We start from the raw sequence: 144179 nt of genomic DNA, 5'->3' as shown, positions 1-144179 counted from the left end.
CCTTCAGGCACTTAGGCTACACCATACTAACCGCGTCTTTGCTCACTATTATGTTGTGATCATTGTCTTCCTTTGGAATTCTCTCTCATACACTCTGAGGTGGTTCATAAGTCTCAGCTGAAGGCCAGGGTTGTGTTTCAGGTATCTTCCCTCTTAATACGCCCTGAGCGCCCGTGTTGTCTCTCTAGCACTATGCTACTGCTAAAGTTTTGCTTAAGTGTTTTGGCCTCTGATGCTTGAGGCTTGGCTTCCTGGCCTTTTATCAAATACAACATAGGGATTAGGAAATGCCTCCAGAAAAAGCAGTTCAGAATTCTATGCCTCTTCCCCTATTGTTTTGTTTTGTCTATGACTTAAACCTTTCAGATATAATTTGTAGTTATTATAATTTATACAACTAGTTTGTACTTATCAACTCCATTTTTGCCTCTCTCCTCTCCACGAACCACCGAACTGTTAAACTACTGATCAGCTTGCATAAATCACCTATATGCAAATGCCTTGGGTTGAAAATCAGTGAAGAATTTGGGGCTTACTTTAATATGTTTTCCTGTCTCCACAACCTAACCCCTTAAGTCCCACCTGCCTTTGCTATTCTTTTAAATCCTTCTAATGGCTATTTCTTAATATTATATACATTTTATGATTACCATTCTCGGCAACAGAATTTGTTTCTTGCTACTCTATAACTACTGAATGGATAAAACAACAATAAAAAAAGCATTCATTCATGTCTCACTCTCTGAAAACTACCAAATGTATTGTTAAATGTGACTGAGCAAGGTGCTATTTTGTTAGCTTATATCTAACACAAAGAGAGCATAACATTTGTAAATATTTTAACAAGTATTATGAGGAACTACAGTGGTACTGAGAGATTGAAAATTCTTCTAAATGTTGGAGATACAGAACTGAACAAAACAGGCAATCGTCTGCCAATTTGAACTTATAGTTTAATGAAATAGGACAGTCACAATAGAAATAGAAGAAATATTTTTACTAACGTTTTAGAGAAATTTTGTAAAGTGATTATAAATTCATACAACAAGGCTAAATATATGTTTCTTATAAGAAGAACTGAGAAAAACCTAAGATAATCTAGTTATGGGCTTTCATGGGTATCTGCCACAACAATTACTCAACTTCTAGAATCAAAGCATTTTGCTTCTAATTTTTTCTAAATGTCACTGAAATCTAGTAATTTTATTTTATAGGTCACATTTGTTATATTCTTTGATAATTAAAAAAATGTGTTAGGGGTATGGGTGAAAAAGGTGAAGAGATTAAGAAGTCCAAATGGATGGTTACATAATAGTCATGGAGATGTAAAGTACAGTATAAGGAATATAGTTAATGATACCATAGTAAGAATGTATGGTATCGGATGGGTACTAAGGTTTATGGGGTGACCACTTATTAAGTTATATGCTGTCTGATTAGTGGGTTGTATATCTGAAACTAATATAATAGTGTATGTCAACTGTAATTGAAAAAAATGATTTAAAGTAAAAAATAAAACATCAGGATTTCGAGAAACATATGAAGTTGCAATAGTCACTTTTCTCATTTAAATCCATTTGTAAGAATATTTTCTGGGTATTTTAAAAGAGTTTTTGTTTTATTTTGTAGCTATTTTAACACTAAAGATAAAGTTTTGTTTTGTTTTTTTATTGTTAACACTATTATGGATGTCGCCCATTTTCTCCCTTTGCCCACCTCCACCCAGCCCCTGCCACCCCTCCCCTGCCCTTCACCACTCTGTTGTCTGTATTCATGGACTGTGCATGTATATTCTTTGACTACTCTCTCCACCTTCTTTCATCCAGTCCTCCTACCCCCTAACCCTTTGACCTCTGCCAGACTGTTCCTGTATCTATGCCTCTGGTTCTATTTTGTTTATCAGTTTATTTTGTTCCTTAGATTCTACATATAAGTATGATCACATGGTATTTGTCTTTCTCTGATTGGCTTATGCTTAGCATGATACCAATTGCCAGATCCAAGTGCCCAACAGTAGATGAGCGGATAAAAAAGCTGTGACTTCTAAGTTTTGCTTGCTGGCTCAAATATGTAATTTGCTCTTTGAATTTTTGTTTTAGGGTTCACTCTTCTCACAGTGGTTATTTTCTACTATTATGGATCCAGATTTCAACTCACATTCAATACTATATGGTCAAATTTCTGGTGAACTAGCTGAGCATTGAATTTTGGCTCCACTAGCAGGAGAGCTCATCTCTGATATCTTACAGAGGATAAATAAGGAAGAATTTATTTACTTTTTAAAATTGATATTTACAGAGTGGAAGAGAGACAGAGAGAGAAAGACATTGAATGGCTATCTCCTGCACTCACCCCTCCTGAAGATCAACACCTAAACCTTCTGGTTATAAGTGATGATGCTCCAACCAACTAAGCCACACAGGCCAGGGAAGGGCAGAATTTCTTAACTTGAGATCCCTGAATCCTTGAGTATCCCTTGCATTTGCTTTATGTGGTTATTAGTTCCCTGAAGCATATAAACAATATCCACATTTATATCCATATATTAGTATATTTACCTTTTTGAGGTTTATGGCCTGTATTTTCCAGATTCTAGCAGTCAAAATTGTTTATGATAGTAACCTAGCTGTCTTTCATATATCTCCCTCACCCAAACCTAACCAACAGTCAACCATTTTGAATTCTAAATCATGAGTAACTCTGAGTTCTTTCCACTCTCCAATATCTTTGGTGCCATCATTCAAGTCTAAGCCAGGATTATTACACCGCCAGAAAACTTTAATAAATGCAATAAGTTCCTTGACTTCAATCCCCAATGAACCCAGGGTATTTCTAATACAAAATAATCATGTTGTTCCATTCTCTTCTTAAAAGTTTAGTGCCATTTATGCCTTTTTAAAATGCATTTAGAATAATATAAATTTAAAATAATATTAAATCCTTGGTATCACCCAGCAGTCCATCTAGTGAGATGGTAAAACTCCTTGGCTCATAAAACTGCCTCTGGAGTCACTTCCAGTCATAGCTCTTCTGCTTACTATGTAATTTTGGGCAAGTTATTTAATCCTCTGTGCCAAGTTTCTTTTTCTATATAATGGGGATAAAGATGTATCTACACGGGATTGCTGTGAAAATTAAGTAGGTTTAAATAACATTAGACTTAGAACAGTGCCTAGGAAGCTCCCAATAAATATCTGAATATATATTAAGTTTTGCATGATATAACTCTTGCCTTCATCTTCATATTTATCTCATAATATCCTAACACTCTGTCTACAAGTCAGCTTTAACTCCGGCCTTACTGCCTTTTTACAGCTCTGTAAATACCTTGATAATTATTCCTTATTTTTATGCATACCTACTTTTCACATGATCTTTCACTTTAGAAATTTAGTTTCGCTGATTTTAGACAACTTTAGGTGTTATGGATTTTTTTCATCATATCTCATTAAAAATATGTGATTGTAATTATTTTCAATAATTATTGTTGACTTGATTGCTCACTAAGTTGAATGTCCCATACTGGAATCTTTTGAACAGATTTTCTTTCTTTCACTAGCACATATAATGTATGGCACCTATTAACTACCCAATAGTTTTTGTTGAATTATTATACTGAAAGAACAAAGGAGATCCTGAAGTCCCCTAAATCATAAAATAAATAAATAAATAAATAAATAAATAAATAAATAAATAAATAAAACACAGATATGAGAGAGCTGATGATAATGTATTTGGAGAAACTAAGCTCGAGGATTGGGTGGGACTACAGAGGATTACTCAGATGAGATGATACATTTCTAAGGTAAAGACAACTCACCAAGTTCTAAAAATAGAAAACTAAATAGCTGGGATTAATACAAGGCAAATTTAGCTAAAATAAATATCAAACACAATTTTGGCAAGTAGGAACCATACTAAATATGGGTACTATGTTTAACATAATTAATAGAATGACCGACCCTCTGTCCCCCACCCCCTGCCCCACCAGCACATCTATTGAGAATCCTTCATGTACACAGTCTTCCTTGTCTGGTTCCCTTTCTACCTGCCAGCACCCCCACAGAGATATTTTTAACCATACTAAGTTAATTCCTTTCCTCCCGAAGAGTCTCAAAACCATAAGAAACCACAAATAGGCATGTATTTTTCTGAGACTGAAGGTTTGCCAAAGGAAAGTATTCAAGCCAAATCAAACTTGAAACTCTAATGCTTTCACACTTAAAACATTGCAGTTTCATGGTAATGCAATGTCCAAGAAAACCACAACATTAAAAAAAATTTCAACACTTCGTGATGTTAAAGGATAAATAAGTGAAACATAACATTTTTATTAAACTGGAAAGCAAATAAAATCAAAGTACAATTTTTCCAGCTTAATTACTTTTTTAATTTAGAAAAATTTTAATATTTTAAGCTTAAGTAAAACTAAAATGTAAACATAATGTATGGTGCAGAAACTTAAACTGATAAATGCTAAAGTAAAGTATGCATAAAAATATTATAAAGGATATTTGAAGGGAAGATTATTTCAAAGGTAAAATTGAACTTTTTTGTGTGAAATCAAAGTACATAATATAATTAATTTTTTTTGCAGTCTGTTAGTTTATGGTAAACAAAGACTTCCCCAATTTTAAATATATTGTAGAGTTTTTATGTCTGCCTTCTTCTCCAATATGTAGTTTTAAAATTATATAGATGTTCATTTTTGTTGTGTTTCTTTTAATAGTAAGTTTTATAAAAATGTGTGATCAGAGTGTATTTTATTTTTAAGTTTATTAACTACTAACTCTGTCCACCTCCTATGCATTAACTCATTCCTAAGCAACTCCTACACATGAACTCATTTTTTCAGAATACTGTATGATTTATGTACTATTATTGAATCAATTATACAGATGGGGTGGGAGGAAAGGTACAGAGATGCTGAATAAATTGTTGACAGTTTTTAAGAGGCAGGACTGAGATTTAAAACTTGGCAGGTATGAGGTGATACATCATTGTTGTTTAAGTTTGCATCTCTCTGATGACGAGTGATGTTGAACATTTTTTCATATGTCCCTTGGCCATTTGTAGGTCCCCTTTGGAGAAGTGTCTATTCAGGTACTCTGCCCATTCACACTCATGTTTATGAATTTAAAACACATACGATCAAGCTTGAATCTGTGAGCTTGATCAGAAATAGGCTCCCTAGAATTTCTAGCCATCTGTTTCCCTCTCCATCTAAACCAGTCGGATTCTCAATACAGAGACATGCTCTTAGGTGAGGCAACAAGTCCTTCCTAACCGCCAGATCTCCTGGATGTCTTTCTGAGTTTAACTTGTTTTACATAATTACCATAATTACTAGGTTATTACTCACTTCTTTGCTGAATCTCTCTTTCTCTTTTTCTCTACCTCCCCTCTGCGCATAGCAGCATTACTTACAATAGCTAAGATCTGGAAACAGCCCAAGTGCCCATCAGTAGATGAGTGAATAAAAAAGTTGTGGTCCATTTATTTACACAATGCAATATTGCATGGCCATATTAAAAAAGGAATACACCTTTTGCCCCAGCATGAATGGACCTGGGGATTATTATGCTAAGTGAAATAACCCAGTCAGAGAATGCCAAATATCACATTAATTCAGTTATATATGAAATCTAATGAACAAAATAAACTGAAGAAGAAAACAGAACCAGAGGCATGGAAACATGGAACAGACTGAGGAATCTCAGAGGGAAGAGGGAGGGAGAATGGGAAGAGATTAACCAAAGAATTTATATGCATATATGTATTGCCCAGGGACACAGACAATAGGTGCTGAAGGCCTGGGGCAGGGTGGGAACTGGGTGGAAGGGAGTAATGGAGGGGAAGGGGACTGCGCAAGGTACATCCTCTGTCATGCCCTTCCTCATACTTTACTCATTATTTGAACTGTCTCCCTTTTTCACATAGGCACTCACACTCTCACACACACACACGCACACACAAACAGAGGATTGCATGTACTATGTCATTTCCTATTCTGTGCCTTTTTTTCCTACTGTTTCCTCTCAGTGGAAGGGATTTCCTTTCATTTCTAGGTTGCTTAGAACACACAATTCATTTAAACTCAGCTCTTGTATTATTTCCTCAGGGAAGAGTTTTCTGATTTTTTTAAAAAAATATTTAATTAAATAATTTCCTCAATACAAGTCCTTCTTGCCTAAATTACCATAGTAGATTGAAATTAATTTTGCCCATGTTACTGTAATTTCCCTCATGTAAAATTGGTATCTTACTCATTTTTCTCTCCCTAAACATCCATTTAGTAGTGAGGTAGGTAATGGTCCCTTAATAAGGATTTACATCTTTAATTGAACAAACACATGTTTTATATATGTCAGGAAAAATACATAATTGAAGTGTTTTCGGACTTAGATTTTTTTAATGTGGTATGATAATTAAAATAATATTTATTCTTATTCATTGTTCTTCATTGACTATAGATATTTTTAATAATAGTACATTGTTTGCTTTGTGGGAGGTGATACTGTAAAATTCAAAGTAAAGTGAAACTGATGCCTTCTAATATTTAAAAACACTACTTTCCAAAGATTAAGATGTATTTTCACATTTAGAAATTTGAAGTAGAGCACAAATTTAACATGTTATGATTGTTAATAATAATTTTGATAGGCATAATTTGGTTTGAGGGTTTACCTATTGCATAGATATTAACAAGATGACCTTGTTAATTTCTTATTACTTGAAGTTCTGTGAAATGGAGTACAGTAACTGGCATTTTTTTCACATATATATATATATATATATGTATATATACAATATATACACAAAATCAAAGGAGTTAAGTGTTTCATAAATGACTATTTCAGCTCAGATATTTTTATATCTGGACTCTGACATTCCATTGGGCTAAAACTATAATTGTCTAATTCAAACGTTATCTCCTGAAATCCGTAGACATAAATCCCTCTATGTATTTGTAGTCATCTACTTGGAGATCTCTACATCATCTGCACTAAATCTTCTCAGGATGACCCCTGGCTGAGAGATACCAGAGAGCTTTAGACCATCTCCTTGCTAGATTGACATGTATATTAAGAGAAGATACACTATTTAATCTATAATTCTATAGTATATCACATTTCCATTTATGTTGTACGTCACTATATTTTAGTGATGCTTCCTGATATGTTCAAATAAGTTATGTTCTCATGCCAAAAAGGATTGTACTGTCTCTGTTTTTATTGGTTTACCATTTTCTCTAGGGAACTGACCAAGAGTCAGACTTTTGAAATTGCTGTTAAGTGAAAGATAATACTGTGATCTGAGAGAAAATGTTGAAAGTATGAAAGAAAAGCTTTCTCTTTTTTTATTTTCTACCTCTAGTTCTTAAATCTACTTACTGTTCAAGTTTCTACAATACAAATTAATAATGAAATGTTTTATGATCCTTAATATGTATTGTCCAAACCAGGAGACTCAAGTGAAGAGTCACTTACATCCAGAGAGAATTAGTTCATACAAAAGATAAATTCGCTGAAATGTGATTATATATAAAAGTAGACAGAATTTTGGCAAAGAAAATACCTTCTAGAATTCTAGTTTTCATATATTTTAGTCTATGAGTCATTTGGGGCCACCAAAGATCCCCAAAGTTGGCTGACATTGAATATTTTTCTTTAAGCAAAATTGACCTCGTTCTACCTCTCTAAGCCTATAATTCTAGAGACTACAAATAATAACTGTGCCACAATTAGAGATTTACCATCTTTAAATCACTTCTAGTGACTCTGATACATTTTTGATGAGTTGGAAGATCACCAACTTTAGCAGCACAAACTTACATGTTCCTCCTGCCATATCATTGATAGCTATTCGATGTTAAATTCCAATGGAAAAAATAACCTATTTCATGGCTTTATTGGGAGCACTTATGTAAATATAGACAGTTTCTGTAAATAGAAGGTAAATATTTGTTTTCCATTCCCAGTAACAATCCATTTCTCCTTTTTTCCTTTTCCTCCATTTCTCATCCCATTGTCCTTGACATTTAAAAAAAAATATATATTATAGTCCTGAAAGAGGGGGTAGCTGGGAATTCAGCAAAGCCAGAAGCAAGGCCAGTGTCCAGAGCTTCTATTCCATGTTGCAATCAGGTGTGCTTCAGCATTCAGGCTAGATTAAAGCCCTTACAGGGGTCTTCAAACTATGGCCCGCAGGCCACATGCAGCCCGCAGAGGAGTCTGATCCGGCCTGCCAGGTTTTTTGGGCAGTGAGCGCAGCCGAGGTGTTACAGTAGGAATTAGTAGTTCATATAGTCCGGCCCTCCAGCTCTCTGAGGGACCGTGATCTGGCCCCCACTTTAAAAAGTTTGAGGACCCCTGGGCCGTCCCACAAGGCCATGAGCCACGTGGGCACAGGAAAGCTGGGCCTCCTGAAACAGGAGGGCCTAATATGGTGCATGAGTGTGTGTGTGTGTGTGTGTGTGTGTGTGTGTGAAAGTGAGAGAGAGGGAACTTTCATTGTTTGGAAGTTTTAAATATTCAGCTTTGTATGGCTATGCCCATCCTGGCCAACAATTTGTTTACAGGTGTAATTGACAGAGTGGTAGGAACCTTCCCACCTCACTCAGACCTTACTGGGCGTGCATCGATCTGGTCTTCCCTTTTCTCTTTTCCTATTAAAGAATAGCCAGGCTATCACAACAGCATCAGTTCTCTGGGTCAAGACAATTTTGAGGCAATCAGAAAATGATAAAGGGAGAAAATTGGAAGACTTGTCTATAGCATATTTTATATTATTGTAAAGCCACAATAAGTAAAATGTTGTTTTATTGTTATGTGTTCTCTCTCAATAGTCATGTGGCCTTAGCAATTGCATGGCCCAGGTCCATGCACACTCCACACACAGGATGCTGAACGGGACTGTATTTTAATATGGAGCAGAAACTACGGGCAGTGGCCTCTATTTTGGCCCTGCTGAATGCACGTTTAGACTTTTTTCATGCCAGGTTGGGCAGAGAGGGCACCTTGGAAGGAACACCTTTAATTTTACACCATCAATAAAGCTTTCCATAAATTCCCATCCTCTTGTGAGGTCCTCAGGAAATTCTTTTCCTAGAGGTATTCCAAGAACACTACTTCCACCATTAATAATACTATTAAAAAATGGAAAACCAGAAGATAATTTGGGAGTAGAACCCAAATCTGGGAAGTTATATTAAAACAAGCAAACAAACAAAAAAACCCCCACTATGACATACTGGTTTGGGGATGAAACATATGGAAACCTGCCAATCCTTGAAGAGCCTGTCTCTGAGGGGTTGAAAGGAATTGAGGAAAATATGTTGGAAGCTTAAGGGAAGAGGACTTTTACCTTGGACTGTCTTCTAGTCTGCAAAGGAGTCTCAATGTAAAAAAGACAGCAAGAAAAAATCAAATCCAGAACCCTGCCAAGAAAGCATGGCCTCAGGAGAAAAACAAAGCCAAAGTTTAAGAGAAAAATTCTTTGCTGAGGTCCCAAAAAGACTTAAGGTACTTTCTCATAGATTTTTTAGACAGACAAAAGGCTTTCAAATGATATTAGGGGTAGGTCTTGCATGTATGTTAAGTCATAGAATTTCTAAGAATTTTTAGGTTTTGTCATGCAACAGGCTAAATGTTATGGGATTTAAGGTAGTGAAAGGCTTAAGTAGAAAATATTTGTAGTCATTGCTTTTGTTAATTAACTGAATTGCAAATTATGCATTTAAAAAGGCAGGGTTTTTAAAGGGGTAGATACAGTGTAAAATAAATAACAAAGTGGTCTTTTCTCTACTTCTTTTTTTTTTTTTAAATTGAGATATAATTGATATATCATGTGTCCGTTTCAAGTATGCAACATACTGATTCAGTATATATACACTTAAAAATAATCACCACAATAAGTTTAGTTAACATCCATCACCACACATAATTACTGTTTTTCATGTGATGAGAATTTTTGAAATCTATTGTAAAATCTACTTTTGAAAATGTCTCTTCAGATAATCTCGTTGTGATAGTTAATTTTATGTACCAACCAGACTGGGCTAAGAGATGCTTAGATAGCTAGTCAAACATTATTTGTGTAGGGGTCTGTGAGAGTGTCTTTGGAAGAGATTAGCATTTGAAAATTCTCTTTTTAAAAATGTTTTTACTGATTGTTTTAAATTTTTATTTTTTAGAGAGAGCGGAAGGGAAAATGAGAAACATCAATTGGCTGCCTCCCACTAGGGATATAGTCTGACCAGGAATGGATTGGTGACCTTTTGGTGCATAGAACAGTGATGCTCTACCAACTGAACAACACAGGCCAGGGCAAGAGATTAGCATTTGAATTAGCAGAGTGAGTACAGAGAGTACTATTAACAAAGCCCTTGGGCATCAGCTAATCTGTTTGGATCTAAATAGAACAAAAACCTGGCCAGCCTGAGTGGCTCAGATTGCTGTGTGAAGTCCTATGCACCAAAATGTTGCTGATTTGGTTCTAATTGGGTAGTCTGATTGGGTAGGAATGGAAGGTAACTGAGCTCTCTCTCTCTCTCTCTCTCTCTCTCTCTCTCTCTCTCTCTCTCTCTCTCTCTCTCTCCATGTCCTGGGGTGAGGATTTAAATAAATAGAACAAAGCATTGGAGAAAGGGTAAATTCACTCTCTCTACTTTAGCTGAAAACATCTATCTTCTCCTGCCTTTGACCAATGCTACTCCTACTTCTGTTTTTGTTGTTGTTTGTTTGTTTTTACCTCAAACAGGACATTACACTATTGCCCCCTAAACCCTCCTCCCCCCCCCCCCCCCAATTCTCTGGCCTTCAGACTTAGATTAAATTATACCACTCCTTTTAATACTGTTTCTCTGGAGATTTCTGACTATTATATCTATGCTGTCTCACTGTTACAGAAAACCAGAGAAGAACCAAGCAAAACTTAGAGAGATGGAGTTATATTTATCTTTATTATTATTATTATTATTATTATTATTATTATTACTACGCATGGACCCAGAGGAAAATGTCTCTCAAATTCTGGGCCCCAACATGAAGGAACTTTCCCTATTTATATGTTTTTACCTTCTTTGTCTCCCAAATATGGGTTTTCCAGTCCCCTTTGCAAGTTCTTAAAGAGCCTTATGAGCTGGGGGCTTTGAGACCTCAACCAAAGGCTTGGCCTGGCGCCAGCACTGATAACTTCCTCTGGGGAAGGTTTATGGTCTCTCTGAAATGTAGTCTTATTTTCCTTATTATTTAAGCAAGCAAGCATTCACAGAAGCCAAATAGCAGGGTTAAAATTTCAAACAGCAGTTTTTATATTAAATGGATGCTTCATCACAACTGAACATTGGACATGGTGATGGTGACAGGAGGCAGGGGCAAATCAAGAGGAACTGTAACTAAAGACTTGAACCTGAGGAGCTTCATCTGTATCTCTACCTGATTTAAATGATGGCATTCTTTTTTTTTTTTTTTTTTTTTTTAAATATACTTTATTGATTTTTTACAGAGAGGAAGAAAGAGGGAGAGCGAGATAGAAACATCCATGAGAGAGATCAGCTGCCTCCTGCACACCCCCTACTGGGGATGTGCACGCAACCAAGGTACATGGCCTTGACCAGAATCAAATCTGGGACCTTTCAGTCTGCAGGCCGATGGTCTATCCACTGAACCAAACCAGTTTCGGTAGCCAAACTGGTTTCGGCTAAATGATGGCATTCTTGACGATGAACTATGTGGTCACTAGGTAAGACCTTTGGAGGTTCTTGGAAGGGATGAGTGCATTTGCTTTTGGGAGGTATTTAATAACTACAGTCAGAAGACATACTGTATGTACTTTTAAAAGATGGCAGCAAATTCTTTGACATCTCTCCTATAAAGAAGTTGAGTCTATGTTCCTTCCTTTTGAAACTGAGTGGGCTATGACTTCTGTGACCAATAGAGTATGACAGAAGAAATGCTATGTGAGTTTTGAGGCAGCTATAGAGATCAAGCACCTTTATAACATCTTGCTTTTGAAATCCTGAGTCATTTGGACTATTTTTATATAGGGAAAATACTACATACATTAACTTTTGCCTACTTGGGATGTGCCCGCAAGGTACATGCCCTTAACCAGAATCGAACCTGGGACCTTTCAGTCCGCAGGCTGATGCTCTATCCACTGAGCCAAACCGGTTTTGGCAAGAATATATATTTAAAATGATTGTTATTTTTTCTGTTTCTAGAAGTAGGTAATAGGGTAAAGTGTTGTGGAGGAGAAAGCAGTATAAATGAGATTAAAAAGAACCTCAGCCAAATCTAGATTTCAAGGAAATAAGCTCCTATGATTTCTCTTTAGAGGTAGAGAATATAAGATAATATATATGATGAATATGCCAGAACCACTATTAAATGACTGATAGTTTTACTAATTTATCCTTATTTTCTCCAAATTTGCCATAGTATTGGTATAAATCAATGACTGAGGAGGTTTGTCATAAAGTGAGAGTCTATTGTTTGTCAAGTTCTCAGTTATGCTTTTGAGTTTTTTTGGACCTCATGTATTTTAGGGACCATTATTTTTTCTAGTTGATGGCTTTTGATACACTGACTTATAAATAATTCTTTGTGGTGAAAGTAATAGGGACTTTAATTTTTCACATATTTAAATTAATTTAGATAGAGGTTTATTAAATACATTTCAAAATCAAGTATTTTGATTTTTATGGGAGCTAGTTTTTTATTGACTAACACTGAGTTGCTGTAGGAGGTTTTAATTTATTTAAAGTTACTCAATGTTACTGACTCAAGATCTTCTGATTTGATTGCTCAGCATTAGTCACCATCAGATGTAGAGCCCAGTAATTTCCCATAGGTCCATGAAATTGTTTATGAAAGGAAACTATTGTTTACAAATTAATCATAATCTTTTTTTTACTATTTATTTAAGTAACAGTTTTCTAAATTTAGTATAAGCAAAAATGATGTCACAAATTTACCCTTATTGAAATTCCTAAAATTAAGTTATTTTCATTTTTCATAGAGCATGGAACATTGATTTTCAACATCTATATACTTTGGAGATTATTTAATATTCCAAATAATTATGAAATGTAACTGCATTTGTAACTATAGAATATCAATTGGATCCCTTTGAATTTCTGATTTAAAAAGAACAGAAATGAGAATAAGTGAACATTTTATTAATAGATTCAGAAATACTAAACTTTATCTCAACTTGTTCTTAGGTGCATATAAAATAGGGAAAGCAAACATCCTAAGAAAAATATTGATTCACAGGAGAGCAACTTTACACTAACAGTCTCAAGAATATAAAAAAATAATAGCTACAATAATTTGTTAATAGAAACACTATATAAAAACAGCTATATTGTGTCATCAAAAAACACAAAAGGGTTGAGTAGTAAATGGGTAAAGTTTTTTATGTGATTTAAGTTAAGTTGTTATTAGTGTAAATACACTGATATATCTATAAGATGTTTTATTTAAGCCTCGTGATTACCACACAGCTAAAACTTATAGTAGATTTAAAAGAGATAACAGAAGAAAATAAAATTATACCAATTCAGAAAATATCAATTCATAAACAAAGGCACAAGAGTGGGAGATAGGAAAAGAAAACTACAATTTCCCCCTACAAAAACAAAAACAAACAAACAAACAAACAAACAAACAGAAAACAATAAGATAACATCAGTAAGTCCATATATATAAATATATAAATATTTATTCTAAATGTAAATGAGTTAAATTCTGCAATTAAAAAAACAAAAACAACATAAAGACCTTGAATGGATTAAAAAAAAAAAGTAAAAAACAACAACAACTCAACTATATGCTGCAACAGGAGACTCACTTAGCTTTCAGGACACAAAATCATTAATGAGAAACAAAGGTCATTATACAATGATATAAGGGTCAATTTATCAAGAAAATACAATAATTATAAGTGTACTGCACCCAACATCAGGGAACCAAGCAAATACTAACGTATCTAAAGAGAGATAAAGATAACAATAACTACTTTCAACTATGGGTAATCCAGAGAGATCAATAAGAAACCCCTGAGATTGATCTGTACAGTAGACCAAAAAATCTAACATACATAAAACATTCTATCACCAGCAGAAGAATAAAGATTCTCTTTCTGGTACACATGGAACATTCTCCAAGATAGATAATATGATAGCCCACAAATTTTTTCTTAGCAAATTTAAGAAGACTGATATCATATCCGACCACAATGGTCGGCAACTAGAAATCAATAACAGAAGGAAAGCTTAAAAATTCACAAATATGTGGAAATTAAACAGCATATTCCTGAACAACCAATGGGTGAAAGAAACAATCAAAAAGGAAGTTATCTATTTAGTTTTAGAGAAACAAGGAGATATTCTTCTGTTATTCTCCCATCAAAATTCTGATCATATATATCAGATTGAAGTAATAGGGAAAGGGTTATATTTTCTATTCATCACTGTAATTTACAAATAAAACAAAATAAGTGTTATTAAAAATATGCATGAACAAATATTGCTTTTTTTCCTAGATAACACCAGATAATATCTGAAACTCTGCTGCCAAAAAAGTGCCTTTTAATTTTCTCAGCCAATAGCCAATTCCAATGGGTCATTTAAATAACCTATGACTATTCCACATTTGAATGTCAGGGCCCCATCCAGGTATGTGATCTGAATAAATGTTTTTTCCCAATCATATCAAATTGGAAAAGCCACTAGACAGGTTTTGGAATAGGGTCAAGATCTCAGTGTTCTTTTCCTTAAATGGAATATAGGGAAACTCAGTTTATCCCCCAAAAGTAGGCACTATGAGACCAATAGTGCTAAACTAATAACTATTAAGTTAACAATACCTAATGATTATAACTAATTCCAAATAATCATATATTGCCAAATAATGAATATAACTAATAACAATAACTAATGACTATAACTAATGACAAAATGATCATATATTGGTAGTTAACATACACTGGACACTCTCTGTATATACTTAGAATGAATAGGTATTAGGAACATGACCTTTGTTTGGCAATGTTGAAATTTCATTAGGGATTTAATGACAGAAGAGAATAATCAAAATATATTTAGCATGTTCATATCAATGTTATCTGGAAATAAAATATGAATAACATAAACATGAATATTTTAGACAAAGAATGACATTAAATAAAGACACTTAAAAGTGGGAAGACTAGTGGAGGGAACAAACAATGGTTCTTGCATTAATCTAATGACTAACATAAACATTAATATTTAGCATTTTTACTTCCTTTTTAAAAGTTTTATATTTTTAAAATAACATTTGTATGTCATAGTGCTCAGTCTATGGAAGTATTCTGGCTGCTAGAGATTACATTCTTTCAGAGGAAAAATAACAATTACAATTTTGCTGCTCAAAACAATATTTGGATTTCTTTCTATTGGGTCGGCAGCTAAGTAATTGCGGGTTTCACACATATATGGCTTCAGTTGAATTTTTAGGTTTGCAGACGTAGTACAAATGTAAAACACATTTTGTTATTTGATAGTTGGCTATTCAGCTGTTAATCAGTAAAAAAAGTTTTTTGATCTGTTTTGTAGTTTTTGTTTGGCGTTCGTTGAAAAATGGAAAATCAAAAGGAACATTTTCGTCATATTTTGCTTTTTTATTTCTGCAAAGGGAAAAACGCATCGCAAGCTCATAAAAAGTTATATGCTGTTTATGGTGACGAAGCCTTAAAAGAACGGCAGTGTCAAAATTGGTTTGCCAAATTTCGTTCTGGTGATTTTTCACTCAAAGATGAAAAACGCTCTGGTCGTCCAGTTGAAGTTGATGACGTCCTAATCAAAGCAATAATCAATTCGGACTGTCACAGTACAACACGTGAGATTGCAGAGAAGCTTCATGTATCACATACATGCATTGAAAATCACTTAAAACAACTTGGCTATGTTCAAAAACTCGATACATGGGTTCCTCACGAACTGAAAGAATCACAGTTAACGCAACGCATTAGCAGCTGCGATTTGCTAAAGAAACGTAATGAAAATGATCCATTTTTAAAACGACTGATAACTGGCGATGAAAAATGGGTTGTTTACAACAATATCAAGCGGAAAAGATCGTGGAGCAGGCCAGGTGAACCAACTCAAACAACATCAAAAGCTGATATTCATCAAAAGAAGGTTTTGTTATCAGTTTGGTAGGATTACAAAGGAATTGTCTACTTTGAACTCTTACCACCCAACCGAACGATCAATTCTGATGTCTACATTGAACAACTAACGAAATTAAACAATGCAGTTGAAGAAAAGCGGCCCGAATTGACAAATCGAAAAGGTGTTGTATTCCATCATGACAATGCAAGGCCACACACATCTTTGGTCACTCGGCAAAAATTAATGGAGCTTGGTTGGGATGTTTTGCCACATCCACCATATAGTCCTGACCTTGCACCATCTGATTACTTTTTGTTTCGATCTTTACAAAACTCCTTGAATGGTAAAAATTTCAATAATGATGATGATGTCAAATCGTACCTGATTCAGTTTTTTGCTAATAAAAACCAGAAGTTTTTTGAACGTGGGATTATGATGCTGCCTGAAAGATGGCAAAAGGTCATTGATCAAAATGGGCAATACATTACAGAATAAAGTTATTTAGTTCCATGAAAAAATTCTTTGATTTTCTTTAAAAAATCCGCAATTACATAGTTGCCGACCCAATAATTCATTTAAATACCTAAGATAGGAAAACATTAAAGCTTATTTTGGTCTTTCAAGAAGCTCCTTACAAATCAGAGTTAAACTGTAATAGCAAATTTCAAGAGAAATTTGGTTAAGGACAGTAACATATTTTATGAATTAAAACTCCTAGTTTCTTAAAACAAATTTATACTCTTTTTTAAAAAAATATATTTTATTGATTTTTAACAGAGAGGAAGGGAGAGGGATAGAGAGTTAGAAACATCGATGAGAGAATCATCGATCAGCTGTCTCCTGCACACCCCCTACGGGGGTATGTGCCCACAACCAAAGTACATGCCCTTGACCGGAATTGAACCTGGGACCTTGCAGTCCGCAGGCTGACGCTCTATCCACTGAGCCAAACCAGTCTCGGCCAAATTTATACTCTTGCCAAGATATTCATATTTATATATATATATACTGTCACACACGCATTAGTTTGCTTTTGTAGAATTAAGAAAATCTTTTTTTCTGTTATTTTTATATGATATTTAAAATTCCTGTTATTTTTCTCAACCTACCAATTGCAAGTAAATTTGATAGAGAGCTTCTACATATCACACATTTTGAGAAGAAATTCTTAAATATCTATATGTAGTAGCTATTGATGCAACATCCAGAAGCTATGCTGTCATTCTGAAAACATCCACCTGACTTACTGCTTAAAAGTAGGGTAGTTCCCTTTGATCAAATACAGACAGATGTTTAAAACCTGTGGTACAAATTAGAAGGGAAAATTTTTGTCTTAAAGAGCCAACCTGTTTAAAATGCAAAATTGTCTTTTAAAACTTGTTCTTATGGAAACACAGCTTTCCCTGAAGTTTTGTCTACACTGGTAATCATTTTCTATGAGATTTGCCAACGTTCACTGTCTATCCCCACTGGAAAGAAGAAAAAAAAAATGGATGTTTTCCATCTGCAGCAAAGCAGAGTCAAAACAAACGTATTTAAATTGGAAACACTTGTGGCTGAAAGAGCTGTTCTCCATGAGAACATCTGGTTGTACTTTTAAGCCATTGCCAAATAAACGCAAGCTGGAAAATCTATTTTATGCCACACATGGTCACCCATATATATGTAGCTAGCCTAAAACTGTTTTCATTTGAGATCAGCACTCTTTTTTAGGAAGGGAAGCACAGATTTGTGAGTGCTCAGTGATTTCTAACAATGCTGCTGGAGTGACCATGGAGGTTTGAACATGTCTACTTTCTTCCAGACAAGGAACAGAGTATGACAGATAGTGATTTTGATAGTTTTCAGGTAGACAATGCAAAGACTGAAATAATGATGGTTGTGGATCAGATCAAATAACTACTTGTGAACAAAGACTGCTTGTGGTTTCTGGTTTCTGCTAGTTTTGGTTTTCTTTTGTTTTGTTCTTATTTACATTGTCTCAAAAGGATAACCACCTGAAAAGATGTGAAGAGTTAGAATTTCAGACTACAGTGTCTGGTTAACTAAGTTTATTTCTTAGTGTAAGTGACTCCAAAATATTAGTGTCTTAACACAACAGAAGTTTCTCTTTCATTGAAGCCCAATGCTGATGTTTTTGGTTGGTGGGCAGCTTTCCATTTTGTCTTTCAAGGTTCCAGTTTTTTTTTGTTTTTTAATCATGTGGCTCTCTCAATCAGCAGGGTTCCAAGACTACTGAAGGTTAGTCTGTATCTGCTCATCAGACAGAGTTTACAGGATCACACTGGAGATTTTTATGTGCCATGCCTGGAATTGTGTACTGTACTTCCTTCCAGGTCTCTCTGGCCACAGCTAGTAAAAGGAAGACTCTGGTGCTCTAGCTGGGTACCAGGAGAAATAGTATATGGGTTTGGTAAATGCAGAGTTATATCTGCTATACTCAGGAGTGGATTTAAATAGAAAGCCTTTCAACTATTAAAACATAATATTTTATATGTCATTATAGATATAATGTAAATGTCAGAACAAGGTCATATTAATTATTTTATAAAAAAACTAGAGTCCTGAAATTCATACATGGGGGGTGCCCCTCAGTCCAGCCTGCTACCTCTCTAATCTGGGACCCCTTAAGGGATGTCCAAATGGGCGGTTGGACATCCCTCTCACAATCCAGGACTGCTGGCTCCCAACTGCCCTCCCCTGCAGGCCTTGTGCCCCCCAACTGCCCTCACCTGCTATCCTGGTTCCCCCCAACTGCCCTTTCCTGCAGGCCTGGATACCCCCCAACTGCCTTCCCTTGCTGACCTAGTCTCCCCAACTGCCCTCCTCTGCTGGCCTGGCCACCCCTAACTTCCCACAACTGCCCTCCCCTACAGGCCATCTTGTGGTGGCCATCTTGTGTCCACATGGGGGCCGCCATCTTTGATCATATGGGGGCAGCCATCTTGTGTTTTGGTGTGATGGTCAATTTGCATATTACTCTTTTATTAGATAGGATAGAGGCCCAGTGCACAAAATTTGTGCATGGGTAGGATCCCTAGGCCTGGCCAGTGATCAGGGCCTATCGGAGCCTTCTGGCTGCCAGCCAGGGCCTCCCTTCCTGGGCTGCCAGCTGCCAGCTGGGACCTTCCTTCATTCCACACCTCCCCCTGGTGGTCAGCACTTGTCATAGTGAGTGATCAAATTCCCAATCTCCTGGTTGAATTCCCAAGGGGACAATTTGCATATTAGATTTTTATATATATAGATGTTACTAGACTGTGCCTCTCTTTTTCACATAGAATATTGACTATCTATAAATTAATCCTAAAGTATGCTTCTAAAAATGTCTTGTGGGTACTCCTGAAAACACCTGCAACTGCCACACTACCTTATATCTTCTAGGCAGGCTGCTGAGTACCACTATGTCCATTCATAGTACCACTTCCTACTATATCTACTTGCATCTTCTGATGGATCAACTGCTGGTTACTGTGCATATTTGAAAGCAAGATAGCATAGACCTATGGGATGTTACATTTACACAATATTCTGTTGCAAAATGGGTAAAAGGTTGTTAGAAGTGCATCCAGGTGGAGGGGAGGCAAAACTTCATCTCTAACCTCCTAGAGTCTTTGCCTGAGCCTGAGGATTCAATGGACGTGAGACATATTAACACTGGAGAAACATACCCATTTTTATATGTATGCAGGATCTTCTATAGAAAAATGAAGACCCAAACAGCTGATAGACCTGCATGCTTATACATTATGTACTAAGTTGAAAAAAAAAATTGCAATTATGGAAAAAAATACCATAAAATATATGGGAAGACCAAAGAAATATAAAAGTAATTATAACATGGTCTGTTTGTCTAGCTTTTTCTTGGCCTCAATTCCCCATCTCTGGTGATAAGAATGTTTCTTTTCTCCTGGTATAGGGAGGGAATCTTTTACATAAGAGATTTATATCCTATTTTAGAAACAAAAGGGGAGATCAGAGTGCTCTTCTTGCATCTGCTGTTTTTCAAGTGTCTGTAGCTCAAAATATGCTAAGGTGGCATATTTAGAATGGCATATTCCACCACTCTTCACAAGCATCTCCGCTTGTTTCCTCTTATCTCTCAGAGACCCTCATTAGACATTCCCTCTTTCTGTAGGGCTCAAATGCTTATCTAGGCCTTATAAATGTCTACACATGTGTACGCATGACTAAATCATTTTTGCTCAGGTGAGCCTGCACATAAGTTGTCATATTTAGTTCTTACAACAATCTAAGAGGCATATCTGAAATAATATAATTATTATTACTCCTATTTTTTTCCGATGAAGAAACCTAACCTCTGAAAAGTTAATAGTTTGCCCCATGGAGCAGAATTCCAGGCCGGATCTCGGAATCCAAGGTTGCTGCTCTTAAGGACCGCATGATGTTACTTCTTTTAGCATCCTCTATGTTCTCTTCATTTTTATTACATTTGCTTTATCTTCACATATTCCTCTCCTATTTTCTCTCCTCCCTAAAATGTCTATTACTCCCTTTTACTAAGAATAGTGGTATTCAACTTAAAACAGTCCCAGGTTAGTGTTCTAATAAAACTCACTGGATCCCAGGGTCAAATTCATGTACTAGTAGTGAATGAGAGAATTCTGTAGAAAAGACTATAGAGACAAGGACTCTATGTGCCAAACTAAAGGGGGCAGCTACCATTTAACATGAGTCAATGGTCATCACGTAGGAGCACATACTATGTGCTGCCAAATCTTATGATTTTCCAAGGGAAATTAGGAATGTGTATTTTTTATGTGCAATACTCAGATTTTTAATTATTGGCATGTTACTCACCTTTTTCTAAACAATAGGGAGTTCTAATGGGCAATGCCTAAATAAGATCCATTTGGCCCCTCATTTATTTTTATGAATGGAAATAACATTCTTCATAGTTATTTGTGTTACTCATTTATTAACCATTACACATTTAGTGTTTCATTCACTAACACTGATTGTACTGGGCCCATCCCTATAATATTAGTTACTCATTCTTTCATGTATTCCATACATTCATTCATTTTTCTAGCATTCAATGAATTCCATGTTATGTTCAATGGACACAATACAAAGATAAAAATAAATTATCCCTGCTTTCAATTTGATATTGAAAAGAGACATAGTAACAAGCAACTAAAATTCTTTTGATAAGTACATTAATAATGGAAGGCATAATTAACTCTATATATGGATGGTATTTAATTATAACTTCAAACTTGCCAGGGAGAAAAGACATGAAAAGCATGATATATATATATAGAAAGCCTAGGTAGTTTAAAACAGCAGAGTACAGTTGGGAAACTTGAAAAATTCCATTTGGCCTGAACAGAAGATGCTATTAGGAGTGGTAGAAACCAAAGGATATAGACCAGTGAGAATAAACAACATCTAATGGAACATTTATTCCTAAATAGGAACATGGGTCATATTATCATATCTATATTTATTAGCATATTACTTATATGTGTGTATTTGACTATTTTCCTCAATTACATTTTAGAATTTAGAATCCATAATAATAATCCTTGTATAGTGTGACAACTGTCACAGCATCACTAGCCTATGCACACATTACTCATTAACTATTTGTTGAGCAAACATATTGAATGAATCAGATGGCAGCTTCCCTTAGAATGTTTGCACTAAAATCAATATGGTATTTTACTCTTTTAAAAAAAATCAGGATACATAGGAATAAATGAATGTTTCAAAAATGATAAGCTGTAAAATCATATATGTTGTTATAACTAAATTTATCTTGTTTGGGCTGAGTTTTTAGTAGTATATCAATATGCTGCAAATTTTTAAGTGGACTGATATTCTCAACAAGAGAAACTGTATAATTTATCTTCTAAAATGGCCATGATTTGAGAGTGAAAAGATAGTTGGTAATTATGATAGGATAACAAGTACAAACGTGGACTATCCCAGGCCAACCAGGGGATAGTCATTTTGTCACCAATCTCTGAAGTATTTAATAGTATGCATGTTCCAGACAAATATCTGTTTTCATGAATAGTATCTGAAAAATGATAAATCAGAAAAATCACTAATACTGATTATACTGGGCCCATGTCTATAGTATTTCAAAGAAAAGGTATATTTTTCTCCAAAGAAGCATATATGAGTATATTTTATATCAAGAAAATATCCAAGTATATAAAAATGTACAGGGTGGTGGAGAAAACTTTTGATAAAAATCTTAGAGAAAGAAAAATAAATATACCATAGTCTGCTTGGTATTAAAATAAATGTCAGTCATTTCAAACCCAAAGTAATTACATTTGATGGAAGAGTTATATGATATGACAAAGATTTGATAACTAAACTAAGTCACAGTCAAGAACTATTTGTGATATGGGAATTTGATTATGCAGATAGCAAATATAAATTTTATTTATTATATTTTTATTCTGTTTTAGATACTTTTTTTTCCTCAAGAGGATAAAGGAAGTAATTGTTAGAGCTATTATTTTGGATTTAAGTCTGAAAGAATGAGGATTAAGTAACATTAATGCTATTTGGAGAAAAGGTGACCAGGCCATTTTAGAAAGTAGAAAACACTGGGTGTGATTAAATATATCTCCTATACATTAGAAGTATGGATTTCCCTAATTTCAAGAAAAAGACTTCACAGCTTAAAACTATCATGACTAAAAAAGAAAAGGAATATTTCAAAACTACAATTTCAAGATTAGTTTCTTTAAAAAAGATAGGGTAGTTAAAAGACATGCAAGTTCTTATAACACTCCATAATGTTGATGGTGAAAAACTATGACTATAATTTTCAGCTAATATCGCTATTAAAGTTTATTCCAAGTACTAAACACCCATACTTAATACAACCTTATTGACAGAAAGGACAAATGATTTAAATGAAGTCAGCACTTCCTAGAATAATATAATAGAAACTATGGGATATATTGTAGGCTTTGAATATGCAGTTTATATTCAAATTTAAGTTTCTCTGAATATAATAATACTTATTACTATTATATTTTTATCCTTACCAAAGGATATGTTTATTGATTTGAGAGAAAAAGGAAGGGAGAGAGAAACATCAATCAGTAGCCTCCTGTATGCACCCCAACCAGGGATGATACCTGCAACCTAGGTATGTGCCCTGACCCAGCATTATTTTGACATGCAAGATGATGTTCCAACCAACTGAGCCACTTGGCCAAGGCTGAATATAATTACTGGCAGCCATTTTATACTTTACTACAGAAGAATATAAACAAAAGTTAGTAGAGAATAAAAAAATATCATTGCCATCTTACCATTGTTATGCAAGTATAATGAACATCTCAAGATAATTGTACTCGGAACCAATACCTTGCAGTTTTTGAGTAGCGTTCAAGACATTGCATTGCAGAAATTTATAGATGTGCCTTTGAAATAACTACTTTTTGTAGAACACCTGAGATTACATCATCGAAAAAAGTTACAGGTTTAGTAATGTTTAACCTAGACAATAGAATAATTGAATAATTTAAAAAATGGTTCCCTTTCAAATTCATAAAACAATAAAAAAAAGAATTGCAATGAGGCTTGTTTAATGTATCTCCAGAAAAAAATTGGGGATGATGAAGTTGAACATACATAATAACTCTATGAGCCAAAAAATTGTGATACATGTCATATGTATGCCATGTATAATAATTATATTAAAAGGTTCAATTTTCTCCACATCTCTGCCAACACATGTTATTTGTTGACTTTTTGAGAACAGCCATTCTGACTGGTATGAGGTGGTATCTCGTTGTGGTTTTGATTTGCATTTCCCTGATGATTAGTGATGTTGGGCATCTTTTCATATGTCTGTCGGCCACCTGTATGTCTCTTCTTTGGAGAAATGTCTTCTTGTGTCCTCTGCCCAGTTTTAAATGAGATTGTTAATTTTTTGTTATTACATCGTAAGAGATTCTCATATATTTTGGACATCGACCCCTTATTAGAGATTTCACTTGAGAATATTCTTCCATTCAGTAGGTTGCTTTTTTATTTTGTTGGAGGTTTTCTTCACTGTGCAGAAGCTTTTTAGTTTGATGAAGTCTCATTTGTTTATTTTTCATTTAATTTTTATTGCTGTAGGGGACATATCAAAAATATTACTCAGACTGATGTAAAATAATTCACTCCCTATATTTTCTTATAGGAATTTATTCTTTCAGGCCTTACATTTAAGTGTTTAACCCATTTTGAGTTTATTTTTATATATTGTGTGGAGAGTAGTCCAGATTCTTTCTTTCTCTTTCTTTCTTTCTCTCTTTCTTTCTTTCTTTCTTTCTTTCTTTCTTTCTTTCTTTCTTTCTTTCTTTCTTTCTTTCTTTTTCTTTCTTCTTTCTCTTCCTTCCTTCCTTGTTTCCTTCCTTCCTTCCTTCCTTCCTTCCTTCCTTCCTTCCTTCCTTCCTTCCTTCCTTCCTTCCTTCCTGCTTTCTTGCTTTCTTGCTTTCTTGCTTTCTGCTTTCTTCTTTTTGAGAGTACTCCAGTTTCATTTTTTTGTTGTTGTTGAAGAGACTGTCATTACTCCATTGTATATTTTTACCCCCTTTCTCATAGATTAGTTCATTATATAAGCAAGGATTTATTTCTGGACTCACTAGCCTGTTCCATTGATTGATGTGTCTGTTTGTGTGCCAGTATCATGCTGTTTTGATTATTATAGCTTTGTAGTACAGTTTGAAATTAGGGAGCATGACATCTACAACTTTGCTTTTCTTTCTCAAGATTGCTTTGGCAACTCAGTGTCTTTTTTGGCTATATATAAATTTTAGGATTATTTGTTTTATGAGAAGAATGACATTGGCATTTTGATTGGCATCCAATTGCATTGAATCTGTAGAGTGCTTTGGGTAGTGTGGTCAAAATATCTTTTAAATATGTTTTTATTGATTTTTAGAGACAGAGGATGGTAAAAGGAGAGAGATACAAACATCAATGAGAGAGAAAAACAACAGTATTGATCAGCCGCCTCCTTTTGGGAATTGAGCCCTCAACCGGGGCATGTGCCATGACCAGGGATTGAATCAGTGATTGCTTGGTGCATGGTCAATGCTCAAGCACTGAGCTCTACACCAGCCAGGCTTAACAATATTAATCCTTCCAATTCATGAGCGCAGTATATTCTTCCATTTATGTATGTACTTTTAAATTTTCCTTGAGCCCTATAACTGGGATTGCAAGCTGTTGCAATCCCAATGGGAAATAACATGGAGATTCCCCCAAAAAACTAAAAGTAGATATACTATACAAAGTAGCAACTCAACTTCTGGGTATTTATAAAATAAAAAAATGATAACACTTCTTTTAAAGATACATGCATCCTTATAGACACTGCAGCATTATTTACAATAGCCAAGATATGAAAGCAACACAGGTGTCATCAATACATAAATTGATAAGATGTGGATACATATAAAATGAAATATTATACAACAACAGAAAAGTGAAATATTCCCATTTGCAACAATCATAGATGGATCAAAAGGGTAGTATGCTAAAAGAAATAAGTCAGGCAGAGAAAGACAAATACCACATGGTTTCACTTACATGTGAAATCTAAAATAGCAAAACAAATGAACATACAAAATAGAAACAGACTCATAGAAACATAGAGCAAAGCAATGGTTATCAGAAAGGAAGAGGTGGGGGATGAGTGAAAAGGGAAAGAGGAAATATAGTCAATATATTGTGATAAGTTTGCACAGTGACAGATGATTATAGTGGGGTGATTCCATTGCAAGGTATAAAATGTCAAATCACTGCATTGTTCACCTGAAACTAATGTAACCAATATATTATTGTATGCCAAATATACTTAAGTAAAAATAATTAAAAAACAATTATATTAAATATCTTTGATAAAATGTTATCTTTATGTTAAAGAGAATAATAGTGAGAGATTTCCAGACGATATAAATAACAGAACTATTAAGTGGAAAGCAACCTTCCAGTTCTCTCCAGCATTCAACAATGTATGTAAACGGAGTACTTGAAAAGGGAATAAAATGTCAAACATATCCACTCATAATCTTGTCTTTTTTTTATGTGAAGAAAACACTAGAAGTGATACTTTTGTCTTCTTCAACTCCAAAGAATACCCCTTTGCTTCACATTCTCCTATTAAATTCATCATCTATTTGCATAACATCAAAATAACCAAGATTGTATTCATATGTTTAGTTGACATAATTCAGTGTATTAGTGAATTATTTTGTCACAATGTAGAAAGTTGAGGAACTAGTGTAATTAACTTTGACTTTTAACAGTGTATTTAAAACTCAGCAGAATCTTTTCCAGTGTTCATTTTGCGACAGATTGATTGGGTGTGACCCATATACTGGTCAATAATTTTAATTTAAGGCCTGCCTATTTCTCCAAACTGCATAAACAATGAAACTTTCAAAAGAACAATTTTTAAAAAAGCAAAAAGAAGAAAAGTATTTGCTCTTGATTTTCCCCCCTTAATCCTCCATTTGTCAATATAAATACTTTGTTCAGGAAAACAAAACAAAACAAATGGAGTGCCTTTTAGCCCTATACCTTTTCTATATAAGATAATTTAGAATTTAAAAAAATATTTAAGGTCTTTGAAGTGTTTTGGGAGATTTTTGAGTAAAAATAAAATAACTAAAAACCCACCAGTCAAGCAAATAATAAGCAATTACCTGCATGATCTTTAGCCCTAATAAAATAAACATATCAACTAAGGAAAAGAAACTACTACACTGTTAACATATATCTATATCTGTTAGTTTGATATCTGAAATGATGAAATTCATGTATTTATCTATAGGTCTGTGCCAGTTATAAGACCAATTATAAAGGCCATTTCCTCCAAGCGTTTCTTGAGCCTTTGGTTCAAAAGAGCTTGAGTTACTCATGAAAGACCTGTATTTTTCAGACATGCAACCAGTGACTCACAGGATTAAAAACAGCCAGTAGTTTTCTTTCCATCCCCCAGTCCCCTCTGTTCTCCCCTGCTTAGCCAGAATATACAAATTAATTGCTTGTTTTTGGCATGACCTTCCATTGCTTATCTTAATTCTTGACTATCAATGATGCTTTAAATAACTATACTTAGCTTATACATTAATCTATATTCTAGAAGAAGCTAACAGATAATCACTGAGAGAAAAAATATATAAATATATTATCTATCATCTATATATCCATCCATCCATCCATCCATTCAACTATCTATCCATCCAGGGTTTGGAAGGAAATGTGAAATCTGTATTGGAAGCATTCCAAAACTCATTTTAATATCATAAACGAAATCCTTATATTTTTCTCTGAATTAGTTTTTGTAGTATGCTGAATTGAGAAAGAATGCAATGGAAAAGCTTTGTCATAGTTTGTCTCTTATAGTTATTATTCTCAAAAATCATTCAGATGATATTCTTTCAGTTACTGGAGATGCCTCCTTCAAGAAAAAAATTATATATATATATCTCCTCATATAGTTTACACAGCAGTGAGTGGAAATCAGCAATAGATAATATACTATAAACAATTGCATGGTATGTTAAAGGATGATAACTCCATGGAAAAAATTAGACAGGGAAAGGGGAGAATGCGGAGTTCTTATTTAAATTAGATGTTGCACTTTCAATAAGAAAGTGGAAAATGAGCAAAAACTTGAAGGAGAGGATGGATCAGGATATATAAACTTCCAATCAGAGAATGTTGCAGGCAGGGAGAATGGTGAGGTCAAGTGTGTTTAACACGATGTGCCTGCCAGAAAGTTTTGGGTTTTAATATAAGATTCTATGAGAATACACATCCTTAAGACCCCAAGGAAGTACGGGTCTAGTAATAATTAATGTCGTTTTTAAACATTCGTTTAAAATCTTGCTTGGCGTTGACTTGTATTGACATAACCTTCAAACACGTGGTATCTACAGAACGTGTGAAGTGCAATTAACAAGTTTTGCTTGAAAAAGTTTGTGTTTGGTTTGGTTTTTGTTGCAGAACTAGGGCTAAGAAGATGGCGGATGAAGAGCATATTCGGCACTGCATGCTTTACAAGTTCCAATTAGGAAGAAAAGCAAGTGAGGCTGCAAAAAACATCTGTAGTGCTCTTGGTCAAGATGCAGTTAGTGCCAGAAAATGCCAGCGTTGGTTTGAGAAATTTCGCGAGGGAAATTTTTCGTTAGATGACAAGAGTGGTCGAGGCCTGGTGTCCAATTTTGGTCAAGAAGCTCTTCAAGCTCTTTTGGTGCAAAATCCTCAAATTACCTAACAAGAGCTTGCGACAACTTTAAATTGTTCACAAAAAACAATTTCCAATCAATTGCGTGCACTTGGCAAAGTCCAAAAGTTTGGAAAATGGGTTCCTCATGAGTTGACCGACAACAACCGTAATCAAAGAGTCACAATTTGCAGTTCGCTCCTCTCTCGTCAAAACCGTTTGCCGTTTTTAGAGCAAATTGTTACCAGAGATGAAGAATGGGTGCTGTATGTTAATTTGAAAAGGCGGCCTCAATGGTTGGACAAAAATGAGGCTCTGGCCCACACCAAAACCTGACTTGCATGCGAAAAAAGTGATGTTGTGTGTTTGGTGGAATTTTAAAGGAATTCTTCATTATGAACTTTTACCATCTAACCAAACCATTACAAGTGCAGTGTATAGTGCCCAATTGGAAAGGTTAGCCCAAGCTTTAAGAGAAAAAGAACCCTCGCTGATTAATCAGAAGGGCGTAATTCTTCACCACGATAACGCACGACTGCATACTGCAAGAATCACTGCTGAAAAACTGCGCCAGTTGGAATGGGAAGTTCTCCCTCAACCTGCATATTCTCCTGATATTGCCCCTTCCGATTACCATTTGTTTCGTTCTTTGCAAAACTTTCTTCTTGGAAAAAAATTTAATAATGAAGAATGCCTCAAAAATGCATTGACTGATTTTTTTGCATCAAAATCACAAGAATTTTACAACAGAGGGATTAAAATGCTTCCTGAGCATTGGGCACAAGTAGTAGAAAACAACGGCAACTATATTGTTGATGAAATTTTGTTGTCTTGTTTAAATAAATTCGATTTAAAAAGTATTAGAAAACGACATTAATTATTACTAGACCTAATAAATTTTCAGATAGAATTTAATCCAGATTATCATAGTAAACACGGAGTCCTTTGTTCATTTACTTATTCATTCAGGGACCAAGCAAATGAATACTAAGCCTTTCATTATCCTAAATCCTGGAAACATGAGTTGGACAATAGGGAAACTCTTATGTAAGCAAATCTTTACATCTCACATTGTAACTTCCACAATAGTGGGTATTTACAGAATGCTTTGGGATGATAGAAGAGTGGTGACCAGCCATCCTGGGGAAGTCATGAATGGCTTCACTGAGGAAGTGATATTTGATCTGGTTACTGAAGAACAAGTAAGATTTCACAAGGAAGACATATGAGAGAGGTATTTCTGGGCACAGAAGCATATCTGTAAAAATGGACATATAGGAAAGAATATGAAGAAGTCTTGGCTTCACAGGTATAAGAGAAGGAAAAGTAGAAATGAGTAAGTTGTGAAATACTAAATTGATCTGGACTCTCATTTGTCAGCAGGATATGTTAATAGAAAACTGACATAATCAGGTTTGTAAATGAGAATTATTTGATGGTGGACATAGAGGATGGATTGCCCCATTGAGGCAACTTTCTAGTTACCAGCTAGTCATGAGATCTCTGTAAATACATGTATAAAGATGACTTAATTCATCAGGGAAAGCTTTATAAGATTACATAGAAACCTTACTGCTAGTGTGATATAGAACAGAACTCAGAACAGGATAGGTTACTTCCGAAAATATTTAAATCGCAATCCTATAGGGTGTACAATATGAGGGTACACAACATTCCATTCTAGACTTTGGGTTATTTAATGAGGTATCCTAGTAACTCTAAAGCAATATAAAATATTTGTTGAGTGCTTCTCGTATATCCTGTAGTATGCTTGTTTCTTTTATGCATTACCTCATATACTCTTCAAAAACAACTCTGAGGTAGTCATAACTTCCTACATATTATAAATGAGGAAAATGATATGTATGAAGGTTAAGTAACATAATAGCTAAAGCAGTTCTTATTGGAATCAGGTACTTTTGATTTGCAAGTGCTTTGTTATACACTTCTCCGAAAATCTGGCACGTATTTGTGTCTGCAGTATTTTCCCATTAAAGCACAACACATATCTGATATTTTCTCCTCTACAAATTTTGAAGTTGCTTCCATTTATGCACTGAGACCTGAGATAGTGACTGGAAGGATATACTGAGGTTTCTCATGACAAGAACTTGTGAGGGGTATGAGTTTTTCTCTTGCTTACAGAGGCACAGGGGTTTACTTCCCACACTTCATGGCTGCTGATACAAAGCATGATAGACGGAGGTCAAAAACAAAGGACATTGTTACTCAAGGGAATTGCAGAAGCTGGTCAGCATTCATACAGGTTCCTTAAGTCCCAAGTCCCAAAGAATAATGCAGAGGACCATGCATTGGAGTGAGTTTAGAAAACTTGACTCTTTTATAGCAGTGTTAAGTCTACGTGATGGTTGCCTTCTAGGTCAACTACATTTATATTATATTGGACAGGAAACAAACCATCCCTTGTTTTAAAGAGATACTACTTCTATCTTTCAGATGATTTCCTATGCAAGAATCCTTGAAAACATAGTCTAGAACAAAGCTGGTCAGATCCTTTGTTTGGGAGACCTAGAGAAATGCAAGAGGCCCATGGTGGATTGTCTCCCAGCATCTCAACCATAGGAAACCTGTGCTAGCGGGTATGTGAGGAAGCCTAACAAACCACCATTTCCATTTTATATGTCCGGAATCCCACTGCAGACCTGAAATGCAAACATTTCCTAGAACTTCACTTGGATAATTTAAGCCAAGTTCTATTCCACTGCCAGAGCCGTGTAAATGTTTGCAGGTTTCATTATGTGATGAACAAGTCTCTGCGGAATTGATTTTTATCAAATTACAGAAAACTCTTACTCCTTGGTAGATTTTGATACCACTGCTAAATGTCTCAGTCAAAGTATTTTTCTAGAACTGTTACTATTTGAATTATATATACCCTTGTTCTCAGTGATAGAGAGATACTGTAGGCAAAACAAAATATTTTAAAGCACTTTGACTGCTGGACTGGTTTTCTTGGAGATGTGAATAAAAATGTGAAAATGTTCTTTTTACTACCAAATAAAACTTTATTATTCCAGTCAACAGATTAAGGAGACATTTTAACTTGTAAAGCCTATACCCTAAGATGGATTTTTCAGAAAGGTTATTCACACAACTAATATCATGCAATTTTCTTAGCTGAACTTTGGGTGAAATGTGACATAAAGCATGTATTTGAAATAATAAGAACATCTAGGAAAAAAGAAGTATATAATATGATGTTATATGGCAGAAGCATTGACAGTACTGTGCAAATGATATTGCAGGTTTCAATTGAGCATAAATGGAGTTAATAGAATAGCTGATTGTGGGAATGTTGACTGCCAAAATTTATAGAACTCAAGATAAGCAGTCAGAGAAACTTAGTAAAGGTGACTTAACAACATAAAGGAAAAGAGTCCTGTGACCAAAAAAAATAAAGATGCCCCAGAGGAAGTGGGGAATTGTAAAAAAAAAATAATAACAACAAAAAACAAAACAAAAAACAAACAAACAACAACAACAAAAAAACAGAACAAAAAACTTCACATTAATCTCAAAGACATTTAAGAACATCAAAAGTGCAAAAGATAACATATGCGAAGTTTATCTAAACCTAGGAAGAAATAGGACAATTTGTTAAGATCTTTGCTCCTTATCTTTTTGATAAGAAGGCAAGTACTGTCCAGACTACTCTAAATAAGTCTTTTTACAAAGAAATAAAAAACACTTTAGCCAGTTAATTGCCCCAATATTTTGAATTTAATTAAAAAAGGCCCACCACTTGCGTCTATAGATGCTTATGGGAACAAATGGTTAATTCTCACTTAAACTACTATATATCAAATAAATATTTATTTACTCTTTTTAAAATTCCCTACCTGTGATAGGAGAATTTATCATATTTGGCAAAAAATTTAAAAGTATTAGAACAACTGTATTATTGTTACTGATTATCAAGATTGATTTACATGTTTTCATCTTGCACAGTATCCTTCCAATCCTGCAATGTCATGTAAAGCAAAGACTACCTATCCTTACATACAAATATATGATTTAAAAAAAAATATATATATATATATATATATATATATATATATATATATATATATATATATTTTAATCATATATATAAACTAGTGGCCCAGTGCATGAAATTTGTGCATGGCAGGTGGCAGGGTGGGGGGGGGGGGGGGAGGGGAAGAGGAGGGAGGGTGTCCCTAAGCCTGGCCTGCATCCTCTCCAATCAGGGACAACTAGGGGAATGTTGATTGCCAGTTTGAGACCCAATTGCAATTTGGGACCACTGGCTCCTAATTGCTCAAGTGCCTGCCTGCCTGTTAACCCCTAACTACTCTGCCTGCCAGCCTGATTAACCCCCAGTGCCTCCTTCCAGCCTGATTACCACTAACTCCCCCCGCCCCCTCCTGCCACTGGCTTGCTTGCCCCCAACTGCCCACCTGCCAGCCTGATGGCCCCAAACTGACCCACCCTGCCAGCCTGATCGCCCCTAACCACCTCTACCTCGCCCTGAAACTATGGCTTTGTCCACAAGGTCTTCCAGCCTAATTAGCATATTACCCTTTTATTAGTATAGATGGCACAGCCTTATTCAGAAGCAAATAATGAGACTTCTATGTATTTCATTAAAAATTTTCCTACTATCCTACTTTTGCTCATAATGACCTCTTCACCAGTGTCTCATTCTCTTCTTTTCCTCTTCCATTATTGCACATTATGTATAAAATAATGGATAAATGGGCACATATTTATAGATAGAATATATTATACAAATCAAGCAAATTAATTTTTTCCCAAAGTGTGATTTTCATACATGAAGGAATTTGGAAAGCAATCTAATATAGTGCTAGAAAAAAAAATACTATTAGGACTTCTATTTACCCTTATTTTTAAAATCTCATATACAAAAGAGAAACTAAGCTTTAACATTCATGCAGTGGCATTCTTACTCGGTCCTCATATCAAAGAGTTATGTGCCACACGGAGAGCAGGGGGGAATTCCATTGTGCAGACTAAGGCCTTCTCCCATGCTTGTGTATGTCCAGCATATTGATCTCATTTGCACTTCATGTAAATGTAGATGAAATGAATTTATGTATTATATCATCTTGTTTAACTAAATATCTTTACAAAATAAATTTAAATTAAATACAAAAACAATGGAGGAAAAATGGGGGAAGGGCAAGAAATGACATTAGACCTGCATGCCTGCTGCTAGTAGAAGCTAAACATTGATCTAATATACCAAGAAGTTGCCAAAAAAATTCAACATTATTCAGAAAAAAAATATTTGTGGTATTTATTTACATGTACTATATAAATGATGAATTTCAACCTAAGAATTATTAGCTCATGGTAAATTACACACATCATAGTTAGCAAATGGTTAAAATTTTGTATCCAGAATATGAGGTCAAAATTATGCAATAATTTTAGCAGTGTTGCAAATTAGAGGTACAAATGGAACCTGACAAAACTTTACCAATTAGCAATAAATTATAGTACAAATTCATAACCACATTTGATTGAGTCAATAATAATCACTCATAAAGTAAAAAAACAAAACAAAAAAACCAACACTAAAAGGGTTTATGTATAATAATAGACAAAGTGAATTAAATTGCTTTGATATAAAAATTTCTAAAAGATGTAAAAATTTAAAAAAATAATTATTAGAACTAATCACTTAGTGGGAGAGGTATACACAATAGTTGGATGAAAGTACAGGTTTCTAACATGCCTTAGTTTACAGTACTTGTTAGATTCTGTTATAACCACAACAAAAAAATTAAAAATCGTTTGTTTTGTTTTTTGAACCACTAGAGAGTTTACTAAATAATATAGTCAATAATATCATGCCAGGTGTGTACCAGACCTATCAGTGGAATCACTTTCTAAGTTACATAAATGTCTAATAGCTATGCTGTACACCTGAAACTAATATAACGTTAAATGTCAACTTTAATTGAATAATAAAAAGAAAAGAGAAAAGAAGAACAATGCTCTCAAGAATTATAACTATTCAAAGTAAAATATTGGGGGGAAATATATTAGGATAATCTCTAATAAAATGGCTGTTTGAACAGAATTAAAAAAATAAATAATTAAAAATTAGCTTACAAAAAATAGCATCATATGTGAAATACATTCACCAAATTATTCATAGGCAAGTTATTGCAGCACTAATGAAGTTTAAGGCAGAAATAGAAACTGGTTATCACTATAACTACCTTGTGGGTTAGAATGAGGAAATGGATCTTTAGGAATCATAATTTTGTAAAGAGACAGGGAATAATAATGAAAATTCTTTTTTATATAGATGTTATATATTTTTCATCCTTATATCATTATTTTAAATTGATTTTTAATTTATATTTTGTGAGCACATAGAATATGCTGTTACATATAAATAAATGATCCTATATAATAAAAGGCTAATATACAAATCGACCAAACAGCGGAACAACTGGTCACTATAATGTGCACTGACCACCAGGGGGCAGGTGCTCAATGCAGTGTGCTCCCATAGAGGGAGTGCAGCTCAGCCACAAGCAGGGCTCACAGCTGGTGAGCACAGCAGCAGTGTCAGTGCTAAAGATGTCCAACAGAGGCTTAGGCCTGTTCCCGGAGAGATCCAGGACTGCGAGAGGGTGTAGGCCTGGTTGAGGGACCCCCTACGCCCCCACACACCCCACCAAGTGCATGCATTTTGTGCACTGGGCCTCTAGTAAATATATAAATAGACATATATTAGGAAACAACACTAAAACTATTTTACTAATGCATTGCTATTATCAGAAGACTTTGTGCTTTCAAGTTTCATTTTATAAAAGTGCCTCCTTGCACTTTTCTCTCTATTCCCTTTTTGAAAGTTTTTTTTTTTTTTTTTTTTTTCTCTTTAACTTTCATATGATTTTACTGAAACCTATCATCTGCTATGCTGGTGCAATTTTTTTTTTAATATTTCCTGTTGACAGTCTTATACATGTTCCCCGTTTATCTCTCTTTGCCCCCTTCCACCCAGCCCCTACCCCACCCCAGGACTTCACCCCACTATTGTCTGTGTCTGTGGGCTATGCATATAAGTATAGAAGTTCTTTGGTTCTAGGAATATGTCCTAAGAATCCCAAAACACCAATCAGAAAAAAATTTTTATGCACCCCTATGTTCATACCAGCATTAATTACAATGGCTATGATCTAGAAACAGCCCAAGTGCCCATCCCATAGATGAAGGGATTAAAGAGCCGTGGTACATTTAGACAACTGGTACAGTTTTTTAAAATCTATTCATTATCTTTGCTAGGTTATGAGCTACCTAAGAATAGCGTGTGCTCACCTCTGAAGCGCCTTCGTCTTCACCAAGTAGTGAACACCTAGTTAGTGACACTCAGAAATTCGTGTTTACTGGCAGTGCCCTCCGTGGTCCCGGATCTGTCTCTTGCATCAACAGTGTTGGGACAGAACAGATTCAGGGACGCCCCTTCTTCCAGCCTCAGGCCACTCTCCTGTGTCTTATCCAGTCACCACCTCAGAACCACCTCCGAGACCAGCCAACACACCATTTTGCTTTGTTTTTCTTCTGCCTTCACTCCTTATTACTGAACAACCATGAGCACCCAAATCCGTCAGAATTATTCCACCCAGGTGGAGGCTGCGGTCAACCCCCAACCTACACCCCCCGGCAGCCTGCACCTCCGGCCTCCCACACCTACCTTTCTCTGGGCTTCTATTTTCACCTCCATGGAGGATGTGGCTCTGGAGGGTGCGGGCAGCTTCTATCACGAGTTGGCGGAGAAGCCCGAAGCCCGAGGGCGCCGAGTGTCTGTTAAAGCTGCAAAACCAATGTGGTGGCCACATTCTCTTCCAGGACATGTTGAAGTCTCCCCAGGAGGAGTGGGCAAAACTCAGGGTGCCATGGGAGCCGCCCTGGCCCTGGAGAGGAACTGCCCCAGGCCCTTGTGCAGCTGCAGGCCCTGGGTTCTCCCCACACAGACCCTCATCCTGTGGCTTCCTGGAGAACCACTTCCGGGTGAGCAGGTGAAACTCATCAAGAAGATGGGTGACACCTGACTCACCTCCCCAGGCTGCTGGCCTCCAGGCTGGGCTGGGCCAGTAGCTCTTCAAAAGGCTCACCCCCAAGCATGACCAGGAGCCTTTGGCGCCCAGAGGCCTGTGAGGGCCCCTCTGCATTCCCCTGGGGTCTGGCTTTTACCTGAGCCTGTCTGTCCCCAAAACTCCTAGCTATTCTTTTAACCACCCTGGAGCTCTCTCCCATGCACTGGGCCAAATAAAACAATAAAGCTTTTTGCAGGAAAAAAGAAAAAGGAAGAAAAATGTGGGTTTGCAAGTAAGTATGGAGTATCATGTTAAAAATAACTCCTTATCCTATTACAGAACCTTCTGTTAGGTAAACAAGGATTACTGATAAAGAGCAAATCACCTGGATTAATTGACAAAAGTTCTCCATAGGACACCCTACTCAACTCTAAATACTTATAATTTAAATTGATTTTATATAATGATCTTGGCTTTGCTGATAATCCTCTCATCTGATAAATATGGGAAACAGAAACATGACCTATGTGCACAATGACTCACTAAACAGAATAAAATGATAGGGTTCAATCTTGAGTAACAATTTGTTGACCTGTTGGCTTAATTATAATACAGATTATATTTGTATATATAGCCAAAGCCATGCATCTGTTAGTAGACATTGCCATGGGCATTAGGAGAGCTGATGTAGATATGAACACCTTCAAGATTTTACTAATATGCACAGGTTTGTTTGACTTTTGATGTTTTCATTGCTTCTAATCAACTTGTTTACCTGTTAATTAAGGAATTTGAATTCCTGTTGACATACTTTTTTTACTCACGAATATTATTCTCTCTCATTCTCAGTTTCTTTATGGGGGCACATTTGTGTGTTTAAATACAGAACAAATGTTCATTATTAAATCTTGGATTATTTCAAACAGAATTTTACTTTTGGTGTGTTTTTTTCCCCCCCTTTGGGGTCTTCTTAAAGTAATTTGCTATATAAAAAATCTTCATTTGTAACAAAATGTCATATCAAATATTATTTATTAATATAGGGCTATTTTTAAATATTGGGCCTTTTAATGTAATTTATATTTCCTTTCAGTCAAACTACATACTCTGGGAGTGAGTTATAGGATATGCCTATTTCTGCTTTTTGCTTTAGAGGTACAGCATAACACAATTTACAATGAGTCACAACTTAACCAAAAACAGAGCCTCTTTTCTTTCTAATAAAAAGAAAAGCAATGAAAAAAAGTAAATAAATGCAGAAAGTAGGCTTCACTGATTTCTTTCAGCTAGCATTTTAAAATATAATACAACAAACTTTTACATGAAAAATATAACTTATGTGAACATGTAAAACAATTTGACTGAAATGATCAATAAAGTCAAGGAAGAAATTAATGAAACGGGATTTTAACTGAAATACCCATTCTACGTAGAAGTTGTTCATGAAGGAATGAAATAAAGATGTAGGAAATCTGAGATCTCAATTTGTTCTTTCTTTTAAATTTGTTCTGTATAACACACAAAAATATTGAAATATGAGTTAAAGGAAAAATATTGACATGGTTTTAGTTGAAAAAAATTTTTTTTTCAAAATCACAACTACCTGTAAATGTAACTTTTATAAGAATGAATATGTGAAATAATTATTAATAAAGCTGTTCAAGATTATATTTTAACTTGGTTTTACTTAAAAGTCTCTGTGTTATTTCCTCAGTACTTTCATGCACTGCAGCAGAAATTCAGCTATTAATTAACCCAGTATATTTGCCTGAAAACATGCTTCCTGGTACTCAACTAAGTCGAGCTTATGATAAGGATGTTGTTGGAAAAGCAGATGCCTACCGCTTTCTGAATAAAACAAAGGACTTTATCATCAATGCAAGTAAATACATTTTGACATTTTAATTTTATACTTATTGCTTTTAAGAGTCAGACTTTAAAAAATATTTAAATTAAAACTAACCATTATAGTGTATTTTTGGATTAAAACCCATTGCAGGTAGTTATATAAACAATTTCTAAAAAAGTTTCCCATTACTACCTTACTCCACATTCCTGATATCCCAACATTGCTACAAATATTTCTTAAAAAAAGAAAAATTATTGTGCATGAATTTGGCATGAGAGTCACCCTATTCTTTTCAGCAAAATAAATGTTTTTCAATAATAGGAAAGATGATCCAGAATATATATTTTTGTACTAACATAAAAAAAATAATAAGCATAGCCAGGACCGGTTTTGCTCAGTGGATAGAGCGTCGGCCTGCGGACTGAAAGGTCCCAGGTTCCATTCCGGTCAAGGGCATGTACCTTGGTTGCGGGCACATCCCCAGTAGGGGGTGTGCAAGAGGCAGCTGATGGATGATTCTCTCTCATCCATGTTTCTAACTCTCTATCCCTCTCTCTTCCTCTCTGTAGAAAATCAATAAAATATATTTTTTTAAAAAGTGTCAATCTACTTATAAAAAAATAATAATAAGCACAATGCAACAAATTTACATGGAAAATATAGCTTATGTGAATATGCTAAACAAATGGACTCAAATGATCAATAAATTAAAATAGAAAATTCATGAAACTGGTCAAGGGAATTAAAATTTTTGTGCAAAGGGAGAATAAATTAGCCAGTTCGAACAGGGAATATGTGTTCCCCACAGCACCCTGTGTCTAACCAGGTGGTTTGCACAGCAGGGCCAAAGCAATAGCATATTTCAGTTAAAACCAAAATTCAAAAAGCTTTGTTTTAACAATTAATAATCCAACCAAATCCTGTTATAAGCACAAACGTGTTTCTGAATTTCTCTGAAATAGAGTCCATCTATTTTCTTACCTGGGTGCTCAGATTATGATTTCTATGGGTGTATATAGTTAAATGCTCATTTTAAGCTAAGACCTAAGATAGCATAACTTTTGCCCATGTTTCAGATAGCCATCATAGTGTGTATGTATTGCTGTGTGTGTTATGCTTAGGAACTGTTAAAATATTGTCCTACATATTTTTTTTTTTTTGCAAATTAAACAAAATGGTTTTGTGAACAAGAATAGACAGTATTTTGTCTCATTTTCTGCCCAGTGTTGCTTCACTTGAGCACTTGGCTTGTGGTTCAGCACAGTCCCACACTCAGAACAAACCCAACCCCTTTCCTCAGAAGTCAATTCCAAGCTCAGTTAACTCGTTTGCTGCCTTTTTTTTTTTTTTCTTCTCAGTGACCAGGACTATACCCTAAATCTCCAAATTCCAAATATCTGAGCAACCCTAGACCCTCTGTTACCTCCCAAGAAGGGTCAATATACTGGAAACCTTCCTTTGATGGGAGAGTTTCTGATTCCTTGTGGTCAGACAGCAATAATATCTACCTCCTCAGGCTCTCTCGTTGCTGCCTTTTGGAACGAAGACTTTTTTTTTCTTTTTCTATTTGAGGTCTGGTGGGAGTGATACCACAGACCTTGGCCCACATCCCAGAAGAATCCCCCATTCTCTTTGCACACCGCTTCCTTAATAATGTGAAAATGTCTGAATCTAATTATATGAAGAATTTGTACTCACTTCAATTCCCTGTTTCTCATATATTGTATTTGTTACCCTTGATAATTGCCTAAGATTAAAGCTCCTGCAAATATATATTTATCCCCTTGTCTCTTCCCATCTTTATACTATTCCAAGCTTCCTCTCCCATAACCTAATCTCACATTCTTGTTTCATTCTTGTATCTTACAATTATAGCCTATGAAATTCCCATTATGTGGCAAACACATACGTAAACAAGCAAACCTCTCTTGTGGCATTTCTCTACCTCTTACTTTAATTAAAATTTGTTGTAGTGTGGAATAACCACAGCATGCCTCAAGCTGATGTTACTCATTCACCCACACATCCCATATCTCTGGATCAGTTAGTTTGTGGGAAGTCGGCATTCTTCTGACTCCCCAAGCTGACTCCTGACCATTACTCTGATCCCCTTACTCATTTTGAGGATATTTGGTTCCTTACAAAACATGCCAATCACTCCCTCTCTAGCCCTGGGGACTTGAATATATTATTAATAGTGTTTTCCCTTTCTCAGTTCTGCCACCATTTCTTAGGTTACTTCAGTATTCACATAATGGCCCATCCAGCATGTTCAAACCCTCTACCTTAGCTGATGTCAATTCCCTTCCCTAAATCCCTCTCACTTTAAAAGCTTCTTTCATCCACACACTCTCATGGCTGCAACCAGAACCTCATAGGTTACCTACAACAATTCTTCTTCCCTATTATTAATCTCAGACCTCTCACTCCTATACTTTCTTCAGATTTTGTATTTCATTTTCCCCTACTATGCTGTTTTGTCGATATTACGAAGGTCACAAATTCATTGATTTTTTTTCTATCATTGACCTCTTCTTTTTTCTCTTCTATCCAGTATTATGACCTATCTTTCAACTCTTCTTTGACAATATCCTCAGTTAATTTGCTTGTTGTTCTATAAATTTTACCTAGCAAAACTCCAACAAGTAATAGATCAAATAGTTGATATTGTCTATTATACCCGGGCTGATGAGTTTTGTTAGAGAAATCACATAAACCAATATATTAACACTAAATTGCACTTGGCCCAATATACTTTCTGATAATCCTTCAAAATTTCTCTAGTTATATGTCTTTTTAACTTGCCAACTTGGCTATTTTAAATTTTCTCCAATCCCATTTCAAATCTCCTGCTCACCTAAAATCCCTTCTCTCCATGGGCCTCTGCAAAGATTGTCTTTTTTTCTCCTTTATTCCTCTCCACCTGACCAACTCCTTCACATTATCAAGCATTAGTCAGAAACAAATCCCTCTGGAAAGTAATTTTAGCATCCATCCTCCTTCCAACATTAGGTAAAATGTCCTTCTTAGTATTTTTAAATCATTCTTTAGCAATTTTTCCCCCTCTAGTTGAATTTCTTAAGCAAAATGACTTATGCCTACTTTAATTGTTTTACATCGTGATAATGTATCTGTGTGCATGTTCCTACATTACAAGATTCTTGATTGTGTTTCTAATTCTTATCCCAACTCCTCAAATCTACACGCCCCATATATCAATTTTTTGAAGCTTCATAACAAACCATTCCAAAATATAACTGCTTAAAATGATGATTTTATTTTTTCATAATTCTGTGAATTGGATTATTTTTCTGCTTGGTTTTTCTAGTTTTGCTTGAGTTCACTGATAAGGCTGAATTCCAAAAGTTTTCACGTCTATTTAAAAGGAAAGTGTATGACAACTTTTGAAACCTGTCTATCAAATTCTGGCCCCTCATGAATCCAACTGATTCTATTAAACCACAAGTTATTCAATACATTGGCAAGACTTAACACTGGGACTATTCTTCTCTTGTATCCTTGATACCAAAGATGAGGACTAAAAATATCTTGCTTGGATACAGATGTCAAGGGAGACTCACAGGACTACTCAATGAAGTTTTAGTCCCATTAATCTGACTGGAGAAGACCTATTAGGAAACATTATAACCACCCAGTGGTTGAAGCTATTAATATTTCCTCTAGGTTTGATCCAATGATTCACTTTGAGATTGTTTATTGTCCTATTTGGGAAGGAATATACAAGCTCTACTTTAATTAGAAAGAAGTTCAATATTGGGCTGTTCTTGTTTCTTATTATGAGTTTGCTTGATGAATCATTCAATATAATTTTTTAAACATTTTGCCAGGAACCAGTCCCAACATGTCATAATTACAAGAGTTTCATCAAAAGGTTGGTGAAGCTTTGGGGGCTCAACAAGGGCTGAGCCACATATGTAGTTTACCTGTTGAAATGGCTAAAAAGCAACCCTCCCAAACCTGATATTTATATTTAAATGTTTTAAAATTGATTTCAGAGAGGAAGGCAGAGGGAGAGAGAGAGAAAAAAACAAAACAAAAATCAGTGAGAGAGACTCATTAATCAGCTGTCTCCAGAACATCTGCCACTGAGGATTGAACTAGCAACCTGGGCATATGACAGGAATTAAACTGTTCAGTGGTTGGTGCTCAACCACTTAGCCACACTAGCTGGGCATTTATTCAATATATCCCCTTTTTTTATGTTGCAAAATTTTAAAGTAAATCTTATTTGTTACAGAGAAACTTTTTTTTTGTCTATATTGAATACATTAGCTAACATTGGTTAGTAAATGTTTTTTAAAAAGTTGCCTATAGAGAAGAGTGATTTTCCCAGAACTAAGGATAAGCTTTGCTTCCTCTAATAAAAGCTTTTGTGACTCAGAAGTTTCCAAGAATATCACAAATATTTAATTAATTTTGAAAGATATTTTTGTTATAAATTGATTATCTTTAAAAATGCCGACAATTTTAACTGTTTAATAAAATATTATTTTTATTAGTATCTATGTTATTCTCCCCTTTACCTATACTTTCTTTTCTTGTCCTTACTTTAAAAAAGTTAATGATTTTATATCGAGGTCTTAGGATAGCCCAGCAGGGAATTGTCTGCTTTTATAGTAAATAGCATATAAAAGTATCTTTTTGGAGGCACCATGCCTCCTTTGATAACAAAGACATCTTTGTAGCAAGATGTCTGCTCAAAATTATGCTAAACCTATTATATGATTTCAGGTTAAACTCACAGTAATTAATGAATTTGAATATAAACAAGCAACTTTTTTTTTACTGTTAATAAAAATTAGACATGTATTGTAATCATAATATGATGTTTGTCACCTATAGTCTCTAATCTTTGGAAATGGTTTTTAATGAAAATGTTTGAAAACAGCCGAAACCGGTTTGGCTCAAAGGATGGAGCGTCGGCTTGGGGACTGAAAGGTCCCGGGTTCGATTCAGGTCAGGGGCATGTGCCTTGGTTGCAGGCATATCCCCGGTGGGGGGTGTGCAAGAGGCAGCTGATCGATGATTCTCTCTCATCAATGTTTCTGACTCTCTATCTCTCTCCCTTCCTCTCTGTACAAAATCAATAAAATATATTAAAAAAAAAAAAGAAAATGTTTGAAAACAAAATACAGTTTACTTAAAATAGGTTTAAACAGACATTACAAAATAAGTCAACTATTAGTGTTTATTATTTATTTTCATATTTTAAATATTCTCTTGTGAGGTAGCAAAAAATAAAAATGGGTAATTCTAAAATCTTTCAAGGCTCAAAAACTATGTTTCTATATATTTATGTGTATTATAATTCATGAATTATCTGTTTACTAGGTTCTGGGGTAATCACTTCTACCAAAATATTTAATTATGAAACTGATCCTAGAAGGTTTCTATTGATAGTTGATACTGGAGGACTTGTGAGACATGTTTTGACCATTAATATCATTAATGTTCCGGAACCTCCAGACTGTACTGCGGACCCCCAGTTTTCTTCAGGCACAGGTATGACACATCATTTTCTTATCATTTACTTTTAACAGCTATCTATAATGAGTGAGACCAGGCACATGTCTCTAGTTGGAAACTCTAGTGATTTTTAGTATGTATATACTGTAATGTGTGTTTATATAAATATACCAAAATATGTGCAGTTATTCATGTATATAAGAAAACATATAATATCTCTATAGAACTATTTGAAATATATATATATTTGCCAGATAGAAATTCTCACTCTACAATTAAGAGATTAGAGAGCAAATAAATTAAAAAACAGCAATAGAGATTCTTCTATTGTCAAATATGTGGGGCAGTAGAGAGAAAAATAAAAGGCTTTGACAACTTAGTAGATAAATTTAAATATTTACTTATGAAAATGTCTCAAAGAATAATTGACTTTAATACCCTTGAGGTTCAAAGGGTATTTTCATACTATAAAAGTAAATAATGTGTGTGTTTGTGTATGGGGGTTGACCAAGTCAGAAACATAAGGGAAACTTCCTCTTAAGAACTGACAATATTTTAGGTCCAACCTCTTATCTTAGTAAATAAGCAAGAAGAGAGGGAACAGTGTTTCCTGTAGAAGGAAGTAAACGCCAAGAGGTAGTATAAAAGGTAATAAATTTGGAATGTCTACCATAATTGCAAAGGAGGGAGCACTATGTAAGTAATTCAAAATAATTGTTGAAAAAAAATATGGGTATTTTAAGAATGTTGTCTTTGCTCTAAGGGTGTGGTAATCCTCTTAACTATTTTAAGCAGTTAAGTATTTTCAATAGATTCATATGGTTGAAAGAAGAGCAAGATTTGAAGGAAACAAACTTAGAGGAGGTGTCAAAAGATATTATAAAGAGCCAGATAGCAAATATTTTGAGTTTTGAAGGCTAAAAGGTAAAATCAAAGATATTATTAATGCAGTATTTATATAGCAATGTAGGAGAAAAGTTTATATAAATTTTAATAAAATTTTAAAAATATAATAATGGTAACAATTGGTTATAATTTTGTATCAGTAAATAGTTTTCCTTGTTGGCTAAGAAATGAGCCATTTAGAATTTTATGTTTGTTGTAGCCTAATTTAAATTTATTTTTGTGAATAAAATCATTTATCATTAATTTTTCCCCTGACCATTGTTCTCCTGCCAAAGAGGATATTGTGATGAGTTCTTAGTCTTATAATTCTTATATTCATCATGTTCTTTTATGACACTTAGAGTGACCTTTTATCAAAAACACAATGCTTTGCGACATAATTCAATACCGAATAATCCACACTCAATCATGCTTTAAAAGTGCTGCATTCAAAATCCACATTTCTCTTTTTGTTTAGCCATGATAAGTAGGGATGGTAATACATAATAACATGCATAACAGGTAGGCCTGGCAATAAGTAATAACTACTCACAATGCTGTTATGACTGGATTAATGAATTTACAGTATGTGAAATAATAAGAGCATTGCATATGGTCTCTATCTCTATTAGTAATCTGCCACCATACTAAGAAGGCAGCAATAGACAATATGTAGACAAGTGGATTTACATATGTATGTTTTCTGCTACACTTTATAAACAATGAAATTTGAATTTCATGTAAATTTAATCTCACAAAATAGTATTCTTGCTTTTGATTTTTTTCTTTACCATTTATAAATATAAAAACCATGTTTAGCTTAAAGGCCAAAATTTATATAAACTTTTCTCCTACATTGCTATATAAATACTGCATAAATATCTAAAGAAATCTAGAAACAGGAAGCAATCTAGATTTGGCTCCTGGGTGGTAGTTTGAAGACCCATGGGATAGGGAGAGGAAGAGTAATTGTCAGCTTATTTCAGTAATCCAGGCAAGGAATCATATAGTTTGACACAGGAAACTTATGGAGATAAAGATAAAAGAATAGTATGGAGATACTTAAGTAGTAAATGAACATTTTCCTTATATTAAATTAATATAAGAAAAAGCAGAAGATGGAGATTTCTGATTTATATAAGTGGTTTGGAGATACTCAGTTAGAAATAGACCAAATTTGGAGAGAAAAAATTATGAGTCCATTTTTTAATATCTTGTGTTTGATATATCTTTGTTATTCAGAGGAGAGATTTAAGTAAGCAGTTGAGCTCAGAGGTCTTGCCTAGGGTTATAAATGTTTTGTAATTGAAACCATGGATTTGGATGAGATTATTCAGCTGGTGAGTAGAGAATTAGAAGAAAGGAAGGCAGAGGGCCAAACCTTGAGGAACTCCTACCCTCAATGATGTGAGGAAGAAACTCAGCCTGCCAAGGAGATTAAGGAACAGCTAAACTGGTGGTGGGACAAAAAAGAGTTATATCCTGAATGGCAAAGGAAGAGTGTTGAAAGAGGGTGCCAGTGGTTAGCATATTTGAATTCTAGAATCAAGTAAAATGAGGTATTTTAGTGATAACTAATGAGCCTACTGAGAGCTATTTTATTGGTTTTACAGGAGTAGAAGCCAGAGAGAAGCAGACTTAGCATTGAGATTATGGAAATAAAAAACATTTTTTTTTTTTTTTTTAGGAAATTAGCATGTAAAATGGAGAGAAAGCAATGGCAAAATTATTTTGGATTAAAAGAGTTGTGTCTGGTGTATATGGTTTAAAAGAAGACTTTGGGGTAATGTTACAAACAAATGGGGAGAATACAGTTGACTGGGTGGTTGAAGATACATGAAGAAAGTAAGAGAGAGATGGTATCTATGTTTAGGTGGGATCAATTAATCAAGAATTTATCAATCTTAGCTATCATATAAACATTTATATATCAATCTTCACACTTTTTATATTTAGAAAATTCAAAATTTCATGATGCTTTAAGTTTTCTCCTTTCAGATGGTACTTCTAGTCTCTGAAAAAGTGCTAGTGAAGTGAGGGTCCCAGGTTATTTGAGTGTGTGCCTGAAATAAATTTTCTTTATCATTGGTATTTAAATACAGTATTTGAATTAATTCATTATTATCCCTTAATTTGAAAAAAAGTCATCAATAATAATAATAAAAAACTATATATAAAAGAACTTAAAAAGTATTTTGAAATTTGGACCATATAAATACAAACCAATTATTCATTTAATTTAACTACCTTATTATCTTTTAAATTGATTACAAAAATAAACTAGAATTTTCTACATGCATCTCTATTATACTGTGCTAAAATATCACATTCATTTTATTAAAAAAGGGACATTGATTACAAACAGAAATGTAATTGTTATTATGTTAATGCGAAAGTATTATTTTTTTATATTCACTGTTAAAGACAATAATCTTTGATACTCCTTATATTAAATTAATATAAGGTCTATTTGGTCTATTTCTAACTGAGTATCTCCAAACCACTTATATAGATCAGAAATCTCCATCTTCTGCTTTTTCTTATATATACAGGGTTTTTTTTAAGCAAATGTACACACAGACATATGTACACTTATTCAAAAATGATATTGGGTATCAATGTGCATAAGTAACTACAATACCTGCATCATTTTTGTTGTTTGTCTTTTTCTTTTGATCAAGGGGTAATACGTTGAGCAAACTCTCCAAGCTCTCCTGGGCTCCAACCCCTCTTCTGTGTCAGACTGAGGACCATTGAGTCCTTGTTTTCCATCCCCAGTGTCATCTGGTCCAGGATATGAGGTGGTAAAAGTGTGCACTCAGGGATGGCAGAATAGGTTAGTGGATAACAGAGACAGAAGATTGTTAAATTGTCTGATTAAGATTTGAAAAGCAGCCCTAGCTGGTTTGGCTTAGTGGATAAAGAAAGCATCAACCATTCCAGTCAAGGGCACATGCTTGGGTTGCGGGCTTGATCCCTATGAGGGTGGGTGGGGGGGTGGGTGGGGTAGTCTGCAGGAGGCAGGTGATCAATGATTCTCATCATTGCTGTTTCTAGCTCTCTCCTCCCTTCCTCTCTGAAATTAATAAAAATATATTTTTAAAAAAAAACTATTTGCAAAGCAATCATGAGGATTTTGTCTGATTTGAAGACCTAATGGATGTCTAGGAAGCTTGCCAAGTTTTATTTTCCCAGCAATATTTTTAGAGGTACTCAGAATTTTTAGAGCAAATCCTCTAGATTTGCAATGACCTTTTTGTGCCAAGAGAAAAAGCAATAGTCAACTGTGTAAACACCAAAGAAAAGTTAAGATGGACACTGAGTATGGAAAAGGCCTTTGATGACTTAGAGAAGTTTCAGTGTTTGTAGTGGGGGCAGAACTTCTAGCAGAGTGAACTAAAGACTTACAGAGAGGTGAAGAAATATACAAAGAAGAGCAGGATCTAGACAGGGCCATAGTTAAACTTTGCTTGAGGTCAGGTACTTCTTTTCCTTTTTCTTTTTTTAATGGACATGGCTAATGGAAATTAGACAGTAATGAGGGAATATTCTGAAAATGAAAAATAAGGTTAGAGTCAACTTCCTGAGAAAGTGGAAGAGGAGACACCTTCTAATGGACAGGTTTTATCATTAATGAATTTCTCTCTGTTCACTCTAAGGGGAGGGGAAAAGGTCCAGATGTTGGTGCTATCGGAGGAGTACACGAGTGGGATTCCTCCACTGTTAGTGGGACCGGGGTTCTTGAGGAGCTGCTGAAATGAGCACTTTCAGAAGCCCCAACTGGAGAATGAGGCATGGGTAGAAGACTTTATTTGCAGAGTTACATTCCCCTGGTTTAAAGTCCCATGCCCTTTAAACCAGTCCTGAAAAAGGAACAGCTGTGGATTCGGCGAAGCCACAAGGAAAGCCATCCTCCAGAGCTTCTGTTCCATATTGCAGCCGGGTCCAGTGCAGCAGTCAGGCTAATGAAAGCCCTTCAGTCCGTTATGTGGGCCCCACACAGCAGAGAGCTCCATGGGCACATGCAGGGGGGCCTGTTCCCTGCAACAGGAGTCACAGGGTGCAGGCTGGCAGGAGAGCAAGAGCCAAGAAAGAGAACTTCCTTTGCTCAGAAGTTTAAATTAGTTTTCAAGCCCTTGCAGTGGCCACACCGGTTGTGACCACTGACTTGTTCCCAGATGTGATTGACAGCCAGGTAAGCGCTTCCCAAGTCAAACAGGCCTTTCTGACTTTGTCTTTTGGGCATTCATCAAAACTGCCTTTGTCCGGTCCTTTCTCCCTTGGATCAGCTGGGAATAGATTTGGAGAGTGTTAAATTAGCAAAACTGTGCAAAGGGCATGGCTATATTATTTAGTCTTCCCTTTAGTCCTTTCCTGTTAAAAAAAAAATAACCTAATTATTACAACACTATCATTAGTGGGCTTGTGGGAAAAGATGAGCTATCACCAGCCTAAGTTTCTATTTATTCTGTGCAGTAAAAAGAAAGATTTCCTATGGGAAGTAAGATAGAAGGGACAGGGTAAGATTTGGGGCAAAAGAGCAAGGTTTGAAATAATTATTGTAGAAAGTTAAATAAATAGAATAGAGACTTGCTCAAGAACACTGAGGGTCCTATCCACTTATTCCTCTATTAATTTTCTGTGCATTAAATAGTGCAGGCTTATACAGAAGTATCACAGAATCTGACATTTATTTAAATGTTAAACAATGAAAAACAATTTAAACTCAATTTTCAGATTATGTGAGTCAAAGACATGTTATACTGTAGATGCCAGTGTATTTCTAACACATATTGTACTTCATTTATTGTTTTGTTGAAAAACATTTATCTTAAAATCACTTTTTTTAAAGTATGTCTTTGCCTTTAACAAAACAAAATTGGAAAATATGAAACTTGATTTTTTAACTTATGTATCTTGCAAGCATGGTACTTTCAACATAATAGTTTTGATTCTTGTTTTTTGTTTATTGTTTTTTGTTTTGTTTTACACTTTTACTTATTCTTTCTGGCAGCAATTTTACATCACTCTTAGGCTTGCAGTTTGCTTTCCCCTATTCTTTTCCCAACAGCTTTTATGTGTTACCCTTTGCATAACACAAGGTCTCATGGTAGGATGGAAACTTGAGACATTATTTGCCAGGATTTGTTAAAATTGTTTCTTTTCTTTAAAAAAACAACAACAACAACAACAAAAAAACCTTAACTTTATTATAAAGTTTGGTCACATTCTATCTTCAAGTTACACTGAGGGCAGGCTTTTTGTGGAATTCTATTTCTTCTTTTTTTCTGTATGCTCTTTGAGAAATTATTGGGAGACATGCTTCTAGGCAGCAACCATTATCTTCATTATTTTATTTCTTCACCTATCTTCAAATCTCTTGGTAACCCATTGTAAATGCAATTACATTAGAAAACAGATCAATTAAATATAGTTGGGCTAGTTGTGAAAATTTAAATTTGTTATACTACAGGCCCAGTACACAAAATTCTTGCACTCAGGGGATGTCTGACAAAGGCTTAGGACCCCTCCCCTTGGGCAGTGAGCCTAAGCTGGTAGTCAGATATCCTTAGTGCTGCTGTGGAGGCAGGAGAGGCTCCCACCACTGCCATGAGCCCAGCTTCAGGCTGAGCAGTGCTCCTCCTATGGGAGTGATCCCCATGGGTCATCTCCTGTGTTGAGCAGGATTGGGCCAAAACCAGCTCTCTGACATCCCCTGAGGGGTCTCAGATTGGGAGAGGGTACAGGCCAGGCCAAGGGACCCCACTGGTGCATGATCGAGGTCAGGGAGGGATATGAGAGGTTGGCCAGACCAGGAGGGACTCTGAGGACATGTCTGGCCTGTCTCTCTTAGTAAAGATCAGCTGGACCCAGCAGCAAGCTAACCAACCAGTTGGAGCTTCTGCCTCCTAAGTCAGGGCACATCATGGCAAGCGGTTGAGCAGCCTTAGCATATCATTAACATATTACACTTTGATTGGTTGAATAGACACCGGACAAATGGACACTTAGCATATTAGGCTTTTATTATATTGGATACATTTGTTCTTCAAGTATATGCAAGAAATAGAAAATCTTAACATGTCTTATTAATGAACTTGAGTTAAACTCTCAAACGAATACTGTATGAACTGTAATAACACACACACACACACACACACACACACACACACACACACACAAGAAAAAAAAAATTTAAACAATAACCCTGAGTCTTTCCTAGTCTATTCACCTATATTATATATAGTTTGGGTTTTTCAAATGTGGTCAAGACTATGGAAAGAAAGGATGTGAGAGTTGTCTGCAAATGTATTTCTAAGAAAAAGTTCCTCCAGGCATGGCTGATAAGGTCTAGAAACTGGAGCATCAGAATCTTTTGTGAGGCTCCCCTACTGGCTCCCCACAGGACAGTCTGTCAGCATATATTTCATGCTCTTCTTCAAGCTAAAGTTGCCACAGACAGATCCAGGAAGTAAGAAAAAGCACTCTGAAGGTGCAGAAGAGATGATAGGAAGCCAAAGGAAAAACTATAAATATAAGGAAAAAATATTTAGCTATTTTAAAGTATTATCTGAAAAATACCATACAATCTGAAATTAGCATTGCATCATATTCTTTAATTTTTTATGTGACATGTTAACTTTGGCTTCACAGCTACCTTAGAAATTGATGAGGACTACCCCTTATTTCAGCCCATTTACAGAGTGACAGCCACAGATGAGGACTCTTCACATGGCGACAGATTGATGGTAAATATGGATATTGTGGGAGATGTATATATCACTTTGGCATACAGCTCTATGTTGGATATATTTTTCAAGAGAAGTTAATATATTTAATTTGATAATTAGAGAGGGTATAATGAAATTGATAACCACTATAATGAAATATTTGTGTTAGAAATAGCATTTATGGAAGATATTTTCATATATATATATATATATATATATATATATATATATATATGATTTTTTACAGAGAGGAAGGTAGAGGGAGAGTTAGAAACATCGGTGGATGAGAGACAAACATCAATCAGCTGCCTCCTGCACACACCCTACTGGGGATGTGCCTGCAACCAAGGTATTTGCCTTTGACCAGAATCAAACCTGGGACCCTTGAGTCTACATGCTGATGCTCTTGAGCCAAACCGGTTAGGGCTGGAAGATATTTTCTTGATGTGTACAAGAAATTTATATGACTTCCAAGGGAGGTGGACAGCTGGTTGAAAGACATCAATGCTGAGCAGAAACTGGGCTTTGACTTTTGGATGCTCTTGAGAACTGTTTCACTTCTCTAGCTATTTTCAATGACACATGTGAATATGATTATATATTTTTTTTTGATGTTTCAGTATCCTAATTACTAACTGTACTAGATTTGCTTTTCTCATAATTGATTCCTGGTTTTAAAGTCTTTTAGAGATTTGGCAAAATAAAATAAACCTATAAAGCTCTATCTGGAGAATTTAGTGGTGCATTGCACTACAAAAGTCAGCATGCTTGGCTCTGCAGCTGTTCTTTTTAGACATGTATTGAGTTTACTACTTTTAATTTAGTAACTCACAGTATGAAGTAATGGAGCACTGAATCAGGGTGAAGTAATGGAGCTGTCAGGTGACTAGGGTCAAATAATGGCTTTTCCAGTAACTAGCGATGTGATCCTTGGGAAGACACTTAATCTCTCTCACCCTTGACTTCCATAGTTAACCTTCAGTGAGATGTGGCTGTTGTCAGTCAAAGTATTTAAAATTCCTGCTCAAAAATATTTGTTGGTAGACCAGCCAATATAAAATTCATTTTTAAATTGTTAAGAAATATGAGACCTTTCTATTAGGTAAGTCTTTCCAATAGATTAAAAAAATATCCTATGGTTCAGTTGAAAATAGTTACTACCAGTTCTGTCATTTGCAGCAATGTGAAGGGACCCAGCAGGTATTATTGTAAAAACTAGAGGCCTGGTGCACAAAATTTGTGCACAGGAGGGAGGGGGGTGAGTCCCTCAGCCCAGCCTGTACCCTCTCCAATCTGGGACCCCTCGAGGGATGTCCTACTGCCCATTTATGCCTGATCCTACCGGGCCTAAACAGGCAGTCGAACATTTCTCTCACAATCCAGAACTGCTGGCTCCCAACTGCTTGCCTGCTTGCCTTCCTGAGTGCCCCTAACCGCTTCTGCCTGCCAGCCTGATCATCCCCTAACCACTCCATTGCCAGCATGATTGATGCCTAACTGCTCCCCTGTCAGCCTGTTTGCCCCTAATTGCCTTCCCCTGCAGGCCTGGTCACCCCTAACTGCCCTCCCTGTAGGCCTGGTCCCCCCAACTGCTTTCCCCTGCAGGCCTTGGTCCCCCCCAACAGTCCTTCCCTGCAGGCCCTGTCACCTCCAACTTCCCTCCTGTTAGCCTGGTCACCCCTAACTGCCCTTCCCTGCATGCTTGATGGCCCCCAATTGCCCTTCCTTTTAGGCATGGTCCCTTCCAACTTCCCTCCTCTGCTGGCCATCTTGTGGTAGCCATCTTTTGTCCACATGGGGGCAGGATCTTTGACCACATGGGGGCAGCCATATTGTGTGTTGGATTGATGGTCAATTTGCATATTACTCTTTTATTAGATAGGATTAGGGTTTTGAGACTAGTAACATTGTTAAAAGTTAGAGCTTTATCAGATTTTAAAAATATGCAGATATAGTCAAAATCAGTTTGGCTCAGTGGATAGAGTGTCAGCCTGTGGACTGAAGGGTCCCAGGTTCGATTCCGCTCAAGGGCACGTACCTTGGTTGCAGGCACATCCCTTGGTTTCAGGCACATCCCCAGTAGAGGGTGTGCAGGAGGCAGCTGATGGATGATTTTCTCTCATCAATGTTTCTAACTATCTCTCTCCCTTCCTCTCTGTAAAAAAATCAATAAAATATATTAAAAAAACAAACAAAAATGCAGATATAATTGAATTTTTCATTAATAAAATTTTACCTCATTGCAAACTACAATTTTTTTCAGATACTTGTGTGAGTATATATCTACTCTCACTTCTTCTCAGAGTTGATGGAAAATAATAGCTTTGGCATTGATTGTTCTGTACATTAAAGAGGTTGCAGGTTCCATTCCCAGTCAGGTTACAGGTTTGATCCCGTCAGGGTCCATGTAGGAAGCAACTGATTAATGTTTCTCTCTCACATCAATGTTTCTCTTTCTTCCTCTCTCTCTCTCAAGTCAATAAGCATATATTTGGGTGAGGATTATACAAATAATACTGAAAAATATGTGATGAATATAAAACTTCATATTTAACTATATTAATATTCAAAATTGGTTTATATCATACTAATTCCTGTCTTGTTTCCTAAAATTATGCATTTAAAACCTTTTCTTAGAAAAATCTGTGGTGTTGTGCAGCTCTATAAAAATATATTTTAAAAATTTGCATTAATATACTACACTACTCTGTTTCCTGTATTCTGCATCAATATATGTGGGTGGTTTTAATACAAAATAGATCATAAAGACTAATTAGTGTGAAAATAGAAAACTATCTACATATTTGCTTTATTATTATATCCTAATGATCTTCCAAATACCTTCCCATTTATTTTGGTGTGACTAATGCATATCTTAATTTTTTAGTACACCATTGAGACACAGTTATCTGGACCAAAAAAAGGAGCAAATTGTTTTGGAGTGGATTCTGTAAGTGGTGTTGTTAGCTTGAGAGGCAACGATACCTTGGATTTTGATGCTGGATATCAAGTAATTAATATATTTATTTATTATTTTATATAGAGTGACATATTTTTTACAATGTTGACCTCTGCCTGAAAAATTAAACACATTATTATTTTAATGGGAAAGTAATATTTTGTGTGATTCTTTTATGAGAATTAGTGCAGTTCATCAAAAGTCTAGATTAAAGCCTGTGGTTATTAAAAACAGAGATCACATCTTAACTTCTTAGATCTATCTAAAAGAAGTTTAAAGAAAAAAAATTTAAGTAGCTTTCTAATCAGAAAACTAAATCAATAAATCAATAAAATTTAAATTTTTCTGAAGATCAAATAAATGAAATAAACTTAAAACCTTAAAATTTTAATATTGAAACTATTTGAGCATTCATATCCTGTCCCACTTAAGTTGGCAAAGCATATATAGGTAGCCAAGCTAAGATTGGGTATAAATCTTATAAATGAATTTGAAACTAATGTGGTAGAAAAGAACAATTTCTTGCTAAGTCCTTTAAGAGCGACTTCATTTTTCCACAATAGCTACCAATTCATTTTATGACATTTGATATTTGGTACCATCTGAGAGACTTTGGTACAATCATTAACAGCCCCTTACTGGACTCAAGTTCTTTTTGTGCATTGTAAATGCTTATTTAAAGTTTGCTTAAGAAGGTCTGAGTGAATATTTTACAGCCTCAGCAGGGTTGTTGTTTTTTTCTAAAGGACACTTGATGATATGTATGAATAAAGGATACTTAAAGGGTAAGATGTGTGTGACAGGATGATGGGGGAATGTTTGAGATTTGATGACATTCTCAACTCTTCAGAAATTACTTCCTGTTCTTGATCTGGAAGAGCAACTCATTTTCTTGTTTCTAGGAGTTAACATCAAAAAGCCTTCTTTAAATAGTTTTAAGGCATTGCACTTTGGGTTTATGATTGAATCTGAAATTCATTCATTATCTTTTTTGTTCAATTTAATCCTTATTTAGCCAAGTTACATAGACCTTTGAGTGAAATTGAATAGCATATAAAATGGAGCCACTTTGAAATATACAACTAATCAATGTTTAACTAAGAAAACACTGGTATTTTTTTTTTTACTGCCTAGTAGAAGAAATGTTAAAACAAAATAAAACATAACAAAACAATACTGGCAGGAGACATAAAGATATATATTATCAAATAGCATATTATAACATTTTTAAAAATTCTTTTCCAGGTTTTCCAGCTCGCATTGAGAGCAACAGATATAACAGGTCTGTTTTGCCAAGGAACACTCATTATAAACATCAGAAACATAAATGATGAGAAGCCTCAATTTGAGTAAGCATATTAATTTTAAAGTAGAATCATAAGAAAATGACTAAACAAGAATAATAAAGAAGTTACATAGGAATATTTTATACTGTTATAAAAAATCAATGATGATATATAGATGATTGAAACATATACTGATAGATAGTAAAATATAAACTAGAAAATACTGTAAAAAATATAAAAATGACCAACATTGTAATATGGAGAAAGGATTTTTGTGTGTCTTTATTCCTTTTATATTTCCTCCAAAAATGTAACCTTCTTATACTGCTTTTTAATAAATACATTAATTTAAAGTAATAAAATATTTAATTTAAACTATTTTCCTCCCATGCTCTGAGGTATAATTTTGGCATTGGAAAACATTTGCAGATTATAAATGGCTGGGGGATGTTATTTTATACTTCAAAATATAGCAAATATAGGACTATAATCTAAGAATAATCAAATATTTCTTAAACTGTTAAAGAGAAAAAGAAAAACAGTAGTATTCAAATTTATTCTCTTCCATCACTAAGTTATATGTCTATGGGTGAAGGAGAGTAATTCTTTGTTTGAATCCTCAAAGTTTCTTTAACTTAAATTAGAAGCAAATACGGAGCTTAGTTTTTCCTTTATTTCTGGGGATAGTTATCCTAATTCTCAACCTATATTTGCAGATAAGGGACCACCAATCTCTTTAAACATTTTTCTGTGTCCTTCACTTCTTTAATAAGAATTAATTTTTTGCTTTTCCTTAGGAGAATTTAATGCTAAATATTAAAAGTAATACCCAAATCACTAAAAATTTCCACCCAAATATTATTTTCATCTCCTAAGAGACATAATATGTTAAATGTCAATGCAACAGAGAAGGGAATTATTTAAGCAATCTAAAATATAAGTATTGTGAGTTATATAATATTATGGTTTAAAGAAGAAACCACACTGTGGACAAGAAGCCACACTGGATTGTGGTGGTCAACAAGGTTGCTCAGAGGAGAAGCATCAGCCACTCACCTCCTTTTTCCTTTGACTACATTCCTTTGGAAACTCCCTTGAATATCTCTTTCAACCCCATGTTCAGTCTTTTATTCTGTTAGAATTTGTACAGAGTTATGGTATTTATCACACAGCATTATATTTCTTTGTTATCTGTGTTCTCCCCAATCAGGTCCTAAAGACCAGAAGCAGGCTTAGTCCTCTGTGTATAAAGTAGAACGATACATTGTAGGCTATCAATAAATGGCTGATGGTTGAATGGTAGGTTAAATAAGAAAAAAAAAATAGTTTCAGAAATGTTCTGGACATTGATAAGTAACTTTAAGATTTAAAAAGATGAGCAATAAATTTATAAGAAATACGTTGATCCTTTGCTTTTATAAGCTATCCGTTTGGACAGCATTTCATCACATTGGATACCAAGATGAGAATGACTATATTTAGTCCCTTATATTAGGTTGCCAACTATTCCATACATTTGATACTTCACATAACAGAGGTGCAGTATTTCAATCAGTTTCATCTTTTTGCCACATATTCTTGATGTCTGTCATGCTAACAGAGACTAGATGATTAAAAAGTATGTTTATGCAAAAATTAAGGAACTTTGTGCCAAAAATGGGTTTTATTAACATTTAAATACTTTTGGAATTCTTACCTTCTTGACAAGATGAAGGTGGTAACATCACAAATCTAAAAGATTATTTAGATTATCATAATTCAGCTGATAAGTGCCTACAAGGTTGCATTTTTAACATATCTCATCATATTTTTTTCTTTAGACCATTTCCCTTAAATACAATTAATGTGACTGAAGATAAACCTGTTGGAGAAATTATAGCAAGAGTAAAAGCAACAGATCTAGATGAAGATAGCAGCATTACTTATTCGTTTAAAACTCAGCAGGACATGTTCAGCTTGGACCCTTGTAAGTTTTAAATGCCCACTTTGACCCCACTTTTCTTCAACATTCACTATCCAATTTCTGCATTTATTTTAGGTGTTGGCCTGATAAAACTACCCCCAAATTAATTTAAGCTGGAGATGGAAACGTTCCAAAAATATGCTGTGTAGGACAGTTGCTACTCTGTGAAGTTCTGGTAGACTACAGGACCTCTAAGTCACGTCTGTCTCCTTAATTTCACGTATGCACTTTGGCACTTTTCCGTAATCATTATATTTTAGATATTTGATGTGCTCCGGTCTACCCTTAATGTCCCCGCTTTATATCCCCCGTCCTTCCTGGCTTCCTGCATTGTGGACTTCAAACTCCAGTATCACACACACAGATAACAGCCTCTCAGAGACTGTTTAACCTGCATTCACAGTTCTATGCAACCACAGGGAAACAAAAAACACCAGGAACAGAACTGTGATGGGCATTTTTAAATAAATATTTTCAGTGGCAAACCACTTTTTTATTCACTAAAATGTGTATCGTTAAATGAATTAAAGCACCATCAATAGGAATAACTTAACATATGCTTAATTATTTGAATTTGGTAATTTTTCTCATTTTATTTCTTTTCATTAGTCACAGGCATAATCACTCTTCTTCAGCCTTTGAACCTTGACAACCCAACTAACACAGACACCTACTCTTTGGAAGTTGAGGCCAGAGACAATGGAAATAATACCAGTACCTATATGTTTACAGTTTTTGTGGAGAATGTAGATGATCCAATTATCTGTGACTCAAGTTTTTCAACAGGAGCAGGTATATTACAAATCAATTTTTTGATAACATTCATAAAGCAATGATAGTGTGAGAAAAAATTTTAAAAATCGCTTGGAATTATAGTTTGTTTCTTATAATTTAAGCATTTCTTTTTCTTTAGTTTCATAAAAAGAGAAGTACATAAAGTGACAGATATACTTCTAAAATAAAAAAAATAATTAGATTTAGTGTAATTTAAATTAACAGTCAAATACTTCTTTGTGCAGCAGATTAAGTATAGAAGTACTTACAAAATTATTTTAAGTTTATATGTAACATATGAATTAAGAGGTAGTTCACAATTTGTCAAATACTTGAAAATCTAAACAATAAAATATAATTTTCATTTACTAAATTAGCCAAGGTTTAACAATAATAGGGGGGAAATACCAGTGTTGGCTAAAATATAATAAAAAAAAAATAACACTTTGATAAAGTGGGAATTTAAATAATCTCCCCAAATTCTATTTTAGTAAATATTTAGAAAGAATATTAGGATAGTTATAATTTTATTTTAGTAAGTTTTTTAAAAATATGGAATGCTTCACGACTTTGTTAATCTTCTTTGTATCATTCCAATTTTAATATATTATATTGGTATGTGGTGCCGAAGCGAGCACTCTCGGAGTTCTTATGTACATAATTTTTGGATCTACAGTCAAGATTTATGTTTAACATTTGTAGTAGCATAATGTTTGAAAGATCAAAAATGTCTGACAAGAAGAAATTGGTTAAAAGATGGTCTATCCATCTGATAAAATGCTGTATTGCCATTGAAAAGTATGTTTCAAAAATAATAAGCATGCCGAAACCAGTTTGGCTCAATGGATAGAGCGTCAGCCTGTGGACTGAAGGGTCCCAGGTTCGATTCCAGTCAAGGGCATGTACCTTGGTTGTGGGCACATTCCTAGTGAGAGGTGTGCATGAGGCAGCTGATTGATGTTTCTGTCTCATCAATATTTCTAAGTCTCTATCCCTCTCTCTTCCTCTCTGTAAAAAAATCAATAAAATATATATTTTTAAAAATAATAAGCATGAGAATATATACAAACTCTAAAAAGTTTCCTTAATTTTGTAGTACATAATGATATGTGATATTAACAATTATAAACACATATCATTATGTATAAATATATATTAAACCATTGTTATCTCTTTTTTGCATGATTACAAGAAATTATTCTTTATTTTCTAACATTGTAATAAACATTTTTTACTGTTAATTTTTTTTGTTTCTCAAATTAAAACTCTAGCTTTAGTTAAAATTTTAACTTCTTGAATAAGAATCATCATTACTCCTAATAGTATATAATTATTTCATCTGATAGTCTTGCTCCCAAAAGAGTTTTTGTTTTCAATAGGATTTTAATTATATAAATTAGAATATATAATTAAAATAATATATGGAGGTATCATTATTCAGTATAAGTGAAAATAGATGTTCCTGAGAAGTTTGGGATAAATTAAAATTTTGTCAATTGCATGTCATTTTTTAAATTTTACCCATAAAAAATTCCTAACATATTTCTTGGAATCATTATATCCATGTGAGTAAAATAATAAAGTTTGCTCTCCTCATTAGAGCCATACAAATCATAATCTCATATACTGCTTGCTGACTTCACCCTTATGTGTTTGTGATTTCATTTGTAATGTATTCTGCATATAGCAGAATCTCAGAAAATACAAGTTGATTTGATTTAATTTGGTTGGATTAACTTGGTCTCATCAATTATACTGGTTTGCTAATTAGTTTTTCCAGTGCCCCCCCCCCATTTATTTATTTCTAACTTTACTTGTTTACTTATCTGTCATATTAAACCCTCTCTATTTGTTCTACCTTCTCTATCTTGATTCCTTTTAACCCTTTTGCTCTTTCTATTGTGAGAAACTACTCAGCTAACTGGGAGACAATAAGGAAAATGAAATTGAGGGCAATAGGACAAGGCAAATTTCATTAAAATAGTTTTTTCTCTTCCAGATTCCTGTTCTCTTATCCATTTGTCACCACCAGCATCATTCTTCTCCATTTTCAAGAAATATCACTATTTTAGGAAATTTTAAGTTTCAAAACACACATGTATACATGTGCTCAAACACACACACACACACACACACACACGTATACACAATATCCCATTCTATTCAATAGCTCTAAATTTAAATGTAGCAATATGAAACTGAAATTAGTATTTTGACTCTCTGTGATACAAATACCAAGTGAGCATTTAAAAAGAGTATTGATTTTGTAAAGGTTAAAGATCAGTAATATTGTAAGGAAACTATAAGGGAGAACTAGGGTGTAATACCAATTTCTCTGGCTAAATGAAACATTGTTCTAAACATTTTACATTATTCACTAACCCGGTAATTTGACAACTGAAGCCACAAAAGTTTAAGTGATATACTTGGTCTCAAATTTTTAAACACTGCTCTTAATTTTTTCTTATAAGCTTTATTAGGAAATATGTGACACCTATCAGTAACTTTATTTATGCTTATATTTAATTACTATATTATATTTTTATTTAGGTAGCTGTACCAGTATAATTCAAGATGTAAGGTTTAGTTATTTAGGATATCCTTTTCTGTAATAATGTTATGGTTAGAGTCAAATATGTCTGGCGATTATTTAGTTCAAAATAAGTAGATGAGCACTGGTATAAGAAAATGAGATTTTTAATCATTACAAAAAAAGAACTGTAATTACTTTAAAACAAAATATTTATTTAAAAAAACTTTCATAAAATTATATAAAAGCAAAAAATTCATTTATCTCTCTCAAAGTGTTGGAAGATAGTTACATCAGAAGCTATAGTGACAGACTGTATATTTAGAAGCTCTTCAATTCCCTGCATTAGGAAAATAATACATAAGCACACCAAATTGCGATAATTTTAATATAGACTTATGATGGAAAGGAAACAATGCCTATTGACTCATACCTGTTCCAATAGAAGATTTAAGACCTTACAAAATAGCTCTTGGGATACTATTCACTCATTGCATCCTATCTCATCACTAAAGGGTTCCTTAAGTGGCCATTCTAGTACATTCCAAAGCTACTATGTTGGAAGCCCCTATTTTACATTATAATTAATTTGCTATATTCTCAATTGATTCATAATCTAAAATACATGTGTGTGTGTGAATACACACATACACATATATACCTTAAGTATAGTAGGCACCCAGTAAAAGTCATTTATAGCAAACATAAATTACTATTTTTAAGTATTTAACAAATATATGGGAGTAGAAGCACCCAGGCAAATTTTGAACTGGCCACAAGAAGTGAGAGTGCTCTAGGCATAGACTGATGTTTTCCTGGGAAAATTGAATAACATCAGTTAAAAGAATATCTCCTGAAGGTTTGCTACTAGTTTTAATGGTAATTCAGTGCATATATAGTCTAATGTTATTGATTCGTTAGATATCTGGAAAAGTAAAATACAAACTGAATTATTATGGATTATTTAAAGTCTGTCTTATAAAGGGTGAATGAATATAAGGCAATATTGAAATTTCTCATAGGGAATTTGGAAATTAAGTCAATTAAAAATGAAATTAAAATGTTATAAACACTATTTTTAGAAGAGTAAGTGTTTGGTAAAATAAGTGGATTAAACAAAATAATATTTAAAAATTATTAGCTATGCTAGAAAAATAACTTGTAGTTAGTTTAAAAAGATTATTTTGCAATATCAGGTATATTTACTTTTCCATTCTTTGGTAGAAGCAAAGAGACCTGATTCAAGGTGAAGAGAATATGTAAGAAAATGTTGTCCCTACTCTAACTTGAACTCCAAGTAGATTTTTGGGTTCAGATTTTGGAGATCAAGTTCAAGTCCTGACTTAGTCAGTGGGTGGCTTAGAATAAACAACTTAACCTTTCTGTTCCAAGGTCAGCAAAAGAAAGGGATTTAATTAGATCATCACCCAAGTTACTTTCAACATTACACTTCTTTGACTCTAGGGCTTATAAAGTCTGGGGAAAATAGAAAACTTCAAATAAAAACATGTCAAGACATAAGAGATTTCCTCCAACCTGATGAACCAATATTTCCTGAGTGACACATGTATGATGATCATTATGCATGAGTAAAAGATTCAAAGTGAAACATAGACCAGTGTGATTTAAATATAATAGTATTAGAAGATAAATAATGTTTTTAGATTCCACATTAAAAGAATCTATACTAATAAAAGGGTAATATGCTAATTAGACCAGGTCCACCAGACATCTTCCGGATGTATGACTTCTTTCCAGAAAAGCCACAGTGGTGGGACGTGAGGCAGAGGCAGTTAGGGGTGATCAGGCTGGTAGGAGAGCAAGCAGTTAGGGGAAAATCAGGCTGGCAGAGAGGGCAGTAAGAGGGCAATCAGGCCGGCAGGCAGAAGTGGGTAAGGGTGATCAAGCAGGCAGGAAGAGGCGGTTAGGGGCAATCAGGCAGGCAGGCAAGCAGTTAGGAGCCAGCAGTCCTGGATTATGAGAAGGATATCCGACTGCTGGTTTAGGCTGGACCCCTGTGGGATTGGGTCTTAACCAGCAGTCATACATCCTCCAAGGGGTCCCAGATTGGAGAGGGTGCAGGCTGGGCTGAATGACACCCCCCCCCCCATGCCCACATTTTGTGCACTAGGCGACTAGCATATAAATAAAATAGAATAAATTATTGTTTGTGGTTTATATATAATTGTGTAGGTGTTTCAGTGTCTGTTCCTGAAAATGTCCCTGTGTCTGCTTTTATATACATGATTCTTGCAAGAGATCCAGATCCAGGACAAGAAGTTGAAGTACGTGTTCTTTTTTTTTTTTTTTGTCATCTATTTATTTTTTCCAACTTTGATTAAAAAAGGAGTGCTCAAATTTTCAATGAGCAAAAAATTATATTATCAGGCTTTGAATTATTCTTGATATCTTGTAGTAGTCATTGATATGAAATAAGAAACTTAAACCTTTAAGTATATTAATATAGAATAAAAATGATATTATTTTAAAATAAAAGAAATAAACTTTCTAAAATGATCCAAAAGCACATGAAAAAAACAGAGCTTACATTCATTTGCATTTATCTGATGACATTTACATAACTGAAAGAATATAATTTCATGTTTTATTGTCTTTTTTATCTCAGATCAGGAATATTTTCTTTATTATACACATAATTTGAACACAGTAGGTTGTATCTTCATATTATTTCTGGTTTCAGCAATAATTAATTAACAATAGCAATTTAATAAGTAATGGATGACAAAATAGTTTCAGATTAAGAGCGGGTATACCAGGAGAAATACAAGATAATTCATCACACTAGATTTTCTCAGAAAATTTTATGGTATATGTATGGCTTATATTATTATATTACAAGAAAATTTGACTTCTTGACTATATAATATATTAAAAATCATATTAATACACTGGAATATTCTTCCCTAAATTGTATCAACCTCAGTCTAAGTCTTATTAAAGCAACCTGAAGTTTTTATTTATTTCCCTTTGTCCATAGTTTTAACAAATGGCTCATAAGTATCGCTTGGATAATAGGGTTGAAATGAACATTTAGGGGAGTTGGAGAATTTAGTCTGTATACAATTTTTCTAAGTGACCTGATTAGGCATCGGTCAGTACTCCCAGTTTCTTTCTTCACTTGGTTTTGCTTGTGTGAAACTTATACTGAGTACAGAAGACAACACAGGAGAGTATAATTCCTGTTTTACCAGGTTTAGAGGCTCCATGTATATGGATGTGTGAACGCGTGGGAAAGGATGGGGGTCAAGATTTGGAATATGTGTGTGTAGGTGTGTGGGAGTTTAAGTCGTGATATTATGCATATGTGTCAAGGATGGGTGTTATGTAATTATAAATTATTATGTGTGTACATGTATATTTTCTATAACTAAAATTAAAATATCTCAGTTTACTTTAGAAATCATTGGAAAATAAAAACTAAACTAAGACTTAGAAAACAATAATTTCGAAACAAATACAAAGCTATAATAATAAGGAAATAATAAGGGGAGAAAAAAGAAAAGGAGATTTTTCCATGAGAACATTTCATGGATCTCAGTCTAACATATGCCAACTTTGCTTGTTCACTTATAGACATAGGAAAATCATTTAATATGCCCATCAAATGGTTGTGATTTTTTGGGGGGAAATGGCATTGGATATCATGTCTCCTAGGTTTTATAATTTTCTCTGGATGTAAATTTAAAATACATAACGTATTTACTAAATCCCTTTCATAATCTTTAATTTTCATCTTGAATCTGAGCCCAGTTATAATCATGGGTGATAACAATAGAGGAACATGCTGATGCTCATAAAAAAAAATAAGCTTTCTCTAAAACAATATTTAATGGTATTATGGAGAAAATCAATGCAGAGATTAAATCAAATGGCTTCTTCCAAGTAACGCAGTACATATGCCCCCTTTAGGTACATTTCCTGAGTGTACAATGACTTTTTTATATGTTAGAAAACCATAAATGAAACACTGGAAAGTACTAATTATAAACCAAATGATAGATATTTACCAAAAATGTTCTATTACTTAAGTATAAAAATCTTTGGAAAAATATAATTAAAAATTGTTAAATAATTTTCAGATTGCTTATGAAGTCTGGGATTGAAAGAAAGCTCAGCATTTATTTTAGGGCATTGTCTTGACACGGTTAGTATTGGTATAGTTAGGTTTTGATATATAACTGCATAAATACTCAGTTTAAAATTCATGTTCCTTCATTATTGGATTAACCATTTTTTTGTGTGTCTGTTTTTTAGTTTGTAGTATTAAATTCTTCACTTAATGCCACTGACTATTTTGCTTTGGATTCATATAATGGTGTCATTTCTAAAACCACAAAACCCCTTTTGGACTATGAAACAAACCCTAAGGTGAGACTAAATATAAATTGTAACATTAAAATGATAAATGTCTTTAAATACGAATAATTTTCAATATTTCAACAATAATTTTTAAAATTTAAAAATTTTAAGTTTATTTTAAAGTGAAATAAGCATGCCAGATTTATGTAATTGCATTTTATACTCCCATAGATTAAGCAGAAATTAAAGTTAAGAAAATAAACTAAGAAGTTTATTTGATTCATTTTACTTTTATCCATTAGAATTTATTTAAATATTATTTCAGTTTTTAAAAAATATATTTTATTGATTTTTTTTTTACAGAAAGGAAGGGAGAGAGATAGTTAGAAACATCGATGAGAGAGAATCATCCATCAGCTGCCTCCTTCACACCCCCTACTGGGGATGTGCCCACAACCAAGGTACATGCCCTTGCCCGGAATCGAACCTGGGACCCTTCAGTCCACAGGCTGACGCTCTAACCATTGAGCCAAACCGGTTTCAGATTATTTCAGTATTTGTGTTTGCTTCTTCGGGTTTGTATAAAAGTTTGAGAAGGGATTGTCTTCATATTCAAAAGCAAAGGACTGAGGCAATGTTCTGGGTAATTAAATAAAATTACACTGTTAATACACAAGTTCATCCTTAAAAAAGCTTTACATTTTTCATATTGGATAGTGTTGAGCCATTGTATCTCCAAAGGGGTTTACCTTTGGATTCTACCAGGATTCCCTGGGGCATCACTGGCCTCAGGGAAGTTTAGATGTTAATTTCATGGCTGGGCTAATCTTTAACCAAGTAAGTCTCTCTCTCTCTCTTCTCCCACCCAGTAATTTTATTCCAGTCATATTCTGAAAGGATTCTGGCAAAATATCTGAATCCATCCACCAAAGTGATCCAAAAGCAAACCTTCATTGAATAAAATTTCGCCCTCCTTTTGTTTATATGCCAGTCATTTTCCTACTAGCATGTGATTTTCTCCAGGTTAAAGCTATTTCTAATTTAGTTTTGCTTCTTGGGGACTGCACAGGGCATCGAATAGTAAGTGCTCAAAATATTTCTTGTTTGAAAGCAGCTACTTTACCTACTGATTTCAGAGATTCCTGTGCTTTTTTAAGACTTATGTACCTTGGTTGCGGGCACATCTCTAGTGGGAGGTGTGCAAGAGGCAGCAGGTCGATGTTTCTCTCTCATCGACGTTTTAACTCTCTATCCCTCTCAATTCCTCTCTGTGTAAAGTAAATAAAAATATATATTAAAAAAAGAGTTAAAATATTGAGAATCAATATAGGTTCCTTGGTTCAAAAACATTTGATTCAATATTTGCTGTAGGCCAAGTACTGTGTTGGCACCCTTGACCTAATTTCTAAGACATCTCACATTCATTTTCATCTTTTTTTTTTTTTTCCTCTAAAGCACATGTGTCAAACACAAGGCCCGCGGGCCAAATCCAGCCCGCCAGGCCTTGCAATGTGGCCCGCACCGCGCTGTCATCACTGCACTCCGCTGTCAGTTTATGACATTGTCAGTTTATGACTGTTCAGTAAACCATTCGGCCCAAGATTTAGGCTGGATTTTAGATTTTGGCCCCTTCTCTGATTGAGTTCTACACCCCTACTCTAAAGGAACAAAACGCTTACATTATGTTGAATATGAGCTAGGTGGTATACATAAAAACTTACTTAATTTTTACAAAAACCTTTTGAAGTAGATACAATTATTATGTCCATTCTTCATATGAAGACACTAATCTGAATAAATAATTTATCCAAGAGTATCCATCTGGCAAATACATGAATCATGGTTCCAACAAAAGCAGTCTAACTTTAATACAGGTTATTCATTGCTAGGCCACTTTGCTACTGTTTATACACACACACACACACACACACACACACCCCGAGTGGCCAGATTATTATGTGTTAGGGGATCATAATAATCTGGTCACTCAGTGTAATTATTACTTATCAAATTAAATTTAATAAAAGAAAAATTAAAATCATTCTTTAACTTCAAATTGATTAGCTATTACATTAGACAACATTTCTTATTTTTTACACATTAGAATATAAACTTTTAAAATGTTTTACTTATTTTTTGAGGTTTCTAAAGTATCACAATTTTTCAAATATTTTTAAAAATAAGATAATTGTTTAGCTTTACATAATATTTTTTTCATAACCAATAAAACATAAGTTCCTCTTTTTGTTATGTATGTCAAGAAATTTAAATTGACTATATTGCCTTAAATATAGCATACTAAACCAATGTTTAAAAATATGGTCAAAACTCCATAACAATTGGTAGGTAGCATTAATAACAGAAGTATGTATGAGAGTATAGAACATATTCCTCTCAACAAATGACCCTATGTTTTGGGACTGGATCTACATTCTTTTTTTTTTTCTTTTTTTTAATATATTTTATTGATTTTCCATAGAGAGGGCGGGAGAGGGATAGATAGCTAGAAATGTCGATGAGAGAGAAACATCGACCAGCTGCCTCTTGCACACCCCCCATTGGATGTATATACAACCAATGTATATACCCCTGACCGGAATCGAACCCGGGACCCTTCAGTCCGCAGACCGATGCTCTATCCACTGAGCCAAACCGATTTCGGCGAGGATCTACATTCTTGCAACTTTTTAATGGTTTTGTTCAATGTTATTTTTAAAGCACTTTTTAATGTAAAGGGGAATTGCATATTTTCAGTATTAAAAATATTCCATCTTCTCTGTTTACTTTAGCGTTTCCAGTTTGTGGTGGCTGTGAGAAACAGAGGGAACCTGTCTCTGGAGTCCTGCACAGGCACCATCACTATAAATATCAGAAATGTTAATGATGAGAGCCCTATTTTTGAGTAAGCAATGGGCAATGCAAACATTTAAATGCTAAGATTTAACCCTTAAAACTTTTTTGTAATGGGTATTATTTCCATTGCCAATATTCTTACAATATTCACTGCTAGGCCACCTTGCCACTGTTTGCTTGTCATCTCTTCTGAGAAGCAGCTACAATCCTCCCTCAAGCTTATGTGCTATGCTGTCATGTCTGAACAGGCCATGTAGAAAATGTGTGCTGCTCATTTAAAATATCAGTGTTTGGATCTTGATGGATATACTGAGAATGAATGGACATATGGCTCAATGGCTAAATTTAAATAGACTATATTGCCTTAAATATACTGAGGATGAGTGAACACATGGCTGACCTAGAAGCAAACCTCTATGAGACTTATACTATTAATTATAATTAATTATACTATTAATTATTTTACATAGAGTGGAAGTCAAGCCATTTATATTTTGTCCTTGAAACCACAGAAGAAAACCCTTTTTTTAATGGAATGAGAATTCAAAACTTTCTATTTTACTGCTGTTTATCTGTAATAAGTAAAATGTTGCAGAAAATGCACATTGATACAGTCCTATTGCAAAATCAATGTAGCCATCAAAAATAATTTGGGCAATAAGTACTTGTTGATCTAGAAATATTTCCAAACATATCTGAAATAAAAGAGTGATTGCGAAAATATTTGTACTATTTTGTTATCTGAATTAAAATCTCATGTAACAGTCAGGAGAAGGGAACTTTTAACTTCACTTTATAAATACATAAACTTACTCTAGTATACATAGTAATTTAAAAAAATGTATAGTATATTTTTAAAACCATGGTCTTGAAACTATTAAAAAATGTGTATCACAAAATGTAAAATATATGTTGTGTGACATAGATGAAAAGAGACATTTGTTTACACTAAGTGATAAAAAAAAAATCCTTTTGTCCCACAGATACATACCAGATGCACCTATAAATATTTATGAAAATCTGCCTGTTGGAACCAAGCTAGTCAAGTTGACAGCAACTGATAGAGACATAGGAGACTCAGTACATTATGAATTTATAGGTACACAAAAAGAATTTTCAATAAGTGAAGGTATAATTTTTTTATTGCTAGTCATTTCATAACGTATAATATAAAGTGTGTTTTTTATTAGTTAAAAATAAGCCTGGTGATCATTCTACTAGGACAAAAGAATCTTTAAAATATTTAGGAACCTATTTAGCATATTTTATATGTGGTAAACAGTGATCATTCCTTCCTTCTCAGAAAAATGGAAATAGTCTGCGCAATCTGTCAGATCTAGGGGATTCCCAAACAGCTCAGACCCACAGCAGGGTTCGCTGGGATGGTATTGTGTACTATCGTTTTTTCCTGAGAAGTGGATTTTCTCATGGAAACCCTAGTACTATTCAAATGAACTGAATATTTATTGTGTATCATACATTCTCCTAATTGCTCTGTAAACATCATAACTTGGTTGGGTTTTTATTACACTAATCCTCACCTAACATGTGATGCTTGGAGTGGAATCTTAATTTACCCAAGACCCATGCAAGCTAATTTGCATGGCAGAACCTGTACTTGATTATGATATTTGCAACTCTAATTACCAGTACATTCTATTAATACATGACCAAGAATGAGGAGTCCATGCCTCTAACAACCTAGGAATAAAGCACAGGAAGGGGAGAAAGGTGAGGTACACTTTCATACACGAAAAGAGCCGTGTTAAACACACTCTGTCTGTCATATCAGTAGGAAGAGCTCCCATTCAGGGAGGAGAATCAGAGAGGTGAGGAAGATGACCTCTGGAGAGCAGGCCCTATGGCAAGTCAGAGCTTAAACAAAGGAGAAGGGTATCCAAGCCCGTCATGAGGAGAGGGGATTGGCAGCACATAGAAGATTAGTTACATATTGGAGGAATTCATAAGACAATCGTTTTAAAGGTAAATAAATACTAGTTTCTTCTATCAGAAATGTGAATTACAATTATAGAAAATGAAAAAAAAAACTGGAGTGAACAATATGAGGATGAATTAAAATCAAAGCTGTTAAAGTGAACTTAAGTTTTTGATTATATGTATGCATAGAGGAAGGTGTGTATGTGCGCACTCAAGGCACACATGCACATGCACATAATCCTATCTAATAAAGAGGGAATATGCTAATTGGCCATCACAACCTCACAAAGATAGTGGCGCCCACAGCCAATAAGAAGGGAATACGCTAATTGACTGTCACACCCTCAAAAATGGCAGTGCCCATAGCCGCAAGAGGGCAGCGCCCACTCTTCTCAGCCCAGGCGGGTCCAGACATTCTGCACACCTGCCTCCAGAGTCCCCCAGTCCCCTCAGCCCCCAAGCTTCCCAGGGCTGGCCCGAGATGTAGTCACCGAGGGATGTCTGAGGCTTAGGTAACCAGGGCTGGACGAGGCTTGTTCTGCCAGCAGAGGCAGCAGCAGAGGTAAGATGGGAGTGTTGCTTTCCCCTGATCACTGGGTCACCTTCCGCCCCTGAGGGTTCCCAGACTGTGAGAGGGGGCAAGCCGTGCTGAGGAACTCCCTTTCAGTACATAAAAAGGTTGCCAAAAGGAATCTTCAATTAATTATTTTTGATATAATTGCATAGATACATACACACAAACACACAAATGAATTTCTGTAGCTACATCTGGAGGATGACACTAGAATAGCAATGAGCATGCCTAATGTTCAGGTACTGACTTCTAAATACCATTTCACAATGTAAGAACTCCTTAGGGGAAACATTTTTTTTTTAGGTGGTAGGAGTTAAAATATGAGAGAATCTTGAAATATCTTGTTGTGACAGAAAGCAAGAACATGCTCAAAGGTTGACAAGGGTATGCAGAAAAGACATAGAAATCGGCTTATATTGGCTTTCTCTAGCCAATGAAGGGCAATTTGAACATCAAAATGAATATCAATGGTTTCAGATTATAACCCACTCTATAAAATGGGACACCAAGAATTCATAGAGATATAAAAACACACATAAATTGTCAGTTTGATGGGAACATGATGTTTACACATTTTCAAAATACCTCACCACAAAATTCTTATTAATTGCAAAAAGTAAAATACCAGCTTTGAAGTGGAGAATATTGGCAAGCACTATCTTAGTCAAGAAATTAAAGTGGACATTCTCATTGTAAGACAAACTGATAGCATGCAATAAGAACACAGTATAATTTCTGTGATATTTAATAGAAACTACATACCCCAAATTTACTGTGAGAAGACATCAGGCACATCTGAGTTGGGAAAATTCACCAAAATTACCAGCCTTTAATCTTCAGAATGGTCATGAAACTTAGGGGAAAATTGAAGAACTTTTGTAATTGAAGGAGACTAAGGAGACCTGACAATGAGTGGTTCTGAACTGGATCTTTTGATGTAAAAATATCACTGAGATAACTGGTGACACTTGAAAGGGGATTTCAGCATGAAGTGTTTGATGGGAACATGATGTTTACATAGATTTTGTTGTTTTTATTATGGTAATATTGGAGAATGCTTTTAGGAAATACATCCTAAAGTATTTGGGGATGATGAACATCAGGTCTTTCATATGGTTCAGAAAAAAACACACAAAACTTTCCCACATATGTGATTATTCACAAAATGTAATAATTATAAAGACAAAAAATAGAATTGAATAGAAAAAAAGATGATAGATATAGAAGGTAGGCAGAAAAGAGGAAATACCTTACTTAAATCATATTCTAAACATTCCTGAATAGGCAAACAAAAGTAGTGGGACATAAAAAATATTAAAAGTGTGACAGAAGAAAATGTTCCTAATATATAAAAAAAGATTTGAGGCTATGTATTGAAACAGGTAAACTAGGATTCTAGAAAATCAATACAGAATGGCTGAATCTGAATCATAGTCTAGTAAACTATTAGATATTAACCAAAATGTATTTGAGCCCCTAGGCAAAAGGTTACCTCATTTATAAAAGATTGATAATCAAATTGTGAACTTTTCCCGCAAGTTACTAAAGTAACATATTCAGGAAACTCAAGGACATAAAAAGTGACTTGAGAAATTTATACACAGAAAATGACCTTATAGGTAGAGAAAGCAGGTAAAAATGTTAGGAACATGAAAGCACTCAGATATATTATTCCTCTTCCTGAGAATTCACTAGAGAATGCACTCCAACAACCCAAGTAACTGCAGGGATATCAGCATAAGAAATAATGCAGCCGGAACCAGTTCGGCTCAATGAATAGAGGTAGGCTTGGGGACTGAAGGGTCCTGAGTTCGATTCCGGTCAAGGGCATGTACCTTGGTTGCGGGCATATCCCCAGTAGGGGGTGTGCAAGAGGCAGCTGATTGATGACTCTCTCTCATAGATGTTTCTAACTCTCTATCTCCCTCCCTCTCTGTACAAAATCAATAAAATATATTTTAAAAAAAAGAAATAATGCAGAAAGTTAAATATATATTCACTATAGAACTAAAAATAAATTATGTCCACAAAAAGAATGTATTGCACATAAAAGATAAATGTTCTGAAAATCCTATATAATAAAACCCTACTATGCAAATTGAACTAACAGTAAAGACCAGAAAAACAACTGGTTGCTATCATGCTAACTGACCACCAGGGGACAGATGCTCAAATTCAGGAGCTGCCCCCAGACCACAGACTCTCTAGGCCAGCCAAGGCAGATGCCAGTGGGGGCACCCCTGACCGCCCCACCAATCACCCTGCAGTGGGAGGCGACCAGCAGTGACAGCAAGTGGCAGCAGGAGGCGGGCTGGCCATAAGCAGGTGGCACCAGGCCAGCCAGTGGGGGCCCCCAATCACCCTGCGGGTCACCCTGGAGATGGTCCCTGATCACTGGCCAGGCCTAGGGACCCTACCCATGTACAAATTTCATGCACCGGGCCTCTAGCATAGATATAATAAAAATTATTTAAAAAGCAAATTCATAAAAATTTCAGACATTATTTTATTGATTTTTTCTCATATAGTTTTATCAGAAACTATATGAGAATACTATTCTCCCTAGAGCTAAAGAAAAAAATAAATAAAGCATTTACAGTAAGAAAACAAATTGTAACAGAAGAGCAATGAGGCCAAACTGACATATTACAATGCCTCTGAATTGCAGTGTGATACTGACACATGATTAAACAGTTATACATAGTGAACAGAATATGAAATCTTGATAAAAGTCCTAAATGGTCATGGAAATGTATTATTCAGTAAAAGTGCAGGGAGGGGGAAATGACATTTCAATAAATTTTATAGTTACTGGATAGCATTAGGGAAAATAAAACATTTTTATGCTGAAAAAAAGTTAAATAGATAATTTTACCATTCAGATAATAGAAGAAAATGCAGGTGAGCAAAGGGAGGTTTTTAGCTGTGAGTATGAAAAACACAGTTTATTCTGTATTATTATTTTTTTAATTATTGTATTATTTTCTACACAAACAACTATAAACCTACTTTTGCCCCATTCTCTATGATTGGATTTCTTTACAAACCTGTGAATGGCAAAAACTTTTATAACTGCAGCTTGCAATCCAGAAACCACATGATTACAAATACATGAATGTCATATAATCATATCATCATCATCATCATCATCATCATCATGGCAACTTTATGGCAGACAAAGTCACATAAGTAAAGTAAAAATATAAATAAGAAATTGGGAAATATCAGCACATGAGAAGAAATAAAAGTAACAACTGTGTATGAAAATGGCTTAAAGATGGAAATTAACATTTTAGAGGAGCCGAAAATGACTCTCAATCATATAAAAATTTCTCAATCTTGCTCATTATAAAATTGAAAATGAAATATTACTGTTTTAAATAATCACAAACCTGTGGGAAATTTTTTCTGAAACACTTGAGAATAAATTTCTGATCTGATGTCCATAATCTCCAAATGGTTTAGATGCACATTGAATTGCATAGATTATAAAATATTTTATAGGAGGGTCATGGCAGGTGGGAGTAAAAGGAACACAGAGAAGCCTAGGCTGAGTTTTGAAAAAAATGAACAAAAGAAACTGAGGCAGAAATGTTTGGGATGGCTATTGGGCAAAGAGAAGAATAAGTGTGTATTGACAAATGAAATGTAATTGGAAACACTGTTTTAACCTATTTTATTAGCAAAAATTTGTGTTGAACAATTATCTCCTGTTGGGGAGGCAGAGAGAGAACAGACCTCATATACCGCCAATTAAGTGAAAAATACCAAACCCTTATGGAGACATATTTAGCAGAATATAGGAAAATTGCATATGAATTTATATTTTGACTATAATCCCACCTTAGAACATATCTCAAATATACTGGCAAAACTATAAAAAGACATATATATGCACATGACTTTTATTGCAACATTATTTAATAACTATTGAAAATACCCAGAGGGTATTGGTTGTAAAAAACTTGATACACCTAGGCAATGAACAATATGTACCTATCAAAAAATGAGGCACCTCTCCATATTATTATGTAATAATCTTCAAGATAGATCGAGGGGGCAAGTGTGCATGTGTGTTACTACTTAATTGATCAAGTAAAGACCACCAAAGTATGTAACAAAATTTTAAAAATTTTGTAGAACCTTACGGATTAAAGAAATGTAAGAGGTATCAAACAATTACAAAATATGGATTTACCTTAGATGATAATTTGAAAAGCAATGAAACCTAATAAGACAATCCAGGAAATTTGATCATTATTGGATATATGATGCTGCTAAGGAATTAATGTGATGTTTTGAGTATGTAAATATATCATTGTTATATTTTAAAAGAAGAGCCCTTTGCCTGTAAGAACAGATAATACCGTCCTGCTGGCCTGGCTTAGTGGTTGAGCATCAACCTAGGAACCAGGAGGTCATGGTTCGATTTCTGGTCAGGACATATGCCAGGATTGTGGGCTAGATCCCCAGTGAGAAGCTTACAGGAGAAGCAAATGAACAATGATTCTCTCTCATCACTGATGCTTTTATCTCTCTCTCCCTCTCTCTTCCTCTCTGAAATCAATAAAACATATTTTAAAAAAGAATAGATAGTACTGCCCTAGCAATTTGGCTCAGTGGATAGAGCATGGCCTGAGGACTGAGGGATCAAGGGCACATACGTTGGTTGCAGGATCTTCTCCAGCCCAGGCCCTGGTCAGTACGTGCAGGAGGCAATCAATGGATGTGTTTCTCTCACATTGATGTCTTTTTCTGTCTTGCCCTCTCTCTTCCACTGTCTCTGAAAATCAATAGAAAAATATCCTTGGGTGAGGATTACATAAATAAATTAGTTAATATGAGGGGTCCCAGATTGGAGAGGGTACAGGCCAAGCTAAGGGACACTATCCTCCGTGCACAAATTTCATGCATTGGGCCACTAGTTAATTAATAAGAATAGGTAACATTTACAAATAAAGAAATACGTTATTTGTGATGTTCTTCAAAATAATTCAGGTAGGGGATTAAAGTATATAATGCTATAAATGAAACAAAATTTGCCATCAACTATAATCATTCACCTTAGTGATTTGCACATGGGGTTTTATTGTGTTATTCTCTTGTATCTGTATATGTAAATTTTTAAAATAAATATTGTTTTAGCCAGGAAAGCAGTATATGCTCCATCATAATAGGAGTATATAATTGATTTTTCAATTGTAATAAACCTATCTTGAAAATAACATAATTTTAGAAGTGGATGGAATACTCTGGTAAAGATATAAAGAATTTCATTGCCTTCATCCCACTTTTATTACCCCGCCCCAATTACACATGTCTAATCAGCCAGAACACGATTATCAAATATACCTGCTACATATGAATTAAAATCCTTTCTTTTCATCATTATTATTGCAATGAACATCTCTCACCCAGTCTTCAGTTAAGCAATTTACTATTTTCAAAATGATCATCTGTTCTTGTATGTATTTTTTCCTTTCCATGTGGCTGTTGCACCTGTCTGGAATATGGGTCCTATTTATTTCTCTCTTTTGACTTCCCTTTGCCATAAATAGCTGCCTCCTCGCAACTTCTCTCCACCCCAATCTTCTGATTTTCTGCACTCATTTTTCAACCATAGGCCTAGGCTTCACCTCACCCACCATGACCCTCCCAGGTAATAGTTTCTGGTCAATAAGTGCAGGAGGCTTTGCTATTCCACATCGCTAACCGTTTCCTATGGATCCCCAACTGTGAGCTTCATCAGGCCAGAAACTGTGATTTGTCCTTTATAATTTATCTCTAGAACTAGTTTATCCATGTTACTATTTAAATGAATAATATACTCATCTAGCGAATGTTGAACAGAGTTGCATTGGTCTATCTTTTAGATTCAGGAGAAATCACAATCTCCTATCCTTTGGATTATGAAAACACAGCCATCCCACATTCCTGGGTATTATATTTTAGAGCTTATGACAATGAACGAGTGCATTCCACAACTGGAACACTCACAGTGATTCTGCAAGATGTTAATGACAATCCACCTCAATGCATTCAGGATATTTACATGTAAGTTATTATTAAAAATGTGACCTTCTGATTTTGGTGTAGAGAGAAAAAAAAAAGAAAAATAAATGGGTAACCAACATACCATTTCTGGGATGACGAGTATGACTTTTATTTCTTCATTACTATGTTTGAAACAATTGGCAGCCTCTCTATTTTTCCCTCCCTGATACAATTTTATCTTCCTTTTTTGTTTCAAAAATTTATAGAAATGAAAATTAAAATATACTTCAAATTATAATTTTGGTACCCCTTGTTTTCAGGGTGGTTAAACAATGATGACATTATATATATATATATATATATATATATATATATATATATATATATATATATATATATTACATTATTATATATAATTATATATAAGTCTGTTAACAAAGTTAAAATTCATTTTTAGCCAAAACCGGTTTGGCTCAGTGGATAGAACGTCAGCCTGCTGACTGAAAGGTCCCAGGTTCGATTCTGGTCAAGGGCATGTACCTTGGTTGCAGGCACATTCCCAGGAGGGGGTGTGCAAGAGGCAGCTGATTGATGTTTCTAACTCCCTACCTCTCTCTTTTAACACTCTGTAAAAAAATTAATAAAATACATTTTTTTAAAATTATTTTTAAAATTTTTATTGACATAAATTTAAAGATTATTTTAAAGCCACATGCTTTGCTATTTCTTTTTTAAAATTACATAGGGATTTGAAAATGCAGTCATGATATATTATTAGCATTATATAAATGGAGTACCAAATCTATAAGATTTCATTTACATATAAAGTTTACATTCAATTAGTAGTAAACTAAATCCTGAAACACTAATTTTCTGACCGTTTGTGCTCTTTTTTGGTATTCTGATGATATATTTCATTCCAACAGTGTATATAATAGTCCACACCTGAAGAAAACCATAGACATGTGTGCTTTATATCATCAAGCCAATGTGAGTTAACATCAACGGTATGGAGAGAATTTTGATAGTCCTGCAAATTGAGCAATGGCAGCTCCAGCTTAATTCCTTAAAGGAATTTTCACTTACATGGCAGAAACAGTGTTTTAAACAAGGCTATAAAAGTGTTTTTGGTGGTCTGCACTTGAACAGCTTAATTCTTACTTAAAATAATATTTTACTAGTATTATTGTAGGCACATATTTGATCACTTTGTAGTTACATAATCCAAAATCCACATAGAGAAACACTGCCATTGCTCTGTTGTACTTCAAAAATGGACTTTTGGTTTGTAAACCTTTTGTCAGAGATATGTTTTACCCAAAAATACAAAGATAGAAATAATAAACAGTAATTCTGTATCCACCCTAATTATAAAGTGTTCTTTCTATTCTAGCTAGTAGTCTACAGATTCTTATTGGAGGCATGTTAGAAGAGTGTTAACAAATAAGACAACTGACATTTTATTTCACTATTTTTCAAACCTAAGGTATTGCAAGTAATTAAAGTTAGAAATATTATTTTAAAACAATACATATTTTGGTCAAAAAACGTAACATTAGTTCCATACCAACAACAACAACAACAGAATCAGTGGCTAAGCATTTCTCTTTCCCTTATGCAAAGAGCAATGAAGTTGGGTAGCATGCCTCTTTGCTATGACTGAGAGGTCCTTGTGTATTGGGTCCTCTGGCTTTGCCATGTTGCTGCCATTTGCTTTCAACCACAGGAAGAGATCAGAGAGAGTGAGAGCATGTGGAAGGTACCATCAATATTTATCCACCTTGTTTAGGCTGATGCACACAGCTTTTCCAATTATGCTTCATCTGCCAGGACATCCTCCTCTCCCCTCAGCCCCATAAGCCACCTGCGAAAGTTGTAGGGAGATGGGATATAGAGAGGGGCGAACGAATATTGGTAAAAGTTAACAGTCCCTGCTAACTGGTAAATAGATATAGCAGACACTCCGGCAGTAGGATAACTGTAGCTTAAGCTATGTATGGAGAGCAATTTGTTAATTTGAGCGTAATATAAATTTAAGGAACTCCCTATCAACCAGATAATTTTTTTATTTTCATTTTTGTTCAGTGCTCTTTACTTTCCATTGTAAAAATTTATTTCTGAGGAACTGAAATCCCAGAAGGTAACCCAAACAAAAACATGTTAAATGTTTAGGTTTTTAAAAATGATTATTCAAAGGAAGACTTGTAGAGAAGTTACAGTAAGGAGATAGAAGGCAACTGTTTTGATTATTACCTAAGTGATGTTATACACCTACATTCAAGGACACAAAACAAACCACTACTTTAAAACTAGAATAGCTGAATAGATAAGTGAAAAGCACAGAATAGATAGGTAAGGAAAATGGATTTGTAGATAATTTAAATTGTGACAATGAACCATCAGTCCTGTGCTTCTGTTACCTTAGTATCTCCAATCTCAGTTTCTCTTTTTTTACCTCACATAAATTTCAAAGCAGTAGTCTCCCAGAACAAAATCATAGTTATCATTTTATTAGCATTCAGAATTTCAATCCAGTAACCACCTGCCAAAAATCAAAAGAATGGAGTAATTTGAGGTCACTTTCATTTTTAAGATTTATAGATAGAAATTATGAATTTGAGGTACAGACTGCCACTTCCTATATGTGTGTTTCTTACTAAATTTGCTGCTTATTAAACCAATATAATAGCAGGTCATTTTCCTTAGACCTTAGCAAGAATGTCAAATATTTTCTTATCTTTCACAACTTTTAAACAACACGATAATTTTATTATTGGCAGAAGTGGTTATTTAAAATATAAGCACATTTTAAAACCTTTTAAGATGAAATTTTATCATCTGTATACATCTAGATTAACATGCTTCACCACATTTTTTTCTCATATTTGACTCATTACAGAATTGAACTTCCTGAAAACATCCCCGTTGGAACTCCTTTAGTCTCTCTAACTTGTACAGATGAGGATGGAACTGTTCCCAATAACAATATTACTTATCACTTGATTTTAGATAATTTTGCAAATGAAACTTTTACTCTTGTGAACAACGAACTGAAAGTAAGTATTTTCAAGTTGCTCTCTGACTTGTGATTAACCGTAGATAAAAAAATATTATAAAATTCTTAATGAAGTACAGTAGTTCAAATAGCTGATGGCAGAATTTGTTCCTGTATTTTTAACTGAACCTTAAATTGCCAGCAAAATAGCTTATTTTGGGATAAATGCTGGAATGCAATTTTGATCTTGGGAAATGAATTAGGAAGGTTATAAATTTCCTAGAACAAATATTTGTGAGAAAGTACTTATTTCTTTGTGTTGCAATTACTGTTATTGCCATTAATAAGCATGTTATATAACACATAAAACAGAATAAATATGCATATGTTATTCCTGAATCTTGGAACATACAATAGCTTAACTCTTTTACCAATTCTGTAAATCTAAATTTCATTTTTAGTAATTTTTGAGACCAAAGTTGTTTGGTCATGTTTTTAAATAGAGTAGGAAGAATTATATTAGGCACTAAGTTCAATAGGGATTTATGGATATGATTCATGGATAACACATCTAGGAATTATTATGATAAAAACTGCTCATCTATCCAACTGGTTAAGTCAACAGACATTGTCTAGATAAGTAAAGACATAGATTTGTAATAAACTGTTTTATGAGGCCTTAATTTGACGCAATCCCTTGCAACTGGAATACTACCCAAGCCCCAAGTTGCATTTCATGTAAACCCTTAACACCCTTACTATTCACAGCCTCACACTGTGATCGAGGTGCACAAACCACTTTCACAACCTTAAAACACTGTGCTGTCTTCCGGCTCTGGCTTTTAGCCCTACTGTTCACACTGTACTTGCTGCTAGAAAATACACACCAGCTCTTTATGCCCCCATTTTCCATACACCTTGCACAGACTTCATTTTAGACTTCACTTCTTATAGCAAGTCCTTCCTGATATTTCTTCTCCTTCTTATCTGGGTCAGGTGCTTCTCTTTGGGTTCTCACAGGGTTTTGTATCTCTTTCCCACAATAAGTACGACATCTCTGTCTTCCCAATTAGACAGGAAAAGAAAAAATCTGTTCTTAAACTCATGATTGGCACCCATTCTGTACTTGTTAGAATTATATTGATCAATGACAAATTAATGAGTAATAAGTCAACAAAATTAGATTGTGAAATAATGTTATGACTTGACAGGATTTAGTAACAAATTACTCCCAAATGCATACCATGTTTTCACAATTCTTTGCCTTTGAAATTTATTATTAATATGACCAAAATGCTATATTTCCTCATAAGCTGTATATTAATTTATATACTGATAGAAATAATAAAATCTCAAAAATATTTTAAATTAAGAAAATAAGAATTGTGACACTGTATAACTTTTCTTTGATTTCTCCTTATCTAAGCAACTTTCAATAAGAATAAAAAATAAAACAAGCATACAAAATATATGAACAAACAACAACAAGAACAAATTAGGTTGGACCTGTTCTAATTTTGAAAAGAAAAAAAAGACCTGTTAATTCTACCAAGCAATTGGGCAGGATTGAATTGGGTCATGATGACTTTTCCTAACTATTTCTGTAAATTATGAAATTCTGACCTCCTTCAAAATTACTGACATATGATACAACCACCTTTTCTTTGTTTTTAATACATTTTTATTAATTTCAGAAAGGAAGGAGAGGGAGAGAAAGAAACATCAATCATGGGAGAGAATTATTGATTGACTGCCTTCTGCACAGCTTCCCTGCAGAATTGGGCATGCACTCTGTCAGGGAACTGAACTGTGACCTCCTGGTTCATAGGTCTATGCTCAACCACTGAGAACATTTATATATATATATATATATATATATATATATATATATATATATATTCACACACACACATACATACATACACACACACACACATACACACACACACATATATACACACACACACATATATATACATACACACACGTATATGTATGTGTATATGTATGTGTATATGTATATGTATATGTATATGTATATGTATATGTATATGTATATAATGGAATGATAATAATTACATTATTCTTAAAAGCTGAAAGGATGCCCTAGCCAGTTTGGGATAGAGAGTTGGCCCATGGACTGAAAAGTCATGGGTTCGATTCTGGTCAAGGGCATGTACCTCGATTGCAGGTTCAATCCATTGTCCTTGTTGGGGTCCATGTGGGAAGCTATGCATCTCTCTCATGTCATTCTCTTTCTTTTTTCTCTCTCTCCCTTCCATTCTCTCTAAATAATCAATGAAAAAGATGTCCTTGAATGAGGATTAACAACAAAAAATGATGAAAGGGTTATTAAAATGTCAATATTCTTATTTTGCTACAGCAGCCAAGCAAGAGAACTAGTGACACAATTTTAGTGCTTAGTGAATAAAGCCTTTATTAAAAGAACACAGAACATATATTTATATGGCTTTTCAACAATGTTTGAGTTTTAAAGGGCATAATTAAGATCCTAGTTTTTAAAAAGTAAAATTTATTTACTCTTAGATGGCCATACATTTGCATGCATATTCTAAAGGGAGGGGGGAAAAAGAAGACTTAGAAGTCATTCAAAACTGGGATTTATAATAAACACTAAGAGTTTATGTTAAAACAATGAATGGAGCTCTTATTCTATATACAGAATAGAATAGGATCTAATTCTATATACAGAATAGGGCTGAAAAGTACTTTCTAATACTCTACTAATATTCTACTTCATTTATGCAGAAACTATTTATTCCCATTTGACAACTCATTTACAGACCCCAATTTTTATAATTCTTCAAATATTGTAGAATCTTAAGAAAATAATGCTATACACCTATGCTTTTCTGCACCAACTCACTTAGTTGCTACATATAACTTCCCTTCCTAATAGGTGTTGGCTATTTGTTAAGGAAAATAATTAATGTGAGTGTGGATGAAGCACACAAAGGACCCCAGAGGAACTGGAGACACAGCATGCAATTGCATTCCTTCCACCCCTCGTGGACGGCCTCAGACCTACTTCAGCTATGGCCACCCCGAGGATTGTGTGATTATGCATGAGCCATGAAGGGGGAGATTCTTAACATCGCCCTTTTTCTTTAACATTATGAAAGATCCTGAATGCATCATGCCTGCCCAGCAATCCTTCCCAGGAGAGGAAAGTGAAAGAGCAAAAATATGAGATACTTTGACCTCTCTCACAGAGTGAATCTCAAATTCTGCATTTGAATGGTTTCTAATCTTACAAGTTAAAGCTTGCCTCTAAGAGATTATTCCTGCTAATAGTAACTTATTTTTAAAAAAATGCAAGTAAATTCATGACAACTCGTTTTTAAAATCTTAAATACACATCAGAGCATGTATTTATAAAGGAAATGTATGGAGTAGGAGAAGGCAATCTAAGGCAAATGAATCAGTGTGGACAAATGCAGATCAACTATCGATATGTAACCCTGGTTTTGCCAACAGTACACTTCTACAATATGAGGTAATAATTACAAAGTCCCAGGATATATAGAAATATTATCATAGTTTTGCATAAATATATATTTTTAAATGTTCTTTATAAAGATGAAGAAGTTCACTGAGAATTTTTATCATAAATGAGTGTTGGATTTTGTCAAATGTTTTTTGGCATCTATTGATATGATGTATTATTTTGTGGGTTTTTTTTTTTAGGATGTTGATGTTCAATGTCACTGCTCTAAAAGTTAAAATTACATATGAGGTTTACATTTGGGGCTCACATTACTATTGAATATATCCCTATTGAAGAGTATTGTTAGATGGAATATCATTTTCAATATATATATATATATATATATATATATATATCATAGCTTAAATATCTCAGTTTTAAATTCACATACAGGTTTAATTAAAAACAATAATCATGAATATAATATTTTATTTGCAGATTGGGCCTACACATCTAGATTATGATAATGCTATTTTTGCAGGAATGCACTTCAAATACACATTGTTTGTGAGAGTGTCCGATAAAGGAAATCCTGTATTATCAAGTAAGAAGTTATTAATTTACAATATCAAGATATTTTAAGTTATATATAACAAGTAATTTAAAAATTGGTTATTGGAAAGTTTATTATACTTGTAAATATTCTGATGATGTTACAATAAAGTTTTAAATTATTTCTCTGATATTGACTTATTTAGTGCATATGTACTACTATTTAAAAAAAAAGAAAGCCCAAATAAAAATTAAGACTCTCTCACTCATGAATGAGAAAATGATGTCCAAATCTTATTACAGCACATTTCAGCTCTTTTAAGGCAATGTCAAAGTTTAACTTTTCTGAAATATTTATTGTTTAAAACATCTCTGAGGATTGAATTTGTTTTACATTAGAAAAATATAAATATCCCTATTATCATAATAAATTATAATTCCTTCATATTTCTTTATTATATTGTCATGTGGAGGTATTTTAATCATATTTCAATTAGCAAACAATGTATGCTGTTGGAAACTATGACCTGTAATTAAGAACAGTAGTATTTACATATAAACACATTATAAAAGGCAGTTGATTTGATGGGTATTCAAACTCAGTTAATAGAGTGTTTGAATCCAAAACTTGTTTTCAAATGCTCAATTGAAAAGATAATCATTTAATAACAGAAGTTAACATATTGGTATATGTGTATAATTTATACACTTAGAATTTAATGTATACTGTTGATGTTAATTGAAAAGGAAAAGAAAAAGGAAGAATTATGGAAGATATATAATTACCTCAGCTACATTTACATGTACTTTTTCCTCCCTAGCAATTATTACAATCATCATAAGGGTTATTCGAATAAATGAATTGAATCCCATTGGAACTATATCAACATTTACCTTCAAAATATTTGAAAATAGTCCAGTTGATACCCTAGTTGGAAAAATTACGTTTACAGATGCAGACTGGCCATTTAATAATGTGAAATATACCATTGTTGGAGGCAATCTGGGATCACCTCCCAAATTTTACATTGAACCAGACACAGGTACTGTAAAACTGATATCAATTGATAATAAAATAATGAGCTTGCATACTTATTTGGAATTTATTGAGAAAGTAGGAATATTAGAACCTCTTAGAAAACAACTTTCTCTTCGACTATGTAATGCTCACTTTGGTTTGTCAGCTGTATCCATCATTGTTTAGTTACTGCAGAAAAAGCACTGCGGCTTTGTGCTTTGCCAAATGGAGCTTCGGAAAGCCTATGCACACTTATTTCTGCCATATATGTGAGATTGTATAACAGGTGACTAAGTTGGTGTACAAATTAAAATCTGCCATAATTTGCTGATGAATTACATGCTGGGAGTATAAATATATAACCAAAGTTGATTTGCATTAGTTCATGTCCATTTGTTATTTTTGTGATTATTTCATTTACATAGTTTATAACTTAGCATAAATTGGAGATATTTTGCAATCCTGGGATAACAGTTTTCTTTTCCTTTTCGTTTCAGGAATGATAAAGCTATTGGGCTCACTAGACAGGGAAACTGAGTCACAGTATAAGATAGTTGTGAGAATTACAGATCTGGACAATGACGCTGTTCCCAACCCCCTCAGACAGAGGAGCGGAAGTGCTCAGGTGACCGTCAATGTTCTGGTAAGAATGAGTCATGGCCTATAATGCTCTCATCCCCGAGGAAGCATATTCTTGGGAAATAAACACAGGGATAATTGTGAATGATTAAAGTTAAGTGTCCTCGGCATGGGTCTAATTCAGAGAGTAACATATCTGGTTCAAAAACATTGTAACTATAACACATCAGTGTGAGATCTGACTTTGATTGTCTCACACATCTGAACTTTGGTTAAGAGTGCCTGAAAACTAAAGTTGTATTTATGAAGTTATTGTAAGGCTCATTTTGTTGTTACATGTACTTAAATAACCAAACAAACATATATTTCAAAGTTTAGGAAATTACACTGAAACTAAGGTTGTTTCTCTGCTCATTTGGTTGTTTTCTGCCTCTCTGGTTTTCCCTTAAGAAATATTTTAATAATTAATCAAGACTCTGAGAGATCAGCCACAGACATGAAGTACAGAGGCAAGAACTGGTAACAGAAATGCTTTTTAAAATATATACATACATTTTTATTTATAGATAGAGCCCACAATCTGGGCCTGTGCCCTGACCAGGATCGATCCGTGACCTCCTGGTTCATAGGTCGATGCTCAACCACTGAGTCACCCCCTCTGGGAAACATAAATACTTTTTTAAATATTTAAAGTAAAATATATATTTGACTTAGTGTGCTTAAGATTTACATCGATATAATTCTGTACATTGCTTTTATTGAAAGAGATATAAAAATATTCCCCTTTGTAAGTATAGTGTTAACTTTTCTTTATCTTATAACTCTGTGCTCCTTCTTGCTACTTGAGAGCAGTAAGAATTTCAACAGTGGATCTAATGAAGCAGCCAATGACTTCTAATAAAAACGATGTAAAACCAAAAGCAGTGTTTAGAGTCTGTGCATGCATACTCCTACATGATGAACACTTTCATATGTGTTTTTGGTGAACTAAAATACTTAACAGGGCCCATGACTCAGTGTTACAATCCCCAATATAGACTCATTATGTCTGGAAAACACAATGAAGCAGGCCAAAAATCTTTGTGGAGAGAAATTTAATGAAGTGACTTGAGTGGTTTCAATAATGACTCAGAGGATGTCAGAAGCTAATGAACCTGCTGTCTTTAAGCAAGCTTTCAATAATACACCCCAAGTGCACCCTAAGTTATAAGTTTTAGTAGATATCTTTTGTGTTTGAATTTTCTATAACTGATTGTTTCCACTTCCAACCTTACATTCAGAGAGATGTAAAACAAAATACATTTGTTCTTTAGTCTTAAAAGCAATCACATTTCTATCTCCTTTGGGGCTAGAAGGATTTATTCAGGAATGAATATTTGATTTCTTGGGATAGGTAAAAGACTATACCTTTCCCTTCATAAAACAGGTGGCTTACCTGTTGACTAAAATATCATTGCTGAATTCAAATACCTTTCCTCTGTAGATACTTCCAACCAAAATTTAGGTGAAAGGCATGAAAAGTATTTTATTCAGAAAAATAAAATAAGACCAAAAATTCAAAGTATGATAAAACTATTTTTATACTACACTTTGTTCCAATAAAGATTGAGGCTCATATAAAAAATAAACACAAGAGAACAATACTACTTATGTTGGAAGTAGATGAATGAATCTAAATTGCATCTGGAAGAGTGAACAAATAAGAAAAGTTGATATGTTTTACAAAATAAAGGATGAATACTGTTATGGACCGAATGTTTGTATCCTACCAAGATGCCTATGTTAAAAACCTGATTCCCAGTGGGGTGGAATTTGAAGATAGATCCTTTTAAAGGAAATTAAGCTGAAGAGAGGTCATGAGGATGAGGTTCTGATTGATGGGATTCCGTTTTCTTATAGAAAGAGACAGTAGAGACCTTTCTCTTTCTCCACCATGTGAGAAAACAAGAAGCAGAGATCTGCAAACCAGGATCAGAGCTGTCACCAGAAATAAAAACATTCTGAACTTCCTGATCTTGGACTTTCTAGCCTCTAGAACTTTGAAAAAAATAACTTACATTGTTTAAGCAATCCAACCTATAGTATTTTGTTGTGGAAGTCCAAGCTAAGACAAGAACCACTTTGTTCTAACAAACTAACAAAATGTTATAAACTGAAATATTGAAATACATATTCCTAGTATATAATAGATGTGCAACTAGATCAGTGAAACAGTAGGAAGTCTAGGATCTAAGATATAACATTGGAGGTTTATGATAAATTCTCACATACATGAAGTTAGAATAACTAATAAACCTATACTAACTAATGAATTCAAAAGCATGTATGTCGATCCACTATATCCTTCAAGATAAACTAATTTCAAAATGTATTTCAAAATATTTTAGGGAGATGAATTTATAGGCATCATTAATTATTGCTAAATTCAAATTTGTCATTTTCCATTGACTAGTGGATCTATAGTTCTTTCTGGAATAATTTTCTTATTGAGTTTCTAAGATAACTCTTAGGTTATGGTAATAAACTGCATCATGAAAATAAACTTGTTTGTTGGATAATGAGTATTTCAAGCAAGAGTTGGGAAGGGGTCATGCTTTCACTTTGAAGAAGGCCACAGCATGCAGAATACAAAATTCACCATCGCACAGTTATTTCATACCCAGTTCATTGGCTGTAGGCTGAAATGACTGGAGTGAGATGGTTTGGGCCCTGAGTGTGATGCACAGCCTAGCACAACTTTGTGAAGTGATTCCACAGCCAGGCATGGTTTCCTTACCTGTGTTGTGGAGTCCGTTTCTGACTCATGTACAAAGGATGATGTGAAAATGCTATGGTTTTGTTTTATTTCAGTAGGCTGCTAGTTGTTGTCATTTAGGTGTTAATTATAAACATATTGTACAATGTTTACTAAATTGGCATAATCACTCTAGTATTGGCATTTTGTAGAAGGAACATATGTGGAGGGAAAACTACATTGTTAATAGATCATTTGTCTAATGGAAATGGTTATGATTTAGTGACTACAGTGCCTGCATGGCATTTGGTCTGAAGTCATCTAGGCATTCTGAACATTTTAACCAAGTGCACAGTAGTCAACATTAGATGTGGTCCTTTAGAAAGGCACTGTTTTATTGTAGTGAAAGAAGCTGGAGCTCATTTAGTAATGTGTTGGCTGAGAAGTTTTTATTACAAGAATTCAATCAAGATGTATTGTTATGTGACAAGGAGCCTCGTGTGGTGCTTAAGTAGCTAGAGAAACATATTCATTAAAAATTGACCAATGGTGTTGAGATTAGCTGCATCAAAGAAGTTTCAACAGATTTTCTTATCAAATGGTAATTTATGATTTGGATCATATCTGAAATGAGTTTTTAAAAGGATAGAAAAACTTGCCCTTTTAACTGGATATGACCTGAGTGGTTTCAGCTAACTGTTCGTAAAGTGCCTTGTGTGAGCTTAGAAAGAGGCCTGTCCCGTAACAAGGCAAATAACTAAAATGAATGTTTTTATCAGAGACAAAACTTTTTGCAGCTGTAATACGCAAGGAAAGTAAGTCAATATTCACCAATAAAGTCACTACCTGGACCCCAAACAAAACAAAACAAAACAAAAACACAGGAATTTCTTTACTTATGTAAAAAATATAATAAAACAAATTCCTGAGTTTGATCATACATCATCTATTATACCATCCTGAACTTGCTGACAAGAATTTGCATACAAAATTGAAAGCCGTTTTGTCTCCTGCAAAGAACATCATACATTTCCTCAGAGGATAGTTCCTAAATCATCACTGTCTTTCCAGTGATTCTTTTGAAGAAATTATTAGCAAACACAGTCCAGTTCCTTTATTTTCAAACCAGAGGACAGGGGCTCTCCCACAGCCAGATGCTTACTTTATTTCTATAACATGAAATATACTAGCCATTTTTTAGCATTAAAATATTAATAGAGCCAATTACTTATAAAGCAATATTTTCCTCTCTTTGAATGTGATTATAAGAATACTCAAACTCTTAGACCTCATTTCTGTTCTATATATGCATAATCCATGGGCACAGACAATAAGGTGAAGGCCTGGTGTAGGGTGTGGCATAGGGCTAGAAGGGGTCAATGGGAGAAACAAGATGACATATGCAATACGTTCAACAATAGTGATTTTTAAAAAAGGGGGGGGGGAATCTCTACCACACTTAAAAAAAAAAAAAAAAAAGAACATGTAAGAACATAGTAATGGCCACCAATAATATGGTGGGCAAATTTTACTAACTTGGCTTTCTAGTGGGGATGTATTAAAAAGTAAAGGAAAAAAAATTCTGAAATGCCAAGAAATGGAGAGCTTTCTGTGACAACAAAATAGATATTGGATCTATATATGTATTTAACCTGGATGCCTATTAACCATAAGAGCTGGTAACTATATCCACATGTACTTAAAGATAATGGCATTGCCAGGTATCTTTTAAAACACTGTATGTGTTTAAGAGCACAGCTTCTTTAGCCAGATGGCCTGGACTTGAATCTCCGCTTCACTGCTTACCATGTTTATGACCTGGATCAAGTTATTGAACCTTTTTTTTTTTTTTTTACTGTTTCTTCATTATAAAATGACTAGAGTCCCTCAGCCTGGCCTGTGCCTTCTCGCAACCCAGGACCCCTCATGGGAAGTCAGAGAGTCGGTTTTGGCCCAATCCCCACAGGCCAGGCCAAGGGACCCCACTGGTGCATGAATCCATGCACTGAGCCTCTAGTATGCATATAATATCCTTGGTTAATCTCTTCCTACCCTATCCCCTTCCCTCTGACATTCATATATCTGTTCCATGTTTTCATGTCTGTGATTTCCACTCCTGTGTTGAGCATCTGTCCCCTGATGGTCAGTGGGTGTTATAGCTACCAGATGGTCTGCTGGTTGTTTGGTAAATAAACTACTACTGTTTCCACAACTGGAAAAAAAATTATGGAAATTTGTTCTACTGAGTTTACCAGTACATACAACTACTTGACTAAAATTAGATTTTTAATATTGAATCATCAAAGCAAAGGCCAGAAACCATTTAAATAAGACTGATAAGAACTTCAAATGCTTTCTTAGCAGATTATGGAATAAAGTACAAGTCACTAAACATGTATATATATTTTTTAAAAAAAAATGCTTCTTGAATTATTTATATTATTAATTTGAAACTATATAAATTTTAATGTACTAAATATGGCATAAAGAATCTTAAAAAATAGCATAAAAAACTAACCTACTTTGAGAAAAAAATTTAAATAATGTAAGCTGAAGGAAGCAAAAGAACAAAAAAAATCTGTATTAGTTACAGGTCTCCAGAGAAATATTTATCTATATATCTATCAAATTATTTTTCTATGTTTCTATATAAAGATATTTATATATATAAAAGCCTAATATACAAATTGTTTGACCGGGAGTTTGACCGCTCACCATGACATGCACTGACCAGGGGGTAGCGTGGAAGATGGTAGTTGTTGTGACATGGTGCTGGCAGTGGAGGCACTGCTTGTTCTGATGCGCCCTGACAAGAGCGGGACCATGTGGGATGGTGGAGCAGGTTAGAGGGCTGTACAAGGCCAAGGCAGTTTTATTTTCTGAGTACCCAGGAAGACTACATTATCTGACTACTTTTCAGTGAGATTGGGCCCATGGAACTGGGAAGTGGGCTGAAGGGCTTTTCTAAGTCAAGCCATAAAATCCCCACAACAACTGTCCTCTTTCCCTTTGCAATGTGATATTCAAAGCCTATTTTTTTCAAAGGTGAAGACACTATAAGATGAAAGTCACTTCTTGAAAAAGAGCTCCCCAGAAGACCCACCGAACGTGTCTGATTATGATATAGGCAAAAATTAACCTTGTTCATGTTAAATCAATCATATTTTACATTTTAATTGTTACTGCAAACCGTCTAGCCAATTGTGCCCGATGCAGAATTTTTCCTGGGTAATAGTCGGACTCTCCCAAACAGTTGGAATTCTCTCAAATTTCATTCCATCTTTATATCCCTATGGCTTTGAGAATAAGCAACAATCTTTTTATAACATCAAGATGTACTACTTGCATGCCCTCATGGTTTTATTTAAGTTATGAATATGTAAACATTTATATGAAAGACTTTTTATAGGAAAAATCATCAATATAAAATTTCCCAGCTATTTTCTTTAAAATTATATGCATTTCTAGCTGCTTGATAATTTTCCCAGTATTAGCAAAGAATACATTTTTCTAAAAGCTTAGATATTATTTGATAAAATTTCATGATTACTTATTTTAGCAAATAATATTTCCATTTTTAACAAGAATAAAACATGATAATGTGTTTTGAAAATCCCAAAAACTGAGATTAAATCTATGCAATTATTTAAATTAATATCTACATTGACATTTTTATTCCAATATTAAGTGATTTCTGTGATCCACTTCTTAAGATTAACATTTCTCTAATCTTTTATTTGTACTGGACTACAATTGTCCTGAGGGTAGTGACTCAATGTTATATAAGATTATTATATGTGATTACAAGAAACCAGTGTATTTCTGGGAAAACACAATTGTGAGAGCTAGAGAGAGAGAGAATGAATTTGATGATCATTTTAAGCAAAAACCATAAAAGACAAAAAAATGAACTATATAAAATGACATTTTTGTCTTAACAATTAAAGGTCTCTGAGTAATTACAATGGCAAGTAAAAAGGAAGTAAATCACAGGAATTATTCTCTTCAATATATTGTGAACCAGAAATACAAAATATTTCATTTGAATTTGAGCAAAATTCATAGCAAGCATATATATTTTGAAATAAAAACATGAAAAATATACATATATTTTCTGAATAATTAATATTATATTATTTCAATTAAAACTTGAAAATAGTTTTAATTATGTTAAATTACATTGCAATCTCAAGGATGTGACATTTTCTGTTTCAATGTAAGCTTGTCTGCCTGCACCTATGAAAATTTTGTATGTCCTATTAGCTTTAAATACTGAATTTAATATTCTCTATTAGTGCTTGCTTCAGCAGTGTATTCTCTGTTAGCTTTCAAAGACTGTCATAACAAAGTACCATAGACTGGGTGGCTTAAAGCAACAAAAATTTATTTTCTCAGTCAAGAAGTTAGAAGCTCAAGGTTCTCTCTGAATGTCTGGGGTATAATCTATTATATACCTTTCTCTTAGCTTCTGCTGGCTCCAGCAAATCTTGGCATTCCTTAGCTTGCAGATTTATTGTTATAATCCTTCCCTTTGTCATCATATGGTATTATTTCTACTTATCTCTTCTCTGTATCTATTCTCCTCTTCTTATAATACTGGAAGCCTGGTACATGGATTTGTGCATCAGAGGGGGTCCCTTAGCCTGGCCTGCAGGGATCGGGATGAAACCGGATCTCCAAGATCCCCTGAGGGGTCCCGGATTGTGAGAGGTTGCAGTCCAAGCACTGGGCTTCTAATATGCATATGATATCTCTGGTTAATCTCTTCCTGCCCTCACCCCTCTCTTCTTCCCTCTGATAGACATCAATCTGTCCCTGTTTCCATGCCTGCGGTTTCTCCTCCTGGATTAAAGTCTGCCCCCTGGTGGTCAGTGTGCATCATAGCTACAGGTTGGATGGTCAAACAGTAACTTAGGCATATATATATGAATTAAGGGCCCACTTTACTCCAGTAAGACTTGGTCTTAACTCCATCTGAAAGACTCTCTCTCTCTCTCTCTCTCTCTCTCTCTCTCTCTCTCTCTCTCTATATATATATATATATATATATATATGTATATGTATATGTATATGTATATGTATATGTATATATATAGTTTTTCAATATATATATATATATAGTTTTTCAATATATATATATTGATATTTTTACAGATATCAAGGGATATAACTTGAACATGTCTTTTTAAAATATATTTTTATTGATTTCAGTGAGATAGAAACATCAATGCTGAGAAAGAATCGTTGATAGGCTACCTCCTGTATGCTCCACACTAGGATCAAGCCCACAACCCAGGCATGTGCCCTGTCCAGGAATCAAACCATGACCTTCCAATTCATAGGTCAACGCTAAACCACTGAGCCACACTGGCCTGGCTTTACATATCTTTTGAGGGGTGAACAATTCAACCCATAATAATTACACATGCCATCTTAGTCAATTCAATTTCTATTTTTGAAAGAAAGTTTAAAGTAGTAGTTATAAACATGGTTTTTAGCAGATTAACCTATTAGAAATCACCATTTTGCCTGCACTTACTGTGTACCTTACGAGAAGTACTTATTTCTGGGGACCTCAGTTTCTCTCCAACATATAATATCATATGGATTTACCTAATGATAGTAAATACATATGATATTATAATAAACATACTTGGTAAAAAGTTATTTTAAAAATTTGACCAGAATTCAGTAACATAATTAATTTAGAACTAAACCAAAATGTAAATAAATAGATGATAGATAAGTAGATATACAGGAGAATAAAGAATCAATAGTATAATCAAATTTTAATATCCTCTTCTCAGATTCTCAGGGTATTTAGTAGGCTAACATACACATGAATCTCTGAAGGCAATGGGAATAATGGTTTATAGTAGTTCCAAAATTCAGTCTCTATGGCATATTGTGAAAAGTTATGTTCCTTAGATCATGCATTGAGAAATAAGGAACAAATAATATATAACTGAGGTTAAAATAAGAAATTTAAGTATAATAGTGTGCCTTAAATTATACAAATACTAGTGAACAATCTAATATTTTGACATATACTTTTTTTACTACTAATACATTTTTAAAATATATTTAAAAATGTATTAGTAGTATCCTGGAGATTAATTTTAGGGATTCTATTCTTGTAATTATTTGAACTAAAACTTATAAATAAAAATGCTTTGGTGAGAAGACTCAATATTGTCAAGAGTTAGTTCTACCCAACTTGATTTATAGGTTCAGTATAATCCCAATCAAAATCCCAGAAAGTTATCTTATGGATATCAATAAAGTGATTTTAAAGTTTATATTGTGGGTTAAAAGACTTAGATTAGCCAACACTATAATCTTCCATGCTAAGCACTTTTAAGGACTGACAGTACCTGGCATGAAGATTTATTATAAAGCCACAGTAAATAAGAGAGCATGGCAGTAGTGAAATAAAAGCTATATTGATCAATGTAACAGAATAGCAATGTCAGGAATAGACTTACATAAATATGTGAATTAATCTTTGACAATGGAGCAAATATATAATTCTTTCAACAAATGGTGCTGCAATAACTGAGCATATACATGCAAAGAAGTGAATTTAGACAGAGACATTACTCAAAATAGATAAAAATGAACTCAAAATAGAGCACAAATCTAAATGTAAAATGCTAAAAGTAAGTGAGCTATGGAGCCATGAAAAGACATGGAGAAACCTTGAATGCATATTACTAAGTGATAGAAGCAAACTTGAAAAGGCTACATACTATGTAATTCCAACTATATGACATTCTAGAAATGGAATATAAACTATTATTCCCATTAAGGTGCAGGAAAATTATCAGTGGTTTTCCAAGATTATGGAGAAGGGAGGGATAAATAGGTAGAGTACAGAGGACTTTTAGGGTTGGAAAAGTATTCTGTATGATACTACTATGATAGGTACTTATAATCTCACCTTTGTCCAAACCCACAGAATATGCAACACCAAGAATTAATTGTAATGTAAACTATGGATTTAGGGTACCATTGATGTGTCAGTGTAGGTACATCAATTGTTACAACATACCACATGATGTTGATAGTGAGGGGGGTGTGTTTGTGCTGATACAGGAATTGTAAGGTAACTCTATGCTTTGTATTCAATTTTGTTATAAACCTAAACTTTTGGCTTATTAGTTATTTCTAAAAATTCCTCACAGATCAAGACTTACTTCCAAATAATAGTTGTAGTAACAATTGTATTTTTTTTTAAACTTAGCTGTTCGTTGTTTTTTTCCTAAAAGAATGAGAAAAATACAAATATAGCATAAGTGTTGTGAGGATTTATGATCTATCATGGAAAGTTAACCCTAGCTCTTTGCAAATCCTGTGAACGAAGTCACGTTTGGATACAGCTCTTATGTAGTTTGCTAGTACTTATTATTTGGGTTTTTACGTTTGACGTCCATAGCTTTACTCTATGGACAGCTCTACACTACAATAGCTCATTGTTAGTGTCTCACCCCAACTTTCCATTGCATAATCATCTTCTCAGGAGTTTGAAGTCAGCTATGTCCAGAGTATTTGCAAAATATTTACACCATGCAACAGGCAATCTCTAGAAATCATAAGATTTTTTTGGAGGGAAGTTGTTTTGTGTTGTTATTATTTTTCTCTCCCCCCAGCCTTTGGGCAGGAGTATAGAGTTCAGCTGTTAAATAGCAGCTCGCCAGTCTGTTGGTTCTCTGAGGCTTAGGAATGACCAGATCTTTTTTCTTTTCATTCCATACAAGTGTGTGGCATAGGACATGTCTCATGGTTTGGGTTCAAAAAATGTAGGTTGATTTGAGGAAGTCATTTTGAAAGTGATTTGCAGTGATATTATGATTGAAGCCCATTAAGAGAACTCAGTCACCAAAGATAGAAGTTCAGTGAGAAAATAAGGCTGAAATGAATTAGGTAAAGCATCTCTCTTAAATAATAAAAAAAATATTTTTTAAAAAAGGAATGCATTTTTAAAGGAGAATTAAAATAAAAAACTCAATATTGAGTATTGTATTGGAAGGTAGAGAAATAAAAGGAAATCGTGAGTTTCACATGCTGAAGAAAGTGAGCCAAAGTCTTCATCTTTAGAAGAGTTGTTGGAGCAAAAAAAATCCAAAAGGCAGGGCATTGATGAGTTAGTTGAAGAGCCAGACCAAAACAAAGGAAATTCCAGATCATGATTTAGCCGATCCTCTTATGTTGGCTTCAGTGCCATTTTATTTTCTTTATAGTCTGTCAACATTCATACCATCATGTATAAGTACAGCGTGTCAGACATGCTATTGCACTCACTATGGAAACCAAGATTTCTCATGAGATTCTGAACATTAGTTAGGATGACAACAATGTTGGATGTATATACCCTTACATGAGCTTTTATTTCAGATTTTTCACTTTTTCTTCTTTGGCTAAAAGAAGCAAAGCCTGCGGGGTTTGGGTTTTTATTTTTGTTATTTGTTTGAACCTAAATATGAGTTTTCTTCTATTTTTAAATAGTGTTGTTTAATCCAAAGTACTTTATTTTTCTTTTTACAATAAAGCAAATCTTAACGGCATGATGAAAATATGAGTGGGAACCATTATTATTACTTTTTTGTATTATTTTGGCTCAAAGAAACTGTGTGGGGGGAAAAAGACAAAGGGGAAATTATATCTATGCCCACCCACAACTGGAAAGCTCTCCTAAGTTAGAGTTATTAAAGTCCAGTCTCTGGCTCTAGGCTGTGCGTGTGGAAACCCCAGAGATAACATAAAAATGGCCTTCCCGGCATCCTCTGAGACAGAGGATGTTCAATCCTATTCCAAGAACTCAATTAACATGTGTGTTTTTTTCCAAGAGAGAAAGCCAAAATACAACTTTCTTATAAGAACTACAAATACCATATGGAAAATTGATCCCATAAACTAAAAGAAAAACATAATAAAAGAATAACTTTTGAAATCCACTATGCCAGTTAAAGGGTCCAGTCCAGTCCAGTCTTTTGTCCTAATAATAATAATTAAAAAAAAAAGATTTCATTAAGAGGGAAGATTTGACTAATAACTCAAGTATCATTTCTTGTTCTCTTAGCAAACCTTATACAGAGTGCTATCTTGCTATTTGTAAAAAAGAAACCACTTATGAGAAAGAGAAGAGTATATAATTACTTTCATGGGTTTCCTGTATTATATGGTATTTTGGGTTTCAAAAAAAAAAAAGCTGTAAGATAGTAGCAAATTTACTTTAAGTTATAAGGAGTTACCCACTATATAGGAGAAATAGTTATCTGTATTTGGAAATTTATAAACTACAATTGACATAAACATAATCCTTTACATTAAATGATGTTTTTATGTGGTCTTTACTCTTATTTCCAAACAAAACAGAAAATGAAATAGGCGATATACTTTCCTTGTGGTTTATAATTTTTAAGATGTTTACTCTAATAAATCTAAGCATATTAACTTTTATTGTCTCTTATAGATAATATTATCACTTCCTGGAAGATTACTTCTGTTTATGTTTTACAAATTTATATTGGGCTCTTATCTTTTTGCAGGGGTTTTTGTTTATAATGAGGTCCATTGGCTTGTAAAATAATATTTCCCTAGAACTGATTTACCTTTATTTCTGCTCTGCATTTGATGACTCTCATGTATTCTGGATCAAACTTTATATAAACCTTTTCTTTAGGATCTCATTAGTATGAAAATAAGATGAATTCAAATGCTATACTAGAACAAACACCAGAACATAGTGTTTATTTAGTACATGTAACTTAACAATTTTTTTTTTCCTTTTTAAAGTCATGGGGAGAGAAAAATTTTCTTGCTATGGACAGAAGGCATGTGTCTTACTTTGAGTGAAATTACCAGTTTTCATGAATTCTGATTCTATGTAGACTTGTCAAATTTCACACCTTCCCTCAGACAATCTCAGGGCCTATTCTCCCATCTCCCGCTGCAGACATTTCTGCCAAGCTTTTTACTGTTTTGTCTATGCACAAATCTGATGATGCTTCTTATTGCTCTGCCTTTCAGTTTCCTCTCTATTGGTGGCACCTATAGTTTTCCTCCCCTCCCTCCCCCCCCCACTATAAATCCAACTCCACAATCAAATTCCGCATTTTAGGCAATTTGTAGCAGAAGATGTTACTATCATTTTTTTTTTTTTTCTGGAAATTTGGAAGGACCTTTTCATCGAAACAAATAAAAGGGTAATATGCTAATTAGACTGGGAGACCTTCTGAGAGACCTTCTGGATGTCCTTCCGTACAAAGCCATGGTGGCAGGGCCAAGACAGAGGCAGTTAGGGGTAATCAGGCCAGGAGGGGAGGGCAGTTGGAGGTGATCAGGCTGGTTGGGGGGGAGTGGGTCAGTTGGGGACAAGCAGGCCAGCAGGGGGGGCAGTTGGGGGTGAGCAGGCCAGTTTAGGACTTCCCCCAAGGGGTCCCAGAGAGGAGAGGGTCCCAGGCCGGGTTGAGGGACAACCCCCCTGTCCCCCCATGCATGAATTTCATACACCAGGCCACTAGTTTATTTTATAAAATTGATATCAAGTTAACCAACTGGGGCACTTCTGTAATCCTTCATCCATAACTCTATCATTGTTCTTCAATGGCCTGCTTTTAATTATCATTATTAATAATATAATTAGTACCTTCAAGCTAATCATACAAAATATATTCAAGATCTTGAAGATAAGTAGAACAATGGGCAAATGACAGCATGGCATTCAAACAGAAAGACTCATAGTAATGCCCAGCCATATGCATGGAACTTAGCAATATGCTATTATTTCCATGCATGTTCCAGATAATTTTTTAATTGCTACCAGAATATTTTGCCATTTAGTTTGTATTAACTCTAGTAAGAATTAGAAGCCAAACTCAAGTTATACATTTATGGGGATAACAAATCATTCACTTCAGGATTCTATTGAAACTTTGCTTATCCTAAATGAAAATTGGCAGGTAAATAGTATTGCTAATATAGCTTTTTTTAAATCTAGATTATTGTCCAACATTCATACTTGACTTGTACCCATATTTCAATGTGTATTCCAGAAACTTCTTTTTAGTACTTAGAAAATGAAAGAATTTTTACAGTAAGTAGTAAATGTATGTCATCTATTAAAATAGCACTAGAAAAATAATGTTGCAAAGTACTCACCAATTATAGTTTATATTGAAAATTGTGTCACTTGATAATAGACAAATACAGAATGCACATAAACAATAAATGGGGTGAAAAAAACCTTAAATATAAAATCTAATTTAGGAAAGGAAAAGTCTTAGGAATTTGCAGCTATGTTTTTAAACTAGAACCCTACTGTGATGACTGAGAATATCCCATCAAATCTTCAACTATGTGTTCTAGGATTTACTTAACAATTTTATGAGTCATAGTCTCTTACATTGTGCACACCACAATCCCATGAGTAGCCTGCTCAAAGTAGACTTTCTTGGAACTCATTACAGACATATGAAATCAGGATCTCTGGAGATGGAAACTGAGTATCTTTAATTTTTAAGATTTTCAGGTAATTCCAAAATAAACAATGTAAGAACTCCCAACTAGATGACTTCTAATTTAATTCTCACATTTAAATTGTATGATATAACTTGAATTCTGCATTAACCAACACTAAAATCATATTTATTTTTAATAAAACCAAAATCAAATCACAACTATGGAAAGGGTTATTTATCTGATCATTCATAAAGAAAAAAAAGAAAAAGAAAACCCAATATTTTTCACTGGCCTGTGATTAATTTCTGTAGGACATTCCTTCACTACTTTCTGTAAAAATTCTTTTCTAAATATTATCACCCTGTCTTCTGAAAGCCTATAACAGTCCCTCATGATTTAGTATACTTATTTCCTATAGGTTTAATACATCAATATTGTATCTCATAGTTAGAATGTTAGGGATTAGGTCCTAATGACATATCTTATTGTTTTTACACAATTTCTAGAACAATATTGATTAAGACTATACAGGTAATTTTTATTAGAAAAATCTTACGAATATCTATCTATCTATATAGTTACATACAAACCACAGCAATTACATTTAAATTTGAGTTTTTAATTTATAAAAAACACACTACTTTAAACAACAAAATTACACAAGTATTGTTCAATTTAGGAGCTTGAGAATTAGTTGGTTTGAGCTATGTAGTATACCCCTCTACTCCAGATGGTTTCTGGCATATCCATTCTTTCTCCAAGTCCTAGTTCATGTTCCTTTCCAGAGATATAGAGCTATCCTCATATACAGTTAAAATGAGACTAATGTTCTCTGCTTGTTTTGAGAAATAAGAGAAGGCCCATATCTTGATTTTACACAAACGCATCTCCTCTATTTACTTGTCCCATGTCTTTAAAATACAGACTAGAATTATATTACCTCCTTTTGGATGTTTAACATGTTGAATTGTTTTTTGAAATAAGGCTTTAGTATCACACATAAAATTTTAGTGGAGGAGAAGATATGAGTAGTTAGAAGAGGCTTGAGAAACTGTGTTCTGAAAGCTCACACTGATTTTTCAGAAGAAATTCTTAATTTCGTTATTTTATACTAGAGGCCTGTGCAATAGGCCTTCCTTCCCCTGGCTGCCAGCACAGCTTTTCCTCTGGCACCAGGACCCAGGCCTTCACTCTGGCTGCAGCAAAGGAGCCATACCTCTTCAGTCTTCAGTTGTCTTCACTCCACACATGTGTATACAAATTAATCTGCCATCTTTGTTGGGTTAATTTGCATACTCGCTCCTGATTGGCTGGTAGTTGTCACAGAGGTATGGTCAATTTATATATTTCTCTTTTATTAGTGTAGACGTACTACTCTGTTGTGCATAATCAGAATCAGTGTATAGTATCCATGTTTGCATAGCATGGTGACTAGAAAATTTACTTAATTAATTTTTATTTTATTGATGATTTGCTTTGCTAAGAAAAACCTTTTCAGTTGATGTAGTCCCATTTGCTTATTTTTTCTTTGCTTCCCTTTCCTGAGGAGACATCTCAGAAAAAATATTGCTACAAGAAATGTATATTTTACTGCCTGTTTTCTTCTATGATTTGGGGAAGTCTAGCCTTTAAGTTTTTGACACATGTTGAGTTTTCCTTGAGTATGGTGTAAGAAAGTGGTCTAGTGCTTTGGTGCACTGGGCTGGGGAGACCAGCTTGGCGTTTAGACCCCATGCTTCTCAATGGGAATTCCCCACAACTGAGACAGGCTTCCAGAACTTTAGCTTCACTCTGTGGACTTGGGGCCAGCTATCTCACACCTCTGCCCTTTCTACCAGTCTCGATGTGTCTTCTTCCATTTAAAATTTTTATTTAATAGCAACATATATTAAGGAAATGGTTTATAGCTGCCCAAATCACCCAAGTGTTTATATTTCTTTATATTTTAAGAATTGATCCATGTTCTATACTTAAATAAAAGCTATCCTATCTCTAGAGTATAAAAAATAATAAATATTAAAATTATAATATCTATATTGATAATAAGTTTATTAATTAAGGAATAAGAAATTGAAAATAAAATTTCCTTATTATTTAAAGATAATTTTATTTTATCCTTTTGTTAGGAACAGGTTTGAAAAAACTTTCTAGATAAACTGGATGTTTATCCTTATTTATTGAAATTTAGTCAATAAGCATATGTAATAAATTCTACAGTATGAGCAATAGTGTTATGAATTATGTTAGTTTGTCTTATTATTTAGGTTTTTGTGTTGCAAGTTGAAAAAGGTGAAACATAACTACCCCTTTTTCCTTAGTGAAAAACTTTTTATCTACTAACAGTTTAGTAGTTTAACAATTCTACACTTTTAAAATATATAAACATCTAAAACTTATTTTTCCTCTTCTATAGACATTGTATATATTGAGCAAGTTTCCATAATCCAAGAGTTATACTTTAATATTTTAATTGGGAACATTTAGAGAAGTGAATGTGTTGTGTTATCCTGCAATTGGAGAGTCAGTGAATCAGGATAATGATGGTCTTTTGCCAAAATTAATTCTGATATGCAAGATTGTCATAATATATTAAATGCCACTCCATAAGAACAGCGCCCCAGAAATAGAAGCTGATGATTCAAGCTTGGCAGGTTCTCCTTGTGCTCAGTGTTAAGACTAGCTTAAAAGCTGGTCATAGCAATGTTGGAGAAAGAAGGATTCTTCCTTCCAACATGTTCTCTGAGTTCAAAAATATAACGAAGATGTTAAAAAGATTTTTGAAAATTGCAGCTCTGGAAAATAAGGTCAAGATTTGAACCTGGAAGCTACCTTGTTCACAGAAAGAGTTTTTAGACAGTTACTTTCTGAAAACTGTTTGTCCTTATACCCTAACATTTTTAGTGATGCTTTATTCTTTTTAGGTTTAATTCTTCATTAAAGTTATGACATGATTACTTTTTTTTTCTTCCAAAGAGGAAGGGAGAAGGTGAAAGAGATAGAAATATCAATGATGAGAGAGAGTCATTGATTGGTTGCCTCCTGCACACCCCTGATTGGGGAATCGAGCCTGAAACCTAGGCATGTGCCCTGACCGAGAATTGAACCATGACCTCCTGTTCATAAGTCAATGCTCAACCACTGAGCTACACCATCCTGGCTCAAATAGATTATTCCTTTTTTAAAGGAAAATACAAGAAACTTCATGAGTAGTTTCAACTCAGTTAATTAACTCATGCCCTGAACATTTGATTCTTATCCTTATAGCCATATAGTGCTTTTTATTTTCTTAATTATTAAATAATTTTAATCATGTTTGCATGAATTCAAACTCTACCTGCAGTGGTGGTACTATGTATAGTTTGCATGAAAGTATCTACAGCATAACTGAGTGGTCTTACTGCACAAACCACTTAGTCCAGGTAATATGTTTTCCTGAAGGACTCTCTCTGTTTACTCCATGTTAGGTTAAGGAATATAATGAAAGGAATTTAATCATCCTTTCATTAATGTGGATCTTAAGGATAATATAAAATTTTATTAACATTTTATTGCACATGACAATACTAGGAATTACTGAGTGGAGTTCTGTGTACTCTGATGAAAACAACATATATACCATGTTTCCCCGAAAATAAGACATCCTCCGAAAATAAGACCTAGCGCATGGAAAGATAAGACATCCCCTAAAAATAAGACCTAGTGCTACTTTGGGAGAAAAAAAATTAATATAAGACACTGTCTTATTTTCGGGGAAATGGTATATATGCATATATATATATATATATATATATATATATATGCATATGTACATATGTATATGTAATATAGTGCCATCATTGCTGGTACAGTTTAAATTTATGAAGACATAATTAAAATTATTTAATAATTAAGAAAAGAAAAATCACTCTATGGATACAAGGAAAATAACCAAATGTTAGGGGATGAGTTAATTAAATAAGCATTAATAGGGTATTCTCTATAACTATAATGAAAGCAGTTATTTATTTATTTGTTTTTCTTTTAAAAAAAATAATGTACTGTTAGAGATTTTAGTCTTATAAAATCGGTCATGCTCTTATTCTTTAAAAGCCTCATGAAAGCATACTAAAGTTTAATAAGTACTAAATGTAACCATTTATATAAATTTCAGTATTAGGTTAACTTCTTTTTATTGTTGTAAGTATTATAGATGTCCCCCGTTTTCCCTCATTGACCCCCATCCACCCCACAGCCACCCATCCCAAGCCTTCATCAAACTATTATCTGTGTCCATGGGCTTTGCAAATATATATATATATATATATATATATATATATATATATATATATATATATATATATTCTCCCTAATATGCAAATAGACCAAACGGCAGAACAACTGAACAACTGGTTGCTATGAGGTGTGGAACATGGCAGCATTGGCCATGGCAGGATGGTGGAGCAGGTGAGTGGGGTTGTCAGACCAAGGCTGGGCACCAGTCCTGTCATCAAAGCGAGCCTCTGGTGGTTCCTGAAAATTCTTTGCTCCCACATGCTGCAGTCCTGCCCTGAATCTTACTGTGCCACATCAGCACAGCCAAAGGGATTGGGGAGCTTGAGGGAGGGTGGTGAAGGATGAAGAAAAAGACAGACAAGAGAATAAGCTGGGTGTAGGTGGATCTTTTGTGCCTGGCTGAGGCCACAGGACAGATCCAGACTGCGAAGCTGATGCTTTATTTATAGTCTGGGACAAACAAGGTAGTTTACAATGTTGTTATAAGTTTCACTTGTTTTGGCAGCACTTGCTGCCCTTACCACAGCCCACTAGCTACCCAGGAAAGATCTAGGGAGCAGTCACAAGATCAAGCTTAATTATGCTTAGAGGACTGTGCCCTCTAAGCTGGGACTTGTGTGCAACTTTGCTAACAGGTCAATCTGAGGCTTAACCCTATAACCACTCCCTACACTTACACGTAAAACTATCCAACAGTAAAATTAGTAAAGAGTACTTTTTTTGTGAGGAATTTTTCAAGAGGAGATTTGATGACATATATTCTAGATTTAAGGGAAATGTTTAGTGTATATAACATTTTTTTTTCTTCTTTTTTTTTAAAATATATTTTATTGATTTTGTTCAGAGAGGAAGGGAGAGAGATAGAGAGTTAGAAACATCAATGAGAGAGAGTCATCGATCAGCTGCCTCTTGCACAACCCCTACTGGGGATATGCCTGCAACCAAGGTACATGCGCTTGACTGGAATCGAACCCGGGACCCTTCAGTCCCCAAGCCGAAGCTCTATCCATTGAGCCAAACAGGTCCCGGCTAACATTTATTTTTCAATCTAATTTTAAAATCAAATAATTTCATGATTGTCTACATATGTCTCAGCAATATTATGTAGAAAATAAACATTTGTTAAAAATTAATTCCACATTCATAAAATTAACAATGGAACATGAACTATACTTCTAGATAACCCCAAACAACGAAGTTTATATGATGAAACACTAAAATATAACCTTTAAATGTAAAAATAATTAACACTCATTATAGAAGTATGTTTGAACAATATTGTGAAGGTGAAAACAATGAGTAATAAAATTTAAACAACTGAATAGATAGGATAATAATTTAAAGACAGAATCTAAAACTAGCTACTAATCTTGTGTTATAGAATATGAATGATGAGCCTCCTGTTTGCAATCCACCACATTTGGAAACTCAGATTTATTCCAGCACCAGGACTCCTTTTCTTCAGCTCAACTGTTCAGACAAAGATTCTCCACAGCAACAGCTGAGCTATTCAATTGTAAGAGGTAAGACATGATTTCAAGTAAGTCACTTTTATGCTATTTAAAAGATAACCATGTGAGATATTTTATAATGGTAAAAAAAACGTATCATAAAACTTATTTTTAAATAAGAATTTAAGACAATAGAAAATACAATATATGATGTTGTTTTATTTATATTTTATTACCTCATCATTCTCAGGAAATACAAACAATCAATTCACACTTTGGAGACTAGGCGTTGATCCTCCTTCTCTGACCATCACTCAAAATTCCCAGTATGATGCATTTCAAGGGATTCAGGACCCTCTGACTTTCCAGCTACTTATTGAAGTTACTGATGAATTAGGTGGGAATAAAGCTAGTCAGCTGTCAGCCACTACAACAGTCATAGTTCATGTGTTTCCCTGGACCACAACACAGCCAGCTTCTTCCACTGAAACAACTACAACTACAGTAAGTACTTAGTGATGAAATATAATTCTAAAGTAGTTTGAATTAGTCATAAACATAGAAGGTATTTGGGAACTCTCACAGGAGTTATCCTTATATTTTGGCAATGAAAGAGATGAGTGAAACAGTTGGTTTAATACTACATTAGAATTTCCATCACCAGGATAAGGAGAACATATTGTAGCTGTTAGTCATTAATTCTGAGTCAAGGTAAATATATCATTGTTAATCATTTTTAGAGACTCTTTTGTTAGTATTTAACTTAGATTCCTAGTAATTAGGTTAGTTCTCTTCATAGTGTACTTCTTCATTTAAATGAATACTCATGTAGCTTTTGTTATGCATATAGCACCATCTAAGGCTTACAAAAATATTGGACAAGTTTGTTTCCCTGAAAAACTTACAGTCTCACTGAAAGACAGGATATATACTTAAAACAATTTAAAAAAATATTAGATAGTTCCAAATGGTAGTGCATCTGTTATTTCACCTTGAGGTTTAAAATAAGGTAAATTTGTGTTGAGACAGGCAGTGAGTTCTCTGTAAATAGAGGAGAAAAATAATAATGTAGTTCTTTAAACACAGATATTTTTATGTAAAGAGAAGTCAAGCTTTGCAGAAAGAAGGCATAGAATTATCCCTGGGAAGAGTATAATATATTCTGTTAAATGCTGAGCAGACAGTAAAGCTGGAGGTTAGACTTATGTCAGGAAAAATGAAGCTCGTGGTAGATATGTAAAATATGTGTGCATGGAACACCTTGAATGTAAAAATGAGATTTTGTATATAAAATATGTGTGCATGGAACATCTTGAATGTAAAGATGAGATTTTGGATGATTACTGAAGATAGGCAATTGTAACAATTTTGCATCATAAAAGAACGACTCGCGATGCCTTATAAATTGTGAATATGGGAATAAAGGGAGAATCAATGATGAGATAGGACTGTATTATGTGGAATATGCTGTTTGATTTCAAATAGGTGGTGTTTAAACAGTCAAGTAGGTACTCATATCCAGGCCCTCACTAACATTGTATGATGTTCTCCAAAAAACCAAGGTAACCCAATGAAATATATTTCAATTAAAATAGCTATTTGTTAAATAAGTTATAGAAAATTCCCCCCATTGCTTGACTTCAGATTCAAGAAGTATTACACTAGCTATACAAAATCATCATAGTACAATTTGAATACTCTGGGTGCAAAAATAACAATAAATTGGACTAAAATGATATAGGACTGGTAATGTTCACAAGTGCCTGGCAGAATGAAATTTATATTGTCTCTGGGGCTTGGAATTATTTCTAACAATCATTTAATTCAGAAAAAAGAATTAGGCACCCTAAAATAAGGCAGTAGTAGATTATGTGGAGATGAAGTGCTAGATTTGAAGTTTATGCAAACATAAAATTCATTACTTATTATGTCTAAAATTTGTGTATTATAATATATTGTGAGGACAGTTAATTTATTTTAGGATTAGCCATTTCATTATTAGGCAGATCTTTTCATTTAGAATATTGAATGAGATATAAAAACTTAAAAATATTTTTAAGTGGTTAGAATCTACTGCAAGGATTTTTCTGCTTCTAAATATAACTTAAAACCCCATTAAAACACAGAATATTTTTAAAGCCAGATTACTCACAATGTGTGTCTATGAGTTATAAAAAAAAAATATGGCCTGTGGATAAAATACTCAGTTATTACAAATAAACTCAATCATATAATAAATATTACAGGAGACATCATCAGCATGAATTTTACTATAAATGTAGATTTTTTTTCACATTGAAAAAAATATATAGGGCATCCCATAAATTGTAATCTAGTGAAGGCATTCAATAAAGACCTGTGCATACTTTACAATGCCAAATATGGTACTTGATAAGTAAAAGAACCAATGCCATATGTAATATAAAAGGTATGTGATATTTCTTAATTGGGGGAAGAGGGATTTATGAACTGTTGCAGAATCTGATGAAAGTTTTGGTCTCTCTCTCTCTCCAGAACAATGTACACATGTATATGTGCATACACTTTTATATTCAACATTAAAGGGCTTGTAAAATCCATCCCTGATCCCAGGTTAAGAAATCCTGACTAAAAGTGAAGGTTTATTATTGCTTCTGAATTAGTAAAAAATATTTTCATGAGCAAAGTATATTTATATTATGAAGTAAACAAAGTAATAGAAGCCACAAAAATAATTATAGAGAATATTTTACATAATATATTTCTTAAATACACTTGGCATGCTTTTATATATACTATTACCATAAGTAAACTAATATCTTGAGGCTTAGAAAGGAAAATAGAAAAAAATCTTTATCTTTAATGTATAATGACTTAGTCAAAGAAGCTAATAATAAATCAGCCCTAGACTAAAACAGAATGGTTGTAAATTGTCTCCAAATTAACCTTTGCCTCTGAACCCCTACCTGCCTATTCAGAGATCCCTCTGAGGTCAGGTAGAGAAGAAATGGTCATGTTTCATGAACTGAACTGAACTGAACTCCTCCAGTTTAAGTGAAGATTGGCTAAAGAGACAATGAGGTAACTGGCTAGACACCATTTCCTGCAAATGAAATCCCTAAAGAATTATGAATCAAAATTCCTGAAACTATCTGCATTCAGCAAATTGAGTCCATAATAAAAGGCTCAGAATTAATATCCATTTTAAAAATATAGAAGATAATAGAAACCTTAAATCATACTAATTTATAACTATTTTTTTACTCTGATTTCAACATAAACAGTGCACAGATAAAAGAGTTCAAAGGAGAAAGTCTCTATAAATAACTGTCTAATCTTTCCATTGATTCATCCTGGTCACCCATCCATGTTTGATGATGAGTATTAGTATAATTTAAAGGTTTTTAATCCATCAATGAAAAATAGAAATGAGGCATTAGATGTATAGAATGACAAAATTTGAATTGTTTAGTGTCTTTCACTTACTTAATCTCAACTTCAGAGACTAATTTTAAGGATCCTATGGCTGCTTAGAAACATATGCTGAGAGACAAGGGGTTATATCTTAACCATATTTTCTACACTGTTATGCTCATTGCAGAGGCATATTACATTCTCAAGGCTGAATTTGACTCATCAAAGGGCAAGCATTTACTAGCATATATGTCACAAAATAATTTGCAATCATATATGCATGGAACTTAGTGTTCAGCTGAACATTTAGAACAGTGGTTTGCTGGAGCTGGATAATTTAAGCTAAGGAAAGTCTGTGTTAAATATTCAGATGTTTTGAAGGCCGGTTGTTAAACCTGTAGTAGTTTGAATTCAACCAAGGTGGAAATATTAATACTATGAAAATTGGTAAATGCTAAAGGATTTTTTATTCATTTTTATTTTTTGTTTATTAGAATTTGTTCACCAGCTCACTACTGAACCTGCCTACTTTATTCTTTAACAGACTTGGAAAGGTAGAATAAATTTCAAGTGGGTGAAAAAGAGATTTAAGAGAGATTAGCAAAAACTTATATATGATAAGCAAAAGTTTAGCCACCAATAAAGTGAAAGAGCATTTACTTTATTTTCTCACCCCTCATTTCAAAGAATAATATAGCACTGTAGCCACACATTTTAATAGGTCAGAGTATCCATGAAATCCACTTGCACTTTCTCTTCATATGAATCTACATATACACTGAGTGGCCAGATTATTATGTTCTCTGGATGCATATTAATCTGGCCACTCAGTGTATATCCTATATAACAAAAGGCTAATATGCAAATTGTACCCTCAACCAGGAGTTTGGGCCACTCAGTGTATACAATTGTTTGGGCATTTATTTCCATGTATTTTATGTGTTATGTTTATATACCCTAGAAGGAAACTAGCTCTGTGAATAAATAGTGAGACTCATATTTTAAGTTCATTAATTTCTTGATCTTTTGTTGATCTAACTCCCAATAGAAAGCAAACACAGAGTAAAGAGTAACAAAAGGCTTATGGAAAGAACTACAGTTGACCCTATAGTTCAGGTTTGAACTGTGCAGGTCCACTGATAAATGGATACTCAAATAAATGCAACCAAAGTATTTTCTCTTCCTTATGACTTTCTTAATAACATTTTCTTTTCTCTAGCTTATTTTACTATAATACGGTATATATACATGTAACATACAAAATATTTACTGATCTCCTATTTGTGTTATTAGCAAGGCTTCTAGTCAACAGTAGGGTAGTTGTAGGTAGGTAAGTTTTGGGGAAGGCAAAAGTTATAGATGGATTTTCAACTGCACAGGGTAGGAGTCAGTACCCCTAACTCCCATGTTGTGCAAAGGTCGACTATATTTAAAAAGGCATAGTAAAGTTAAGAAAATCCAGCATGGCATAATTCTGCCTAACACTTCTTAAGCAAATTAGGCTATTCTGTATTCTACGTCTTCCTGAGCTACTTAACAGAAGAGCTAGGTTTCTTTTTAAGAAAAATAGTATCTTACAAAATTAAAAATTCTTATATTAAAAATCTTTATTGTTGAAAGTATTACATATGTCCCCTTTTTTCTCCCATTGAACCCTTAAAGCCTGCCCCCACTCCAAGCCTCCACCATCCTATTGTCTGTGTCCAAGGATTATGCATATAAAATAAAATTATTTATATTAGTCTGTTGACTGAAGGCTATATGCTTTAGTAAATAAAACTCATAAATAAACAATCCCCTCCCTTAGTAAATAGACAAGATTCTGTTTGGTCATGTATGCTGAAATTTCAACATGGAGGTACTAAAAGTTGTGGGATATACTGCAGTTTAAAATATACATAATTGTCTGATACATATGAGTTTCCTTATACAAGAACAGTAAATCAAACTTTTTTTTAAAAAGGCTTGTTAAAAGTACAAGCATAAAACAATACTCAGCTTCATGATTTTATTTACTAATTTTCTGTCACATATTTCATATATCTGCACTTTTAAGTACATTGCCATCAGATTATTTATTTATTGTCTAAAGTTTTACATATGTCTCCTTTTTCCCCACTTGACCACCCCCAGAATTCCCATTCCAGACAAGCCCCCACAGTCTCAATGACTGTGTCCATTGTTTATGCTAATAGGAATGCATATAAGTCCTTTGGTTGCTCTCTAACCCCCCTCCCCTGCCATTTATCTCTGGATCTATTCTTGTTCATCAAATTATGTTGATCATTAGAGGCCTGGTGCACGAAATTCATGCATGGAGTGGGAGGGTCCACTCAGGCCAGCCTGCAACCCCTCCAATCTGGGACCTCTCGGGGAATGTCTGCCTGCTGGTGCAGGCCCGATCTCCAGGAGTCAAACAACCTTCTCACAATGCTGGACCACTGGCTCCTAATTGCTCACCTGCCTGCCTTCCTGATCACCCCTAACTGCTCCCCATGCCAGCCTGATTGCCCCTCATTGACTCTGTGTGCCAGCCAGATCATCCCAAACTGCCCCCCTGCTGCTTGGTTGCCCCCCAATTGCCCTCCTCAAGATAGCATGGTCTCTGTGTCAGAGCTGACTGCTCTGGGAGAAATTTCAGCAGTAGTAGAAGCTGCCTGGCCAGGGTAGCCTGGTCCACCAGTCCCCAACAGTCCTGTGGAATATAGCTATCCCTTACTCATAAATACAGACACTTCCCAAAGGTCCACACACTCTTCTTCTGGCACTCCTATTATGTGAATGCTATTTTGTTTTCTGTTATCTCAAGATTCCCTTAGGCTCTCCTACTATTTTTTTCAGTTGTTTTTCCCAGTTGTTGCTCTTCTTGGGTATTTTTTTTTCTACCTTTTTCTCTGACATATTGCTTGCCTCCATGTTATTTACTTCCTTTTCCGGTGATTCCTGCTTTTCTTTCATATCGGTGCTGTTTCTTTGTCTCTCCATGTTTGCTCTTCTCAGAGTGTCTGGTTATGTAGCTCTCTCTCTCCTACATTGACTTAAAGGCACACAATACAACTTGTCAAAACATAACACAAAGGGCACCAAACACAAATGTATTTACAATACCAATAACCCCAAATAAGTCCTCCCCATACACATTCATTCACATAGTATGACCAGGCCTTCTAATGCAAAGAAAGTAAAGTTTTCAAATGTAAATTTAAAATGAAAGAAATGCTATTGATATAATTTCACATAGATCTGTCAAAACTATTTTTATATAGACCATAGGCAATCTTCACACACAATAGAAAGAGAGTGGCATGGGGAATAAAACAGATATAGGTTTGAATCCTGGGTCTTCCACTCAGTAACCTTGAGCGTGGGCTGAGATATTCACCACATCCACACCTCAGTTTCTAATGTGTCAACAAAGATTATTAAAATGTATTTCATAAGCCTCTCCTAGTGCAGTGCTCAGAACATAGGAAGTGATTAATAAGTAGTAGCATTATATTATTTATAATTTATAAATGTTTATCAATTAACTAAAAACACAGAAACAGTTTGGTTGAAAACATTAGGCATATGTCATGACTGACATGGTTTGCAAACTCCTTGAAGGGGAGCAGAATTTGCCCTTACAAGATCTACCTATTTGACCTAAGGGTCATTTTCAGATGATTATTTTTAAGAAACAGCAGAGACAGGCAAAGTTCTGAAATTGGAATAAAAATGATCCTTTTGTAAGAGACATTTATGTGGACATCTTGGTGTCTCCCTTTCTGTACCAGAAAGAGGATGACCCAATCTCTAGAAATTTATAGAACAGTCAAGGACCTAAATCTGCATAACAACCTAATTCTTGTTTATTGTGTTTTTCCTGATTGCCTATCATAACTGGCTCTCCCACCCTCAACATCTTCTTTTGTCTTATCTGGAGAAGACATTTAAGCTGGTAGCTTGGACCATTTCAAAGAGCTATATATATATTATTAAAATTCTGTTTGTTTTCCTGTTAATCTGTCTTTTACTAGGAGGCAGGGTATGTGAGGGGGAGGGAAAGGTTCTCAGTTAAGAACCTAGAAGAACAGAGAGAAAATTATTTTTCCTCTTCTATGCCCTACTTATTTGTAGTTCCCACTAAGGAAAACAAAACTTTTCTTGTTTTTTTATAATAATAATATTTTAAATGTAGTTGATAATATTAATTTTTATAGTATATCTTTGGTAAAAGAGGAACATCAGTATTTTCACTTAAATTTCAATATTTTACTACTAAAATTTTTATTTTCTATAAAAATCTGGTCTATATTTGATGAAGAATTTGAGACAGCATGAAAAGCAACTATTACATAAACTTGAATCAGAATTTCTTATTGGCAAACTTTTAAAAATTCTTCCTCAATAAGAGTTAATTAAAATATTCTGACAGTCAGCAGAAATATAGAAATTGTACTCTGCTGGGTTATAACCTTGCACAACTGCTGTGACCCTAATACCCAATGATAAAAGATTTTATGACAGGGAAGAATGTTATTATTGTCTTTTCTCTAAGATATAACAAGTTAAGTAATTAAGGCTAGAAATCAAACCAAATTAACTGCAAACAGCTGTAAGAAGCTTAGTACGTGACCAAATAACAGATGGGAGATTCTTTTGTTTTCACTGGTGATTTACCTAATGGTGAGATAAATATCTGGTGACATACATAGTCCAGTGTCCTGTCAATCTTGAGCCATTCATTATATCACTCCTCATGTTCATTCCAGAGAGAAGTAACTGCTCAACTGTTCAACTATAAAAGTATCTTCATGGGTTCTGCTTAGGCAAGCCAGTAAGCAATAAAAAGGTTTCAACCCATAATTAAAATGTAAATATAAAAAGAGAATATTTTAACTCATGGACACAGACAGTAGTGTGTGAACGCCTGTGGAGGGGGCCAGAACAGGGGGGAGGGGGTCAATGGAGTAGAGGGGAAAAAGACGATGCAGCAATACTTTTTTTTTTTTTTTTTAAATTTGGTGCTTTTATTTTATTATTTTTAAAATATATTTTATTGATTTTTTACAGAGAGGAAGGGAGAGAGATAGTTAGAAATATTGATGAGAGAAAATCATCCATCAGCTGCCTCTTGCACACCCCCCATTTGGGGATGTGCCTGCAACCAAGGTACATGCCCTTGACCAGAATCGAACCCTGGACCTTTCAGTCCACAGACCAACGCTCTATCCACTGAGCCAAACCGGTTTCAGCAACACTGTAATACTTTCAACAATGAAAATAAATTTTAAAAAAGAGAATATATTACACAATAATATATACATGAGCTAAAATGATTTCTAGGAATTTTAGGATATAATAATTACATCAAATTTTCATAAATTTCCTAATGAAAAGATAATTACATCCATATGTTTAAAAATTCCTTGCTAATCATGAAATTTATATTTACAAATCTATCAAGTTAAACTGTCACACCAATTAAATAAAAATGATTTATTCAAAATCAAAGTTTTAACTACTTTCTTTTTTTATGGTACAAAGAAAACTGATATTCCAAGAGTTTAAATAACTTTCCCAAAGTCACAGACTTAGTAAGTAGTAGAACCAAGAAGACTGGCAAAAAAGGTAGAGAAATGGTTGAGGACGAATGTGGTGAGTTAGAGAAAAGAGTGAAATAAAGTGAAGAAACTGGCAAGGTTTATTTATATCATGCAATTACTTATAAGCAAGAAAAAGCATATAGATTTCAATAAGTCAAATTATAGATCATTATGACAAGTTCTAAAAGGAAGAGTAAAATGTATGGTAGTAGAGACAATGTCAAAAATTACGGCTTGGAGAATATGAGAAGTTCCAAGAAGAGATATTTGAATTTTATATAGACCTTTGATAGCTAAAACAAGAAGCAAAGTCCTTTAGAAATAGTGGAAATTAAGGAATATAGGTTTAAGAATACATGGTCTTGAAAGAATTAAAGCCAAGAGTGTCTAGAACCTTTGAGGAGGGTCAGCCAGAGGCCAGCCCAGAAAGGTAGATGTTCCATAGATTGAAACAGGTCTAGCATCAATAATATGGAATCTGGACTTTGTTTTAGATGATACAAAAGCAATTTAGATCCCTGGGGAGTAGAAATTAATAGTTTTAGGACAAAAGTATACCAGCAGAGGGGAGGATAGAATGGGAAAGAGAAGACCAGTTGGGTCAGTATTGCAAGAAGTAAGGCAAGAGTAAATGTCCTTGCCTTCATGGTTTTTATCTTTTGGGGATTCCCAAAATTTTATAAACAACTAAACTATCCAATGATAATGTAGTGAGCTTTGGAGTATCTAATGCTAATGCCCAAATTTTTTTTTTTTTTAAATTGTTTTGAATCAACAATTGAAAGAATATGTACTTGAGAGAGCCAAAGCTTGCAAATAATACATATTTAAATATTTACTCTGTGTATTGTACATGGATTACTAAAAAGAATAAAATAACTGTGTGTATATTGCAAAGGATGTTGCCAGGATCAAATGAAACAGGATAAATGAAAGCTCTTGTAATAAACATGCTATTTAAATAACAAGTCAGTAATATTATATTTAATTCCTGTATAAAAAAATTTTTTTTAAACATAATTCCTAAAGAAAAGTAATAGTCTGACTTGTCTTAAATTTTGAAATATTAAAAAAAAATAATAAAATATAAACAGATGCACTATCCCAGTGGTTGGCAAATTCATTAGTCAATAGAGCGGCAAACCGAGGCTCACAAACCGAGGTTTGCCGACCACTGCACTATCCTATATAATAAAGAGCTAATATGCTAATTAGACCAGCCAGCAGAATGACCTTCCAGAAAGACCAGTGGGTGGAGGGGGCAGGGAGGCAGCCAGAGCTGTGAGGGCCTACGCTTGCATGAATTTTGTGCATTGGGCCTCTAGTGTTTTTAAATAAAAGCTTTAGATATTTTTGGTGTATGTGCATGAGAAAGGAGGGGGAAAAGGGATGAAGGAACTGAGACATCCACCTTGTTTGTCAGGCAAACCAAGTGCAAGAAATAAGGATGATTCTTTCCTCTTATCTCTAAACAATTTTTAAACACCTTGAATTGGATCTATAAAGTTGAATTCTCATAAAAAATTATGTCACTAATGTGATATAGGAATTAACTTTCCCCCTGAAATTCTCACATTATCCTCATTTGCTCAGCAGGTAGCATGGTCTATTAGAAAGAACATAGTCTTTAAAAGCACACAAATCTGGACATGAAGACCAGTTCTGCCCCTTAGTAACTGTGGAACTTTAGGTGACATAGGAAGGAACTTCCTGGGCCTCAGTCCTCCTTTTACATTGGAAGCAGTGAACACCTTTCTTTTCAGATTGCATTAGGTGAAACTGATATAATACAGCTAAAAAGCACATAGTGGCTGTTGAATAATTGTTACTCATACCCTTTTCAGTTTTAAATTTCCTTTATAAAGTTATTTTGGTATATATATATATATATATATATATATATATATATATGTGTGTGTGTGTGTGTGTGTGTGTGTGTGTGTGTGTGTGTGTGTGTGTGTATGTATATATATACATATATATACACACACACACATATATATATATATATGGATATAGCAGGTGTTTAAAAATATTTGTTGAGAGAAAGAAAGAAAAAGGAAAAGAAGGAAAGAAAGAAAAAGGAAGCTTGCTAGTTAACTTAATAGTGTTAGGCTGGAGTCTTTTTTTTTTAATTATTATTATTGTGGTTTTTTTTTATGAGTAGTGGCTTTCTTGCCAAATGTATTTAATGGAGATATATTACTTTAATGACGTGAATGGCATTAGATACAAGATGATTAAATGATATGACCAAATTGTTATCCTTTTGGTCTGTTTATCATTTGGAAATAAAGTGTATTATTTATTTAAGAAAACAAGACTGCAGTATTTCAACTAACACTGCTGGAACGTAGATGTTCTGATCTTTCTTTGCCCAGACATGCCCAGGTTGCTGTAGTGTAAAATAGAATGCTTAGTCATATAATACTTAATCTCAACAACTACCAATATTCAACAAAGTAATCAGTATTCCAGTCACTGAATTATACAGAGTGCTATTTCTTCTACCACCAGTATTGATTGATCTTTATTTGCAAAGGTTTATTTCCTCCCTTTTTCATTTCCGTGAAACTAGCTCCATGTTTTATGTTGCCTTAAAAAATGGTATACCTAATGAATTCATGTTCACAAAATGTATTCTATCCTATGCTGCCATCTGCTGGAATACAACGTTAGTTAGTCAAAGAAATTGAACTACACTAAATTTTATTCCTTGCTTTTTAAATGGTAATTTTAGATGAGAATTTATCTGAGAGGAAAAAAAACAAAAAAAACAAAAACCTTTTGTGCTTTCATAATAAGGAACTCAAAGGGCAACAACCCATTTTCAAAATAATAGTCTGTCATTTAGCCAACACTCACTGACATCTCTATGGCAAGAACTACAAAAAATCCATATCTCTATAGATGAGCAACTAGTGATCTTTGTTTAACAGAAGTTTTTCCCCAATAGAAGAATAAGAATTAGAGGAAATACTTGAGGTAGATTGCACTAGATATTACAGTAGAAATGAACAAGGAGACGTGGTAATTTCTATCAAGAAGTCAGGACTCTTGCAAAAAGCACCATAAGGGGACAAAGTGTTCACCTAGAGTTCTCCATGACAGGAAAGGGGATTCTGGCCAGAAACAGTATTATGAACAAAGACATTTACTTCTAAAGAAAGACATTTACTTTGGTGGCAGAAAGAGGTGTTAAATTATTATGTCTTGTAATTTTCTGTGTCTGTTTTTTTAATGTTTCAGATAAGAGTCGGATAATAATCTGATATAAATAATATAAAAAGAAGCAAAGTCAAATGTGTAAAACACTTTATTCAGTCTAAACTGTTCATAATTTTGTTAACAGCACTGTTATTAATATTTAACAAATACTTGTTCTATTTATCAGATTACAACTTCTGTCTTAATAAAGATTTCATATTATTGGAGCCCTGATAACTGGATCTCTGCAGTGTTAACTCTAACAGGAGTTCTTTTTGTGATGTGTCTCTATGCTCTTGCATGGTGCCTCTTCAAAGAGTAAGATTTGAATTACTGCTTCTATTTGAATTCATTCATTGTTCATAAAGTTCATCAAGAATGCCTTCAAAAGGCCATGATGGTGGGGGATAAAGAGATTAGGAAAAATGCATTAATCATTTATTACTTTTATGCTTTACTGGTGTTATACTTGCTGATAATCACAACAAAGCTGAGTGATAGATAACAGCATAGCTTTTTAGGTTTGGATAACAGAATGTTAACCACAATCTTCTGGTTATAAAGCTAATAATGCTCTATCCCTAAGCAAGTAATCAAATGGTTCAAGCTAAAAAACAAAACAAAGAACATTTATCTGAAAAATATAGTAAACTAAGAAAATGTAATAAGTGGGTTTAAAAGTCTGTGCTGAACCCATATCCTGCTGTTCTCTATAACCAATTTCTGATCTGAAACTATATGCCATGGAAAGGGATATCTGATGTGTTATTGCTGAGAGGAGCATGTAGGAATCATATAAAATTCCACCACACAGTATGTGTTCAACTAGAACCATCTCCCCACGTAACCCAAAGTCATTTATGATACTCATAGTTTTTTTGTTTTGTTTTGTTTTGTTTTCCTGAATAAAAATAGCAGAGTCATATGAAATATCTTGAGTACTTAAAGATCCGATCTTTTCTTATGGAAATTTTATTGAAATGGTTTAAAGATATATTCAGTTTCATATACAAAAGAAATATCAATTAGCATTTTGTTTAGCTTAAGTTTTATTATTTATCTGTGTCTGTGGTGTTCGTTAACAAGGACACTTAATGCTATATTATTAATAGCAGGGAATTAATTTTAATGAAAAATAAAGTTTCTTTTTTTAAAATTTATATTTATTATTTTTCTTATTCCTTTATCTATAGTGCTCCTTCCTGTTCAAGATTTTTCCCCCAATGTCACAAACATCAGCAGAGACTACCAAATCTTACTACCAAGGAGCCTGGGCAGGTACCAAGGTAGAAATCGCCTTGATGCTTTACAGAACAAAATTTTAAGCTTTAAGATTGAGATCCTTAGCACTTCACTAAATTTCAAGTTTAGAGCCATAAAATGTTGATTGGCATTTAAAAGGTTTAATTTCTTCCCTAAGTTATTTATCAAATAATTTTAAGTATTCCTATATTCATTCAACAATATTTATTAACCATGTAATTCTATTCCAGCACAGAGCAAAATCATATTTACAGATGAGCATTAAGATCTACTACTGATATTCTATTGCCAACTGCATAATGATATTCCTATTTTTTGTTTTTTCACAATGAAAAGGCATAAATACCATAAGAATGAGGATAAATACAATTGTTTTCAAGAATTTAAGATGAAATTTATAAATTTTTATCTTAGAACAGCTTCAAGATCCATGATCTCTATCTAGAAAAAGTATTATCTAAAATTAATATAATACAAATAATTCCCTTTGTACTATTAATAACATGATTATGATTTATTATCAGACAGATGATGTCAGGGGCCAATTTAAAGTCTGTTTAAGTATAGCATTATTTAGTGCTTGTTTACCTACTTACAAAATTAAATTATTGAATATTTATTATTTATATGCACTAAATATTTTTGTATTAGAGACATAAACAGTTATTTTCATTATTTCCTGGCTATAGCAATTTTTTGAATAGTGACCCAAAACCAAGCACAAAGCCAAACTTGCTGCCTGGAAATCATCAGGTAAGGACAAAGGGGAAATCATTTCATAGGTATTACAATACTTATTCTTTTATTTTTCATAACACAGACAAAGAAAAGCACTTGAAAATAAATTACTATAATGAATTATAATGCATAAAGACAAATGAGAGGGTTTATGTATATCAGTTGAAAGTGAAAATGAAAATTGAGGGTAAAAGAGCTAACTTTCAACTTTAAGTGGTTGGCATTGAGATGTCAGTGATATCATTGAGTTAAAATATTAAAATCAAAGCACAACATTTTATTGAACTTCAGAACTAATTTTTACATAAAGCTATATTTGGCTCAATGTTTTTGAATAGGTAAGATATTTTCAAGTCATGCCCCCCCCAAAAAAAAAATTAAAGAAGTAAAAAAAAACACAGATGGTCTGCACTTGTCAAGGCCCATATTCCAGTTGGGAAAATATACAAGTAAAATATCGTAGAGAATAATGTATGGTAGCATATTAATTTATGTTAATATGCATATCCCCATAGAAATTCCAAGAACATCAAGGTCCTTAAGAGGTGGACCAGTGAGAGGAAACTTTGAAATAGAATTACCACTGGTATTCACATGAAGAAAATTTGTATTTTTATAGATGGAGAACAATGAAAAGAGGTTGCACAGTCTTGAAATAAACTCCAACCCTTTTCACAAGTTTTCTGTCTACAAGGACCAGCTTTCCCTTCTTTGTCTTTTTAATACTTAGGAATTGAGCTCATATCCTCACTGCCACCCTCTCCAATCCACAATGTAGTTCAAAGTTAGATGCAACTATAGGAACCTACATATATTCCATCAGAGCATATATGGCACTATACTATAATACATATGTGTCAGTCTCTTCCTCCATGCTCTTCCTTTCACCTCCTTGCACTAGTAATATTTTTTGTTAAAGAACACTACTACGGAAGTTATTTTTCCAAACATATCCCAATATCTGCGAGCCTAGAGATGCAATGTGACTTGTTCCTCGTTTCTTCCTCTTTTATTATGTTTCCTTCCTGCTTCACAAATTGCTGCCCTTCACTAGTTTTAATAGGGATTATTATCATTATTACCTTCAATTTCATCAATGACATTTATTTCTGGCTCGCAGGGATTATTCCTACCACTTTTCTTGCCATTTTTTCATGTCATATTTTCACAAAATGATCCACCAATATCACATCTGATCAGTTCTTCTAACTTCTCTTGCCTTACTCTTGTCTGCCTCGACCCGCGGGGCACAGCAACGTGGGGAGAGGGAGGACCTGTGGAGGATGAAAAGAAGGGACAGAGGCACGGAGAAATGGAGGCAAGACAAAGTTCTGATCAAGCCTCAAACTTTATTTTTGGAATGGCAGGAACATAGGGGGCCAGGGTTGTCTACGCAGCGGGGTCTTTGACAGTGTATAATTGGTTTAGGCACTGAGTGACAAGGTGGTAAGGTACCTGGCAACACAGGATTGGCTAACTGCCAGGGCGGTGTAACATTCCAAGGTGTAACATTCCAAGGCCGGGCTAGCTATGGGGGAGGATGAGGAAGGGGAGTTGCAGAGATCCTCCGGAGCAAGATGTGCTAAGCGGCAGGTTAATCTTTAGCTTCTGGCCAAACCCACAGGGCACCACATAACTCTGCTAGAAGGAACTTAATTCTAAGATGGAATTGTATTTTCTTAAGACAGAGTTGCTTGTCTCAACTCTGATGGCTCCCAACACTTGTCCTTCACTCTTAATCCAACTGTGAGCTGCCCTATGACTGCACTTAAGCAACAGTATGATTCTGTTGAAAATTACACAACTGTGCATTCTGATCTTACTTCAGATTATGACTATGCTTTAATGTAGCTCTATATATCTTCACCTGTCGCATGTCCCTAATAAATTCACTTTACCATTTTCAGTGATGACCATTTCAAAGTTTCCTGCTTTCTCAAATCTCCAATATGTTCAACTCTTCTGAGCTGTGATACCTCATCACAATTCATAAAACAAGATAATTAGATTTTAAAATTCTCTCAGACTCCTAGAACCAACTCCACAAACCTGCCTGCATTAGTACCATACAGCCTGACCTTCCCAAGTCCTGCTCCTATCTAACAGTATCCTTTTAGTTATGCTTCGAGTAACTATCTCTCTGATATTCTCATGGGGAAAATCCTCTCCCTCTCTCTCCTAGATCATCACATTGCCTGACATACTTATAATATTCTGCTTTTCAAAGTGACTCCCTTGACCCCATTTTTTTTTCTCTTTAGCAACCACTCTATTTCTGTTCTTTATAACAACTTTAAAAGAATTACCTAGCCTGGCTATATGTAATTCCTTGCCTCCAAATATTTACTCATTCATTCCAAACAGGCATTGTTTTCCATCATTCAATTGAGATGGTCCTTTATCCATGTCTCAAATGACCCAGTATTGAGGGGAGTATGGCCTAATTCTGATTTCTCTAAACACATTGTTCAGGAGTTGATAGAAAGGTACCATTTCATGTGCTTTCTTGCTGCCATGGCACAAAGTATAATATTGACCAGTGTCTCGGATATGCCTAAGTAAAGCTTTAGTATCAACAAGTAAATTGCTATGAAACCATAAGGAAGCTTTCAGTATGCTATAAAAATATTTACTTAGTACATGAATAATAGGATTAACAAGATAATATTTTAATCCGTTATCAAATTTCTTATATAAAATGATTCTGGTAGAGTGAGGGTGAATTGAAAAATAGTAATCCTATTAGGAATTACAAGGTCTTTGATAAGGTCAACAACTACATGTAGAAATATACATTTAGAACAGAATAATAATTGTAAATTATTTTCTTTCAGCCATCAAGAGTTTATGATGGACGTGCAATTGATCCTGGTAAGAACAAAAGACAATTACAATGTTCCGATGTTTAAAAGTGTTCTAAAAGCCTGGAAAAGGTTTCACAATACTGATGGAAAGAATTATGGAGTGATTAATTAATGCAGTGTCAGGTTTTAATTATGCAAGCTATGCATAAATTAAGGAAATTACAAATGCTTATTTTTGTTTAAAGAACAAGTGCATTGTAATAATAAATTATTCTGCTATTCAAAAATTCATTACTTATTTTTTTCTTAATCACAATGATTCCTAAATGTTTGAGACACTTTTTTAAAAAACCTGTATTCTGAAAATTCACAAACCCCATCCCAAGTAGATTCAAATGCCACTGTTATCGCCCATTAATCTCCATTGCTACTTAAATAGCCTTAATTAATCACTTTTTGCCTGTCAAGGCTATGTTTAATGCTCCTAATTGGCCTCACTGTTTCTATCCTGCATTTTCTTCAACAATTTCAAATACTGCCTTTACTGCTACTATGTAAACAACATAAAATATGGGCAACCTATTAGGCCTGTAGTGCAAGAAAAAATCTTAATATGCAATTGTCATGAAACCATCAAGAAAGATGGTTTTCAATTTTAACCTATAAGGAAACAGAGATGGGGGACCAACTTCATACTGCCAAAATTCCAAAATCCTTAGCTAAGAAACAATCATGATCTTCACTATCCTCAGACATATACAACCCCAAATATATGACATTAATTCTGGCATAACACCACTTCTATAGCTCACTAGTCTGTCATGGTATGTCATGCCTTTATTCTATTGCAAAGGACTTCATTGAGTGGATTCTTTTCGCACAATCTTTCTGTTTTATTTCTACCAATAATCTTTTATTTTTTCACCAGAATCAGAAAACCACAATCAATCAAAAAATTTTTATGTATATATATACACCTGCTGAATCAATGATTAATGATAAAAGTTACCTCTTCCAAGTACTACCATTATAAAATATTTCTCATTCTATTAACTTTTATTGATCAAATTATAACTTCAATAGTTAACAGTCATTCAAGTTTGTATAAATATTTTAACAAGTATTTGTTTCTTTTTCTTCAGTGACAGGAATGCAATATTTATTCAACAGTCAGACAGGTGAAGTCGAGATGTTGAGCAATTAAGAAAAAAAGTGACTCTGGTGGAAGACATTTGACTTTTACCAGAATAAAGGTCACCACATCTTCACATCACTTGCTATATTTGAAAAGGTCTTTTACAAATACAGCTTCTAACAATAAAACTGTACCTATTATTTCAAAATAAGTGGATAATTTTGTGTAACCTGTCACATATCTTCATAGGTCTGACTTCTGTTGCAATTATGCAAAGGTTTACTTGCTGTAGAAATGTTTGTTTTTAGTTTAAAATTTTACAATGATAGACTGATCACCAACAGAAAAATAAATTGAGGATTCTAATTGTGTTCAGATCGTATTTCAATAATTAACATCAAATTAAGACATTTAAAAATAAATATAATTCATGTGAAATCATGTATAAATTAAAATAATATCATTAAGTAAGACTGAATTCTTTATTAAACTACTCAGAAACTGGATTTGATTCTCTTTTTCAAAAGACAATATCAAATATCTAAGTGGTAAACAACTTCATACCTTTTCAACAATGAACTATGTCATATTCTTACCGAATTCCAATATCCTAATATACCTCAATAGAAGACACAGAGGTCTGGGCCACCAGTCATGCGGCTAACTTGTGTCCTGTGGCACCGAACATGCACCATTCCAGGTGTACTTCGGTTTTACCCTGAATTATTGCTGGCTCCTCCCAGTCAAGGTTTTCTTTGAATTGGAGCCTGGCTCTCGAAGGGCAGCTGTAGCCACATGGTCACTTGGTATTCCATGGTCAGATGGTTTATTTCTAGCACACGAACAGCTGGGATTTTTGCTTTTGTTTCTTAGAATGGTGTAGAGCCCTCTTTGTAGATGGCATTGCCTTGCCACTAAAACCTGTGGGTTTATATTATCATTCTTTTATTGTTGTTGGTACCCCCCCTCTCCCCGAAAATCTATATGATGCCCTTCTCACCAGAGTCCTTAGTGTTATAGATGCCTGCTAGGTCATGTGACCAAGGAGACAGGGCTACTTACTCTATAACCTAGACTTTCTGCAAAGCCCTTTCCTGCTCTGAGCTCCACTTAAATTTGTTAAATTTTAATATCACCTAATAGATAGATAAGTGTACTGTTATTACTAGGTGTTGTGCTTCCATTTAATTTATTTAAAATATATATATATATATATTTTATTGATTTTTCACAGAGAGGAAGAGAGAGGGATAGAGAGTTAGAAACATCCATGAGAGAGAATCATCAATCAGCTGCCTCTTGCACACCCCCTACTGGGGATGTGCCCGCACCCAAGGTACATGCCCTTGACCGGAATCGAACCCGGGACCTTTCAGTCCGCAGACCGACGCTCTACCACTGAGCCAAACCGGTCCCGGCTGTGCTTCCATTATAACAAGTGGAAAATACAAAGTGAAACAATTTTTCCTTTATTTTAGAGGGAATCTCAACTGATGCTTACATATGTACTATACTAATTATTAAGGGAAGCTCCTTTCAGAGTATGTGTTTTTATAGCTGGGATCTTCTAAAAGTAATTACTTTATTCAAAGTAGATAATCAAGAAGACTTCTTGCAAATAATTATCAAATGGCAATATTTTTTATATAATAATCATAAAAAAGCCTTCCCTTCATTTCTAATATGTATCTGATCAGATCTGTGTTTTATTTTTCAAGACTTTATTCAAGTTAGCTTATATAGCTAATGCTTCATATTGAGAATTCTTGGTGACTTTATTCTAAGTAATCATCAAGAGAAAATGTTCTTTGTCCATACATAATTTATACATTTAAAATCTTACCTAATAGTAGACAAACATGCAAATTGACCATACCTCCACTATGCCACCAGCTAATCAGGAGTGATATGCAAATCAACCCAACAAAGATGGCAGTTAATTTGCACACACAGGTGCCAAGTGACAAGGGGGTGGAGGTGCGGGGCGGCGGCGCTTGCATCACTGTGGCGACAATACAGGTATTCTGCCCCACCCCTGGTCTCTCAGGGACTCTGGGCAGTGTAGGAAGGTGAGGCTGGAGCAGAAAGAGGCAGCTCCTGGAGCGGAAAGAGGCCTGAGTGGAAAGGGGCTGGGCTGGAGTTGAAAGGCGATGCCAACAGCCAGGGAAAGGAAAGCCCATTCTAGCAAGAATCTTCATGCATTGGGCTTCTAGTATCTATATAAAATTCCTCTTTACTTTTTTATTGAATTTATTGAGGTGACACTGATTAATAATATTAAATAAATTTCAGGCATACAGATATATAATACATCATCTGTATATTGTGCAGCGTGTTCACCACCCCAAGCCAACTCTTCCATCGCTGTTTATTTGATATATAATATTATGTTAACATCACATGATGTTATTTAATGATTAAAATACTACAGGCCCGATGCACGAAATTCGTGAATGAGGGGGGATGTCCCTCAGCCTGGCCTGCACCCTCTCGAAATCCAAGACCCTTCACTCCTAACTGACCACCAGCTAGCTCCTAACTGCCCACCTGCTAGCTCCTTACCACCTGCGTGCTCACTCCTTACTGCTGCTTGCTCCTTATCACTTGGCTCGCTGCTCCTTAGTGCTGCTCTGGAGCAGGAGATGCTCCCATTACTGCCACTGCGCTCCCCAGCTGTGAGCCCGGGTTCTGGCTGAGCGGCGTTCCCTCTGTGGGAGAACACTGACCACCAGGGGGCAGCTCCTATGTTGAGAATCTGCCCCCTGGTGGCAAATACACGTCATAGCAACCAGTCATTCTGTCATAATGGTCACTTACATATATACTAGTATATAAATTTATCTGATTACAACATATTTGAAAAATATGTAAAAGTTTGTTAGTTTTAAACAGCAACACAAAACTGTGAAGGATGAAAAAAAAAGACAATTGGTAAGTGTATTATTGGATACTCTGGGGAAGCAAGTCATTAAATCTCAAACTTTGTTCAAGAGAGATTCCCAGCTAACATGTGCCATCTAGTAGCAAAAGAAACTAGATTTTTCTTTTTAGGATTTCTATTTCTCTGCTTGCATTGTCCATTGGTTCTTACTTGCTATATACTTTATCCATTAGAACCCCTAGCATAATGATCATAGTTATTTTAATTTCCCAGATGGATAATTCCAATATCCCTGCAATGTCTGTTTTGATGCTTGCTCTGTCTTCCAATTGTGTTTTTACCTTTCAGTATGCTTTGCAACTTTTTTGTTGATAACATGACATGATGTACTGGGTCAAAAAAACCTCTCTAACTATGATAGGTCTTTAGCAATGTAGCAGTAATGTGAGGGGGAGGGGAGGAATCTATAGTCCATTGTGTAAATGTGCCATGTTTGTTGTTGTTTGTTTATTCATTCATCTACTAATGAGCACTTGAGCTATTTCCAGATCTTGGCTATTATAAATATCCTGCTATGAACACAGGAGTGCATATATTCTTTCTGATTGGTGTTTCAGGATCCTTAGGATATATTCCCAGAAGAGGGATAATCAGGTCCAAAGGCAGTTAAATTTTTAATTTTTTGAGGAAACTCCATATTCTTCTTCACAGTGGCTGTACCAGTCTGTATTCCTATCTACAGGACATGAGGGTTCCCTTTTCTCCACATCCTTACCAGCACTATGTTGAGAATCTGCCACCTGGTGGTCTGTTGATTTATTGAAGGTAACTATTCTGACGGATGTGAGGTGATCTCTCATTGTAGTTTAATTTTCATCTTTCTGATGATTAGTGACTAAGTATTTTTTCATACGTCTCTTGGTCATCCGTATGTCCTCCTTGGAGAAGTGTCTAGTCAGGTTCTTTGTCCATTTTTGAATTAGATTTTCTGTCTTCCTGGTGTTTTTATAATTTTTTTGGAAATATCTTAAAATAATTATTTTGACTAAAACATCTGATATAGAAATCAAATAATTATATTACACATCATTCCCAGAATCAATAAGTAGTGTGTTCCTAGGCCAAGTCTGTTAGAAATTTTTATAGAAACATTGATCTTTCAATAATATTTTAAGTATAACTTACATTATTTCTTTGCATTACAAGAGAAAAATAGTTGAATTTCCCATTGTATGTTATAGTATATTTTTCTGGTTCAAAAGAAAATTATGCATATGATTTTCCATAAATGTTAATAGCATTATTTATTTTATTCAGTTTCTAATTAATCCTAATGATTGTATTTACTAATTTTTAAAGACTTGTCTTCCCTCTTGTATTAGTGGAGAATCAAGGATTATGACAAAAACCGGAATAAACATTAATTTTGGCCACCCACACTCCCATAAAATCAAAGCCTGCTTTTCTGCATGTTTGCTTAGTCTGGCTATTTATCTGCAATAATTTAATAGCAATAACAAAATAAAAGTAACTTTATTGATTTACTTAGATGATAAGCATAAGTGTGAAACAGGACACAAAGCACTTTTGAGTCTTGAAGAGGGATCATCACATTCTCATGTAATCACTTATAGTTTCAGGAGGTAATCTGAGCCAGTTGCATGGTCTTGAATGGTATTTGGTATTTTGTTTGTGCTTTTGTTTTTATTTAAATCTCTAACACAATGCTCCTTTATGGTGACCATGAGAATGGGCCTCAAAGACCTCCAACTGAGGAGGAATAATTGACCAGTGGAATGGTGTCTGTATTCTGAAATGTGTGTGTATGTGCCCAGGACACACTTCCCATGGGCTACTCCCAGCCCATGACTGAGGCAACAGGATCCTAAGAGAGATCCACTCCAGGAAGACAAGGAACTCCGTGGACCAGTGATTTGGTTCACGGGTTTTCCGACAGCCTTTGATTGCATAATATTTTCCTTTATTATCTAATAAGAAACTATTTTTCTTCAATTTAAGATTCTGACCATTCAATATTTACGAATATGGTAAACATATGTGTGTTTTGTTCTGGCACCATATTTTACATAATGCCTTCTCTTTTTACTACTTTTTTCCAGAAATCTTTTATTGCATAATCCCTGTATATGTACATATTCTGATAATTGAATGGTTTATATATTTATTTAGTAGCTACATTTCAGATATGAGATATAAAGCATTTATATAAATAAATGCCAATCTATATACTATTGATTAAATCTCTATTATAAACAATAAGAACATCATTAATACACTTTACTTTTCCTCCTTCTCTTCCTCCTCTAAACCTTTCAATTTTGGTTAATTGTATGAGCTTCTTGATGGTTACCTTTATAACCTCTTTTTATGTGATGAATTATTAATTAATTAATGTTTAATTCTTGCAATAAAACATAAGGAAACAGCCTTCTTATACCACTTGTATCTTCCTTTCTTCCTTTGATTATTAGTATTATTTCTATATAATTAGGGCTTGTAATATAGATAGTCTGTTCTATATTGGAATCCTCATTTATGTTGGTCTACTTACTAGAGTGAAAAAATGTCAATTCTTGGCTCACTTCTGTTCATGATGGATTAGCTAGGATTGATTTTGTACATCTGCCTTAAACAAACAAACAAACAAAAAAACCTAAAACTAAGCAAAACAAAATATAAAAATAAAACAAACAAAAAAACTTTAAAAAACATTCACAGGAAGCCAAAACAAAACATATGCTAAACCATCACTGCCTTGACACATTGGACAGCAGGCAGCACACTGCAGTGATGCCTGAGGGAAGAAAAGCAAACAAGGTCAGTCCTCAAATTGCCACAGCTCACTGTCTGGAATTCCAGTCTGCAGCTCAGCAAGGCAGAACCCAAACAATGCCTGGTGAGCTGCCTGAGCTAAAGAGATGAGACAGACTTGAAGTTCTGGGAGATCACTGTGGCTAGAATTCTTCCTGGCCTGAGGACCAGAGAGAAGAGAGAACAAGGAAAAGGCAGAGCTGAACTCCCTTTTCTGAGATTAATTTAATATAGAACATCATGCTCCACTGAAGAGTCCTTCAAGCTCATTAATCTGTTGCATAATTTTATTAGGATCTAATATAATAATGATTAAAAATGCCAGAGCATTTTAATCAGACTTAAAATTTAATTTCTTTCCTCTTCTTTATATAATGTTTTGTGTTGTTGTGTTTTGTTTTGTTTTTTTTAAGGGCTATAATAGAACAGCTGTAACCATGGAAAGAGATTGTCTTTTCTAGAAATCAGATATAAACAAGCCAGCAGTTCAGTCCTGGCAGGGAAGGGTAGAGAAAGGAAGTATTGTATTATATGTGATTCCATCAGGATTAATAGCCTTCTATTCTAGAGCAGGAGATTGTTTGAAGTTAGATCACATAAGGAAGTTTGATCAAAACTATGAAGCTGCCGAAACCGGTTTGGCTCAATGGATAGAGCTTCGGCTTGGGGACTGAAGGGTCCCGGGTTCGATTCCGGTCAAGGACATGTACCTTGGTTGCGGGCATATCCCCAGTAGGGGGTGTGCAAGAGGCAGCTGATCGATGACTCTCTCATCGATGTTTCTAACTATCTCTCTCCCTTCCTCTCTGTACAAAATCAATAAAATATATTTTTTTTTAAAAAAACTATGAAGCTAATGAAAAATAGCTTACATATTACAACTTCATTAGCTGTTCACAGTTGGGCACCCTCATTTGGACAGAAAAAGGGACTTTAGTATAAAGGAGAGTTAAGGTGGAGGCAAATCACACAGACTTCTCTTAACAAATCTTATGTAAAACAACTTTATGAAAAATTGAATGCTTGAGTTATTGGTCATATTTAGTTTCTTTTGCACATCATTACAATTCCAAGATGCTTAAAATGTTATAATTGATTAAACAGAGATGTTCTCAAAAACAGTTCCAAGCTATTCAGGTAATAATAATAACTAAATACATCTTCTAAGATAAAACATTTTGTATTCCTTATCCCAGTTTGATATTTGTAAGATATTCACCTTATGTTTAATTAATTTTCTAACTCAAATTTAGTTTAGAATACTTTGCTTAATTATACCCTAAATCTGATGCTAGCAGAAGAAAATGAAAGAATTAAGAGTTCCCTTTAGTTGAGCATGCCACTAGATACTTCACATGCATTGCTTTTTCATTTTATCAGTAACTATATCCCTTTTTATATATAAAAACTGGAATCCGAATAGATCAAGCTAGAGGAAACCTATAAACCTGAATTTGAAATGTAGGATGAGACACAGGAATGGGAAAGGCCTAGTAAGTTAAAGATGTAAGAGCTTTAAAGAGTGAGGGATCAGCCATTCCAAAAGAAGCAAAGAGATCCAGAAAGGAAAGGAATGAAGAATGTCCGCTGGATTAGGGCACAGGAGTCATTGGTGATAGGCCAGAGTTCCTGTACAGTCTCAGGGCAGATGCAGAAGTGTGAGAGGAAGTGGAAATGAAGATTCTGAGAGTTGATAGCTGCTTTCAATAGTTCAATTGAAAACTGGAGGAAAGCTATGACTGGCACTAGCAGTTTGAGTAAATTGAAAAGAGAGTTATTCTATGTTTAGTTTTAAATTATTTATTAGTTAAATGATTAGTTATTATTTTAAAATTAACTTTATTTTCACAGTAAAGCGTTTGTAGGGGAGACCAGCTTTCAGATCAGTTGGTCCACTTGTAAAAGAGAAAGGGAAATGTTAAGAGCTCAGATTTTTATATGGCAGTTGAAATTCTTATTAGATAACGATTGGGTCAGCTATGATGAAAATCAGAGATTTCTGTTTTTGGAAATATGGTGTGCTGGCCTTTCCATAAACTTGTAGGTACAAAATATGGAAGAGAGACTATAAAAGAGAGGAGCACAAGCGAGAGAAGAAATTATTGGCTGAGGTGAAGTGGGAGAATGTAAAGCCGAGCCTGTTCTGAGAGATGAGTCAGCCTTCATTGGGAAGGACACAGCCTCTCCTGGTGGCCAAGCCTTGGGGGGTGACACGGGGGAAGGTCTAGAAGGCCCAAACTGGAGAAGGAAGGTGAAGGAAAACAGTGGAGAGTTAAATCTTCCCTGGACAAGAGAGATTTTCCCCACCACAACATGGAGAATCGAAGTCTGATAAATTTTGGTGGGGAAGAAAGAATAAGGGACAAATTGAGCTTGGGACAATTAAGTTTCTAAAATGTCACAGAAAAAAAAGAAAAGAAAAAAAGAAAAGGCCAAAACAGACCTTAAATTCACAACTTTTGACTCCTCCAACTATCTTTCCAAAGTATCACATTCTTCTTTTAAACACCAAACTGTATTTATATTTGATAATTAAAAACAACAACAACAACAACAACAAAGAATGTGTATGCAGCCGAAACCGGTTTGGCTCAGTGAATAAAGCTTTGGCCTGCGGACTGAAAGGTCCCAGGTTTGATTCCGGTCAGGGGCATGTACCTTGGCATGTACATCCCCAGTAGGGTGTGTGCAGGAGGCAGCTGATCGATGGTTCTGTCTCATTGATGTTTCTAACTCTCTAACCCTCTCCTTTCCTCTCTGTAAAAAATCAATAAAATATATTTTTTTAAAAAAGAATGTGTATGCATATATGGATAGCCCATGGACACAGACAATAATGTGGTGAAGGACTGAGGTGGGGGGTGGGGAGTGTGGGGCAGACTGGAAGGGGTCTATGGGGGACATATGTAATACATTCAACAATAAAGATTTAACAAACAACAAAAGAACATTTACTATGCTGCGTATTTAATACTTTCATATAAGTAATATAATTCGAATATTCCCTTCCTTTCTTTTTTCTTTTTCCTTGCTGCCTTCTTTCTGTCCTGAGCTTTAAGGGAAAAGGTAGAATATATTTTCTGAGTGCTTTCCCTAATCTTGCTTCTGGTCTTTCCATGCCATAATCACAATGTTCATTACTGATAATAAAAAAATGTTAGTTTCATGAATTGTGCCAGTTCTACACTTTCTGGCAAAATTCAAAAATATATTTATGATTTCATATATGTGAATAGCTTTCCTTCTCACAAACACAATTTTCTTTAAGAGTCACATATCTTTAGGCAATTCTGAATAAACTTATTTCAACTTAATTATAGTATCATTTCTGATGTCCTCTGGTGTAAGATTTCCCCCCATTATTACCTCTCACATCCAGCACATTTTTTCAAAAAAATTTCTGATTATTGATACTCCATCCTGATTCAGATTTTAGAACTTGCTTTTTATATCCTTCTCTGCATCCAGAAATACTACCACCATAATACAAATACATGTAATCAGTTGTCCCACCTGAAAACTGTGATGAGCACCTATATTCACATAAAAGTGAATTAACTCTTTGATTTGATATTTAGGACTCTGCATATGGACCCTGTCACTATTTTTCTATATTATCTCCCCCGCGCCCTCCCGAAACAAAACAAAACAAACAAACACATTCTGGCACCAAGACCATGCTTCTGTTTCCCTGAATTACTTTCTAAAATCACACTATATGTACACATCTTTCCCTATCTGCTTAATCAATTCTCTTTACTTGGCATGTTTTCTTCTATTCATTGCCTCTGAGACTACTGTTGCTTTTCTAAAATATATATAAAGCATTTAATATTAGAATCCTTTTCCATTTTTTGAGCTATTTTTTTGATCTGGAGAGAATGAATTAAAGTATAATAAAAAGAGCAAAGTATATGTTGGCTTAGAAAAGAGAAGTGTTTATGTATCTGTATAACCTATCACAATATATAATCTTGATTTATTTATTAAAATTGCTATTTTATATTTGAGGACTTTCTTCATTTACTCTGTTTATTTACATTAAAATATTTTAAATATCTAAATTAAGCTTATATATCAAATTACTAGTAAACTCCCAATGACACATTCAATAAGACTGAATTATTTCCTCCAAAGATTGGAATTTCACATTTATAGTACAATTTTTATAAAAAAAACAACATGCAATAATAAGATGCAGCAGCAGATGGAGCTCTAGAATAAATTAGGTCTTACTACTCCTCTACAGTTTTTTATTGATGAATGTGAAATAATTGAGAATTCCAGATATACCTATAGACACTTACTTTTATTATTACCTGACACTTCTCTTTTCATAAGTATATAATCCATTCATTACAGGATTCTGGAATTTTCAAAATGATTGGATGAGGTATATTTATCCAGTATTTAAAAAATAATGACATGGTATTGATATTATTATATTTCAATAATATATATGCTTTAATAATATTAGTACTTTATACTGTATATTTTTTAAATGATAAGTATTTAAATACATCCAATAATTGTTTTACCTTTAAAATTTCCTTTTTAAAGCTACCCCTAATGGGTACCTGAATAGGGATCCCTCAAGAAAAAGTCATGAAAACCATATCCTCAGTTCACATCTCATCTCTAACAATTATGTCTTGAATAATTTCATCTCGTCTTCATTAAGCCTTCTTTGACTTATCTTGGTGCAGGCAGTCAATTAGTTTTTCTAAGAGCTCTAGGATCATCAACTCTAGCAATTTAATTGCAAATAATATTTTTTCTATTCCCCCACTGGGTTATGAACTCTATATCCACACCACCCAGCACAGAGCTTGGCATGTGATGAGTACTCTGTAAACATCCACTTTACTGAATGACAGGAGGTGTGCATTTGGAGCACAAGAAAGAATAATCAGAGAAATGGGAGGCTGGATAAAGCAAGGCACATACAAGGAAAATAAGTGAGGAAGAAGGAATGATAGCAGATTTGCAAGTGCTTTGCAAAATAGGACAGGATTGGCATCTTGGAGTAACTCCAGACCAGTTTTGAGGCCATGATAATATTGATACTTTGAAGAGACACATTTATGACAACCAATATCAAAGGCCAGGCAATTCACTTAAATAGGTGAAACAGGGCCAGTTAGAACTATGGAAAACTGAGAGCTGTACCTAAAGTAGGTGTCATTTACTCAGATTCTGAAGCTACTTGTTATGTGGAAATGTTGACTAAATATTCTAGATTTTTAAATCCTATACAAGAAGCCAAAACCAAATCTAATCATTTTAGGAATTATTAATTAAATTTATAAATTTAAATCACTGTTTTAAATTCTAATGGGGTTTTAAAAAAATTATGTCTGTGCATTTGATCTATCCCCAAAACAATCTGCCTGCCTTTGCTTGGCTCAATAATGCAATCGTAGCAATGATAAAGAGGGAGTGGCAGATTCCAGGAACAACTGGGAAGCACTGGGTAGGAATTAATAACTGTGGTACACACACACATACAGAGAAATATACATTTATACGTACAGCTATACAATATTTAGATGCAATTATTTATTCAAGCTATGGCAACTTTTCCTGTTCTGTTGTTCTGTCTTTACCTATTATCTAATTTGTTTTAAGTCATATGTTAACAGAAAATGCTACAAAAGTTTCCTTTTAAAATTTTCAGTTTCTATTTTATTTAATTTATTCACTCTCTATATATGCTATTTTATCATAAATATATACATATGCTCCTTGAAATCTAATGATATATAAGGAAAATTCCTCCCCTATCTGATTTTATTACCCTGAAACAACCACAATTCTTGATTTATATTCTTCCAAACCCTTTTATAAATGTACAACTCTTTAAATATAAAAATGTATACATTACAATGTTTTATGCATAGATTGATTCATTTTTATAAAAATACATTGAGTGTGCATATATGTATTTTATAGCAGTATATTATGATATAGTTCTGTGATTTATTTTTTATTATGGATATACCTCCACTTCATACGTATTTTAATTTATCTAAAATGAAATATACATAATCTGTAATAATAGGAGAAATTGTAAAATCTGTATAGATATTTCTGTTCAATAAACAGAATGTCTCTGAATCAGTATAGACAGTTTTCCTTCCATTTCCATTGTACCCTCTGTTGGTCTCAGTTCCTAAGACTACTCAGAATCTTTTCTAATGTGAGCTCTTGTAACATAAATTTTGATCAAGTTTGTGAAAAAGGTATGTTTTGTAAAATATCTTCGTTACATAGTAATTAACTAGTTTAACCAGGGCCATTGTCTCCAATGTGACAACTTACTGAGATAGTTTTAAGTATAATTTCGATTACAAAGTAAATTTAGAATCTTTAGAACCAAATTCCCTGATAAGGCATAATTCTACAGAATGTTTCTAAATGATTTTTAAAGTTAACGCTATTGGGGTGACATCTACAATAATAAAAATGTAATATGCTTATTAGAAAGGACATCCTTCTGGATGAAGCCAGGCTGGGAGGGAAGCCCGGTCCCAGGGGCCAGAGGAAAGCCGGGCCAGCAGCTGGGGGAAAGAAAGTCGCCTCTTGGATGAATTTCATGTATTGGGCCTCTGGTTAGTCAATAAGATTATATAAATTTCAAGTGTACATTTCTATGATACATGATCTGTATATTGCATTGTGTGCCCACCACACAAAGTAAAATCATCTTCTGTCACCATATATTTGACCCCCTTTACTCATTACTAGTCTCTTACCCTCCTTCTCTCTAATAACCACTATACTGTTGTCTATATCTATGAGTTTTTGTTTTTTTGTATTTGTTTACTAGTATTTGTTGTTTTCAGTTTTATATCCCACTTATGAGTGAAATCATATGGGTCCTTAACTTTTTCTGCCTGACTTATCTCGCTTAGCATAATATTCTCAAAGCTCATCCCTGTTGTCACAAATGGTAGTGTTTTATCTTTTATTTTCTCATAGCTGAGTAGTATTCCACTATATATATGTACCACATCTTCTTTAAGCAATCATCTTTTAAAGGGCACTTATACCTGATTGTTTTTTAACAGTAAAGCAGTAGCCTACTTCATTGGTATATAATGATGCATTTGCTGATTCTATATATTAATAGATACTCATTTATTTGGGGGTGGGGGCTAATGCCTTCCATTTTTGTTATATTTCAGCACTACATTACCTATTTAAAGTGCTTCTTCAAGTAAATGTTACTATCAATTTGCAAAACACTAATTAGTTTTGTTCGAATTTTGAATGAATGTGAATTAAAATTAATAATACAATTGTATTACTATTTATTGAGTTTCTCCTTTATGCCAAGCATTCCTGGCCATAACTCTCTAAGGTAGACACTATGTGATCATATATATATATATATATATATATATATATATATATATATTATACAAACAAGAACATGGTGACATAGGACAGTTAACTAATATTACCTAAGTTATACAGGGATAAGATCAAATTAGACTTTGAAGCCCCTAACCTAAACTGTACCACTTTCTGAATTTTTATTTTATATACATTGTATCTTGATTTCAATTTTGGGAAAATTTGTGAATTTACAATATTAAATCTTCCAAAGCAGGAAAACATTAGCTATTGTCTCTTCTCATTTTCATATAACATTAATAATAATAATAATAAATGTAATATCTCACATTAAGGTATTATAATTTTATAAATATACAGATGCATTTATTCACCATTTAGAAATGTTTTTATTTATCATCATTTTCCATATTATTTCATGAGTCTATTCATAAGTATATTTACCAACTTTTTCATCAAGTACAGACCAGTTTAAGAAAGCAAGCACTTTAACTGCAGGGCAGTGAGTTTAGCCTGTATAAAAATAAAGCTAAGCTTCACTCTAGAAAATCCTAAAAGTAAAGATGGGTTTAAAATTCAAATGGCCTAAACAAATAAAGAAATTACTGCAATTTTAAATATTGCTAAATATCCATATTTAAATAGATTGATCTAATTTAAACATTTTTCTCAAAGTGGGATAAAGTGTTCTAAACAACTCAGATCCTAATTAAATACCACTGACTTTCATCCTAGGGTTCTGATGGCCATTTTCCTCCCATTACTGTCAAATACATGAAAATTAAGGAAAATTCTCTCATCTCAAAAAGAAACAAAGACCCTAATAACTTCGAGGACCACTAGGGGGCATGTTCTGCTTTTTTATCAGAGAGATTTTACTTAAGTTTTTTTCTTCTCATTTTGAAATAGCCCTGGTTAATAGGTGAAGAATTGTAAAATCAATAATAATTACAAATATAGCTAAAATGTTTAGTTTTATAAGAGCAATGCATGCTTTTTATAGAAAATGTAATAGACTGGAAAAACATTAAGTGACAAAAATCCAAAAGCAATTTTTATTAATACTTGGCAATTTTGTCAAAGTCACATATAAAATTATTTTTATATTACGCATTTACTTTTGCAATATGAATGCTTTTGAGTTTGCTTTCATATACTTAAGTATATATCCTAAGTATATCCATGGCATTATATTATTTGGTTAAATGCAATTTTTTTTATTTCTCTTTTCTTTTTTTTTGTTTGAAGTATTACATATGTCTTCTCTTTCTCCAACTGACACCCCCCCAACCACTTCCACCCCCCAGGACAAGCCCCTACTTCCCCAGTGTCCATGTCTATTGATTATTCTAATATGCATGCATACAAGTCCTTTGGTTGATCTCTTATATTCCCCCTTGCCTCCACCACCCCTCCCTCCCACCTTCTCTCTGAGGTTGGACAATCTATATCCTATATCTATAGTTATGTGGTGCTTAAACATCCCTTTATTATTAAACATTTAGGCTGCCTCTGATTTTCCATTAATATAAAACATATCCTGAAAAGTACATCAGTAAAAGCATAACAGCAGGCTGACCTGGATTCATGTCTCAACTATGTCATTTACTACTACAAATATGGAGTTCCATTCTAGGGCACATACCTAGGTTGTGGGTTGGATCACTGGTCGAAGTTCATACAGCTGGCAACCAATTTTTTTCTCCCTTCTTCTCACTTTAAAATCAATAAAAAATATCCTTGGGTGAAGATAAATAAGCAAATAGGGGAGCTTTTAATATAAAAAATATCCTTGGGTGAAGATAAATAAGCAAATAGGGGAGTTATTTATATAAAACTCTTAAGAGGTTTAATCATTTTCAAGAGAAAGATATAGTTTCCTTAAAATGGTTTTCCTTAACTTTCATTCTCCCAGGGGCTTTCGGGATTTTAGATAAGAATGTCAGCTATGCTAATGTGCAAGCTGCTTATAAAAGGATCAGATTAAAGGTCTGACATACAAATAACTATTGAAAAGTAAATGAACAAATACCCTGCTTATCTGTTTCAGCTTTGAGTTGGGCATAAGACATGATTGATAAGAGAAAGTAGACTCTTATCTATTCAATTTAGAATTCTTGTTGAATTTGATAACTTGTTTCCAATCTTATTTAGTTGATATTATAAAGATAAAGTCCAAGCGAAAAGATTGTAAGTAGAAAGTAAGCATGCCGATAAAGAGATCCATCTTATGTAAAGTTAGACTAAAGACCATCCATAGGTCTCAAGTCTGTCTGTTATCAACTTGAAACAAAAAGAAAATCATAAAATAATGAAATCAAAGGCATTTTCATGAAATTTGTAACAAGTTGCTTATTTTAAATTCTTCTCCTCCAAGCCAAGAATTTGGAGCCAATACTGTGACTCACTAGGTAGTGATTTAGATTAGAAATGTAAATTATTTGGAATGTTAAAGAATGAAAAAATGTTTTACCCTAACTTATCTGATCGGATATATGTAAATAAAAATGGGCTATCATAATACTAGTGACTGTTTCCAGTGTTCTGCCTCAGATCCCTTGTAGCTCCTTCCGTTTATAACTGAAGAAAGTTTCTTGTGAAAGGTATTTCTTGCCCTTTCAACAATATTCAGGGTATCTCCTTGGAGATGAACCCAGGTAAAGGTGAAAGAAGTCTACTCAGAATTTCCCCATTACTTCCCCTGCCTTAAAAGTAAGTTTCTCTCTCTCTCTCTCTCTCTCTCTCTCTCTCTCTCTCTCTCTCTCTCTCTCTCTCTCTCAGAGATATTCTTTTACTAATGAACTGAGGTTACTACAGGGTTTTGAAAATGAATCAACTACAGGTAAGCCCTTAGTTGCTTAAATGATATTAACCTAGCCAAGTGGTCAGCAAACTCATTAGTCAACAAAGTTGACTTAGTTTTATAGTAGCCATATCATAGTCCTAGACGCTAAGCTTTTTATGCATAAGAACCACCACAATTGTCTTGTTTATTTACACTTGTTTGTTTATTGCTGTGCATTCTCAGCAAATATTTGTTCAATGTCTCAATAAAGGTTCACAAATATAAAAGACATAGACCTTACCCAAATTGAGTAATCACATTGTTTCTTAATTTTAATTGATTAGAAACTAGTAACCACATTACCTTATTAAATTATTTCTACCAAACATACATCCTGATATAGTTTCATATCTTCATATTATGATAGCTGTATAAATTTTTCCCCTTTCCACTTGGTCCTGGAAAATATTCTTTTAAGTTAGTTGGAGCATCCTCCTTGTATCCAAATGTCTTGGGTTCTATCCCTGGTCAGGGCACATCCCTAGGTTGTGGGTTCCATCCTGGACTGGGGAGGCAACTGAGGAGGCAACTGATCTATGTTTCTCTCACATTAAAGTTTCTCCACTTTCTGTCTTTCTTTCTCTAAAAATCAATAAACATATCCTTGAGTAAGGATAAAAAAAAAAAAAAAAAGGATATAAATATTTAACATATTCTTTTATCTCTTGATTAAAACTCCTATACACACACAACACACACACACAATTTTAATCGTGGCTGTGGACATTTGCATACTTTAACATAATGCTTTCCTATCCACATGAACTCCCTTTGGATATCTCCAGAGATCCAGAGAGGATCGAAGAGATATAATACTTTCTAAAGGGATAGCCAGGGACAGGGAGAGTAGAAATAGTTTCCTGAAGAGGAAAAAGAAGTTTTGTAAATCACACATTTTGGGTCTCTGAGGAATGGTGATATTCAAACTGAGATAATTCTCTCCTTTGGAGTCTTATGGGATGGTGAAGAATAAGTGGGTAAAGTTAGGATATACAACAACAGAAATAAAGCTCATGAATACAGGGATGGACCTGGGCAAGGCTTGGAACATGAATACTAAGCCACATTTACTTAAGTAATCTAAAATATTAAGTGCAGCGATAATAATAATTATAATTTAAATAATTTTCAGCCTTTTATTTTGTAGGGGAACAAAATTAAATATGAATTGTTCAGTTGCTAAGAGAATTCTAAGGCCCTTCAGAATGATTTCTTAAGATTAGAATTATACCAGAGAATAAAACATAGAGTATTCAAGATATTATCCTCTCCTTTTAATTCAATTCAACATGTAAACATATAGGAGGCATTCTAAATCAGATGTAAATTTCAATGATACAAAAATATTTTCCATATCTGCAAAAAGCCGCTGTGTCTACAGTTTACTTTATTAGTCAAGGCTGTACGTCAGGGTCCAATTCTAAGTTTAAAATGTGTTTTCTAGTTGTAGACGTCAGAGACATTTCTTTTCTGAACAGAGGCCACATCTCCTGTTTTATTGAACAATCTTGAGTTTCATTTGATTCCCCCATCATTATTGTCACAAAATCACCATGAAGTCATAATGTACTCCCACACATTCCAGCAAGAATTAGCCCAAGTAAAGAAGTTTTGTTTTGTCCCCCCCCCCCCCCCCCCCACACACACACACACACACTTTGTGGATTAATCATTGTGTAGCTGAGAAAAACGCATGTCACTATGTAGGAATCTCTTTCACGGCCCATGTGGAAAGAGTTCCATTCAGGGTTCGGGTTCTGGAGAAGGGCCCCACACAAATGAAGAGACTTGAGACTTGAAAAAAATTCAACTTGGCGATATGGGGGGCTAGGAGGTAGTCCAACTCTAGTGGGAGAACTACTCCTGCTCTGGCCCTGCCATCCCCTTTTATGGAGGCTTTGGGGAAAACATCTTAGGCAACATAAACAGAAATTTACATGTAGCGCTTAGGCAGGAAATAACAAAAACTTACAGGAGACAAACAAGGTGGAGGCTTCTTCAGCTAACAATGTCTCCACTAAAGGGTGAGTGGTTAGAGCAATTAAGGTTGTTGACCAGCCTTCCTGGCTTCCTGTCAACATCTCTCTTAGTAAAACTAAGATTTGTTTCTATGCATTGCATGCCATTCATTATAGATGTCATCCTGAGAGACTTTAAGTTATGATTTCCCCCTAGGTATTTTATTTTTAGTCTTTAAATTAACATCTTAAAAATTATTTTATATCATACTTATATGTAGATTGAATTTTCATATCATATAAATATCTTCCTTTGAGGCTATTTTTATTCTTTTGTTGTTTTTATTTAACAGCAATTTAGGTTCACAGCAAAATTGAGAGGAAGGTACAGGGATTTTCCATAAACTTGCTGCCCCCATGCATGCATAACCTCTCCATTATCACATCCTCCACCAGAATGGTACACTTGTTTCCATTAATAAGCCTACATGAACACATCATAAATACCCAAAGTACATAGTTTACCCAAGGGTTTACTCTTGGTGTTGTATAGTCTAGACTAGAGTTTGAACACATATATAATGATGTATCCACCATTATAGTATCATACAGAATAGTTTCACTGACTGAAAATCCTCTACCCTCTGCTTATTCACATATATATATATATATATAGTATCCAGGTATATTGTGTAGATATATTTAGCTTGTCTAGCTATATTCTAATTTATACAGATACTAGAGGCCCATTGCACAAATTTGTGCATGGGTAGGGTCCCTAGGCCTGGCCAGCGATCACGGCCAATAGCGGCCATCTCACCTAGTCTGGGGGAAGGGAACATGGGAGGTTGGCTGTGGGAGTACACTGACCACCAGGGGGCAGGTCCTGCATTGAACATCTGCCCCCTGATGGTCAGTGTGCATCATAGCAACCAGTTGACCAGTCATTCAGTCACTTAGGCATATATATATATATATATATATACACATATACAGACAGATAGATAGATAGGTAGGTAGGTAGGTATAGATATCTTTGACAAATGAGATTTTAAAAATATTTTATCTGGAAAATTTAGGTTTTCTAATCTAGTTTATCTAGATATGTTCCAGAAAAATACAAAAGTTAACAAGAAAATAGACTAGAAAATTTCCTTAAATTTTTCTTAGGAAAAACTAATGTCAGATTTATTTTTTTAAAAAACTAAAAGATTTAAGATAAATCAACATTTACATATTATGTAAAATAGAATCCTCTCATTCCTCTTATCCTTTTTAACAACAAAAATTATTTTATAAAAAGATAATGTTTCTAAGGGCAATCAATGAAATATTTTTAAACTATTGTGATCGTCTTCTATAATATACTAATATTGAGGGCTAATGCTGATTTTCAAAGTTAAGTTTTAGAACATTTAATTTTGAGTTATAATTTAAAAGAACAAGAGGCAAAGAAAGGTCTGTATATTTTTAATATTAAATGATTGAAGAGATTCACAATTTTCCTTTCTCTTAGAATACACTTATTTTACTGAAAACTAAAACTGTTCCTTCATGACTTATCACTTTATGGGTTCTTCACTCAAACAGGAGAGAGAATTCTAAGTTCTTTTTCTACAGTTGACCTCATCATTTGCTAACCATATTTCAACAAACTACTGTGTTTACTTTTCATCTCCTGCTTCAAAATTTTCTGTGGTTTCCCTTCTTTCCTTCTAGAAGTTTTACAAATAAATCTTTGGGGTATTAAAGCATAATGTCTTCTTTTGAGACCTCTGAAAAATAGTAAAGAATTGGATTTCTTACTACAGTTGAAAAAATCAAGTAAAAGAGAACATTTTAGCCAAAGGAAAGTAAATTTAGCTTATGAAAAAACATTTAAAGTAAAGTTTATTTAATTTCAGTTCAGAAAAACACGTCAAAAATAAAAACCCAATAAGAAAATACTAATTATACTTGCTTCAAAATGACTGCAAGTGTGTTCTTAAACACATATAGTTGTTCAAATAGTGTTTTAAGCTATTTTTTCATAAGTGAAAAATATGATTACCCAAAAGTAATAAGATATCTATAGTGATTTCTACCCCTTGACCTCACACCATGCTTGTCACTCTTGCTCACAGGCATTCTCTTTGTACCTCAAATAGACCAGCTACCCCCAGGACCTTTGGGCACTGATGTTCCTTTCTCCTGGGATTTCTTTTTGCAGGTATTTGCACCAGTGATGTCTTCTCATCACTCAAGATCTAATTCAAATTTCATTTCCTGACTGTATTCTAATTAGCTTCATTACCAGGTTTTCTCTTTATCACGTTACTCTGTTTCATTGTTTTAATAGTGATTATATCTCTCTGAAATTGTCAATCTCATTTAGTTGTCTGTAGCCTGTTTTCTTTGCAGATTTAATTTTTATGTGAGTGGGATCTTTTTGTCTTGTTTTCTTTCTATAGCACAATCCAAAAGACTGAATGTCTCATAGGAAAGGAATACATATTTTTATAATTATTTACTGTATGAACACTTTTTATGACATTCAATATTATTTTATAGTAGTTTCAGGTGTACAACACAGAGGCCAGATAATTATTCAGTCTATTAAGTGATCCCCCAATAATTCAAGTACCTACCCGGCACCATACATAGTTATTATAATATTATTTACCATATTTCCTATGCTATACTCTATATCCCCATGACTATTTTATAATTATAAACTTAAACTTTATAATCCCTTCTTCACATTTCTCCCCAGTCCCTCCATTATCAATTCTCCTATATGGCAACCAATAGTTTGTTCTCTGTATCTGATTCTCTTACTGTTCTATTTATTCATTTATTTTCATCTTTAAATTCCATATATAATAAAATTATATGTTATTTGTATGTCTTGGTCTGGCTTATTTCATTAGCTTAATACCTTCCAGATCCATCCATGCTGTCACAAATGGTAAAAGCTCACTCTTTTTATGGCTGAGTAATATTCCATTATATATATATGTGTGTGTGTGTGTGTGTGTGTGTGTATATATATATATATATATATATATATATATATATATATATATATATATCTTCTTCATCCACT

General features: G+C 34.2%; 1 protein-coding gene across 1 annotated transcript; it reads left to right on the top strand.

The window, feature by feature from the left end:
* Window positions 1-35992: 35992 nt before the first annotated feature.
* LOC311629340 (cadherin-related family member 4-like) lies at window positions 35993-123444 on the top strand (the record flags this gene model as incomplete). The annotated part of the gene is made up of 23 exons (XM_084897307.1): window positions 35993-36413; window positions 38154-38321; window positions 43641-43811; window positions 51315-51409; window positions 54279-54401; window positions 55596-55699; window positions 57457-57602; window positions 58209-58391; window positions 63097-63188; window positions 68013-68125; window positions 69060-69205; window positions 76462-76642; window positions 79482-79638; window positions 83524-83629; window positions 84399-84620; window positions 85093-85238; window positions 105022-105163; window positions 105342-105595; window positions 117467-117597; window positions 118473-118565; window positions 119232-119295; window positions 122115-122151; window positions 123227-123444. The coding sequence occupies 23 exons, from the start codon at window positions 35993-35995 to the stop codon at window positions 123286-123288; spliced, it is 3357 nt and encodes a 1118-aa protein (XP_084753433.1). The 3' UTR covers window positions 123289-123444.
* Window positions 123445-144179: the final 20735 nt, after the last annotated feature.

The sequence above is a fragment of the Pipistrellus hanaki genome (genome assembly GCF_964339955.1).
Source record: "Pipistrellus hanaki genome assembly, chromosome: 10".
Lineage (NCBI taxonomy): Eukaryota > Metazoa > Chordata > Mammalia > Chiroptera > Vespertilionidae > Pipistrellus > Pipistrellus hanaki.
Note: the sequence above shows the minus strand (reverse complement) of the source record. Positions and strands in the feature narration are given on the sequence as shown.